Consider the following 144,179-nt stretch of genomic DNA (forward strand, 5'->3'; position numbering starts at 1 on the left):
AATTCCACACCAATAATTAGAAAACCCTATTATTTCACAATGGGCTAGGCCTTACCAGGCAGGTATCCCTCAATTATAGAAACAGAAGCCATCTCTAAGTGTGTGGAAGTGAAATCTCATACAACAAATAGTCTCTGATTTCCAACATAAGCTATATTATTAGAGATAGACCATGTAAAGTCAAATCTGGTCATGTTCCGAAATGATAGTGTTTTGCAGGGATGAGTGGCATCTGTGACTGGTTTGAGTTTACCCTTTCCGAAGTCCAGAAAGTTCAAGGTGAACCGAGTGAGAAATTCTTTTGTGTGTGTGTATTTATAAATTATCTTTGCAGGAATTGACAACAAAAGTGGGGCCAGGGAAGGAGGGCCTTGAGAGACTCAAAAGAGGAAGGGGAAAGTATTCATTTGGATCCCAAGGACCCCTTCCAACTGGGAAGCTATTTTATTCTTACTAGTCTGTGACTTCATGCTCCTTGTCTATGAATTCCTACCAAAATCTGAGTAGGAGGCTCCCCAATCAGTTCATGAAAGCCTTTTGGACACATGAATTGTCAAGACCCTGTGGAGGCTTGGGCAGAGCAAGTCTTCCATGGGTCACACACTGAAACTTAGGAAGTCAAGGGACTGATGAAATTCTCCTGATGCTTCCTACGCTCCTGACCTGGGCTTTGCCTCCTTCTGGTCCTAGCCCACATACTTCCCAAGGAATTCAGCTACTGGCACAACACACTGCTGAGCACACCATGAAGGTTTAATAAGAGCTGGATGGTGCTCTAGTTGATTGATTGGGAAAGGAAGCTGCAAGGCTGGGGTCTGCACCCACCCCCAAACAGGAGCTCTGACTCACAACCTGTTTGGCTCAGTTTAGACCTTTCTGGTTTCCTGAATCTCCCTCTCTGTATTGCAAAAAACCTCTATAGCAGATGTTTTAAAACAATGATCATGACAATGATGCGTGATCCACTTTCTCCTCACCTCATAGGATTTTAAAAAGTGTTTTTGCAGACTTACTCTTTAGGATAATCACATTTATTTATTTATTTATTTACTTACTTACTTACTTATTTATATTAAGCATTTGGAAATACTTTTTTGGTGATTCCATCAGATAACTGCGACCCTGGAAAGAGACTGAGACTGTTAGTAAGATATGCAGCAAAGGTCTGGGAGCAAAGCTGCCTTCAGAATCCAAAGTAATTTTAGAGCAGGGCTAGAGGTTGGATGCCTTTGAAGATGGGTGTGCGGGCATGGATTGCGGGGATTTCTCTTTTTATGCGGGGGAATAATGGGTATGAAGGAATTCCGGGTGTGGGCATAGGGCTGGTGCAGGCTTCCTCCTGAAGGGCAAGGCCAAGTGTCCAAGGCTAAGAGAGGGAACGAGAAGGGTCAACACCAGCCCTGGAGCGCCCCGGGCAGAGCCTGGGAGGAGAAGGAGTCGCGGGAGCGAGTGTGGGGACGCGGGTGACAACGGGGGTGGGGTCCGGGCCGGGGCGGGGCGGTCGCGACGGGCAGGGCTGTGGGCGGGGCGGGGCGGGGTGGGGCGGGGCTCCCGGGCCATCTCGCAGGCTGCGGCGGCCGCGGAGAGAGGCTTCCACAGCGGCGGCGGAGCGGGCGGTGGAGCAGGGCGGCGGCGACTCGGTGAGCGCGGCCCGGACGCGGCCCGGGGCGCAGCGGGGAGCGCGGGCGGGATCCCAGGCAGAGCGCTCGGGCGGCGCCGGGCAGCTGCGGGCGAGGCGGGTGCAGGCGACCTCGCCACCCTTGCCCGGTTCCCGACGCCCCTGCAGCCTTGGGGGAGGGAGCGAGCGGGCGTGGAGGACGGGGTCCCAGAGCCCCTCTCCAGCGGTTGCCCGCCCGAGATCTTTCTGTGCACGCTCTGCTCCCAGTCTTCAAGGGCTGTCCCTGATGTGTTCCTTTTCCAGATCACCCCCTTCGCCCGTCAGCCACTCCCACCCCACCCCCCAGGTATCTTTAGCTCCAAAGCCATTCTTCCAGGAGACCCCAATCTTGTGCCTCCCCATTCCCATCACCAGGGGCTCAGCTCTGCTCCTTATCACTCTCTACAGCCCCAGAGGCAGGGAAGACCCCCCCCCCTTCCCAGCCCCTGTACACCTGGACCCTTCTGCTGCCACCTGCCGCAGAGGTTCTCAGCCAGCGTGCAAGCTGCTGTGCCTAGGACCCAACCTGCTTGCCATCTGTGCCCTCCCCCCTTTCTTCAGAACGCAGAACTCCAGGCTGGAAAAAGAGATTTTCTGATCCTAAGCTCCAGGAACAATTTGACCCACTTCCCAAGAGGCTGTTCTCTCTCTGGCCAGTCACGCTTTTTGCTGGAGACACCTGTCTTGTCTGCCAGTTAAAGAACACCTCTATCAAAACGAGCCAGCCAGTCCTGGGTCCTTCTCCAACCCGCTTAGACTTGCTGTCAGTGTCCCTAGATGCCAGGGTCAAGAGCTTTGTTATTTAAGGTTTCCAAAGCCATTTGCTCACCCACCCAGAATTCTGATCCGCAGAACTCCCCCAGGCACTATAGGGATACAGGGCCCAGTACTGACAGAGATACCTTTTTGGAGTCTGGGTCTGCCTGGTCTCCCCTCCCATGTCTTTTTTTTTTCCCCTCTCTGCTCCCTAGGGAACCCAGGGCAGGGTCATGGGACTGGAGTTCAAAGTCTTGGCTTCCCCCACAGCTTTGCAGCCCTCCCCCCTTTCCCTGTTAAAAACTTTCCCCACTGTCACTGGCCACCACCTTCTCTGGATGGGCCTGGCCATCTGCACAGTGTTGTGTTCTCAGGGCACAGAGAGCTGGATTGGGACTGTACAGGGCTGGGACCTGTGCTGGGCAGCAAGAGGAGAGTGGCCACTGGCCAGGTCTGGGCCAGAGGTCTTAGGGTGGATCTTGCTGTCTCTCACATGGCTCCAAGTGGGGTTCTATGGCTTCTTTGCAGGGAAGAGAAGAGGCAGAGCAGCGGCTGTTTTTCCTGCGTGTTTCTGACTGTCTTGTGTTGCTATGGTGACAGTTTTGCCTCTCTTCCTCCCTCTGACTCTTCTGGGAGCTGGTTTTTATTGGTCTGTTGTCCTGTCTTTTATGGCTCTAATTTCTCCTTTCTACTTGCTCTGAAATAAACAGTCATAAACATGGGCACTGGGCCCTGCCTGGGGACTGGCAGAATTTCACCTCCTGCTGCCCAGGCTCCTGTTATCCTGTGAGGGGAGAGTAGGGGAGTGAGGTGGGGTCAGATCTGCCCGCACCCCCTCCTGCTCTCAAGAGCATCCTGGGCTGGAGTACACAGTGGGTAGCACACTGCCTGGGTGGTAATAATAGATCCCAAATGGTGCACAGTGGCTGGCAGCTCACTGATGTGCTTTCCATTCATCTTCAAAATAGTGCTGTTGGGGAGGGACTATCCCCACTTTGCAGATGGAGAAACTAAGCTCAGATCAAGGGAATTTTTCCCTGTGGTCAACTGATGTTAGCAGAGTCAGCCCTCAACTTTTATTGAATGAAGGGAAAGTGAAACTGGTATGTGGATGTCCCTGGTTCCCACCCTGCTTGGTTCCCAGGTTCTGCTCCCAGGGCCTCAGCCCCCTAAACCCATGCTTCTAGAGGCTCCTGGTGAATTCCTCCAGTCCCCCAATTCCTCAGGTGAAATGCTGGTCCCCTGTGGAGGCATGCTACCAGGGAGTTGCCTGTCATGTCCTTTGTTTACCCTTGACCCCAACTTTTGGAAACCCAGGTTGAAGGCAGACTGCAGAGGGAAGCCACTTGTGACTTCCTGTTTTTTACTCAGCACTGAGAAGAATTCAGTTTGCTTCTACTCCCAGGGCCTCCATGCAACCGGATGAGTCAGGGACACAGAGCCAGCCCTGGGTGAGGGCTCTGAGCTCACCAGGGCCATAGGGTCACCCACTGTCCCCTGTCAATGACACTCCAGTGAAGCTGCCTCCTCCCTTCCTGGTTATTTTTCTCTCTATTGCGCTCTCTTCTGTTCCACCCCTGTCCCTCTCCTTCTTTCTACCGACATGTTCCGGGCTTGGTAATCAAAGGCTGAAAATGTATTATGGCAGCTTGAAAATTAAAGGGGATCAGAAGCCTCATTGTCAAATGTTGGCCATGAGGAAGTCAGTTCACTCATATGGACCTCAGTTTCTAAAAGAGTTGAGAGCATCTGTCCTGCTGGCTGTTTGCTATGGGGGTGAAATGGAAGAGCCTGCAGGGAGTGCTTTGGACGGTTGAAATGCTAAAGGACCCATAATGTCTGGTTCTGTTGGGAGAGCTCAGTGTTAAAGAGACCCCTGAACTATTGTCTGGAGGTCCATAACTGACTTAAAATAATTAAGCCATAAAACCTCAGAGTTAGAGGCATCCTCTGAAGTCATCTCTTCTGGCCTTGATATTCAATTCATACTTCATTTACACACCTCACATGTGTGAAGCTCCTACTCTGTCTACCAAATACTGGGGATTATAAATATGAACACCATTTCTGGTTTCAAAGAATATAGTTGGGTGTAAAAGATAGAACTGAAAAAGAAGTCCTTGCAATATAGTCAGAAAGGTGGCATGATAAGTGGAAGGATGATACTGCGCCCCATGATGGCCTCTTGGCCAGGTCACCCCTTAGGGTTGAATTAGGTGGCCAGTGCTTTGTGAAGCATGGTAGTTCTACTGCCCACGTGGGAAACTTGGTCCAGCCCTCATGGCAGTGGGGTGATTGCTGGAGAGCCCCTCATTCAGCTCTGGTGAGCAGAGCAGGAGAGGAGCAGGTGGCAGGGAGCCAGTCCTGCCTGATTCTGGGTTTTCATTCATCCACTCCTAGTAGCCTCTGGTTCTACTTCAATGGAGCTGAATGAATTTCCTGTCAAGGCAACATGGTGATTGGAAAGAAAGAGGGTTTTGGAGTCAGACATGAGTGGAAACTCCCCTCCTGCTCTGTTCTGGCTCTGAGATCCTCAACAGGTACATCTAATCTCTTTGGACCTCAATGCTTGTATCTGTAAAATGGCAATAATTATACTTGCCTTTTTGGAATTAAATGTCATGTTTGTAGGGTCTGGCATGGTGCCCACCTCACAGTAGACTTGCTGTTTTTTAGTTCTATTGATTAGAAAAACGTTCTCGGTTATTGACACCCTGGGTCCTTGTAGAACCCTGGTAGGAAGCTCTTTGGGTGAATTCTGGCCTTTGGCACTCCATTCATTATCTGGGAAGGTTACAAAGTGCTCATGCTCAGGCCACTACCACTAATGGTTAGTCGAGTCCTCTCTTACCAGATAAACAGTGTTTATTTTCACAATGCTGCAAAATCTCCAACACTTGTTTTCTCAGAGAGGAAGAAATTGGAAATGGCAGCAGACCCACTAAATTTCAGAAACCTACTTTGTCTGTGAGCACAGTTTAAAATGAAGGCTTCATGTTTTTTTCATTATGGACATATTTAGCTTCACCACCTCCCCTTTTAAGTTAGCATATATGTGTATGCATTTTCCATAATCATCATTTTAATTCTGTGACATTAGTATCATTGTCCCCATTTTACAGTTCAAGAAACTGGGAAAAAGGTAAAAGTCACTTGCATGGCGTCTGGCAGCTAGAAGTGGCAGGGCCAGAATTTAAAACTAGGCCCTGCTTGCTCTTTGTGCTGAAGTACACAGTCTTGTCATTTCCTTGGCTGGCATGTCAGTGACCTAAAATAATTGTGTTTGGAGAATGCAAGCGGATTTTAATAGGGGTGGAACTGGTCAGTGCTGTAACTCAGACTCATAGTAAATATTTAGAGACTTTATTAGGGTTTTGCTCTCAGCACAACATTAACGAGACTTTCTGCAGTTAGCTGAGGATTTATTCCTGTAAGTGAATAGAAGAGGAGTTTGACATGTCTGCGTTAAGAGAAAACATTTGAGGATTCTGGAAGTAGTTTCCTTAGCACAAGAATGGATTGCTAGTTTGTCATTGAAATGACCTGAGCCTCTGGAGAGCCCAAGATTTTGTAATTGAACATTTGAATGGAAAGCTTGACAGGTGCTTCCCTGAGATACAGAGATGGGGGAGACTCAACAAGGTTAGACCATGGGGGTGGTTGACTCTTCAAGTGCAAGGATGATGTGGGTTCATGTCTAGGAAGATTACAGATTTGCTTCCTAGCCTTTCTTGGATAATTTGGAGTCTAATTTCCTTGGCTTAAGAATCCTGTTGCCTTAACCAACCCAAGTGCTGAAAGGAGGCACCGTGTTTCCCAGCAGTGTGTTTACCAGGTTCAGCTCAGCGCAGCAGACAGATGTGTTTCTATTTGCAATTATCTCAGGGCCTGAGTCTGATGTCTGCTTATTTAATGACTTCACTTTCTAATAAAAATTCTGTATGGCATAGATAATTAGATTTTTAAAATGAAACTAGGGAAATGCAGTGCCCCAAAGAGTTTAATTGCAGTTTTATGATGGATCAAGCATAAAAATGGAATCAGTCATTCATATAACAAATGTGTATGGCGTGGCTCCTTGTCCTATGCCGCGCTAGAAGGTAAGCGTGCAGTGGTCAATGTGGCATTGCCCTGCCTGCCCTCAGGTGGCCCTCTCTCCATAGGGGACTCAGCAGAGGAAGGACATGCCCAAGTGGATCGTGGCCATCCTTTCTGGACTCGACCTGTTAACATCAGCCTTGACTTTCATTTATCAGGATGCTCAATTAGGAAGTGGTTTCCTTTCTGGGAGAGAGACCAAGGTTTCTCTGCTTTTTTTTGCACAAAGTACATGAAACTAGAAAGCATGTGTCGTGGAGGGCTGATCGTCTGGGCTCTTAATTCTGTGCCTCACTTCCCAGGTAAGGCAAGAAAAGGCTTCTGTGCTGTTTCAGTGTTGGTAAAATGGGGAGGTTGGAGTCAATGAATTAAAAGGACCTTTCTGCATCTAGCCTGATGATTTTAATAAACTCTTGGGCTCATTTTTTCTGAGTGACAGGTGAAAAGGAAAATGTGGCAGCCTTCATAAGCAAGGTTGTTGAGAGAGCTGTGGATGGGGAGAACCACGTATGTTCTCACAGAATCCTCTCCAAGAGCAGAGAAACCTTGCTCTCTTTCCCAAAAAGGGAACCACTTTCCGATTGAACATCCCAATAAATGATTACATCTAGGCTGATGTTAACAAGAAGAGTCCAGAAAGTATGCAGGAGCCCAGCAGAGGCACCAAGGTATTCCCATGTTCCAGAATCTTCACTCACATGAATAGGAAAGGGAGTCAACTTCACAGATGCTTCTCTGACTGTGATGTGCTCTTCTCTTTTAAATTAATGTCTTTTACAAAATTGTTTTGATGTTCTTGTGTTTTAAATAAAATGCACTACCCGATCATGAGGATCAGTGACCAACACACCTATCAGAGCACTCTGCAAGTTCTTATTCCTACTAGCAACCAGATGCTGGCTAGCAGTGAGGAGCCCTGGTTCCAATCACCCAGTATAGAGAGGCAGCATACTGGGGGTGAGGCACAGAGAGTCAGAGAAGGCCAGGATCTTATGCCCACGCTGCCTATTCACAAGCAGCTTGGCCTTTGGCTGGTGTCTCATCTTGCTGAATGTCATGTCCCCTTTGGTAAAACATGGGCAGCAGTACCTACAGAACAATATTGGGTCTTGCTGCCAGGATGATAGTAGCAAGCATTTAGTACCCACTTTTAGCTATCTTCTGAAGAGTGTTCAAAACAGATGTTACCCCACTCTAAGGAAGATGCATGACATTGCCTTGATACAAAGGCCCACCTGAGGTTTCAAGCTGGTGTATGAAACCATGGTGTGCACCTTCACAGCCTGCTCCTCCACCAGGCACACTACAACAAAGGCCACATGTTCATGAGGAGCCTGGGGTTCCAAGATGTGATGTGGTAAAATGGTCATCTCCAAGTGGTGGAAGTTCATGGTAGCCATAGTGCCTCCATGCCTTCAAATTGAAGTCAAATAACATACGGCTCGAGTTTTAAGTGTTACTCTGTGGCTGACTGGCATCCTTCAGGGTGTCCTTTGCTCGGGCCAGTTTGTCAGAAGATGCCATCCAGCTGTAAGGATCTGTGCTGGAGCGCCTGAAGCATACGGCCTTGCTGAGCTGTGAATCCTCCCCGTTGAGGCAGGTGCTTTATAACTTGTTTTTCAGATGCTTCCTGGGACAGCTTGTGATCATGGGATCACAAAACAGCTGTGTTCTCAGCTTACAGAAGGACAGAGTGACATGTGGGTGAACCCCTGGGTGTAACCCCTTTGTGCTGTAGAAATTGAGGGTCATTGGATAGAAGGACGGATGGACAGATGTATAGATGGAAAGGCAAGGAGAGACGGAGGGAGGGAGGAAAGGAAGGAGAAAGAAGAAAGGGAAAGAGCGAAAGAAAGAAACAGATGAATGAAAGGGGTGGGGAGAGAATGAGAGAGAGTCTGAGACCAGTGCCTTTTCGCAGGCTGGGGGCACGAACTTCCTACAGCTCTGAAATCTAGACAAATGGCATGTGGACCTTGAAGTTGCTGAGCCACGTGTTGTGCAGAGAGCAGACCTGGGATGCAATCTTGGCTCATTCTTTGGGCAAATTCCCTACATTTGCCAAGTTTTCCAATTTGTGGACTGATGTTTGTAATGTTTGTGTCTCAGGAATATGGTGAAGGATGAATGAATTAAATATTGATCAGCCTCCCCTTTTGCCTGACCTATGAATAAAATTTGTTTTAAAAGTTCTGACCATGTCCTTTAGGTTCCTCTTTATTGCTCTGAGTGGGAAATGACTTGGAGCTTCTCCTTCTCCTTCCTCTGATAATGCTTTTCTGAATCACCTCAGGTAATGCCCCCCAAAACCCATCCCTGCAGACTCCTGTCTCTAGCCTGGGGGTCTTCACTCAACACTTGAAATAAACCCTGTTGCAGTGTTCACTGGATTGTGACAAGGTTGGCTAAGAATCAAGCTCTGTATGTACCCTGTTAGTGATCTTCTGCTCCTTTATTTCTGAAATGTGTTTTTTTTTTTTTTCTGAAGTATTGAGGTTTCAAATCTGGGCCCTTGAATCATGGGTTTTGGAAGCTGTTTCCTGACGCATACGTGTTCTCTTATTGTTATGTACAAAAATCTCAAAAGCTCTGAAAATGGAAATGCTTTCCATCAGTCATTTGAAAGCAAAAGCTGGCTCCATCTCACGCGCGACTATTTATAGCTCTTGTCTAGCCCACTCGGGACGAATGAGTGTTTCGGCAGAAAGACAGTGTCCCAGACCCTCCTGGGGGTCAGTGGAATACATGGCTGGTGCATTCTGCCGCCTCTTCAGAGTGCAAAGGATTCTGTATTCTGAAGCATTTGGGGACAAAGCGTTTTTTAAAAAATTGATGCATCCATTGCAGAGTGCCTACGGTGGCCCCAGTGCCCCTGGAGTTAAGGGACGTAGGCGAGAATCTCACCTTTGGAGTGCGATGACATGGTTCATATTGTGCTCATCAAAACCAAACATGGCCAGTTTTATATTTTATCAACTTAAACAATAATAAATGATCAAAATGACCACTGTTGACCCAAAACCAAAACAATAAGAATATGTTAAAACATGGGTTCCAAAGTTTCACCAGTACCAATATATATATATATATATATATTTAAAGCTTCCTTAGGAGTAAAAATAAGCTGGGGATTTTTGATTGAGTGTGTGGCCTATAACCAAGTTTCACCGTTGGCCTTAGGGGAAGGTAGACGGGACTTTTTCATTCTGACTCATCATTTCAGCTTTGTGAGGAGGAACCAGGGCGTGAAGAGCAAGCATGGGGAAGTGAGGAGCCCCCGGTCCCACAGGGGTGCGAGAAGGCCTTGGCTCTGGGGTCTGCTTCTGTTGAGTGGTCTTGGGTTGCCACTTCTCTTTCCCCTGGGAACTGAGTTTCTAAGCAGATGACCTCTCCTTCCCTCTCTGAGAGTCTAGAGTGGAGGTCAGGGGGAAAGGGGACCAGGAGCACAGAGCTGCCTGCTCCGTCCCCGGCAGACTACTGCAGGTGGCTGAGGAGAGGCTCCAGGGCTCAGCCCTGGTTTCCACCAGGCTCTTTGTTTCTTTCATGAGATTGATCTCTCATTGCCTTTGGCGGTGTGTGTCTGATGGCACCTCTGCTGCCGTTCATATTTTTGAGGCCAGCAAGGGCCTGTTGGCCACTGGACCAAGCAGGAGGATGACCATAGCCGTGAGGGTAATGGCCGTCACCAGTGGTTGCCCTGTGTTCTGGGCCTATAATTAAAGCTATGGCTAAGCACTGCTCAGGGGATCAGAGGAGTGTCAGAGTTCCTTTATTGGAGAACACAGGACCAGTTCAACATCTGCCCAAGGAAATGGAGGCATGTGCTGTTCTGTATGGCATTGAACTATGGAGAATTTAGGTAAAGAGACTGGAGAACAAACGGTGGACAACCTCCACCCCCTCCCATTCCCCTTTAATTCCTTTGCCTGACTTTCGCCCTGTTGGAAGCTTAACTTTCCTCCAGAATTTGATGAGGTTTGACAAGTCAGTGGCTCTGCATGTCTCTGAGGTTCCACCCTGCTTCTCTGGAAGGTTCTCCCCATTAGCAAGTAGAACAGGAACCACAGAGGGTGATTTCCACGTTGGAAATGACAGGGGAGAGTAGCATCTTTAAGGCCTTCCGTTTGCGCAGACAGCTGGAGCCACTGAGGCGTTAACTATGTCACATCAGGGCATAAGGAGATGAAGATTGCTGTGGGGTGGCCCTCATCAATTGGAGAGGCCTAGTGTATGAGTGTGAGTGTGCTTGTACGGTGGGTGATGTAGTATGGGGTGTGTGTGTGCATGGTTTGACTGTGTGTTGAGTGGGTGTGAGTGTGAATGTGTGGCAGGTGTGGGGTGTGTGAGAGATTGTATGGATGTGTTGTGTGGGGCAGGGGTGAGCGTGTGTGTGGTTTGAGAGTGTGTGACTCTGCTGTGGGTGTATGTGAGCCAGCATGCTGTTGAGTGTGGGTGGTGTATGGTGCGTGTGCATGAGTGTGAGCATGTGTACGGGTGTGCTGTGGGCATGAGCGTGTGTGGGTTGGAGGTCCTTTCAGATCCAGAGGGAGCTTCTCAAGCAAGGCCCTGTGGGGTGCTGTCTGCACCAGGCTCTGGCTCAGGCCAGCCCCTGGCCAGTGTGGCTTCTGAAGACAGCTGACTTCTCAAGTGCTCCTGCAGGTTGAGGCTGAAGGACCTTTTGTTTTTCAGGGATCCATGACCATGGAGAGATCAAATTAAGTATCAGGAAGCAACTAAATTACACTCATTAGGAAGAAATTTTGGATTCTCCTGCTTCAGAAACATAGAACCCTATAAACTCTTTTCTAGATGTATTAAAAATAACTCAGATCACTTGATATGCTGCTTTAAAAATAAAAGTAGATGAAAGAAAAATCTCACACAAGTTTTCAAAAAATAAGGGACAAAAATATATTCAGTTTTATTTAATATCGTCAGCTGCAGGAAGGTAGGAAAAGATAAAGAAAGAGAAAAAGAAACAGAGAAAGGGAAACTCAGAGGGAGAAAGTGTTGAGTTGCCTCAGCCCCTGGGACCAAAACACGCCTGATCTGCTGTGCCTACGCTCCTGTCAGTCTTCTCAGACATGGGGCTTAGCAGAGTAGGGGAACTGGACGTGGGGAAAAGGAACAGAGCAGGATTACCATAGCTGTACAGCTTTGCTTCCTGAGCTGGTGACGATTAGGAAGACCCCACGGGTGGAGCAGAGAGCACTGTCCAGTGTGGGAGGAAGCACTGAGACTGGATCTGTGTTTACGCCCCTCGCTGAGCCTCAGTTCCCCTGTCTCTACGAGTGGGTAGGATAAGGTGCCCTCTAAAGCTAGGCCAGAGGCTCTCTTGTGGTGTGGTGGCTGCAATTACCGTAACCAGGAATCTTCTTCCCCATGAGTACAGATTGAGGTTTCCACATGCCCCCCTCCTATCCCCCTTTAAATCAGCCATGTGCCAGAGGCCCTGTACCCCCTGTTCCCTCTCTACTGTATACTCTGCTACTCACTGGTAAGGTAGAGGGTTGTGTAAGTTTATCTGTTAAACCTCAGATTCAGGGAATAGTTTGAGTGGCTTATATAAACTAAAATAGCTACAGTGTGCTTGTTATTTTGTGGCTTATGCACGTAGTTTTTTTTTTTTATTATTTCTAACCAACAATTTACAGGTTACTCAGACCCAATGTGGCCCCTAATTTTTCAAAGTATTCTCAAATTTTCGATTACATTAGTAAAAATGAATCATGGAATTCAGAATGCAGTTAACACCCATTGACACTATATTGCCAGTCTTTTTGTAGACATTTCTGCACCCACAGACCACCTTGCAAGGCACATATTTTTATTCCTTTTCTGAAGATAAAGACGTTGATGCTAAGAACATTTTTTAAAATTTTTTCTTAAGACATGGCAGTAAACACAGGGCACCAGGGTTTGGGTGAAGTCTTCCATGTTCCTGCACCATACAGCTCACGCTGCTTCCAGGACATACTTTTTTTTTAGGTAATAAAATCCTTTCTGCCATGATTAGAGTCCCTTGAGCCTCAGAAAACCATCAGATTGGTTCCTTTGCCTTTTTCCAGCATGGAGTTGCAGGACTCTACCCGCCTAGATGTAAGCTTTGTGCAAATAACGTCTGTTTCCATCTAATGAACTCTTGCTGCGTGTTTCGGAAGTGCCAGACACTGTTCTGGAAACTTTCCCATGTATCGATTAATGGGAGAAGATGTGGCCTTCATGGCACAGAGAGCAAAACCAGGATTCAGAGCCATGGAATCCTTCACTCAAAGGCAGATCGCATGCCAGGCGCTGGGTTTGCTTTGTGAATGAACAATTCAGAGCACAGTTCCACAGGGTGCTTGGGATTTTGCCTTGGCCTGGAACTGAGGCGCCCTTGTCAACACAAGATCAAGTCTCACTGGCCCACCAGCGTCCCCCTCGCTGTCCTGGGCTTCCCAGTTTCCGTCGGCTGCTCATGAGTCAAGCCCAAGGTTGTGGAGCATGACAGGCTTCCCCTGTCTTTCCCCAGGATGCATCAGCCTGCACCATTGGTAGCCCACTGTTACTGGCTCAAACTCTCTTTTGTTTGGTTTCATAGCTTATCATAGATTTGCAAATATTGTACATTAGCTTCATATTACAGAAGAGAAAATGGTAATGTTATTTATCCAAAACCACACACGAGCTGCATCCTCTTTTTAAAATGCTCTTTCTTTACTGAGACAGATTTCTCAGATTCACTCCAGAGTTCCCTTCTCCTGGAAACCTTCCCCAGCAGGTCACCAAATTCATCCATCCATTCATCCATCCATCCAAGTACTCATTCAACACATAGTTATTGAGTACCCACAATGAGTCAGGTCCTTCCCTGGCCCCCTGGAGCTGATAGGAAAATATGGATCATAAATGTATAAACAAGCCAAATGAGTATTATGTTTGATGATGATAAGTTTCAAAGCAGAGCTGGGTGTTGAGGTGAGGAGGAGTAAAGGTGGAGAGTGCGGAAGGGATGCTCTTTTAAGCAAGGTGGCCTGGGAGGCCTCAGGGGCAGGTGGTACTGAGTAGAGACCTGAAGGAAGTAAGAGAATGAACTTTGTGGACAATCAGGGGAAACTGTGTTCAACAGAGCCTCAGCCGGTGCCAAGCCAGGAGTGGAGGCTGCTTGGCCTGTCAAGAGGGCGGCAAGGAGGCCTGGGGCTATAGCTGAGTGGCCAAGTGGCCAGTGGTAGGTGGAGGGGGCTGTGTTTCCTGCTGCTCTCTCTGACCAAGAGCATTTACTTTATGTTTCCTGTCTCTGGTTCGCTGTCTGTTGCACACTAGCTTGAGCACCCAGACAGCAGGCCTGGGCTTGTCCTTAATCGTCACAACCCCAGCACATAGCTCAAGGCCTGGGATAGAGAGAGAGCTCAGCTCGTATTAATGCCTCTACTCTTTTTTTTTTTTTTTCTTTCCCTTTTAAAGGCTGCAAGTCCGAGTTCAATTTGAAACCTGGGAATTTTGAAAGAATGTGGGCTCTAAGCCCCACTCAGCCAGTTCTCTGGGGGACAGCCACCAGACAGGTAGAACAGTGAAGGAGAGGATAGGAAGGAGGAATAAAGGGCCTGGTGAGGAGAGGGTTAACTGGAGAAAGAGGACATCTCCAGAAGCCCCAGGGATGAACAGCTGCTGGGGACTTGTGTTTATAAAGAGTGACCGCAGGCTGGAACCAGGAGGCTCTGCAGAAACCCTAAAGCGTGTTGGGATTTCAGCCAGGACTTTCCACTCACCACTCTGTGACTCAGAGGGGAGCAGGGGGAACCCACAGGACCTGGAAGGCCTGGTCTCTGGAGACCTTTCCAGAAAGAAAAACTCCTGGTCCCCTGGCAGGGCCCTTCCCCTTGCAGACAGAGCACGAGTCTCTGAGAGCCTTGAGCTTCTTCTCAGGCAGGAAGTACCAGGGAATGCAGAGGGCTAAAGAGGGGGAGAGAGGAACTCCAGGCTCAGGAGCCTCTAGGCGGCCTGCTGCACTCCACATCCCTTCCGGTCGGAATCACGCGTCCTTGAGCAAAGGGGCTTCTAGCAACATGCAGCAACTTAGAGCAGCCTGAGGGGTAGTGTGGGTGAAGACTGGAGCTAGAGGACATCCTGAAGGGCATCTTCATGAGGGAGGGATGAACCAACTGGATTTCTGGTCGGAGGGTGCATACCCAGGAGGGCATGCCTATTACAAAACAGAGCAGCTGGGAGCAAAGTTATTCTCTTTCAGCTGATGGTTTGTCTCTCCCCCCCCCCCCAGCCCCCAATTCAACAGCTGTTTTGAGAACTGAACAGTCTGTGCACAGGCACCACTGGGTGCTCGGGTCTGGGGCCTTCATGATGGTGGGCCCAAAGCACCTGTGAGAAGATCACTTGAATTTCCCAGGTTTAAATGCATGTTCAGTTTTTAAAATGGTGATATTCACAGCAACACCACCGCCCTCAGGCCCCTGATGTTAGAGGAAAGGAGTGGTCATTCTAGGCCAGGACCCAGAGCCTCTCTTCCTCTCCTGATCCTCCAGTGGAGCTCATCTTCCCTTCCTAGAAGGGATATTGTGAAATAACAAGCTTGGAAACGAGCAAGCGAAAAGCTCTGTACAGATTACAGGGTGTGAATCGCATGCCGGTTAGGGACCTCTGTTCACACATGATACCTAGTCAGAGTTTTGGGATAAAGTCTGACATTGCTTCACAACTCGGTTTTTATCAGCTTTCTTTGCTCCTCCTGATGTGTCCACAGCTGCCTGTTTGGGCTTTCACTGGGCTTCCAGAATTACTTTCCTGATTTATATTCGTATTCTATTTGTGCTTCAGTGCCGGTCCTTTAAAGCACACACATGCATGTTTACCTGCTGACAAGGGGCCGTTGTTTTATTGAATTACTATTACCGTAGTGAAGGAAGCCCAGAGGGGTCCTGGTGCTATATGGAAAAGACATCTGTAGGCAGAAAGGGGAGGGAGGTGTCAGGAGCAGCCTAGCTGGGTCCGCAGAGGTGTGAATTGTCATGGGAAGCCACACGCAGGGTGCCAACTCTCTCAGACTCCCCAGAAATAGCTGTCAGAACTGAACTTCCTGGCAAATAACTCAGCTGCTGCGGAACCCTTCCACATCGACCAGCAGGCCTGGGCGGGCGGAATCCGTCCAAAGTGTGTCTGAATTAGTGATCAAGGTGACTCGTCCTATTAAAGTGAAAGTAAAAAGGAAAGGAAAATAAAGGAAAAGAACACTTGAAAAGAAAGCAACAGAAAGAAGTCAGTTGCTTTAGTCACCCAGTCCTGGATGCCTGCCCCTTTCCCTAGGCCTAAGGTCAGGGGCTCTTTATGTTTGTTTCCTGGTGAAATTACACACCTTCTGATTGTTGCCTTTCCTGGCGCTGCCTCCAGGCATGTGACGGGCACCTGGAGTGCTAGGTTGCTCTTCTCTTGAGCTCAGGCAAACTTCTCATGGCCAGGGAGGAACAACCACCCTTCTTGGAGCTGCTCAGTCTTGCGGGAGGCACTGAGGCTGCCAGCCTATAAGTTTAGTGGGGACAGAGCTCTGTCCTCTGGTTCTGTGCAGCTTTTGTTGCCTGTAGGTCTTTCACTCCATTGTCCTTGATATTAGGAACTGATCCAGAGACCAATGAAAACTTTATTGTTGCTAGTGATTTAACTGATCTGCAGTTTGCAGAAGAGATTTCTCCATGAAAGGTGAGCCAGGCCTGCTTTTCTTTGCATTAGGCTGTGATAAATACATGGTTTTGTTCCTGCTGCTTTCATCTTTGCTGTTTGATTCTGGGCTGTGGCTTGCCCACTGTGTGGTCCTAGGAACCTTATCTACACAGGGACATAGTTTCTTCTCATACATAATACCTAAGCATAGAAAACCACTTAACTTGGGAAGATGTGGTGTATCAGTCAGTTTTGCTGCAATAACAAATAAGTCTTCCAACCTCAATGGTTGGGAGTAACAAGCATTTTGTTTACATCACATGTAAAGTGTTGTAGGGGGACTCTTGACCTTGTCCACATGTCTTCTTATTCTGAGACCTGAGCTGAAGGAGCTGTTGCTTCTTGGATTGTGTTGTGTTCATTATGGTAAAAAGAGTGAGCAAGGTGGCAGAAAATTGAGATGAGGTGCCTTTCAAAGCTTCTTTTGGGAAGTGGCATTCTTTATTCTGCTCACATTCTGTTTTTTAAACATGTCAATTGTCCAAGTCCTCTTCTACAAATTTCATCCCCTTCCATGGAAGAGGAGGTGTACATGCAGGTTACACAGCAAACTCTTCAAGCCCTATAATCTTTTGCAGTTGGGAAAAGAATACAGTCTAATCCACAAACCGGCAACTTACTGAAGAAGATGTGAACATTGTGTTCTTAGTAAGATAACATTTGATGGCATCCTGGGAATGGAGTTTACTGCAGGTGTGGATATTTTAGTGGAAGCTGTCATATTAGAAAGTAGCAGCTCCGTGATGGAAGAAATTTTGTACCATTTACTCCTGGATCTTAGGGGTAAAACCCAGCATTCTGCCTGGCAAACAATAGGTAATTAATACACACTAGTTGTCTTAAAAAGATATATGAGATCATAGCTGCTCCAATACTCTGGGAACCCAAGAAAGTCAAATAGAGTCAGCCCTTACCATAGATCCTACCAAATGCAGATGGAAGATAGTGGAAAAAACTGGGCGTGGTGGCCCACACCTGTAATCTCAGTGGCTTGGGAGGCTGAGGCAGGAGGATCAAAAGTTCAAAGCCAGACTTAGAAACTTAGCAAAGCCTAAGCAACTTAGTGAGACCCTGTCTCAGAATAAAACATAAAAAGGGCTAGAGATGTGGCTCAGTGGTTAAGTGTCCCTGTGTTCAATCCCTGGTACAAAAAAAAAAGTATATGTTGGGAAAACTGTTATACTGCTACTGTCTGCACTTTGCTAGTACTACTGTGTTAGGTCCATGGTGGGTGCAGCTGCATTAGACATGTATGGATATTTTCTTTATCAGTATTCCCTGAACAATACACTGTAACAACTATGCACATGGCCTTCATGTATTAGGAATCTAGAGATGATTTAAAGTAATAGGGAAGTATGCATAGGCTTTTGCACATACTAAGCCATTTTGCAGAAGGGATTTGAGCATCTGTGGTGTCTGTGGGGGAGGGGAGTTCTGGATCCAATCCCTAGAGGATATTGAGGCATGACTGTATAATTAAAGTCTCTGCAGTCTATTTAAGATTAGAAAATTTGGCAAAAGCATGATTTCAACTGTGCTCTAGAGTGATACATGGGTTTATCAATTTATTTCTTAAATTTATGGTGATCGCATCTCTGAAGCCCTTTCTCCCCCTTCTGCTGAAACTCGTGTCCTGTATCAAAGAGCTCTTGTGGTGCAAACTTAACTCAAGGTCCCCAGCCTTGTTGATGAGCGATGTCCTTGACAGGGACGGTGATCACACAGGACTTTTTGACCATTGTTGTGTCTTTCTTTGGGGCTGTTCAGAATTCTTACACCTCACCATATCTTGTTTAATTGTGGTTGATCCTTACCCTGCCTTTCTGGGAAGCAATAGTGACTCTTTAGTTTAGAGAAAGAAACAAAGGCACAGAGATGCGAGGGCAGGAGCCAAGCTGGTGCAGTGGGTGTGGAGTGTCCTCGCGGTGGAGTGTCTCCCAGACAGATAAGGCCACCGAGTGCCCTATCACTGTCTGTTTCTCTCTAAGACCTTGATTGATAGTGTCCTCAAAGGCCAGTGTGAACTTGAAAATAGTGAAATCCTGTTCTGCTTTTCATGCTGCAATTGCGATTATAGCATATTGCATTGAAATAAGTTCATCCCGAGCATCCAGACATTTCAAAATCCCTTTCAACCTCTAAACCTTTTCTTACCAGGATTAACAAGTTTGAGCAAGACAGAAGAGCTCATTCGAAATGTTGTGTTTCATAAATAAATAAGTGAATAAAATAAAACGGTGTGTTTTAGTAATAAGTAGACAAATATAGGCTTTATTTATGTGTTAACCATTTCCCCTTCTGTTAGCGTTAGTGGTAAGCATTCTATACAGCTCTGAGGACATGAAGACAGATTTTTGAGTTTGTTACCCACCCACACTGCCTCCCTTGATCGTCATAACTATCCTGGGAATCATATCTCACTGTTTATCCCATTTTATGGAAGAGGAGCTGTAGCTTGTGGCAAAGACATTTGGCTCAGATAACACTACCAGCAAATGGAGGGTTCAGGGGAACCCTGAGTGCTGAGTGTGTCCAAGCCAGGGCATGTGCTCCAGCCTTGCATAGGGTAGCGGTCAGTGGCATAATGATCTTGGCCTTGCATAGGTGATCAGTGGCCTGATGGCCTGAGCAACCTTCCAAGGGCACTTTCATTTCCCCAGCTGCCTCTGCCAGAATGGATAAGGGTCAGTGTTTATGAACACCTTTATAATGTGGCTCCAGGAGATTGTGTCAGAAGGCTCCTGGTGGTCAGGAGAGGTTCCTGGACCCATTTAAACCATGCAGTGCTGTATGGAGAACAGGAACAACCCAGGGCTCCTACCACTTGGCCCCCCAGTAGGTGAGTTCTTCCTACCTATGCTGTCATTAGCTTCTACCTGAGACTGAATGTCCACCCCTTGACACTTCTGAGAATTTGCAGGGACTGGGACATCTGGGTCTGGTTTGTTCGTTCATTTTCTCAATTTAAAAATATTTATTGTATACCTACTCTTCTCCTGGCACTGAACAAAACAAGGCTCCTGCTTTTCTGTATGTGTGCCTAGGTATCCAGCCACTACCTACTTATGCATATATACATATCATATATATGTTGTGTTGGGCAGTGTGGTGTCTGGAGCTCAGAGTATATTGAGAAGACATAATGCTGGGCAACGAGGTGGGAGTGACCTATTGGCTCAGAGAAGACAGTCTGATGACCAGGCACCCAAAAGAAGTTGGGGTGCTAATATCTGAAGGAAAAGTGTTGATTGTCCAAGGCAGAAGGGAAGAAAGTGGGAGAGCCCCAGGGATTGTGTACTTTGCTAATTCAAAATTTTACAGAAGAGGGCAGTGTGTTTCGGGCAGAGGGTGGATGGGACTTGATAGGCTTTGTAGGACAGGTATTGAAAAGAGAGAGAAAAAACAACATGAGGACACAGAGTGTGCTAGATTTGGTTCTGGGTATAATCTTTCTAATAAGTTGACCAGGGTATCTGGTACAATTGGTAGAGGTAAGAAAGCAGAGCTTGTGTATCTGTCTGTGACCAGATAGCTCATAAATGGCAAAATCATGACTTAGACAGTCTTTTGGATTTCAGAGCTTACTCAAGACCTGCATCAAACTTAGACATTTGTTGATTATGTAATATCTGAATACATTTGCTCATTTCTCTGTTTTGTAGCAACTGATATGATACAGGGAAATGAAATTTCCAGTTGCTAATTTGCATTAACCCAACTGATAATTGTATTTGGAAGGAGGAATGTACCAGATGCGGTTGTGTTGTTTGAACATGAACACATCTCCTATTATCTGGTATGTATTACTCTGGGATCTTCAGAGAAATAAAACCAATAAGAGATATATGTAGACATAGATACATATAAAGAGATTAATGTAAGGAATTAATTCACATGGTTACGGAAGCTCAGAAGTTACAAGATCTGCAGTTGGCAAGCTGGAGACCCAGGAGGGCTAATGATATGAGGAGTTAGCCTGGGTCTGAAGGGCTGAGAATCAGGAGAGCCAACAGTGTGAGTTCCAGTGCTAGTACAAGTTCAAAGGCAGAAGGCCCAGGTCCTAGCTGAAAGATAGGCAGGTGCAGAGAGCGAATTCTCCCTTGCTCAGCATTTTGTTCTATTCAGACCTTCAGCCAATTGGATGAGACCCACCCACTTTGAGGGGTGCCATCTGCTTTCCTCCGTCCACCAGTTGAGGTGTTGATCGCATCTACCAACACCTTCTCTCGCCACAGAACAAGGTTTACCCCACATCTGGACACCTCAGGGCCCAGTCTAGTTGATGCACAAAATGAACCATCACAGAGAGCATTTGAACAAATGTGATAGAATGAAACACAATGGAAAGTCACAGCAGCAGGCTCTGACACGCCCCAAGCACAAGATGGCTTCATGGCTCATCACGCCTGCACTGGCCAGTGTCCGTTGATTCCTGAGATTCTTGCATTGGTCTGTTGGAGCCCTCTCCATTTTCAGGGCAACACTTAGCTGAAGCCAAGACCTCTGGTTTCAAATGCCACACTTTGCATAAGCCCAGGACACTCCCTCACTTACTTAGCAAATGTTGGTGGAGTAAATATACAAGCTAAGAATAGGTGAGTTCATGCAAAAACCTGAGGCATTTGCGATATTTGTTTGAGGTTACAAAAATACTGGGGAAAAAATGAAAAGAATGTTGGTGCTCGTGGATCAATTCTGTTCTGTTGCTGTCCCCTGGAATGCCTGCCAGTTCAGTTGAAGTATGACTTTCAGATGAAAGAATGCTGTCACTGTCCAAGTCTTTCTCCCCTGATTTCTACCACAATGAAAACAGGACCTAATACTTTTTCATTTTGGTGTTAACCAGTTTTTCTTGAGAAGTTTTGTATTTATGAGGTATATCCAATCAGCTGCTGATGTCTAGGAAACTCAGTGGTTGTGCCTGTGTGTGTGTGTGTGTGTGTGTGTGTGTGTGTGTGTGTGTGAAGGCTACATGCATCCTGCTTTGTTTTTATGCTCTACTTTGCTCTTATTTCCCATAGCAATTACTGACCCCTTTCCATATTAAAGACTCCCCAAAGGTAGAAGAAAGCATGCACTGACCCTGGAATCATCTTCCATGTGATTATCTATGTGTGGCCTCCAAGGCAGTTACTTCTGAAGCTCAGTTAATTCCTGACTTTAATCAGAGCCCAAAAGCCCCTACTCATGCTTCTGAACTTAGTAATGGCAAGTCTTTCACAAACATCTGGGATGAAAACATGGTTAAAGGAAGCTTTTGATAGACAGTGGTAGTTAGCCCAGCAGCCCTTTGACAGATGCCTGGATCAACATGATGAGCTCCACCTAGCTCACAGGAGTATGTGGCAGGGAATATCCTCAGTATAAATGGTCATCTGAGGCCAGACTATGGTGAAGTCGGTCCTCGAAGGGTCTTACAAATCCTCCGACAGCCAGGGGGCTTGCTGCTGTGATGACCATCCCACACCAACAGACGTCCTCCATGCCTCAGCCCCTGCTCTAAAGGGAGGGACCTGAGTGAGAGTGGAGTCTTTCTGATTCCCACAGTAACCCCCTTGTATGACAGGTGGACACTGCAGTAAATGGGGTGTTTGACCTGCCCCACATTAGCTCTCTAATTAGGGTCCAACCACAGCATCAGAGTAGAGAGTCCCAAGAGTCCAGCATGTGTATCTAGAAGTGCCCTTGACCATGTCCAGGCCTGCAGGTAGCTGAACTTGAATTCTTGCCATCAAAGGCTGGTCAAATGTCTCTTGCAGCCAGAAACCATGCCAGGCACTGGGAGGAGTCCCCGTTTGTGTGCTTTCTGCTCTGGTGACCAGTCTGGTGGGGGGTTGCATCTCAGAACATAGTTGGCTCTTGTGGAACGGGTCCTGGAAGATGTTCCCAGGGCATTCATTCGTTTGTTCATCCACCAGATACTTTTAAAAACATTGTGTTCAGATGGGAACTGAGCCTGTGACAGTGAGCAAGACTGACAAGGGACTGGCCCTGACAGCATGCTTGCGGGGTATCTAGTTGTGGGAGAATCGAGATAGAACTAAGGGTATTGTCTTAGTAAGATATCAGGGAAAAGAAATGTGTGAGAAAAATGTGTAATATAAACGGAATTGTAGAGGGGATGTTGACACACAGCTGTTTATCAACTTTGTTGTATTTCATTTATATAAAAAGCAGAGCTATATGTTGAAGTCCCTGAAAACATTCCTTGCTTGATCTGAGCAAGTCTGAAAACTGCTTGGTGGTCCTTCTTCAGTGGTATTGGATTATTCAGGTGGACTTTGGCAAGACTATCAAGTCTTAAGAGGTTGAAGAAGACCATGTCCCCAGGCACTTGTTTCTTAAGTTCACCTGCCTACAGGTGTTTTTCCACCACCTTTCACACTGACTCTGCATTGTTCAAGCTACGGTGAGAGATCTTGAACTAGAATCATTAATTCATGTGTTTGGCCAATGTTTACCGGGTGCCTACTTTTTGCTAGGCCTTGGGGTGTGAAACATCAGTGAAAGAAAGTAGAAAATGAATCATATTAGTGACATTAAAGTAATGTTAATAATATTATGTTAGGGCTGGGGTTGAGGCTCAGTGGTAGAGCCCTTGCCTAGCAAGTGCAGGGCCCTGGGTTCGATCCTCAGCCCCACATAAAAATAAATAAAGATTGTGTCCAACCACAACTAAAAAATAAATATTTAAAAAAAATAATAATATTATGTTAATCATAACTAAGATAAAAAGCAATAATGTAATATATAAACTTGTTATTTATGAATACTTATTATATAAAATAATGATCTATAAGATAAACAGTAAAATTTTTAAGGCAAAGGTAATAAAGTAATGTTCGTTACTTTCTAGTCTATTAGAGGTCAAAAGACCCGTGGGAAAAAGAAATGCATCAAAATAAGGTGGGGGGAGGTTGCAGTCTAAAAGGGTGGGCAGGATGGTTCTCATTTAAAAGGTGACACTTGAGCACAAATTATTAAAGGTGAGTGTGGCATATCTGTGTCTGGGGGAAAGTGTCCTGGGCAGAGAGAACACTGTGTGGCTGAGGCACTTGAGGCCCAACAAGGAGACCAGTGTGGTCAAACCCAAGAACAGAGGGAGAGCAGTTGGTCAAGTGAGCCAGGATTTATACCCTTAAATGGAGCAAAAGATTAGCTACTGGACTCTTTAAACAGAGGAGAGTCCAGATTGCATCTGGTTGTCAGTGGTGTTCCTCTGGCTGCTGTAGGAGAAGTAGACCCAGAGGTCAAGGACAAAATCCCAGAGGCCTGGGGAGGGGAGGATGCCCCTGCTAGACTCAGGAGTCAACAGTAAGGAGGGACACTGGATATATCTTAAAAGTAAAACCAGAAGAAACACCCGAATGATTGGAAGTGGGGCGTGACATGAAAAGGAGGCTAAGATGACTCAGTACTTTGACCTGAGAAACTGGATGGATGGAATTGTCATTAGCTAAGAGGAGAAAGTTTGTGGGTAAAGCAGAACTGGGAGGCAAGATGAGGCCACGGGCCCACGTGAAGCTGCACTTAGATGTCCAAGTTCACATTTCTGGTTGACTCTCAGTCATTGTAAGCAAGGGAGAGGGCAAAGCTGGAGATATAAGCTTGGGACTTATATAGTGATATGGAAAGCCCCAAAACTACAGGAGCAAATCGTGACAGAGAAGAGAGACTGAAGGACTGAATCCCGAAGAAGAAGTGCTCAGAATTTGGAAAAAAGGGAAGGAACCCCTAGCCACTCGCTGGGAGGAAAGTCAGAGACTGTGACCTAGAGATCAAGGAGAAGCAGGATGACTCCCTGGTGTCAAATATTACCATTGGCTTAATAAAGACAGAGACCAGAGTTGGCTATTGGATTTTAGCATTAGAAGATCATCTTGTCCTCTGCTGTGACCCCACCTGTCCAGCCTGCATGTTCTACCTGCTCAATTGACAGGGTCTGCTTATGTGGCTGCCTGCACCTTCTGTAACCCTGCAGACACACTCGCTTATGGTTCTAAATGCCATCGTGGTCACCCCTTATGGACTAGGAGCTGTGCTAGGTAGAGTGAGTCCACAGAGAAGAACTGGATACTCTTCCACCTGGAATATTTTGTAGTCTGAAAAAACAAAACAAAACAAAAAAAAACAGAAAAAAAAAAAACCCCAAGGTGAACAGAATGTGTTAGAGGAGCAGAAATTTTGAGAATGCAGAGGACAAAGACATTTTCTTGGGCATCAAATTTGAGTCCCTGGCTGATGTGACCTCTGAGATTGGTTCTGAAAGATGAACTGGATTTGGAATTAAGGAGGCAGAGGGGAGGGAATATTTTAGGAAGAGGGTAGGTATGAGCAAGTGCTTGCAGGTGGGAAGGTCCTGGGGAAGGGTGTGGGGAGGAGAAAGAGGAGTGGGGAGATGAGGCTAGAAATCTGGCTAAGGACCTAAAGAGAGTCTTAGGAATGGGAGGCTGGGCTTTCTTTCTTGGTCAAAGGGGGACTCATTAAAGGTTTGAACCATGGAGTGATGAGTGATGGCCCTGCCACTGCAGGAAGAGCCATCTGTCTGTGTGTGCATCACCGCCAGCAGAGAGATAATAAAGGTCTAAACTAGGGCAGCCACGGTGGAGTAAAGAGGAGGGGGCCGATGGGAGACCCTACACAAGGGTGTAGGGACCAGGGGCTCAGGGCCCTTCCTGAAATTCACTTAAGCCCTCTGAGTGCAGAGACCTTGGCCTGTCCCGCATCACACCCATTTGTCACCCTCACCCCAGACCCCTGTGTGATCAAGCTTCACCCAGCTGATGATGTGAAGTCTGCTTATCTGGGGACTCTGTGGTTAGCACAGTTCCTGCGTTAAAGAAACCAAAGAGCCCTGTGCACGTCAGGATTCCCCACCTGCGCCAGGCCCGCTTGAACCAGGCAATTGTGGAGCCTGACAGTGGGCCCATCCTCCTGTCACCTACAGCCTCCACTCTCTGATCTTCTCCTGCTCCTGCTCTGATGCAGTATTTTCAGGACTGTCAGGAATGGTTGAGCAGCTCTTGAGACCCTGAGAGTGCAGTACACAGAGCCACCCGGCCAGCAGTGCCATAGAAAAGACCAGGGGAGCAGGTGGGGCTTTCTGTCCACTGCATACAGCTCAGCCCAGACTGCCTGCCTGCTCGTTGACTTAGAAATCCAGACCCAGGAGAATGGCCTTGGTGCCAGAGGATGGAAACCCGCTCAGTGCCCTGGGATTCTCAGAGCCTGCTGGGATGGGCAGGTAACAGCCCCCAGGGGCATCCTGCGCTGAGGGGGAAGGGCCTGGCCTGCAGCCAGCCCCAGCATCCCCATCCCTGTGGCAGCGCAGGGGGAGTCTTTGTGGCAGGCCAGGCTGCTTCCTCCTGAATCTGCCCATAAAAGGCTAAAAGTGCTGCTATCTGGTCGGCATTGGGTAGGATGGCTGATAATAAATTTTTTAAAAGCGTGGATTTTTTTCCCCCTTTTTGCAAGGCGTGTGTGCGTGTGCGTGAGCGCCTCATTCCACACAGTTTGCAGCCTGTATGTGCTAACAGATGGATTCAGCCTCATCTTTTATCCGGTGTTACAGAAGATAAAACTGAAACTGGATGACATGCTGCCTCTTCAATTTAAGAGAGAAAGAAAAAAATAAAATGAAATGAAAAGGCTCTTAAAGGGAGGCCCTCATGGTAGAAAAGAGTGGTCCAAAATATTGCCTGGCTTTAGTCAAGAGATCAAATGCAACAGAATGATGGCAAAGTGATTTTTCTCTCTCCCCTGCTCTGGCTTCTCCAAAATATATGATCTCTGCGTCAGAAGTAGGCCAAGCTTTAAGGCTATCATGAATTATATATCAAGGAAGATCATTGCCTAGGCGTCTCAAACCTATGCCCCACGGTTTAAATTTTACAGACCTTTCCCCCACCCCTAGGGACAGCAGATCCTGTCCCTGCATTGGAAGAGCAGTGTTTTACAAAATGCACAATGAGATGTTATGCTAATAAAGGTGGTTGTGCAATGTCTGGAAACCCTTCCCTACTTAAAGAAGGCTTTTGTCCCCCACACACTGCCTGTGATCCAGGTGCTCAGGCTGAGGCTGTGTCTCCCACCCGCTACTTGACTTGCCCTAATTCATCAGGATTCAAAAAAAATCCAGAGTGAGGGCTGATGGAGAGGGAAGCTGAAAGCAGCCAGGCAGTCTGTGCCCATCCTTTAGGGCAAAGACCCTGCCATCATCTGAATATCAAATATTCTTTGCCCACCTCTTTATTGACTAGGATTCTAAAAAGACTTTGTGAAAATCCTCCTTGAACTTGATATTGGACACATTTATTGGATAAGTGGGAACAGTGGATTTGGGGGTTCTGGTGTTTTTCTCCCTAATTGCTGTGCATGTATTAGAAAGTTAACCCAGAGACAGTTGCTGCAGAGCAGTGGTTACCAGGGAAGAGCTGGGCGGAGGCTTCTAGGCAATGACAGCCATGGCGGTGGCTGGATGCCACCTTCTCCACCCCATGCCTCAGATTCCCTGTCCCAGTTCACCCTGCTCAGGCAAATGTTGGAGAGTTCCAGGAGGTCTCCTGTCTGTACCCTTGAGGGAAGCCAGGCATGATTCTTTATGTTGGCTGCCGGGCTTCTTTTTTAATCTTTAGTAATCGTTCATCATTTGTCTCACTTTATTCTCGTGGTTCTTTTGTGTTCCTGTTCTAGAGGTGAAATGACTGGCCATCAGAATGGAGAAGTAAACTTGCCTGAGCTGTCTTCTGTACGGCAGGGACATGGGCGTAGATGCTGGTGATAGAGACAGACCTGGGCACAGGATAAATACAAATTGACATGACCAACCTGTCCCTGCCACATAATGAAGGACAAAGGCCTACATTCAGATCCTTTAGGAGGGTTTGCCAGGCCCTCCGTGGTCTTCTCAGCCCCTGCCTCTGGTCACCATCAATCCTGTCCCCCTCTGGTGATTCTGACACTGCTGCCACACCTGGTGACATGTACTTCCTCACCCAGGGGGTTTCATTGTGCTGTCCCTTTGTGTTGCCGGGTGCATTCTGCCTGAACATGTCCCTCCCGTTTGCCTGGCTCAGTGCCACATGGATTCCAGTCTCAGCTGGGCACTGGCCCTTCCAGGAAGCCCTTCCTGGCCAGATTCCCACCATGCAGGTGGGTTTGGTGCTCACCACTGGGGCTTCCCACCGTAGCAACTGCCACACTGTATTTAATTATTTAATGTATTATTTGCTGGTAGCTGATGAACTGTTAGCAAACAAGGGTGAAGTACCATACCACTCTTCAGTCTAAGAATCTTCATGTCTAGAGGTGGAAGCAACATAGGAAGCTAGTGGGAGTCCAGAGGGTGGGCATCAGAGAGATCCTTCATACCTGTCACTGTCTCCCATGCCCCTATACATGGATCCAACCCACCAGGTGGGGCTCTGTCACTGCCCTGTGTGCTATACAGTGTGTGGCTACATCCAAACCCCAGGATGAGTTCACAACCACCACCCTATTCACTATTCCCAGTGGCCCTGGCTCTCAGTACCATTCTCAGCTGACGTATTGAACAGGAGATGGTGTCTGGAGTCTGTGGCATCTGATCCAACCTTGTGTCAATACAGTCCTTGGTGAGGGAGCAGATCTTCCCAGGAGAATGAACAGAGTGTTCAGATACAGATGCCCTCTGCCACTGATTGGCTGTGTGATCTCATAAAATTCATCTAGACACTCTGAACCTTTGTATGTCTATCAGTAACAGCAGAGTGGCTACATGAAGATATTTTGATAAGGAGAGACTATTCTGTAAAGTGCTTGGCACATAAAACGTACAGAAACATTGGCTATCGTTAGTATGAAAAATTTAAAGCTTGCAATTTAGTAATCGGTATTATTATAAATATAGAAAATTATTTTTCCCTTTACCTATTGTCTTACTTTAACGTGCTATAACAGAATACACAGACCAGTGCTTAAACAACAGAAATGTATTTCTTATAGTTCTGGGGTCCAAAATCAGGGTGCCCGCAACTCTGGTGTCTGGTAAGGGGCTGCTTCCCAGTGCCCATGGTTATTTTCCCACAGTATGCTCACATAATGGAGAGAGACAGAGAGGGAGAGGGAGAGGGAGGGAGGGGATGGGGAGAGAGGGAGAGAGAGGTCATTTCTCTTGGTCTCTTCTTATAGGGCTACTAATTTCATTCATGAAGTTCTTGTGACCTAATTCCTCCCTAAAGCCCCACCTCCACACACTGTCACGCTGGGGATTTAGGTTTTAGCATATGGACTTGGAACACAAGCATTCAATCCCCAGCAGGAATCATATTGTTGCTGTAGATATTACAACTTTAAATAAAAAAAGAAAAGAGTTTGTTTGAGGCACGAGCATTAGAATCAAAGAAACCCACTTGCCTGTTGGACAGGCATACTTTTGTATTTCTTTAAGCCTGGGCATATTAGACCCACCTTGCCAGTGGTGGATGTGAGGCATGAGTAAGAGATGAGGGATGGAAGGAAGAGGCAAAGTCCGGCCAAGGACAGAGCTGGCTTTTGGTACATGGTGTTTATGGGAATTTCTTTTTCCCAAAGCTGCCCTCCTTCCCTCTCGTGACTCTGGGCTCTACCTCCTTGTAAACAGCTTGCTCTGAGCTCCAAGTAAGCCTTGGAGAGAAAGTATAGTGAATTTTACAAAAAGGAAAAAAAAAAAAAACAAGAGTGCTGTCTGACAAGATGGAGACTCAGAGCTGGACACCTGCAAACCTGCATTTAGCAGAGAGTGAGAAAGTCCCTTCCAGGCCTGGGGCAGTCTGCCCCGCTTCCGCCCAGGCCACAGACCTCATCCACAAAGAGGAGGGTGGCAGGCATTTGCTCAGGTGGCTCCCAGCTCTGGCATTCAGGGAGGCTAATTTCTAGTCGAGGGAGCTGTCATTTGTGGGCCAGGAGGGGCAAAATTACCCCTTAATATGCTGCTCGCAGTTCCGGTGCTGGAGAAGCCAGTGGGTCCTGCCACAGCTAGAATTAGCTCGGAGCCCCTGGGCTTTTAATTAAAAGGCTTTGTGAGTCAGAGGGTTTATGGTCAGCTTCAGATCTTCAGGCAGACATACAGGGAGGTCCCCATGTTGTCATCTACTGCCTCTCCCCGTGCAAAGCCCTGGAATCAGTCGTTTGGCCAGGCCTTCCCGGGAAGGCTCTGGCTAAGCTTCACCCCCAGCACCACGCACTCCAGGCCCTGGAGACTCAGGCATTCAGGTATGTTGTGTGTCATCGCTCTTGTCCTCGGGAAGTGAGGGTCTGGGCGGTGAGGGTCTGGGCTGTGCCTGTCCCATCGGATTCTCTTCTGCCTGCTGCAGGGTGGGTGGTGTTTCTTGCCCAACACTGTTTCCACTTTGGGTGGTTTCTGCTAAGTGCATTTTCAGTCTCCAGTGGCAAAGGGAATAAAAGGATTGTCTGAATCCTTTTATTGGGTTTGAATGTGTGGACAGCAAGCCGCCTGCTGTGTGTCTTCAACAATGGTCTGAGGTGTGGGGAAACCCGCACCTTTCAAGACGTTTCAAGTCACATTAGAAAGTGACTGGAATAAAATTGCCCCTGGGATTGCCAACCTGAAGCCCTGGGAGTGGGGAGCTCACACCCTGCCTTCCAGAGGTGACAAGCCACACTCCTCCCATTCCTCTACCTGTGTCGCCTTGGGGGTGTGCCTGAGCTTTGTCCTAGCTGGCTGTGATTGTATCATGCTGGAGAGAGCAGCATGATTTTAAGTAGACCCATTGCCTTTCCTGCAACCCACTGCCCAGAGCCTGCAGTGTGCCCAGCACCTAGGCCAAGGTTCTGTAGCACACCCTGTTACTCTGTAGCAAACATTACTATGTCCTGCCCCCAATGGCCTTCCAGGGTTTCTGTCAACATACCCCAGTTCCTTTTGTTTTCCTTCTGATTCTAATGTGTTCAGGGAGCCCGAATGAGCCACTGTGCTTCAAAACCTCTGGGCAAAACAGGTCTGTGCTGTGTGGGGCTGTCTTCCCTGTTGGGGGGATATTTGGCAGAATCTCCACACACTTCAGCTGTGTATGACCAAAAAGGTCTGCAGACATTGCCCGACGTCTCATCGTCATTTATGTTTACCAAAATTCCTTTCTATCCTTTGCAGAGGCACACTTAAGACCAGGCAGACCTGGTCCAATTCAAACAGTGGGCTGGGGACGGAGCGGTGGCTATGATTGAAATCTGCCGTCTCCTCGTAGATCCATTGGGTGGTGTGCTGTTAAAAGTTTAATAGTTGATTCCATGGGATAAACAAAAGCAAAACAAAACTGATTCCACTGAAAGTGGAATATGCCACTTTCCCTGGTGTAAATACTCCCCCTGAGGCTGGCATCAGGGTATTTGCAATGACCTCAGTGAACATAACTCAGAAGGAGAAGCTTTCTGTTGGCTCGGGTGAGCTGGTGCTGACCGGCTGCAGGAAGCCACTGGACTCACGGGTGCTGCTGCTCATACAGGTCCTCTGATGGACCTCATTCTTCCACCCCCATCTACCTACTTACTATGGCAATGTGCCGTGGGGAAAGCAGTTGCCCTGCAAGGGTCTTACATCCCCTCTTTGGGTGACTAAAGAGCAGTTAGAGTAGAATTTTCCCTCTGGTCTATTAAGTGAAAACTTTTTTTTCACAGACTTGCCATTGAAGGAGTTCAAGGCCCAGTGGGACAGCTGTGGTTCTAGAGGAGAAAGTGTACAGTGTCCGCTGTGGTGTAGGACTGGACAGAATGGATTCCTGGGCAGAAACTGAGGGCCAGATGTGTTGAGCAGGAGAGGCGTGGGAGGAATCCGCATGGGGAAGGCCAATGGGTGGACCACTCCCCAGCAAAGGAGAAGGGTGTTGGCTGGAGTTTCAGTCCAGATCTGAGCCGGGACTTTGGGAAACTTCATGTCCCTGACTGTGAAAGGAGAACTGTAATCCCCTCCTCTGTGGATGTGAAGAACAAGGAAACCACCTCACCCCTGGGGCTCAGGCGCTTTACTTGGCCACTTGCTGCTTGACAGACTGGCTGGTTGACATAATAACGTGAGCTCACCGGACTTGGTTGGTCCTGACTTTTTTGGGGCCAAGTGCTCTGTTCCTGGTCATCTTCTGTATCCATCTATCCTGGGAGAGCTCGGGATCGGGGAGGAACCTGCAGCTTGTCATCAGGAGGTCTGTATTCTCATCCTGTCTTTGTGACACCTAATACATCACCGTGGGGAATAATGTGTCGTGCCTGGAAGGCTGGGATGTGGGTAGAACAGGGAAGGGGCAGGAGTGTGCATTTGGATTTTATCCTGCAGGTGATAGCATGTACTTGAGAGGTCTAAGATCCATCATCAGACGTGTGCTTTGGAAAGTTCTTTCCACAGAGGGCAGGGCCACCGCCCAGGTGGGAATGTAACCAGTTAAGAGGTTGATGTGAGAGTCAGCGAGGGATGAGGGAGCTCGTGGGTGCCAGATTCTCAGTGGCACAGTCAGCAGTTGCTAGGAGAGCTTAGAAGGGGAACTTGTGTGGGCCACAGAATAGTGGGGTATCAGAGCAGACTTCATGGAGGAAGGGCCTGCTGTGGCCTTGAAGGAGGTTCACAGGGTGGAGGTGAAAGTCTAGGCTCTAGAACAGGTGTGAGAACACAAAGCCACAGTAAGTCACCTTTGGGCTTAAGCTGAGAGAGTTCATACAGAGGCTGGGTCCCTACTCGTATGGACTCATTTATGCAGGGACTTGAATGGAGGTTTGGGAATGTGGGTTTTGTTAGAAGGTGGGGGTCACACTTGGGAAGTGCATTTTCCTGTCTTCAGTTTCTCTGGGGATCCTAGGCCTTCTGTCCACCACTCCCACTTTGCTTCTTCCCATGGCAAGGTGTGGAGGGTCTGATGTGCAGGGCGCATGCTCACGTCCTGCAGCCCTGTGCTGCGGGGAGGCAGACTCCCCTCAGGTCCTGAGGAGGGAAGCACTGAAGCTGGTCATATGACTCCCGATTTGCCTCGCAGCAGGGAGCTCAGGAGCCAGAGCAGCTGTGCTATTGTCTGGAACATGATCGCAGTGTGTGTTTGTGAGGCCAAGGGTGACCCTTGTCAGCACCACAGATAAGCCGGCTCCCAGCTGTCGCAGGTGCATCACCCCTGACTCTCTCCCCCGTACCAGGAGTGATGATGGGAGGATTCCATTTCCCCTGCCTGCTCTGTGGAAGTGGGACAGTCTCTGTCCATGAAAGTGAAGGATGGCCAGTCCAGGAGTGGCCAAGTGAAGTGAGATTCCGGCTTTCTGTGACATGTTAGGGAACAGAGTTTGCTGGACAATGGGATGAGCTGGGTATCCTTGCCTTTGAGGTTCACAGGAGGAAACTGAGGCTCAGATGTGTAAAGCAACTCCCCTGAGACAGTACACATAGAAACTGGCCAGACGAGATGCCCTGGACTTCAGCATGCCCCTGTTGGCTTTGAACTGGGGCATTCTATAGGAGGACTCATTTTTATGGTGCTTCATAAGAGGATTTTGTTCTCACATGGCAGGGTGTATCCTAGATCAAAGTGTCAGAAGCGCTCCACCAAAGGGCTGTTCTAGTCATGGAGAGTCCCAAGCTTCAAAGATGGCACAACCTAAACACGTTATTGAGATGGCAGTGAGTGGTTTGGCACTGTGTTTAGAAGAGATTTGGGGTCAAAGAAGAGGTAGGAGCCCAGGTACCCTGTTTTTTTCAGCCTGGTATGCTTGACCTTCCCCCTGGCCCTGTGGCATAAGTTGTTTACATAGCACACCTGACATGAGCCCCCGATCGTGCCCTTTGGAGTCCGTGCTGAGGCCCAGGACCACAAAGGATTCTGGGGTGGCTTGTGGGGCCCAGTTGGTGTTGTCATGTGACCCCCCATGTTACTTTTGGGTATGTAGGTCCTGCAGGCTTGTGTGGGATATGCAGGAACACACCGGAGTTGTTGGAAACTTGGAGAACCAATGCCTCCTGCCAGACTGGCTCAATGCATGTGGCCATGCTCGGTTTCTCACTTGCTTACTCTGAGGTGACACTGCCCTTGAACTGCTGTGGCATTTATTTGCATATGATAGTCCAGGGCACCTTTGCTCCATTAATTTAGAGACATCCTATTTGCTGAAGTTAAAATAGGTGCTGACACTAAAGTACAAAACTGTTGGCGGTGGTCCCAGGGCTCTTTCACCAGCCCTGGGGTCCCACTGCTGCTTACAAATACATTTGATATACCAGTTTGCTGCTCTGATACTGTGACGTCCTCTGCACCCTGACACCAGCCTCTTTTACTAGTTACTGTAACTCCATCACCTCCTTCTTGCCTTTCTGGCCACACGGAGCTGCTCACTGCTCTCAAAGGAGCTGAATTTTACAAATTAAACCATCAGCACTTCTCATTTGTGCAGGACTCTGGGTTACTTACAGTAGCCTGTAAAGATGAAGAAGACATGGCCTCTCCTCCTAGGGAATTTTTCATCCAGGTGGACTTGAAACATTAACAAAAATAGCTATGGTACTTTGGAAGACCAAGTTCATTTTAACTTCAAAGTAGCCCAGAAAGGCTTGTGGGCATATATCTCCATATAATCTGCATTTAACCAAACTTTTATCTGAAGATCAGAGAATAGTGACTAAGGGTCACAAAGTCCAGCCAAGACCAACTTCGGGATAGATCAGTCTCCTTGCCCTCCTGTAACATGCTCCGCTGTGGGCATCCTCCTGGTTTGTGTCGCCTGGGGATGGGCACAGACTCCAGTCTGCACTATTTGTTTCTGTCTTATTGCTGCCCAGCTGATGGGGACAAGGTGTGTTGTAAGCTGCTGGTGTCTCAAACCTGCTTACGTTGTACCCCCTTACCATTCCGCAAATGTGATGGTATAAATGTCTAATGTCTGGCATTTAAGTGTTCTTTTGCTCAGGACTCTCAGAGTGTCAGAGAAGGGGAAGCTGATCTCATCAGGTTTCAAATGGATCCCCTGCTGCCCACCAGAGTAAGGAGCACTCTGAGATGCAGTGCCCAGGAGAAGGACCCACCCCTGCATTGTGTTCAGGGAGGGAGATGTGCACTCGCTGAAGAGCTGGTGGCGTTTCCTGATGGCTCCATTTGAAAGGGGACACTCACCTTAATGGCCACTCAGGGTTGACAGAGATCTGACAGACGTTAAACCTAGAAAATGGAGGAGATATGAGCCTGAGAGTGGAGACCTTGCTCTTGTTCTTGTTCTGTTTCCCCTGGCCATTTGCAACTGCCCTGTCCATCCTATGACTCAGAATGACATCCACGAGGATAGTGTGCATCTTCCTCCTTGGAGTATATCACAGAGGTCATGGCCTGGGCATGTCCATCAGATGTGGCTCCAAATGCATGTTTCACTGCTCACGGTGGGCACTGGGTAGTCCGTCTCAGCCTCTCTGAGGGGCTCTCTGCTTCCTCCTCTGCAAGGTGTGAATGATAGGATCACCAGGAATGCATCCGCCTAGTGCTCAGCACACAGCCAGTGCTCACTGAGTAAGTCAGAGTCCTGCCCTATCACCATCATGACCGTCATCAGCTGGTGGACCTCGGACCAACCAGGATTCCCTGAGCCAGGACCACCTCCATCAGTCACTCTCTGGTCCCTAGCATGCTCCTGCCCTGGGATGCCACCACAAATTTCCCAGCACGAGAATCTGAGAAGCTTGATAGGGAATCAGAATTGTTCCAGCCCCAGCTTTTCTTCCTGCTTGCTGGGCAGCACTGGACAAGTCCTGCCTGTCTTTCACTCTTAGGTGCCTCCTGAATAACATCAATGCAAATATTTTTTTTTTTAATGAAAGAATTATAATTTATTTATCCCATATTGGATAACACTATAAAGTATCTAGAGTTGAAGTTTTATAAAGATTATTATTATGAGCAATATTGTATGTTTTTTTCCTGAACATAAGGTTTGCATTGGTAGATTTTTTATAAACATCTTGTATTAAGTAAAAAGTTACTAGACACACCAAGATACATGAGCATATCATTCCCAACCAAAACAAGGTGCAGAAAGACATTTACCGATGATTTAGGCTTTATAGCTATGATGAAGTGATTTAAAAATCTATAATTACAAAATAACTACAGGAAAGATAAATAAAATATCTAAAAATGTAGAACTTCACCATATAATTGGAATACATACACACACAATGAAATTCTAGTACTGAAAAACTATTCTAACAGTATTTAAGAACTCAACTAATGGATGCAACTGTCTCCTAGATAAAATAAAAGATAATGTTATTGATGTGGAATATAGATCCAACAATAAAATATAGAACCTGACCCACAGAGACACCTCCCCCAAATTAAAAGGCTATATTATGCTTAAAGTAGTTTCAGAAAAGCATGTCTGCAATTAATGCTTAAATTCAAAATTTGTTTTAATTTCTAAAATAATGCAAAAAGGAAAGAAGTGAGATTAAATATGAGGACAAAAAAAATGTCATATTGTAGGTAACATAATAGAATAAACATATAAATAATAGAGAAAACTTGAATTAACAAACAAATAAACCAACAAGTTTATAAATGAATTTGACAAAGTTGCTGTATATACATCACATCAGAAATTAATAGTATTTCCAGGCATTAACAGCAAAGTGAAATGAAAAAACAATATCATAGTAGTGTTGGGAAAAAAAAGAGGTCTAAATGTTATAAAATACTCATGGAACTTCTACTTTGAAATCATTATGTCCTTGACATTCAGCTGTATCATAGCATGTGACAGGCCACCTTCCTTGCGTCATTACTCCTCCTTGTCCTCCTATCTATTGTTATTATCATTATTATATTTAAGCTTTATTTTTATGGTAACCATGTTAACTTTTTTCTATCATCCAGTGAAGATTTAAATTTAATTTAATTCAGTTTTACATATCCTGTCATTAGATTCTGGAAGGGCGATTCTGACAGCTGAAATTTAACCAAATTGCTCCATTTGTGTACAATGTGTCAAAATACATTCTACTGTCATGTATAATTAACTAGAAAAAGTTTTAAAATGTTTAAAAACTTGTATTTCAGTATTAAAAATGTCCATATGTAGTTTCTGATCTGTGTAGTATGCAAGAAATTATTTGTGATCTTTTAAAAAATGTCTTTGTTTTAATTAGTTATACATGACATTAGAATGCATTTATGTACTTCAATATATCACACATAGATGGGATATAATTTCTCATTTTTCTGAGTGTACATGTTGCAAAATCATATTGGTCACGTAGTCATATATATATATATATATATATATATATATATATATATATATACACATACACATACAGTAATAATGTCTGTTTCATTCTACTATCTTTTCTATTCCCCACATCCCCTCTCCTCCCCTCCCATCGCTTCCCTCTACCTAATCTAAGGTAACGCTATTCTTCCCTTGTCCCCCCACCCCACCGCCTTATTGTGAATTAGCATCCACACATTAGAGAAAACATTTGGCCTTTGGTTTTGTAGGATTGGCTTATTTCACTTAGCATGATATTCTCCAACTCCAACCATTTACTGGGTAAATGCCATAATTTTACTCTTCTTTAAAGCTGAGTAATATTCCACTGAGTATGTATATGCACAAAAATCAACACAAAGTGGATCAAAGACTTAGGCACTGGAACAGAGACCCTTTGCCTAATACAAGAAAAAATAGACCCAATCTTCACCATGTGGGCCTGGGATCTGACTTCCTTAACAAGACTCCTAAAACTCAAGAAGTAAAATCAAGAATCAATAAATGGGATGGATGCAAATTAAAAAGCTTCTTCTGCGCAGAGGAGACAATTCATAACATGTGGAGAGAGCCTATAGTTTGGAAGAAAATCTTTACCCCATGTACCTCCGATAAAGTATTCATCTCTAGGATATATAAAGAACTCAAAAAACTTAACACCAAAAAAAACCCCCAAATAACCCAATCAATAAATGGGCTAAGGAACTGAACAGACACTTCACAGAAGAAGACATACAATTGATCAACAAATATATGAAAAATGGTGTGCATCCTCCTCCTTGGGGTATATCACAGAGGTCATGGCCTGGGCATGTCCACCAGGTGTGGCTCCATATGCATGCTTCACTGCTCACGGTGGGCACTGGGTAGTCCGTCTCAGCCTCTCTGAGGGGCTCTCTGCTTCCTCATCTGTAAGATGTTAATAATAGGATCACCAGGCAGGCATCTGCCTGGTACTCAGCACACAGCCAGTGCTCACTGAGTAAGCCCTATCACCAACAAATATATGAAAAAGTGTTCAACATCTCTAGCAGTTAGAGAAATGAAAATCAAACTACTCTAAGATTTCAATGCAAATATTAGTAGCAATAACAGTAATAGCTATAGTGAGTCAAATGACAACCTCCATTCGAAGGTAAGTCCATGACTGCCTCCTGCACCCTACACTTGTGCCCTGCTTTGGAGAAGTGTCTGGTCTGTTTACTGGAACTCATCATTTGCAGAAGTTCCTCTGCTAATAAACAAACAAACAAAAAGCCTTGCTGTTTGTATGACCCCAGGTAAGACCTGAGCCCTGCTGGGTGCTGCCACTGAGCATTAGGGCTATTCAGAGCTGCTAGGCTCTTCTAGTGCCTCAGCCTGAGTCCTGTGATAGCTGACTACATACAGTTCAGGAACAGACCCTTCAGAGGATGGGCAGATGCCTGTTCCATTCTTGTTAGTATTTTACTTTACCTGTATTGATGTGCAAGTTGAATTCAAGATTGATTTCCTAGTTTCAAAAGAACAGCAGATTTTTTTCTTCCTCTTGGCCTGAGATTCCTAAGAATGCAGATTCTTAGGGTAGAAGTAAAACAAAAGCTGGTTTCAACTGCTGCCTTTGTCCTCCCCAGTGGGGCCAAAGAGGCTCCAGCTGCCCACTCTCAGACAGGAGGCAGTGGAGCAGGGTGGGCTATGTGGAGCCATGCACTGGTCCCTGAGGATCCTGGGGTTTGCATCCCTGCAGTAGCCTGCACTCTGTTGAGGGTCTGGGCAGCGGTGGCAACTGTCATTCCTTGTGCTGGTGGCCCAACCAGTGGCCTTAGGCTTCCCCAGATAGGAGGGCCATGGGGCTGATCATCATAACAACTAGGAGTTCAGTTTATGGGCTGCCAGGACAAAAGGAGCCTATCATTTTCAAATGTCTTGCTAAAGGTAGCCCCAACCCACTTCAATTGCAGCATGACCACCCTGTAATTAAGGTGCTTAGCCGGTCTCCTGCGAGAGGCCTGTGAGCTCAAGGAACTTGGAAGACAGTCAGTGTGCACAGGGAGGATGAGCTGTTGCTAAGGAGTGTTTGTGTAGATTGGAAAGTGGGGAAGTGTCCAGGATAGTTCCAGCACAACTGCACACGGAATAGGGAGGAACTAAGGATCACACTAGGTAACAATATGTCATTGTGTGTCTGGGACAGGCCAGTTTGCTCCTCTTGTCCTAGCCTTCCTATTCATTGGATGTCTTTGTACTCTCAGGAGTATCCAGGTTTGGATGGTAAGTTTTAAGGTCACCCTAATTATACGTGACGACGTTAGTGGAAGGGGTTAATGGCAGTGTGGACGATATATTTAGGTAAAGCCTTCCTTGTACCTGGGTGCTTTGGCAGCTCAGAAGCTGGCTGTGGGTTAGCACCATCACAGCCGTGGGTAAGCCACCTCACTGTTTCACAACAATGTGGCCGCGAGGTGAGATCATGGCCCCAAATGTCATATGAACTGTGGTTTAGATCTTTTCTCATAGCTGGCCAGCTTTGACCTTCATGAAATTATTTAGCTTATCTCTGTATAACTTAGGAGTTCTCTTAGGGATCTCACAGAGTTTGCATAGTCATTAATCATCTGTGTCAGGCGTCCAGCCTACTGCCTGACCCATAATAGACACAGACAAATGGTGGCTGCATTATTGTTATTATCATTAATTATTCCCAAACTATTGTTGTTGGGGCTTTAGTCACCATCTGTGAAATGGTGAGGCATGACCCTATCCTGCCCTGCCTCTTAGCTTTGTGAGACTGAAACTGGTCCACTCCCCAGGAGCCAGGAGCCCAGGGAAGGGCATGCTCTGAGTCCAGGGACTGTGTGTGAGTAGAGTTGTTTCCCTGCCAATCCAGCTCTTGTGTCTTTCTGGAACATGGAAACTGGATTCCCAAGGCACTGTCCCTTCTGCTCACCCTGAATCTTTCAGGTCTTCTCTATTCCTTCCTGGCCTGGCAAGTTCCTCCGTCATGAGTTGGGGAGTCGGTGATACTGAGCACAAGGCTGTAATTTGCTGGTGCTGGCTGACCTTATTGCACTGCCATTGGAGAGAAGCCAGGGATCAACTCCTGGCCCTGCCCACAGAGCACCTCTCAATGTACCATGCATGGAGACCTTCTCACCTCCTCCTCTCTTTCTGAACAAAGTGTCATCTGTTTTTAGTGCATTTGCTTTATTCTCTTTCTTTCCACTATTTTGCCTTTTTCTGTAACCGCTCTGGGAGTCTTACCCAGTAGCTGAGACTAGAACTGGAGCCAGCTGCCCCTCAAACCCCGAGTTCCTGCACTAGTGAGTGATTCCACTATTCTTTGTCCCAGTTCCCACATCTGGGAGGGGGCAAAAATGGTTCCATCCTAGCGTGGTTGTCCCGATTCATAGTAGGCGCCTGATGCCCGTCAGCTGGTAATGGCCTAGAAACCTGCCCTTCCTTCTTCTCCACGATGGTGTGTGCTTTTGGTGTTGTGGGAGAGAGGCCACCCAAAGAGCTTCTGACTCAGAGACTACACTCTGCTCTGGGAAGCTGGGGGCTTTGAATCAGCTCCCGCGCTGGGCCTTGGATCCTTCATCTGCCCAGCCTGAATGGTGGGAGGGGGGTATTTCGGACCTACCTGCCCTGTCCTCCCACTTACAGAACCACTCAGATTTGAAGCCACACAACTGTCCCAAACTGTGCCTCTGCCTGTTGGTGGAATGCGTCAGCCTGATCAGTGACTGGGGCCTGATGTAGTGAGAAGACCTCTGCACCGGAGTTTGTCAGGAGGTGCTGTGCTAGGCTTGGTTCTGTGGTTCTGAAGAAGTCACCCCAGGCCTCTGGGTTTTTAGCTTCCCCATCTTTAGAATGGGGTAATTCCCCCTTGGCTTTGCTCCTCTTGTAAGATGAGCAAGGGTGGTTATGTTGAAAAGCACTTTGCTGTCACTAGAGCCACAGCAACCAGTCCTTCTGCTTGTCTCTGGGGGTGCCCAACCCTGCCAGGCTTGGAGGAGAGGTACAAGGAGGCCACATGGTGGAAGCACATGGTGCTGGAGGGGCCAGGTGGTGCCCTATGGAGGCAAGACCCATGAGACGTTTTCTTCCCTCCTCTTCCCTGTTCTCCCTCGTGGACTTGGGGCCAGGGGTGGCACCCACAGTGAACCCCGGGCAGTCACTTCAAACAGCTTGGATTCCTCTCAAAGACACACTTTCTTCTTATTGCTCTGTTTGTTTGGATAGTGAGGGAATGATTTACAGAGCCCAGGCAGATCCCTGGAAGCTATGGGACCCTGAGACAGCCTTTGTGATCTGTCTCTAAGAGGGAATGGGTTGGAGCTGGAGAGAGCTGAATTGGTGTCCCTGTTATCCAAGTGCTCGCCCAAAGGCCAGAGCCAAGTCAGTGACAACAGACGATTTTTAAGTATCTCGGCCCTCTTCTCTGGCAGTTGGGGACTTCTGTTAGCCTCTACAGGTTAGCAGAGTGGACGAAATGGAAAGGAAAACATTTGGCCGCATCTTCAAATCATGACGTGGAGGAGGCTCAGCTGACCTACTAGGGCTGGGGGAAGAAGGTAGCGGGACTCTGGCCCCAGGAAGCTGGACCAGGCATGCCAAGAACAGGTTACAGTTTCAAGAACATTTGAGAAAGAAAGCAGTGGGCATGGGCTAGCTCTCCCTGACCTCCCTGACTCCTGGCCACTGCAGGAGCTTCTCTCTGGTCCCCAGAGCCTTTGCCGCACACCTGGCCACTCAGCCAAGAGGTGAGGGCCATGGCCTTACCCCAGCCCTCAGTGACTACACCGACTGTGTGGGAAGCAGCCCTGGGCAGGCCGAGCTCTGTGATGGGAAATGCACTCCAAGGGCTGCCTCCTGGGGGACCTTCCATACCCATCACAGCCAGGTTTCCCCAAACACAAGGCCAGGCCCCACAGTCCACTCAGCAGTGACTTTCTCATCAGGCCAAGGACATTTCAAAGTTGCTGTGTTTTCTCTATCATTTCCTTCCCTCCCCCCCCCTTCACTTCCTGTTTTTTTCTTCCTCTTTCTCCACCCCCACCCCATCTCTCCTGGCATGTCCCTGCCATCTGAGAACAGGAACAAAGCCCAGAGCATTGATAATCATGATTTCCTGTGGTGCCCTCAGGTTGTGGCTGCTCAAAGCTGGGGCCAGCCCAGCCTCTCTGGGGCACAAGAGCCCCCCGGGGGAACCCAGCAGGAAGCTATGGTCATCAGGGTTCCCAAATCTGAAACCTAATAAAATAAGACTAATCCTTTAAGTCCTTGGGACCACCACAGCCTCCCAAGAACGTTTTCATGCATTTGGAAGAAACAGACAATCCTGGTGTTTGGGTCCCATAAATACAGTCCAGTTCCGATGGACAGAAAGTAAATTTAGAAGTTAGAGGCAGGCTCCTTTCTGGTTCTGCCCTGTGTTCTCTTTATGATTCCTCTGACCATGGCAGCTCTGGAAAGCTCGGTATCCTAGTTCTTTGGGAGAACGGAATTAATGGTACCTCACAAGAAGTTTCTGAGGACAAATCTATAAAATTCACATGCTATGCCTGGCAGATCTGATTTACTTAATAAGTGAAAGCTCCCTATTTTTTTTTTCCATGATTTGTTTTTCTGCACAGAAGAGTGGCCATTCAAATATACGGCAGCCAGACATATCCCATAAGAAATGGCAGTCCTGGGAGGACAGTCCATGTCTGTTACTGTGTTTTTCCTCAAACATGGAGAGAAAGTCCTACTGGCTGTCGTGGAAAAGTAGAGCCCACCCACCGCTGTGTCCATGGGTCACGGTATTCCATAACAATATTTTTCTGATGACAAACAAGAAGAACCACCCCACCACATGCCTGAGGTGGACTGTTTTGCTAATTTAGCTCCTTGTGGTAAAACTACAAAAACAGCACTCTGGATCAAGTGCCACCTCCCTTTCTGACAGTCTGTTTAAAAAATAAGGCTTCCCATTCAGGGTTAATGACCACTTGTTTGAGAAGTCAGCCTGCCCATGGGGCTGCTTTTTAGAAAATTCCAAAGGTCAGAGAGTCAGAGCTGTGTTCCAATCTGGATTCTACCCCCAAACTGCTGATCCTTGAATGAGGCTATTTTCTTCTCTGAGGACTTCCACTTCCCCCCAAGGAGAAAATGAAAGAATTGGTTAAGATTATCTCATAGATGTTACCCAGTCCTGGTCATTTCTGATCCTGTGACTCTCTCTGCCCTTCTTAAAAAAAAAGTGTTGTGACCAGAGGAGGACAGGGGTTGCGTCTCATAGTAACATCACTTGTATTCCCCTGTGGCAGGGTATCGCTCCATTAAGGACTCCAGGGAGCCACTCCTGATTTGGGAAGCCCCACCTGCCGAGGCCTGACAGCTGCTCAGCTGATTCGTCCCATCAGCCTGGCTTGGTGAATCGGAGTCACAGGAGAGATTTCCAGGTAATTAACCACTGGCTTTCATTTTAGCAGACAACACTGTGACAGCCAACGTGTTCATGGAGGCTGGGTGTCACATGCATGCTTATATGAACACCTGAAAGTACGAAGGGTGGTCATCTCACCAGATTTGTCATCTTTGATTAGAAGCTGTGCTTCCCAACACCACATACATCTAAAGAAAAACAAAGAGGATGTAAATAATAATTGGCATGCATTTTGAAGAGGCTGTCATTTGGAGTGGTCAGAGGACTCTGAGTTCTTCAGCTGTATTCTCAGTGGGATTTTGTACTATTTTCAGTCTTTTGGGTGTTCAGGCATGAAACACAGGGGGACTTGTAGGGTAAGAGCTGACTGGAGCCATAGTTGTGATGACTTTGTCATGTACTGTCTGTGCAAGATTGAACTTGACCACCCTTAAGGTGCCTTTCTGCCCCTCTGGGCCAACCAAATTTAGACAAGCAGGAGAAGAAGTCCTTTAGCAGCCAACCCAAGACAGGGCTTAGGTCTCATGTGAGAGACCTGACTTGCACCGCACTTGCTATGACATTTTTAGACACAATTTCAGTTCATGAAGTTATTACCCAAGAGCCCCTGTGACGGACAGGCTGTGGCTCTCTGCCCCCCATCACCCTCCTCCTGAGACCAGCACACTGGCTGTCTCTGGTTACCCCTCTCCTCTCTCAGCTCCCCGCAACCAGTCAGAGACATTTTTCTTCTTATGTGCAAGGACATGGTCCCATCTGCTTGAACTTCTTCATTGGTTTTGCACCTGATGTGGGCTGACAGCTCTCCGGTCAGGTTTGTTGAGGGTTCAGCTCTCTGGGCTCTGGCATGTTAACCTGTCTCCCTCAGGCAGACCCCAGGGCCCACAATGCCAATGTCAGGACGCATGTAGGAAATGCCCAGGCATATGCCACATACCTCTCCTTGTTTATTGGCTGCTGGTTCTACCTGCTCCAGTCTTCTGTCCCAAAGCTCTTTTTCAGTGACGATCTTGAGTTTCCTTGAAAGTTAAAACCTGAAACATTTCATGAAGCTGAGCTAGGACAGAAGGTAGGCCAAGGTGACTTCTAAAGCATCTTCCACTCCTGACTTCCCAGACTCTTTAGCTTGAGACTCGCCCCTTATACCCGATTCCCCTTCTTGGGTGAACAGGGTGAGCTCCTGTTCTCTCCCGTTCTTCCTCTTGTGGTTCTTTCTCTACAGTGGTCTGTTAGCTCTGGCTTCATTCAAAAGAAGAAGAGCTTTTGCAACTAGATCTGACTTCACACTCAGCTCTGCTATTTATTGGCTCAGTGGTCTTGCTGAGATTGTTCCGTGTCCCCACCTAGAAGCTGGTGGACAGTACATTCTGTGTTTTAGGCTGGTGGGGAGGGTTAAAGGAGATCCTGAAGTAGCGTGGTTTGTTGCTTCTAGTAAACCACAGAAAATGTTGTTCCTTTCCCCACCCAGCTTTTATAGAGTGACTTAGACACACCTCTGATCCCATACTGGATTCCATTAGAACCTTGTGCCTAGAATCTTGGGAGTGGGACTTGTCCACAATAACATTAAGTCCCAGCCTGTTAAAGGAGAGAGAAGGTGTCACCAGGCTTTGATTTCGGAGCTTGCCCTCCTTAGAGCCTTCCTGCTCCAGGGTTTTAACCGGAGTGCCCTTATCAGGTCACTGGTCTTCTGTCATTGTCAACTTCAGGACCCACACTCTGCTTGCCCTGACTCTATACTTGGTCCACTGGGGTGTTGGTCGAGAGCTAACTCCCTTTCCACAGGTTTGCTTTGAACCGGCATAGTTCCAAGGCCCAGCGGAGGAGGTCAGTTGACCTGGGGCAGGTGTCCTGGTCTGGGACTCAGTAGACAGGTCAGTTCAAGCACCTTCTCATTGGGGCCTTCCTCCTTGTTTGTTCGTTCTCCAGGGCATCGTCCATCTGGTCATGGAGCACGGGTTTATGGCACCTGACATGTTCTGCTTGGTGCTGGGGATTCAGAACAGAACAAAACAAAGTTTCTGTTCTCAGGGAGCTGTGTCCACATAGGATCAGGGATCACCAGCAAGTAGTAGACATAGCTATATTACAGTAGGCAGTGGTCAGTGCTGTGGAAAAAAAGTCAAGCAGACAAAAATAAATGAATAAGGCCAGGCCAGGGAGCTAGGGAGTTGGGTAACTGGGCATGGTTGTGTTGGCTAGGGTACCCATTTGAGCAGATCTGAGGAATGTGAGGGACAAGGTGAGAAGGAATCCTGGGACCAAGGTTCTAAGGGAGAGTTCTTGGCCTTGGTGAAATGGAAAGAAGCCCATGGCAGCAGACCAGAAGGGACAAGGGGACGGTGGAAGGAGGAGAGGACAGGAAGGAGTGGGCAGATGGTACAGGGCCTTGAGGGCCTCTGTAAGGACTCAGGTGTTTATGTTCTGGTTGGCTTTTCTTTCCAGAGATTCTGTCCTTCCTCTCTCCTCCCCAGAGCATCGTAAAGACTCAGTTCTTAAAGCATCTGATGAACATGGTTGCTCTTACCCAATGGTGCATGAGTCGTTCATTCAGCAACCTTTATTGGTCCCTGGCTGCTGGACTCTGGAGACGAATGAGTCTTGGCCCAGTGCTTAGGATCTGGCCTGGTGCTTATTCAAAGCTCCTTGGAGAAGTTCATCAATAAATTAGTTCGAAGCAGTTGTCCTCATCTGATCACCGTAGAACCAATTTGCTAGAGTAGAAATCTTCCACTGGAACCTCCCGCAGGTCATTTCCACCCTTTCTTTTGGAATTCAGTTACATAAGAGAGCTAAGGCTTGCCTTAAGGGTAGATGGAGGATCAATTCATTCAGCAAACATTTGGGGGTGCCTCCTACACATCAGTGCTGGTGCCAAGTCCTGGAGATGAATGACTAGATTTCGCCCCTGCTCTTGAGTTGTTAATGATTTCACTGGGTGATGTGCCAGTGACCAAATGACACACACTTCTCAGTGGTAAGAATGGCTGGTCCCAGGGAGCCCTGAGGAGGAACTCCTGACGGGGAGCAGGGAAGCTCCCTGGGGACATGTTGTCTCCTGGTGGTTGTGCACTGGGAAGTGAGGGAGGTCTGAGACCAAGGGACTCCCAGAGAGGAAGCTGAAGGTGTCAGCAAGGGGCTCTGTTGGCCAAGCCAAGAGGTTTGAGCCTATGCCGAGGACAGCATAGATCAGTCAAACAGTTTTTAAGCAGAAGTGGATACCCTGAGAAGACTGGTGTTTGAGAACACAAAGGGCCTGATTTCATTTCCCTCCAGTTCCTTTAAATGCTCATTTTTCTCCTCTTCCCTGTGTTGAGATCCTAGTCCCCTCTGAAGGGGAATGGAGCAAGGTGGTTGTCAATAGTAGTGACAACCGTGGAGTGCCCCAGCCAGTGCCGAGCTGGCCAGGGTTTCACGTGTACACATTGTGGGAAAATGCTAGAACCTGAGCTTTTCTTCTGGTAGGAGGAGATGGCTGGCAAAAGCCCTGCTCTTCCAGGAGAATTGAGGGAGGTTAGGTCCTTCACATTTTCTTCCTGTCAGAAAACAAATGGGTGAATTCCACCTTTTCACCTTCTTTCCGTTCAATACTAAAAATAGGAGTTTTCTCTCTAAAAAGCACTTGTTCATTCTACAGACAATCCCTCAGTACCTTTCACATGCCAGATGCTGCTGAACCTGTGAGCGAGACAGATGAGACGCAGCCCAGTCCTCACAGAGGAGCTGATGGTCAGGATCACACAGCGGATGAGCGAGGTGGTGTGGACCCAGAGAGTCCCTGGAGCATGCTCTCTGTCCTGGGATGTCAGGGCCACCGAGCTGGGCATGGAAGGATGAGTAGGAGTTGGGAGCTGGAAGACAGACACTCCTGGTACAGAACTACACTCTATAAATAGGGGACAACACTCAGTCCTCTGTGATGGTGGTGAGGAGGAAGTAGCCAGAGAGCTCAGCAGGCGCAGATACTGCCCCAACTCTGCTGTTTAAAAATCCATTAGTCGGGCTGGGGATGTGGCTCAAGCAGTAGCGCGCTCGCCTGGCATGCGTGCGGCCCGGGTTCGATCCTCAGCACCACATACCAACAAAGATGTTGTATCCGCCGAGAACTAAAAAATAAAAATATTGAAAAAAAAAATCCATTAGTCGCCGCCTCCTCATCCTCCCACCCTGTTCCCAATAGTGACTAAAAAGAAGCAAATTGACTAATATGAGTTTGATCTCTTCTCTGACCCCATGGAGGTGTTAAGGAACAGAATAAGATAAGGGGGACCCAGAAACAAGTAGAAAGAGGAGGAGGAGGAATCCATATCCATCTTCCAGAAATGCTGATTAACAGCCTGGATTGCACTGTGGCTTCCTGGTGGCAAAGGCAGCTCCAGGAAAAACCAAGTCCGGCCCCCAGTGAAAACTACCTGCCCTCTGCCTTCCTCTTGGGAGGGTGCACAGCACACACACCTGCAGAGACACGTCTCTGATTGTGCATACACACATGCACACACCTGTATATATGTGAATGTGTTTATATGAACGTATCACTTTAGATTTACTCTATAATCTAGCACAGAGCCTGCTGTAATTGACCTTCCACCCTGGCTGGCTCCTCACATAGAACTCCCAGATGCACATGGGGCAGAGCAGAGGCATCCGGCTGGAGTCTGAAGGCTCTTGTCTGGAAGCCCTCTGAATGCAGAGGGGACAGGGAACCCCAACCTTACAAGGAAGCTGGTTCTAGTTCAGGCCTGGTGCAGCTCTCCCTGGATACAGAGTCATCTCTAAGCCCAAGACATGCCTTCCCCTTCCTTCTCCCCTTCCATCCTGAGGGCAGGACCAGTTGCTCTCTCCATAGCCAGAACCATCTGGTCTCTTGCTCTTGGGAACCTCTTAGTGCCTCTGTTGGGCTGGCCTGGGGGAACGACCCAGGACCTGGGTTTCTTCTCCTCTCTCTAAGGAAGGACCTCAACTGGAACTTTCTCTTACGCCCTCTGAACCCAGGGGAAGGAAGCATTTCCTTTCATGTAAAGTGAACTTCACAAAGATTTTTTACAAGAGGAAGAGAAGATGTAGGGAAGAGGGGGTGGCCTAGAGAAAGGGTAGCACAGTCCTCAAGGGCTGCAGCATCTTCTCTGGTTTCCCCACGCTCTCCCTTCTGATCTGCCCTCCTGTAGACCATTTGCCCTCAGGAAAGGAGGCAGGAAGGAAGCAGAAAAAAAAAAGAGAAAGATAGTCAGAAAATAAGGCTCTTCTGGGAGCCCCAGGTGCATGCAATCCCTGGGACACTCCTTTCTTTCAGGCCTCTGGCTTCCTGTGGCTCTTTGTTCTTGCTCTGGGCTGGAGACTCCGAGAACAAGCTTGGGGTATTCAGCCGAGCCCTGAGGGTGAGCTTGCCTTTCTCTGTTGGATTACCTAAGCTGCCAGCCCACTGGTCCCAGCATGGAGACTTCCCTGAACCTGGTAAGAAGAGACCCAGAGTTGGGACTTGGTGCAAACTGGCAGAGGAGTCATGCAGAATTGTCACAGCTGAGAGCAGCTTGGCCAGAGCCTCCTGTAAGGACAGGGTGCCCCTGGAAGGACCTCTTCCCAGCATGTTGGCTCTTTCTCCTCTTCTGTCCTGGAGCTTTGACTATGCTGCTAATCAAGGAGGAAGGGAGATCAGTTATCAGCCATAATGCGGATGTGAGGAGCCTGGATATTGGATGACATTTTCAGAGACAGCACCACACGAATCTAGTTATTTGAATCCTACACAACAAATATTGAGCATCTTAGTGCATCAGGCAAAATTAATTCAAAGTGTGGCCACTATACAATTCTGTGCAGTGTCTTTAGGAGCACAGCCTCTGGGGCCAGACTGCCTGGGTTTGACTCCTGCTGGCTGGTATATTGAGCATGTTCTAGAACCTCTCCATCTGACAGTTTCCTCATCTGTTTAATGAGAAACCAGACAGCGCCACCCTCACAGGTTACTGTGATTATTAGTTGAGTTAGTACTTGTGAGCGTCAGAATGGGGGCTGGCACATAGTAAGGACTCAATTTGCATTTGCTAGTTTTATTTTGACCTCCAGCCTCTGTTGAATTTTCCCTGCAAATGAGGTCCTGGGGTAAGGTGTGGTCCAGTCACTGAAAGCCTGCCTTATTCATCAGCTCCTGGGTGCAGAGTGAGTCTTAGATGGGCTTCCACAGCTGACATTAGCAAGAGTGATGTGCACTGGCATGTGATGCCATGTCTGCCATAGGGACAACCCAAGAAGGCCATTAGCAGACCAGAGCAGGGGCATTTTCTCATCAGGGAGGTTTGAAGAGGGCACAAAGAGGTCAAGAGTCAGCGTGGAATCAGGAGGCAGGGGAGGTGGCAGAGTTGACCTAAGGGACTCAGGCACAGGGTGCCATTATAAACGAGAAGGGGAATGTTTGATATTGATTGTTGGTGCTGGTGAGGGCAGGTATCCTGCTCCAAGTCTTCCCAGCGTCAATGCTTGCAAGCCTCAGGGGAGGTCCTGGTGTCAGAGGAAGAAGAGGAATTAGGAGGTGCAAGTGGAGGGTCCCCACTGCAGGGGACAGAGCCCGTCTCGCGGCTGCTTCCAGGCTGAGCGAGCACAGGCTTCCTCTGTGCACGGCCTGTGCAGGGCTGGCCCAGTCCCCTTGAAGGGCCCGACAAAGAACCGCTTGTTCTCCCCTGACATCAGACCTCACCCTCAGGATTTCTCTGTCCTTCTGGGGCAAGATCTCACACAGTGATAATAGAGCGCAAGGGAAGAGATGAATCAAGCGAAGACTGCCTCCGGCGTCACCATGCCAACGCACTGGCTGTGTGGAGGGTGGAACATGGCGCCTGCGGTGGGCACTTCTGCACCAGTTCACACTGGGCCAGGCCCCGGTGCTGAGCCGCTGGTACAGTTCAGAGAGTTGCTAGCTGCCTTGCCTGGTCAGTGAGCAACAAAATATTAGGGTCAGACTAATTAATTGCTGCAGACAAGGGGCTGATTCTTTTCTGTTTTGTTTTGATTTTTTGTGAGCATGCATTGCACTTAACCACCTGGATTTTCTGTTACAACAAAGATTTATATGGAGAGTTTTGCCTTGGAAATTTCATCCAAGCTTATTCAGAGGGAAATGAGAGATCATCTGGTCTACCTTCTATCTCATGCTTTTTTTCCTCCTGTGAGTAAACCGGGGCGAGGAGGGTGGAGGCAAGGTCGAGCATAGAAGGGGTGAAGGCTTTCTAGCCTCCTGGTCCAGGCTCAAGGGTGGAGACGCTGTGTGTAAAGACCTAGCACAAGGTCTGGCCCACATGGGGACTCCACAAATCCTATCCCTGGTTACATGATTTTTATGTGCCAAGTTGGATCAATTAAATAACCCATTTATTAGACACAATGGATATTAAACCAACATGAGGTCCTGGCCACTTCTAAAACAACCGTGCACTTGGGAGATATAGGATGAAAAGGGATTTGATGCTGGAACTTCAAATTCAAATTCATAGTCGAGTGTGGTGGTTCCCAAACTTGAAGCACCTGGGGCCTGCCGAACGGCTGGCCAGCCGACTCAGTAGGTCTGAGGTGGGGCTTGCAATTCTGCCTTGCTGACAAACACGCCTGACGTGCTGAGGGTGTCAAGAGCCCAGAAAGCTCAAAGAAAAGACAGCCATTTTTCACTTCATGGTTGGAAATAAATAAATTTTGGGAAATTCATTGCTGAAGCACCCTCAGGGGTAAGAGCGGCTCTTGCCTGTGCAGAGCACTGGAGACTCTACTGGAGACACCCAGGGGGTGTGACCTTGAGGGAGTTCCAGAATTTACTATGACACAGTTACCTTATCTGAAAAATTACTTTGCAGGAGGATTTGGGGGATTAGGAAAAGGCATCAGTGGGCTCAGCCCCCAGGGGGCTTTCTGGGAGAGTCAGCTGAAGAGGGATGAGGCACCCTGCCAAGGCTGCTGGACAGGTCACCCTGTCTCCCCACTCCCTCCTCAGTGGGTTTTCTATCCTGCATTGGGCTCTCAGAGGGAGTGAGCTCAGGAGCAGCTTGGGACCTGGTGTTGGACCAGCAACTTGCAAGTGGATTTAAGGAATAGCCCAGAGGGCACTGGGTCTGTCTGTGCAGCCTGCAAGCCCTGCAGAGGATGAAGGGCAAAGCTTTCCAAATTCCATCCTGTAGGGTGCAGACGCTAGCCTGGGATCCCGGGCTGCAGAGGAAGTTCAAGTCAGGATGGAGCATGGTCAAGTCATCATCAGCAGGGCTTCCCCACCCCCAGAAATTCAGAGATAAACTTTGGGAGTTTGTTTGCTTGGTTTGATTGTGGGTCTGGGTTTATTAATCTAAACAGGGAAGTTCCACTAGGACTTTGCTGCATCTACTTGTGTACTGCAAGTTTCCTGCAGGGCCTCCTCTGTGAAAGCAGCTCATATTTCTGTCTGCCTGTCTATCCAGGAGTGCAGGCTGAGGGTACGGGTGACCTGCTGAGGACTGCCCCCTCTCCTGCTTGGCAATTCCAGAGTATTTTCCAGATCTGAAATAAAATTTTAAATGGAGGCTGCACCACAGCAAACTACACAGACACACGTTCACATGCATTCATAAACTCTTCAACCTCTTTAGACATCACAGCTGGAATCTGGTTGGTCCAGGCACAAGACAGCCGTTTCCTTTGCTGGAAAAACGTGTCTTAAGAATAATTAGTCAAAGGAGCTTGAGAGGATAATTTTAAGCCCAATGGCTGAATCCATTATTTTTTTTTCTTTTCAAATGCATTGGCTCCATTTCTGGCAAACTGGTTATAAGATTAATGTTTTTGAAATGACTTTGAACGAGGGAGTGAGTTTGTCTACATGAAGCCAACATTGCTCACGATTGTGAGTTCAAACACTTTTTCCTGAGAGGAGTGTTCTTTAGTACAGATTCAGGACGTTAGGATGGATCTCTCTGCTTCTCTGTCTTTTGCTGACTTCTGCTTTTGTGCCAAGAACCTTCCTGACAAGGTCTGGCATTTTTCATGCGAGAGGATTATGCCCCTTAGTGGATGAAGGGCCTAACTGCAAGTGCTTTCACTGAAGCTCCATTTTAGCAGAAAAACTCAAGATAGGGACTCTGAAGACCCTGGAGGCAGGCCCCTGTGTTGGAGGGCCGTGGTGAGGATGAAATGAGAGACCTTTGTGTAGCACTTCACAGAGGCTGTGGGTGCAGGCTCCACCCTCGGGGGCTGGTTATCTGATCCTGAGCATTTTTGGCTGAAGTGGAGGCCTGGGTGGAAAGAGGTGAAGTTACCCTTTGAGTCTCTGGGACTTCAGTATCAGGGCCTCTGTATCAGCTCTGTCGTGTACTAGGAAAGGGGACTGAGAGTGCATGTCTTCACCATAAGAGGACCCTCCCTGCTGCCCCCTGCCCTGGAGAGGCAGCAGCAGACACCATTTCTGAAGCTCCAGGGCTCTCCCAGCTCACACATTCTCCCTGTATGCACATTTTTATTTCAATGAGCATCCACAGAATTTGTGTCCACTTCCACTTTGAGGAGGTGTCCGTTCTGCCTTTCCTGATGTGGAACTTCTCACAGCTCAGCCTTGTAAAGCCCACAGGCGGGACTAGAGATGAGCCCAGGGGTTTCTGGCCATCTCATCTGGATGGTGGGAAACAGGCTCTTCTCAAACCCTGCTCCATGTTCAGAAGTTTATTTGAGAATCATTGAGGACATCATTTGCTTTTCTAATGACTCAAGTTTTCTCTCTTTGAACTTTCTAGCATAGCATGGGATCCAGACAGCTTCTTCCCAGCCGACTCTAGCCGTCCAGCTATTAAGCAGGGTGTGACTGTGATAGAACAAGTTTCTTCCTTCCTCCCTTCCCACCCCTCATTCCTTCTTCCTTCCTTCCTGTTTCCTTTCTCCTTCCTTCTTTCTTTGCTCCTGTCCTGTCCTCTCCTTCCCTCTCCTGCACATCCTCCCTCCCCCTCCTTCCCTTTTTCTCTCTTTCTAAATGATTGTCCTTGACGACAAGGACCTCAAACAGGAGGCGTTTGGATCCAGCTGTGGCGCCACACCATTCCTCATCCACTCATTCTTTAATTTGTCCCCAAAAACATTCCCTGGACAGCCTGCTGCGGACACCGATGTAATGGAGTCCCAGTTCCTGTCCCGTCCCAGTCCCTGTCCTTCTAGAAGGAGAATCAGGCCAGAAAGCAGGAGTGGCTAGGAATGTGGGAATGTGCTGTGAGAGAGGACTGTGGGATTGACCCCAGAGGACAGAGGACAGAGCTGGGACAGGCATCAGGGCCTGCAGTGATCTCCTCAGAAGAGGTTTAATAGCCACATGGGAAAACTGGTCCGGACACTTCATCCTCACCAGAAGACCATCTGCCACCAGGTCTCACGGCCCAGCCTGCCTCCGCTGTTGTTCCAAGGACCCTCATCTCCACCTGCCCCACCCAGTGTGAGATCCCTGCAGAGCCAAAGGGAAGGGCCTGCGACTCCTCCTCGAAGCTCTTGGGCTTCATGGATGGCGGGCTTTTATAGGAGCATCTCCCTCTCCTCCATCCGACCCACAGCTCCCCTCTGCATGAAACCTCTCCAGATCATTCCAGCCCAGACGTGTCTCCTCCTCTTCTGCACCCCTTTCCCCAAACACTCTGCCTTTACCGAGGCTGTGGTCCACTCTGGAGCTGCCCGTCACAGTGGTCTTTGAACATGGCTTCTTGCTCTGACCAGCTGGTGCTCCCAGGCCACAGGGACCATGGTTCATGTAGCTGTAGTCTCTGTGAAGAGCAGGTTGTACAGCAGCTGTCCAACAGCTTTCTAGACTGTGTCAAGAATCATGTTAGGAATGGAGGGTGGAGCTCTGATTAAGACCTGCACTCAATGTGCCTGTGAATATTCTGTATTTTTTATAGAAATATATACAGGATAATATGCCATGTGCTGGGGTCTTAAGAAATGAGAAGTCAGGTCTGCCTTGGGTACAAATGAAAGGGCAAGGAGGGGTGTTGGATTTGGGTGGAAGCAAGGATCAGATGGATGAATTAAATGTGAGGTGAAATATAAGATCTATAACAGAGCAGAGCCAGTTCAGAATGATTTTTTTAATTAGACTTATAATTTCTAGAATTTTTGACAAAATTTATGACTTATTCCAACTGTAGTCTTCCATTCCTTAGGCAATGTTTGATAGGTTTCCAAAGCCTTGGAATCTGTATTAATAGCACCATTCAGTTTATATATATATATATATACACACACGCACGCACACACACACACACATACATATTGTAGTTAGACACAATATCTTTAGTTTATTTGTTTTTATGTGGTGCTGAGGATCAAACCCAGGGCTTCACACATGCTAGGCAAGTGCTCTACCACTGAGCCACAACCCCAGCACCCCCTTTTTAAATATATATATATATATATATATATATAATTATATATATATATATATATATATATATATATATATATATATATATAATTTTTTTTTTTAGTTTCATGGAATTTTTGTAAAAGCCAATGGACATGGCTTCAGTTTTTGGAAACTGTCCTCAAGCCAGTGCCTTAATATGACAGTTGGATGTTGTTACACTTTCAGTGAGACCTAGTTTGAACTCCTGGGCCTGGGAACGTGACAAGACCTCATTTGCTTCCAGAATTCCAAAGGGAAAGAATACGAGTTGCAGAAGGAGCACAGGAGACCTTTGGGTACTAGATTAAGCCAGGCTGTCCAGGTATTGGGCCTGCTGTGTTGCATACACGGAAATGACTTGTGGTGAGCATGGCAGACTTCTCATGACATTTTGTTCTAAATGGATAAAAGGACTTTAGAGCAACTTCTCTTGAGAGCAGTTTATCCATTCCACATGATTTCTGAATTACCACTTCTTCACAGAGATCAACTCTGGCACTCTGGGATGATGGCATGGCTCATTTTGACATAATATGGTACCCTCGGAGGCGCTGTCTTTCCTAAAAAACTAGAAATACAGGGGGTTTCTGGAAACAAGTCCACAGATGCCCTGTGGAAGGGCTACTGTTGTGCAGTTCTGTTTCTTCAATCCAGTGGGCATCTAGTTCCACATTAACTTAGCTCAAGGTCTAACATCAGGAGGCCTGAATTCAAACTTGGGAATTGTTGACGTTCTCCTTGGATAAAACCATGGCTTGTTGGAACAGGGAGTGTTTCCTTGATCAACCTGGTGCTGTTGGGTTACAGATGCTAAAGATGAGACTCGGGCTGGGGACTTCCCCGCAGAGCTTGTGACTCTGGCACTTGCTAGTGTTATAACCACTGGTGTCTTCTGTGTCCCTCAGGCCAGGGCCACACAAGAACCTTTTCTGACCTGCCCAAGGGCTAAGCCCCATTTATATGCCATAGGCTCTCGGCTCCTGCTTACTGGGCTGCAAGTTCCTAGATAATCAATAGCCAATATTTTCTGACTTTTTCTTCCTTTGCTGAGCCTCCCCAGCACACCTTCTGTTTATGGCTGTACACTGCCCCTCGTGAGGACCAGGCCTGCCGGTTGTGTATTTCCCTTCCCCTGGATCCACCACTTCTCTTCATTCTTGTCCACATGAGCCTCCTGTTACTTTTTTTAAATGCCGGATCCTGTTCTCACTCATCTAGGAAGCTTTGCCCCGCGTCACCTGCACAGATTTGCTCTTAGAAACCTGACACAGTGCTGCACAGTTCAAGGCCCAGCTGCTTAGTGGTTCCACAGGGCGACTGCTGCAGCACCGCCCTCCTGCCCTGACTCGAGACCACAGCCATGAGTTCTGTTTTCTGTTTGTGAAAGCATCTACTAATGGCTTTGGAGTACCAGATAAGCAAATGAGCCTGGTAGCTTAGAATGTGGGTTTTCTGTTTCTAGTCCCCATTCTTCTGGGTACTTACTCAGAAGAATGAGCAGCTTACTGGCAACATACTCAGCTTGCGTTAGTAAACCAGACACAAGAACAGTGCATGCATTTGGGAGGGTGATTTGTGGGTTGAATTTGACAATCTCTGAGGTGTTTAGCCCAGTGTCCACCACAGAACACATGCACACTCCATGGAAGCGGTTGGTATTATCCAGCTAAGTGAAGGATCAGTACTCATTCAATTCCATCGTTTTTTGGCTGTAGCTCAATACATATGAGCAGTGTGCTCTGTCTGCCAAAACTCTCAGCACCATCTTGGGCAGCACCAGTGGAGATGCAGGGTCCAGATGGAAGACCATGGAGGCCTGCTGCTCAGACCACACTGGTGCTGGAGTTGGTTCTGGATACCACACGATGCTAGAGGTGTCCTTAGAACAGAGAGAGAGAGAGAGAGAGAGAGAGAGAGAGAGAGAGAGCGAGCACACCCCTCATATCAGGAGGACCTCAGAACCTCCTCTCTCCTGGGAGATGGAGGAGGAAACCTGTTCTGTTTAAAGAGGGGGTGTTATAGGTGGCCACAGTGTCTTACCGAGTTTTCAATTATTCCCACTGTGTGTGTGTACACATGTGTATGTGGAGTTCCTCCTATGTGTCAGGCCCTGTTCTAGAAGTTGAGTGGTTACATCAATCAATGGTGATAGAGATCAAAAAGAGAACTATAGATTGGGGGTGAGGTGGCTGTGCTGAACATCGGCAGCCAGATCACAGCTCGGTTTCGATCAATGGAGTGGCCTTTTCTCCGTTTGAAAACATGCAGCTTGTCTGGGCATTTTTGCCAGCTCACCTGCAGCCTCAAGTTGAGCCTGTTGTGAGGTGAAGCCTGTCAGATGCCAGGAGGAACTGCGCCCGCAGGAACACGTGACGCTGCCTGTGCCAACACACAGCAGTGACACACACGTCTAAAGCCGAGATGACAACAGTGAGGGAGATGGCACCAGGAAGATGCGATCTTGGGTCAGCTCTCAACACCTGCCGCCCTGAACACAGTACCAATAGGCACTTGTTGGCTGCCTTTCCTGGTTCCAGAGGAACTCTGACAATACCCACCTACTGGAAGCCTGGGGGCAGGCACGCTCTGTATTTGATCAGTCAAATGAGTGCTGTAGACTTCCATCTGGAAATTAAAATCTGAGATGACCTGCTCAAGGTCCCAAAGCTAATAGGGTTTCTAGACTACATAAGGCCTTCCTACCACATTGTACTCTACAAAGTTTGAGCCTGGAATCTTGAGTGCTTTGTCATCAGTGTCCTGGGCATGCAGTTCTAGAGATGGCCAGCAGAGGGCATTATGCACTGGGTTTCTGCAGCCCACTGCCTGAAGCCATGTTGAATGAGCAAATGTCTGCACCCGACTCCATGAGATCTGAATGTCTCCTTGGCAGGAAATCCGCGAGGAGCACGACGGGGTTGTGCAAACAGCCTTACAATGTCTGCTTGTGTGTGTGCACTCGGCTTCTCCCATGTCGCCCACAATGCTGGGTTTTTTTTTTTTTTTTGGATAATGGGGCTCTGTGGACCCCTGCTCCTTGTCATGCAAAGGGAGTGACCTGTGTTTGTCATAAATGAGCTCTTGTATGATTAATAGCCATGTGAAGGAGCCCACAGCAGCTGTTGGGCACCCAGCTTCCCGTCTTCACTGACGTGGTGGTTTGCTTGGGCTCTCTTCCCCCACTCCAAAGCCACGGTGCAGAATATACTGCTGAAAGGAAAATGACTGTAGTTTTTTAAATGCCAGGCAGGGGGCGCAAGTAAGTAGTGTTACCTAGTCATGGGTGTGAGGATCCTGCCGCACACCAGATACCACCCTAGGTACTTTTTACATACATCCTCTGAATTATTAACAACAGAAATGGAAGTATTATGATTTGTGTTTTACCAACAAGGAAAACTTAGATTCTGAAGAATAGAATGACTCTTTCAAGGCCCCCAACGCTCATGCTGATTCCTTTTGATTCCTCATGATTCCTTTTTTTTCTTTTGGAATGGTGGACTCCATGATCCACACCCTCCTCCTTTGACGTGGCTGCCTATGAACTGAAATTCATGATTTTAGGTTACATGAGGGATTTCCATTCCTAGATTTCAGGGTCTTTATTGCACCTCCAGAAAATGTATCAGTCGGCAGGTGTATGTGTTTTTATCAGAAGGCTGATAAAAGTAGTGTAGGATCCTAAAACAAAAGGGTCAAAGCTCTCAGAAAAAAATGCCTAGATTTGGGGACAGGCTTATTTTCTTCACCTGTTCTTATCCACACCTGTTTTCTCAGTTTGTAGTTGACATCTTTGTGGCCACTGCCCAGCAGTTTATCCAGATTTGGGTTCCATTTCAGAGCACATTAATGAAGAGATTTGGCTCTGTGCTGGGAGCTAGGGTGGGGTGGGGAAGGGAGTAGCTGAATTGGTGACATTCTGCAAATGAGTAAGACATAGCTCTTCAAAGAATCGGCAGCAGAAAAGGCTGTTAATTATTCCCGGGGGTCGGGAAGGAGGTTCTGGGGAGGAAATGCTGTTTGGTTTTGTTGAAAGGCAGACAGGCCATCCACGGGTGGAGGGAGAAAGGGTATTCCAGGCCAAGGAGACACCAGTGAGAAAGTGGAAGCAGGAAGGAGGCGGAGGTGCTGGCAGGTTTGCGGTCTGTCTGAAGTACAGAGGAGCTTCAGCAGCCTGCTAGAAACTTGAAAGGGAGCATCAGGCCGGACTTTACAGCCTTGAATACCCCAATACCGAAGCATGTCTTCCTTCTGCCCTGCTGACTCCATGTGCTTCCGCGCGAGGTCTGACTCAGAAGCAGCCCAGCACCCAGGCAGCTCCAGGCATCCTACAACAAACTGTCCCTGTGACCGTCTTCTGGTCCCAGACTGATGTCCAGGATCTTCACGGTGGGCCTGGGCCTCCAGCCAGGGCTTCTGCTTTAAAACATTGGGTTTATTTGCAGTGAACGTAGTTTAAAACCAAAGTGACTGTTCCTTCAGAGACTGGGAACAAAGGCAGAGCCACACCTGTCTCTGGGATTTCAAGTGAGTTTGGGCACTTTGGACATGCTTGAAGCTGGAGATTTAATGGAGCATGCCAACTTCCCTTGGCCTCAAATTCTTCAGGATTTTAGCATGTGAAATGGCTTTGGTAATTTTTTTTTAATGCTTACAGAATTTTGACATCCCACATTCCCCAAATACATCTGAACTAGGAACTAATTCCCTAATGTGTTCACATGTCAATTCCAAAGATGCCTGTGGTACTCAGGTGGATCCCTGTTTAAGAAAACCAGGCATCTGAAAGCCATGGGCAGGTCAGGCTGTGGCCCAGGGACTTCTGGACTCCTCAGGGGGCCTTTCCTCCTCAGGATGCCTTTCAGTAGTACCTGAGCTCCCCGATGCCTTACCCTGGGTCATATTTCACCGCCTGACAAAGAACTGTGGGTGGAGGCAGAGGAACTGAAAGAACACATGTAAGCAGCAGCTGCCGATGGTGCAACAGCCAGGCAGAGAGAAGGAGAAAACATTGTAAAAACCGTATTGTAAGATAACAGGAACAGAAGAGGCTTAATTCACCAGCATTTATTTCATACATGAAATTCCTGTATGTCCTGATCCTGATGAATGATCTGAGGGGCCTAAATTGTCCCAGGTGGGAAGCGAGAGAGGGAGGAGGGTACTGACAATAAGGAATGACTGCAGGAGGGAGAAGGCCCAGAGAGGAAGAGGCGTGGAGGTGGGGGGCGTTACACTGAGAGGGCTCACTGGGGGAATCATCCAGAAGATGAGGCCGATGGAGGGATTGCAGATGGTGCCCAGGCTCCTGGGTGATATAATCAGATGAATGCGGATGCCTTTTGTCACACTGGGGAGGGTGGAAAGCGAGAGTGTTAGGGCCACCCCAAAATTGCTGTGCCTATGGGGAATTCATCCGGAGGTGTGGGCCTGCAGCTGAGGACAGTTGGTTTGCAAAATCCTCCGCAGATGGGTAGAATTTGGACACAGGAGGGTGTTGCCAGAGAGGGTGAGAGGGGGTTAAGAAAGAAACCCCGGACATGTGAAGGCTGTTGGAGGAAGTGGAGACCGAGGGCAGCACCTGCGGGGAGATGAGTCAGGAGACAGGTGAACAGGCATCTCATCTGGGGAGGGTCTGGTGAGGCCCCTCTTGCAGGTCCGCTCTCCCAGCAAGAGGGTCCTGACTGTCATTTTCGTAAACCACTGAGAAAGAAGAAAGTTTTTTTTTGTCACAAGAGCGGGCAGTCTGTCATCCTGTTCACTGGCTTCCGAGCAGCCCAAGCCCTAGGTGGCTTCAAGCGTGCCCTGCCATCGTCTAGACTGAAGCTCAGCCATCAAGACAGCCTGAGCCTCCTGCCCAACATAACACAGGGGCGAACGGCATTTCCGAAACAGGCGCCTGGTCTCTGGGCCCCTTGCTCTGCCTGGGCATCTCTTTCCCTTGGCAGTTCAGCAGGACCGGCCAGGGTGTGCGGGGACGTCAGCCTCCTAGGTAAGCAACCCGCATTCCAAGCAGTGTCCTCAGGATTTCACAAGTGAAAGTGAACAAATTCACTCAGAATTTCTCGGTGGTGGGCTGCTCCGGAGCCCAGCCCAGCCTGATTGCTTCCATACTCTGGCGTTTGAAATTGAGGGACATGTTGACTTTCTTTCTCTGAAAAAGGAACCTAATTTGCCCTCGTTTCTTGGAGACTTTTTGCTGCTGTAATGTTGGTGTTTATGAGAAAATCAGCTATGATGAGGTAATAGTCTATTTTAGAAAAACTGAACTCAGATATTGAAAGGGCTATTTTAAACCTGCACTTAATTGTTCAATTCCATAATGGTCTCTCGGTGTTTTTTTGGAGAATTCCCATGGATTACCTTACAACTGGACTCCAGCAGCTTGTATTCCGCAGAGAACACCAAAGCCCTTCTGAGGGACACCGTGGTATTAATGATCGATGAGAATATTCAAAGCGTTTTCCCATTTGAGTGCCATTACTTGTGGTGTTAAAACGTTTTGAAAACACATTTGAGCCATTAACTCATTTTTATTGTCAGATGAAAGTGCTTAATAGACTCACTCCACTGCAGTTTCCCTCCTTCATCTTGGAATGAAAACGTCTTTGGATTCTTGGCAGCACATTGGACCACGGAACAGAAAACCTCATGACTTCATCACAAAAGTGGCAGATGAGGACGGGGCCTTGCAGCCCACCCAGCCACTTGATATTGCTAATCTGGTTCAGTAAAGTCCGCGTCCTGGAACTGAGAAGATAAGCTGCTTCATTCCATTGGTCTGTCCCACCCCGCCCCCAACACCAAAAAGCAGCTAGTTGCCTCATTTTTAAGTGCGACTCTCTTTTAATTGAGAAGTGTTTTCTTAAAACTGCTTATTTTCCATCCTATACGACATAGGCTCACGGTTAACTAGAAGCTGGTAATTTGGTTTGCTTCTAATTCAAAACAGGTAGTGCAAAGGTTGTCTAAGTGGGTTCTGCAGGTACCAGGAGGAAGTATCCCTGAGCCGTGTGGATATGATTTGTCAGCTGGGTCCCTTTCTGTGGGGACAACATGCAGGACGCAAGCAAGCTAATGGTTCCTGGGAGGAACCAGAGGGGAGTGTCACTGACAGCGGCCACCATAGGGGCTTCCTCTCATGATCACTCCAACCTGAATCTTGTCTATCAGCCTCAGTACATTGGTATCATCACTCTCCCCGGATCACCTGCAGTCCCCAGAAACATGCCTGAAACCCAGACTGGACTGCTTTTCTCTGATCTGCTGGGGAAGTAGGAAGGGTTTCTCCAGCTCTCAAGGTTTGGGCCTGCAATGAACCAGCGATGCCCAGACCAACAGGAGAAAAGGCAGACAAACTTGCTATCATGCAGGTGCCCCCGAGTCACACAAGTGTGGAACTCGGAGAAGGACCAGGTATTTGAGCTTCAGTGCCCTCTTCACAGAGGAGCAGGAAGTGGGGTCTGTAGGGCATTTTGGAGAAAGAGTAAATGATTTTCATGGGAGCTAAATGGGCCTGAAGGACAGAATAGCCAGGACAGCATTCCCCAAGGCTGGGGTCCACTCTAGTCTTCCTTCCTGCAAGTTAATCCTCTGGCTGACCTGGCCCTAGGTAGAGGGGGATCTTGAGAGAAAGCCCCTTCCTTCACTTCAGGAGGGAAAGAGGGCTGAGAGACCGGGGTGTGGGGAAGGCCAGAGAGTCACTTCTCCTCCAGCAGCAAATGCACTCAACACGTCCAAGTGTCACACGTACCGTGAGGTATTGTTTCCTGATCCTCAGCAAATTGTGGAGCCCCCTTGTAGTTAGGAGATTCAACTTATGACAGAGCTAGGTGAGCAGGTCGCAGGTGCACTCATCTGGGAGAGAAGAACCCACGTCCCACTCAGCCTCCAACCCTGGGCACGTCACTGACTGTACAATCCTCAACTTCTGGATTCCATAAGCCAATCAAATTTCCAAGTAGACTGTGGGGACTTTGGATATAACCATCGGCCTCCCTCTGTAAGATAAAGGACCACACTGTGACATAGAAATGGCTGGCCACCTTTAACTTTCTAAGATTCATGAGGAAGCCATTGTTTTTCTCATTTGCTTTGGACTGGTGCTTGGGAACCGCCCGTCAGAGAAATCTTCAGGATTCTCTCCCAGTGCTTACTACAGGTGAGGCCCTGCTCTTAGTGCTATAGATGCAATGAGGTGTAAACAGCAGGACCCCATGTCCAGGGAGACATAGGGGGCAGCCTGTAATTACGGTATTTTCTGATGGGTGCCTTCGCAGAGTATACCCTGTGTGTTAAGTAAGCAGGGGTGGGCTTTGTTTTGGTTGGAATGGAGCAAAAGAGTAGGCAGGGCTCATGAGGTTCTTTCCAGACTTCCACAGCCATACTTGGAGGAACATGTGGGGAGGGTGGTTGCTGGTGCTGAGAGGTCAGGCCCTGCTCTGTCCTGTGTCAGCATCAGCAAGGTTCTGAATCCCTAAGATTAACTCTGCCTCTAAAAATAAGATACTGACAGCTTCTATTTCATATGGTTATTGTGAACATTAAAATATGATAATACTTGGGATGGTGTCGTTACTGTGGCCTGCAGGTCACGGAGAGTATTAGGCAGAAGAAGCCACATGTTCAAGGGCCCTGTGGCCCTAAGGAGGCAGTGAGGGAAGTGCAAGGTGTGTCCAGAGTGGATGAGGCAGGAATAGATGGAGAGAAAGCAGGGACAAAAGGTGAGCAGAGGACAGGCTTTCTGTGCCCAGGGTATGACTTTGCATGTACAGACCCTGCAGGCACCGGGGAGCGTTTTAGGAAAGGAATCAATTTTATGTTTAGAAAGATGGTGTCACCAGCAGCATGGAATGAGTGGGAGAGTGACAGGACTGGGTCAAGCTGTTGGCAGGACATGGGCAGGCTCTGCTGGGTCTGGATTGGGGTGGTCCAACCCAAGGTGAGAGAAGGGTGCACCACCACTAGGAACCAGCAGGGGGCTGCACTTGCTGGAGCCTGGGCACCCTGTGTTGGCATGCTCCAGCCAGAGCCTCCTGCCAGGGAGCAGGGACCCTCCAGAGACAATGGTTAGTTATTTTTTTTTTGGGGGGGGGGTAGAGAGAATTGAACCCAGGGGCACTTAACCACTGAGCCACATCCCCAGCCCTGTTTTATATTTTATTTAGAGACAGGGTCTCACTGAGTTACTGAGCACCTTGCTGAGTTACTGAGGCTGGCTTTGAACTCATGATCCTCCTGAGCCACCGTGATCACAGCCCTGCGTCACTGTGCCTGGCTGAGACAGTGGCTTTATGTCTTAAAGATGGATTTAATATGTCAGTAGGGTCAGTGTGGCTCTGAGAGCCAACACATGTCTCTCTCTGATTCCTTGGCTGTTAGTGTGCTGTAGATCCATGGACCAGTATTTGTGTGTTTTGTTTTTGTTTTTATAAATTAAAGCTTTAAAAAGAGTCTTCTAGTTCCTCTGCTGTGGGGTGCATTCTGATGAAATGTGGGAATGCGCTCAGACTACAGATCAGGAGTCCAGGAGCCATCTGGATGACCTAGGGAAGGACAGTTACTGTACCTGGTCATGGAGCTCCTGTCTATAAATGGGTCTAATAAAACCTCCCCTACCCATAATACATGCTTATGTTGAGGATAAACGTGGCCAACACATTTTTAGCAAAGATGTGATATTACAAATGTATGTTATTATTTATATAATGCATTGTCAATAAAAAAAAGTTGAGTGAACTAGTCTTTCTTAATCCCCAAAATGTTGAGTTATAAATCATCCAAGTCTGCTTTCTAAAAGTTCTTGCACCAGGGACACTAACTATCCTAGGATCTGGAAGGTACTTGCTGAAGGAAAAAGCTAACAAACTAACCCCTTCTGATAGAAGGATTGAGATTGTCATCTTGGACCTTAAGAAAAAAATATTAGAAAACAAAACCTGGTAGGGCTACTATTTTATTTATTTTCTTACCTTCTGCTCTTTGTTGTAGAAGGTGGTGGTGTTGACTTAGGAATTCTTCTTCCACTTAGTCATAGCTAAAAAAAATAAATCTTCTGGGTGTTTCTATAAGATCTTTAATCATGAAAACTGATCACTGAAATCTTGGTGTGCCTGGGCAAAGGTAATTATTCACATTGCTCTGCACCCTGAGCTTGTGTCCTTTGTTGTATCTTGTTCACAGAAAATAAAACCTTCCCTGCAAAAAACTCTCACATCTTTTTTAAACAAGGCCTGATTGCTTTCATTTGGCTTCATGCTCGGGGAATGCAGCTGATAGTATCATTTCATTTTTTTCATCCAAAATAAATAAAGTTCAAATAGTATGTGGGGGGGAGGGATATTAATTCTCTCCTCTTTTTGGAAATTGGAAATATTAGCAGAGGATGATTTTTTTTTTAGAGTCAGTGTTTCACCCAGTAGTGCAACAGCCTGGCCCGAACATGTGCCTTTGAGCCGAGAGCCAAAGCAGTGGTCACAGGAAATACCACGAGTACGTCCAAAAGTGTCACCCCGTGAAGATGGGTGCCTCCCTTGGCAGAATCGTGCCGGCAGCCTAAAGTGACGAGAGAAACACCCTCCGTCTGGACTCTGGAAAAGAAAAACAAAATTAAAGTCCTGTTTGGAAATAATCTTACAGCCTGGAGAAATAAACCTGCTTTGGGGGAACCTGTCCAGGCCCTGGCCTCGCTTCCTTCTCACTTCTCATGTCCCCCAGCTGCAGGCGCTCGCTCAGCACCCTGAGCTTGTGTCCTTCACTTCAGACTTCTGCAGTCTCCTCTTTTCTGAATTCAGCGACACACACTTCCCCATACCTGCCCTGAGTGTGCTCATGGAGAGCAGACCTTTAGGATCTGATGGAAGCTCTAAGACTGTCTCCCCAGAAAAGAGAGCAGATCTATCCAACAATGCAATGTCGTGCATGCCTTCTGGAAGACCGCTGGCTCTCTGACGTGCCCAGACGGGGGCTCTGGAGCTCCAGGTCCCCTCCTGTGCAGAACAGAGCATAAGCTGTGAGTTCCCCACCTTTCAGTGACACTCAGACTCTCTTCCACTCTCTTGTAATCTTTGGAGAGTGGTCGACCAGTCTGAATCTCCTGCTGTTCCACAGTGAAGATAATCATCGCTACTTGAAGGAAATGAAGTGTGGGGAAGCCCAGATGTGCTGCCAGGCGCACAGTGGGCCCTCGATACAGCGCTGATGAGCCTGTCTTTCATACATAATATGACAGCGGCCACTCTCTCCACTCTGGTATTTCACAGGTACTAGGTACATGCTGTCGTTCTCACATGTGGACATTCAGTGGACACCTTTGAGCACTTACTGTGTTTTAGGAGGTATTCTGTGCTTCCAGATAGATTCCGTTCTCAAAATAGTGCTGTGCTGGCTCCTACAGTCAGTGTACCTCAGCTGAGCCCTGAGACCGCGGCTCCCCTCAGGCAGCCCCAGTCCCATTAGAAGGCTGGCTGTCAGCCCTTGTCCTTTGGTATTTCCTTCCTTCCTTTCTTTCTACGAGGAATTGAACCCAGGGGCGCTTAACTACTAAGCCACATCCCCAGCCCTTTTTTTGTATTTTATTTCAATACAGGGTCATGCTGAGTGGCTCAGGGCCTTGCTGAGTTGCTGAGTCTGGCTTTGAATGTGTGATCCTCCTGCCTCAGTCTCCCAAGCCTCTGGGATTACAGGCACGTGCCACTGTTCCCGGTTTTCATTTCTTTTCAATAGACATATTTCATGAGCCACTTTGATTAGGTTTTCTTCGCTAGGTGATTGTATATTCCTTAAATGTGATACTATAGTTATGAAATGGGCACATATAAACACAGTTGTTTGGTTAAAAATTGTAGTTTTTTGTGATTGTTTGAACATTACAATAGAATCACCTCAGTATTCATATTTTTAGAAGCATTTGTTTACACTTGGGGTATCTTATTATCTGAATATCCTGACCTCTAATTATTACAAACTTGTGCAAATATTGTTTTTCTGAAAATCTAGTTTCCTTTCAAATGGATTTATGTTTTCCAATTAACTTCTATACTTAATTTTAATGAGTCTAAATCCTGTAATCACTTAACAATATATCTTTCTCTTATGCATATTTTGAGGCTGAAATTAAAAATATAACTAAAATACACTGTCTGGCATGTAGAAAAATCTCTTTCAGGTACTAACACCTGTCAGTACTTACCTGATTATAGCTTGGTGTGAAAGAGACACACATAAAGGATTATGGATCTTGGGAGAGCCAAAATGAAAGATTGAAAAACTGCAGCTCATATGATTCTGGGGATGTTGCATGTATTTCCTTGATTCCCTGAATATCTTAAACTGTCGGTGTGTGTTTCAATGTTGAGTAATTACAGCTGGTATTCGACAGCAGTTTACAGAATACATGGAGCTTGTATAGCATTTGTTCAGTCTTTGCAAGAGTTTCATGCAGATGAAATAATGTTCTAGTCCTGTTGTATGGATAAGGAATCAAGATTCACAGCCAAAATGACTTGCTCAGGAACAGCGGGGAGTTAGATTGCACCTCAGATTTGTGGGCTCTTTCAAGCACTCCTCTTTATGATCCTGCCCATCTGCTATGACAGTACACAGATTTTTGGATCTTTGGTTGGTCTTGTTATTCTGACCTGCTTTATGCTTTAGATTCTCAAGACTGTCTGTTCATCTTTATGGGTAAGTCTAGGCTGCAGTGCCGTGGGAAAAGAGGCCCAACTAATTGCTGAAGCCATCTTGCCAGAGCCCAAGGACCCAGATGTCTATGCACCTTCACTTTGGTGGAGAAGGGCTGGTGTCCAGAGAGTTCTGGGCCTGGGGAAAGACTGGCAGCTCTGAGAACAAAAGGCCATCCCAAGTGGCCATGGATAAGAGGACCACCTCCCAGTGTTGTTCTCCAAACAGGGAGCAGCGCAAGCAAGGGGGTCCAAGAGCCTCTGTTCAGTGCCCCATTTCCTCATGTGTACCTACCCAACTGGTGCATCTTTTCCTGTGTCTTCACCTGGTGACCAAGGCCTTGTACTCGGTCCTTGTCTGTGTCACACCCTCCCCACAGGAGGAAATTTAGATCTTGGAACATCAGGGACAACACTGTGACTGCATCAATTCCAGGGAGAACTTAACTAGGGATGACTTTGCATGGTGACAGAGGAGTCAGTTTGTGTTGAGGGCCACAGCCGAGTCGGGATGACGCGTGGCATTTTTGCCAGAAGTAGTGGTTGAGAGGTGACGCCAGCGAGCCATGAAGATGATGACTTTTGAGTTCTGGCGGAGTTCCCGTTGAGTTCCGGTTGAGCTCTCGCGGGGATTCCTGAAGAGTTCACGTTGGTTGGTGAAGTTCCGGTGGTGGGAGTTCCCGTTGGTGTGTGGTGTGTTCCTGGAGGAGCCGCGTGGGTGGCGTTCAGGAGAGTTCCTGGGGAGTGTGCTGGTGGAGTTTGGAAATAAAGTTTGTTCCTGCTTGAGTGGCTCGTGATTTGTGCCCAGCCAGACTGCGGCAAGTTTGTGTGTGTGTGTGTGTGTGGTGTGTGTGTGTGTGTTGCACATACGTGTGCACGTGTGTGCTGAAAGGAAACTTGACTGTTACTATATGAGCAACATACTAGTGTTAATTAGTCAACAAGCCTGTGACACCTTTCACCTCCTCTATGGATTCTATTGTATTTTAGTGTTTTTGCATCTACTTTTTTGTCATACTTCTCTCCTTCAAGTGGTCTTCCTGTCCCTCTTTTGTCATTGGGGAGACCTTACTATCCTTTGAACTTACTTAAGCAGCTTCTTTACCTATAAAACTGGTAAAGAATTGTCATTGTCTTATGAGACCTGGGTTAAGGTCTTCATGGGCACTCAGAGTTCTGGCTCGACTGCTGTGTGCCCTCTGACGTAAGTCCCCACAGCACAGAGAAGGGTGGCAAGTAGCTGACCTACATAGGACAGATAAACACAGGTCACAGTAGGAGGGTAGCCAGGAAGCTACTGATAGTATATTGAAGCCAGAGTCCCCAGCATTTCAGAGACCACCCTGGACTGCCAGGCGGCCCACTCTGCCACTGTTCAGCTGGGAAACCACTGCTGTGCCCACGGGATCTCTGTGATTCAGCTCGTGCTCAGATACAACTTCCTCTGCTCCTAGCTGGAGATGGGTTTTTGTCTTGACTCTTAACCTGCTGATGTTTGTGTTTTGAACACTAAACCTTGAAAGAGACCAGCTATTTTCTCCTTTGCTTCGACTACCTGGAAGCTCAGATCCAAATTGATAAACCACCCCCAGAAAATGGCCCAGATAACCTGTAGGTCACATACTGCTTTCCTCTCTCTTCTCATCTTACTATTCCGCCATTCTTCCCCTTTTCCAACTTACTTTGAAGGCCTCCCTGCACCAGAAGAAACTCCCTTGAATGCTTCTCACCCTTGCAGAGGATCATGGACATCAAATTCCTTTGCCATAAAGGAGATGGAATGAAATGCTTCTGTACTGATCTTTCATTGGGTTTGAAGGGCATGTATTTTAGGCTTCAAAGGACTAGACTTGACCCCTAACACCTAACAGTACACAGGTCCCCACAGCCATTGTTCTAGATGTTCTGATAGATGACACATCTAGGATCCTGGGCGTTCCAGGTGACTGAACATGGTTAAGGCTAGAGTCAAGCTCCAGATTATTTGTCCATATTAGCCAGTCAACTCAGCCTTTTGAAGAGAGAAAATCCTATAGCTAATACTTGGATGTATTTCTATGTATGTTTGTTTCCGTCTGTTACAAACTTCAAAGGCTTGGCCTATTTCCCACCCAGCTACTTGGACACTAAAATCATGCCCAGGACAGAATTTAACAAGAGAGCTAAATTCACCAAAGTGTCTTGTGACACATTCATAGCACAGAAATAAGGAAATTAAGAACTTTTTTCTTCCATTAAGTCATTACATATGTAAGCCAGGGCTTCTGCTAAATGGTGGAATCATCTTCCCGCAAGAAGGGTCTGCAGGTTTGATCTCAAATTGCTCATTAAACTGGCAATATTCTTCTCTAGAGAGGCAGGGGGCTCATGAACGCTGCCCAGTGGAGGAACGGTCTGGGTCAGCTGCAGCCGTTCAATTTGGCAGAACCCACTTCACACAGGGCTTTGCTCAAAAATATCTGTAAAGGAAATGTGCATAGAAAGGAAGAATAACAATGGGATAGGGAAGAGCTTTTGGAAGAGGGAAATATGGTGCTTGTTTTCCATTGCACACACATGCACACCCATGTGCATGCCCGGGTAGTCATGCACCTCAAGGAAGGAGAGATCTAGGACATATCTAGTCCAACCTTTTCCCCAACACATTTTTATAGCATCATTCAGGGATGATGCTATACTACTTAGACATCACCAGTGAGAAAAAGCACATTGTTTCAAAAGGCAAATTACTCAATATTCAGGCAATTCTCATGGCTAGACATTTTTTTTCAGGACATTGAATGAAGATCTTTCTCCTTATTTCCCCATTGATCCTATCTTCCCTGGAGCCACATACAGTCTATCAAATACACCTTCCATAGGAACATCCTAAATAAGTATGTGAAGGCTGTTAGGATAATCAGGATGATGATGATGATGATGATGATGATGATGATGATGGCAACTCTTATTGTCATCCTGTAGCAAGAGCTTGTAACTCTTTTTTTTTTTTTGAAATTTTGTCTAAGTGCTGCACTAAGCATTTTGCATTATCATTTCATTAATCCTCACAACATGATGCAATAGATACTTTTCAAGAACTTGTTTTGCAGATAAGGAACTTGAGGATCACAGGAATGAAGTGGCTTGCCCTCCATGGTTAGAGGGATCAGGAAGCAGAGCTGGGATTAGGATGAGGCCTTGTGGCGAGGAATAGACTCTCTAAATGGTCTCTTTTCTGATTTCGTGTCAGTAGGTTTTCCCATGAGGGAGGTCTGCAGATGTGTGAGTGGTTTCTCAGTGGAAGAGCAAGGAGGCCAGATTATATTTGCTGCATCTTCTCACACATAGAGTCATCTTTTAAGTGCATTTTTCTCTTGATACATCTTTCTCATGTAGTGGTGTATTTTTAAAAATTTCCATATCAACATTATTACTCTCAGAAGCCATAAGCATACAAAATTGCAGCCCAGCAGTTCACTGGCCATGATTTTTTAATATTGATCCTTCAAAAAATGGGGTATGGAAGTCACAAGGGTCACTTATAGCAGAGTTAGAAGATTGCTTTCTAAGTAGCTCAGACCCAGTGCCTGCAGGCTGCTCCAAAAACACGTGTTGAATGAATGAGTGAATGAATGGGTGAGTTTAGTCTGGAGAGGTGTAGACGACAGTTTAATGTCTACATCTAAGAATAGTGGAAATTTTACTGTTTAAAAATCACCACAAGGGCTGGAGATGTAGCTCAGGGGTAAAGCACCCCTGGGCTCAATATCCAGTTCCCCCCAAAATATGTAACAAATTTTTATTTCTCTGTTGATTTGAAATGTCTTAGACTGATGCTTCATTGGTAAGTTTTGGATATTAGCCTTTTAATTTTTACTCTTCATTAAGTATCCAGTCTCTTTACCATTGAAATGTCCCATTATGGGCTGGGGATGTGGCTCAAGCCGTAGCGCACTCGCCTGGCATGCGTGCGGCCCGGGTTCGATCCTCAGCACCATATACCAACAAAGATGTTGTGTCCGCCGAGAACTAAAAAATAAATATTAAAAATTCCCTCTCTCTCTCTCTCTCTCTCTCCCCTCTCTCACTCTCTCTTTAAAAAAAAAAAAAAAGAAAAGAAATGTCCCATTATGAGACCTTTGATTTGTCTATAGTTACATTCTGAGAAGTTTTGTCTCTTATACCTACTGGCAAGTCCCTGGAACCCCTAGTCTGTGTTTTCTGAATTGTTTCCCATGAATTTTAAGAAACTTACCTTTCTAGACAAATATTTTAGAAATACCCTCTTTTTTTCTGCTTATCCATTGACATGGTATGTTCCCCTACAATGTAAATGACCATGCAATGGAAATGAGGCAGAGCTAGAGTATTAACTGTGAGGATTCAGAGGATCAATGAAGGGGAAAGGAAGCATTGTGCAGAATACACAAAACTCTACTTCCTAAAATTGAAATACCTAATTCTTTTAATAGGATGTTCTGGTTATTTTTTTTATATGTAGTGAAAGAGATACAAGGTGCAAGTGTATTCTCCTGAGAGACATTATGACACTTTTTTTTATCATTGTCATATGGTTTAGGCCAGATGTACCTATGTTTTGGAGATACAGCACCTCGGAGATGTTTATCTGTAACCAATTCAGGAATGAGTTACTCATCTTAAGGCATGGAGGTGTCTTCTTTTTGGTCTTCAGAGGTAGCTAAAGGTCTATTTTTTATATCTCTAAGTGTATTTGTTTTTGTGTTGCCTTTCTAGGTTTGCTGGGATGGGAAACCTGCTCAAAGTCCTTACCAGGGAAATTGAAAACTATCCCCATTTTTTCCTGGATTTTGAAAGTAAGTTCCAAAAATTATAGCATAATAATGGAAACTTTTCACTTTTTATAGCTTGTTGGTAAGGAAATTAACAGTAAGCTTTTATATGATACTTAAACCAAATCCAAATGGTATTCTGCATTTCTTTCTGAAATCATTTCTAAAATCAGTTTATTTCTCTTTCTTCCTGTTTTTTGGAAGCCTAGTAGAAAACATTTTTAGAATGTCCTTGGTTTTCTTTGATTTTAGAAGTGATGAGCTTTTACAGGTGTAGCATAAATCATCATGCACCTTTTCTAAAACTTGGTATGAATTACTGTGTCATAGTCCAAAAAAGTAAGCATAAAACAAATATCACTAGAAGTGAAAGAAAAAAGTGATCAATACCATAAATAAGGCATACAGATTATTTTTTGTTAGTCATATCCATCTGTTCTTTATGGATTTTTTTGATTGTATAAAATTATTTTAGGATTTGGGATAAACATTTTATGCGAAAAGTTGATGTCTTTTTATCAAAAGCATTATTTTTTTTCCCCTCAGGTAAAAATTGTTAAGAATCATGACAGATTCTTAGTTTATTTTATTGATGGTAAACATGTGCAAATGTTTATGTTTATTCCAACTTAGCTCAAATTTCTGCCTTTGACTTGTGTTACCCACTTTTAAAATTATAATTTCACAATAGCAAACACAGTTGAATGTCTCTTCTTCAGTATTAACATTGTTGTGCTTTAATCTACTTTAAGTTTTGATTTTTCAAGCATTTTATCAATACTAATGAAAATAGTTGGAGCTTCCTTATGTTTAGATTAAACCTCCTTATATATAGATTAAGCAGATTTATTAAGTGCTAGAAAACATTTCCAAGGGGCACTATAACAAAAGGTAAAAGCTCCTTAGGTGTATCTTTTCACGATGTTTGGTGTGTTTAAAAGGTTACTTGAAAAGGAAAAGTGTCCCCAAAACCCATATATCTGAAAACATAATCTGGATTATGTTCACCTACAGGTTTCTTCTGGTTTCGCCCAGTCTTTTATTGTTGTTGTTGCTCTTTGGCTTGGGATGGGTGGATGGATGAATGAGTCATTCATTATATATTAATAACTTTAAAGAATTTTTACAAAACAAATTGTGGACAGTCTTACCGCCCTTTTTATTATTTACATTTTTAATTGCACCCCTCCATTTCTTACCATGTGCATTCTGCATTGTTGGATTCAGCACACCAAGGCTAAAAACAGCAAGGAAATACTCTGTTCACTGGCAACTCTGGGGCATATCAGCACCCAGAGTAGCCTTTCTGGAAGCCCTAAATTCCATATGCACCTGCCACAGGTCAGTGATCCCACTTGCCTGTTTGGTTGTTCTTGGACCTCTGGCTTTCCACGCTCCCATAAAGACCAGTGTTGCCGGGCGGGCACAGGGGCGCACGCCTGTAATCTCAGCAGCTCAGGAGGCTGAGACAGGAGGATCACGAGTTTGAAGCCAGCCTCAGCAAAAGCAAGGTGCCAAGCAACTCAGTGAGACCCTGTGTCTAAATAAAATACAAAATAGGGCTGGGAATGTGGCTCTTTGAATTCGAGTGCCCCTGAGTTCAATCCCCAGTACCAAAAAAAAAAAAGACCAGTGTTGAGTTCTTTTCAAGTCTGATTATAAAAACATTTAAAGTGAAACATGTAAATGCTGCAGGGAGAAAGCAGGGGTTTTCAACTGGTGGTCCCTGGAGCTCTGAGGCTCTGCCTCAGGAATCCCCTCCCCACTTGGAGAGCAGGCAAGCGGCACTGAGAGGGACTATGCCCCTGCTCCCTGCCAGCCAAGCACTGTGATCTGCTCACTCTTGTACTCTGGGCATTCTCTGAACATTTCATCTAAGGAAAGGTCATGGTGGCAAAATGGAGCATTTAGAAATCAAGTTTCGATGCTGTTCCTGGTACAAAACATCCATTTGTGGAGATTTGAATATCCTCAAGAGAAGTAAGAATAGACTGGGATCCCACGTCTGGTGGCTCACCACTAAGGCTAGAGTTACAAGATTTAAGGAAAATATAAAACTGTAAATTTAGAAAAATGTGTAAAAGTCTATTTTCTCATCAGTCCCAAGGAGAAAATTAACTTTATTCTGCCAAGAGTCTGGGAAGATAACTAACTGGGCCGAAGTCACGTGGAGGCTGATTAGGGACCTGAAATGGGGACACAGGCCTCTTTAGCTCTCCTCCTTCTTTAAGTGCTCATCACTAGCAGCTTCCTGGAACTCCACAGCCGTCATAATCTATTCCTAATTAGAGACGGATCCGCAAACTAAGACATCCCATAGAAAAATATTAATTTGGGTATTTTTTTATCCTAAAATAAATAAATTGGAGGGATAGGAAAGATGGGCTGCAGGCATGATTTGCCCTTGAGTCTCTAGATTTCAGATCAATCTAGTTTAGGAATGTTGGGTGTAGCTGTGACTATTCATATAAGCCATGCAACTGGGGACAGTCTTTGTCTAATGAAGCCTCTGGCAAGAGTGGAGAATGCTGTAGGCACAGAGGTGAAGACCATCTAAGGAGAGAGACCCAGTATGCCATGGGAGTAAAGAAGGGAAAAGAACACACAACTAACAGGAGGCTGCGGAACGACCAGGAGGTCTCTTCTTGCAAGAGGTGGCATTTGGAAAAGGCTTTGAAAGATGAGTTGTTTTCTGAAGGCACAGATGGGGGTGAGGAGTCTTCCAACAGATGGGACAGTGTGATTAAAGGCATGGGGACTGGAATAGGAAGGGTATGTTTGAAGAACAGCAAGAAGTCCAATTTAGACAGAGCCACCAAATGCCTTTTGGAAAGAACTGGGGGCTGAAATGGAAAGCTAGCTTGGGTTAGACCGTGAGAGTACAGTTGCCAACCTGAGGAGCTGAAGGCTGTAGCTCTCTTCTTCAAAGAGAAGGGTGGAAATCCCGTGGGAAAACAAGGAAGCAGACAAGACGTGAGCAGATGGGAACTTTAGGCATGCTCATGCTGGGAGGGGGCTTGAGTAGGTAGAGGGTCCTGGGAAGAGGCCACACTGTAGAGATTAGGGGACAGCTTACTGAACTGAGATTCCTGAGGACAGAGCCTGAGCCTCGCTCAGTTTTGTGACCCACCACTTAGCCTGTGTTGAACAGGGGTGTGGAGCATACGTGAGCCTGGGTAATAGAGGCTGGTCTTGTGAAGAAGGTTCAGAGCCAGCTCAGCCCAAGCAGGCAGGAGAACACCATGCTCAGGAGGAGTGCAGATGATTCAGGTGCTACAAGGCAGTCAGAAAAGACAGAGCATGAAGGGGATGATCAAATGGGCAGTGAGCTGACATTGGTGGCCCCCAGGAAAGCAGATGGAAGATGTGTGGCTTTGTGTATGAAGGGTGCATGGGAAAGAGTTAACGGTGAGGGACAGAGGGGGCCGAGGCTGCACAGCATGTAGCGACAGCTTAAATGACTTTGGCACTTCTGCTTTGAGCATTGAATATTCTTTTTGAAGTCAGCAATGGAATATAATTGAACTGGGTCAAATAGATATAATTAGGTTGGGTCAAAACGTAATATAAAATTAGACACATCTGTCCTTGGGTTTTTGAGTTGCAAAGATATGATTTAAATTCCTGCTGACCTTTGCGGTTACTCCTGCACCTTGGACTTGTATTTCTCCACAACACTTAATGTCTTTTTTTGTTATTTTTTCTATCCCTCTACTTTTTTTTTCTTTTCCTTTCTCTACATTCTGGTCATTGTTCTACTTCCTTTTGAAGGCTCAGAGATAAGCAAGGCTCCCTGCCTCTCTGGTGAATGGTAGCTGGAGGGACAGAGTGAGGAGAAAGCATGTCCAACATAGCAGAAGAGCCCAGTCAGACCCTCCAAGATGGCACCCAATGCGCCTCGTGAAAGCATTGTCCCTCCAGTGAAGTGGCACCAGTGGTTCCCAGGCCAAAATGATTATTAGAAACATCTGGTGGATCTCTTCTTATATAGTTACCTGAACCTCACCCCCAAATTCTGATTCTGTGGTCCAGTCCCAAGAATCTGCTTTTCTCCACCTTTCCAGGTGCTTCTGCGGATCAGCCACTTTGGGGCCTGCCTTTATCTAATGCATGGAGTGACACACCTACCCACTAGTGTTTAGGACAGGGGAGCCACACCAAGAAACCTTTGGAGTTCCAAGAGCCACAGCCTGGAGTGAAGGCTCTCCGAGACAGTAGAGGTTCAAGTAGATTAAAATCTATGCACAAACACCTCACTTCAAAGAAGCTTTTTTTCCCCCCAATCAGTAAGCAATTTGCTCTATCAAAGATTCCTTTGAGATCTGAGTAGACATTTTTCCAAAGACAAACAAATGTCTGATAAGCACATGAAAAGATGTTCACTCTCATTAGCCATGAGAGAAATGCAAATGAAAACCTCGATGAGGTACGACTGCACACCCACTGGGATTGTTCTCATCAAAAGGGAGAGGATAAAACATGCCAGTGAGGATATGGAGAAATCAGAATCTGATACACTGGCTAGTCAGAAAGCACAGTGGTACTTCTGCTTCAGAAAGCAGTCTGAAGTTCCCTCAAAAGTCTAAATATAAAGTTAATATATGACTCAGCTATTCCACTCTTATGCATAAACCCTCAAGAAAAATAAAAATATTTGTCCACACAGAAACTTGTATATGAATAAACTTAACAGCATTATCTATATTAGCTGAAAAAATAAATTTTAAAAAGTTAAAAAAAAAGTAAATGCCCATCAACTGATAAATGGGCAAGCAGAATGAGATAGATAGATCCTTTTAATGTAATATTATTGAGCTAAAAGCAGTGAAGTGCTACAGCATGCTATTCTACGCTAAGTGAAAGAAGCCTGTCACAAAGACCACGTTCCACTGAAAAATCTAGAATAGGCTGATGGGTAGAGACAATCAGTAGATTGATTGTCCCCGAGCCTCGCAGATAGTTGTTCCCTCAACTCAATAGGAACGACTTTGCTTTCCTGCTTGGGCTACTACAGCAGCTCTGGCCACCTGAGCCTTAGAGAGCATCTCCCTCGGTGCTCCTCTTGTCCCTCAGAGAGGTGGCCCCTGCTTCATGCTCAAGTGGCGCCAAGAGTGGGATCATTGATCTGAGATCCCTCAAGGCAGAGCCAGGGCCCTGGACCCGCACAGTCTGTGTGCTCTCTTCCTTCCTGCTCTCAATTTATTTTGTTAGCCTTGGGTGAAGGTCCGTGGAAAAACCCTGGCACATAGACACAGCTCCCCTTTCTACTCAGGACTCCCGCTCAGCTTCCAGGCCGGTTTGCACACATCCTTCAGACTGGAAGGACATGTGGCCTACACTTATTAAAGCTTCCCACCCCTGCCCCTTCTCTGCCAAATGTGAAAGTACCTGTGGCCTCACCTCCTAGGACAGTCTGCCTACTGTCTGGATTGTATTTCATTCAGTGTTTTGCAACCTCAGCTCTCTTGTAGGTTAAATATAACAAAGATTTTGTAGATTATCTAACTTGTTCTCTGTTAGTATGAGGGCAATATTCTTTGTGGATTTTTTTTTTTTTTACATCTTAATAGTATGAAATTTTACTGCATAGATTCAGATTTACACCTGACAAAATTAACACTAGTTCTTTTATATCATCTAATATACAACACATACTGAAATTTCCCTGAATTTTTCCAAATGAGATGGAAGATTGAAACCACTTCACAGGGTTGAAACAAATTCATATGATTTATTTTGATTGCTTTATTGCTTTTTCACTTTTTTTAAATTGTGACAAGAACACTTACCATGAGATCTATCCTCTTATCAGATTTTTGAATGCACAATAGTTTTATTAACTATAGGCAAACATTGGACACAGGATTTCTAAAACTTCCTCATCTTGCACCAAGGAAACTTCAGACCTGTTAGTTAGCAACTCCCCATTTCCCCTCCCCTAGGTCTCTGGCAACCACCCTTTTACACTTTCCATTTATGAGTTGCACTTTTTAGATACATTTTGTGAGATCAAGCAGTGTGTGTCCTTCTGTGACTGGGTTATTTCAGTTAGCATAACATCATTCCTATTATTGTTGGTAAGAATTTCTTTGTTTTTAAGACTGTATAATATTCCTTCGTGTGTGTTATGAATTGGATATGAGGTGTCCCCCAAAAGCTCTTGTGTAAATGCAAGAATTTTTCAATGTGAAATGATTGGATTGTGAGAGTTGTAACCTTCTCAGTCCCCCCCCCCCCGTTTGAATGGACTGACTGGGTGGTAACTATAGGCAGTGGGTGTGGCTAGAGAAAGTGGGTCATGGGGGCCATGCCCTGCAAGGGTGCTTATTCTTGCCTTGTCCTCCCCACTCACTCTCTGCTTCCTGGTCACCATGGGGTGAGCAGCAGCCCTCCACTCTTTGACCTGATATTCTGCCTCATCTTAGGCCCAGCGTGATGGATTTGGCCCACAATAGTCTGAACCTCTGAAACCATGACACAGAATAAACCTTTCTTCTCAAAGTTTTTCTTGCTGGTATTTTGTTCACAACAATAAAAAACTGACTAACATGTTGTGTGGGATGTGTGTGCCTGTGTGTATTGCACATCTGTACAAAAATACAAAATTAAAAAAAACAAAGTACAGATGATTGCAATATAATTTTCTTTATCTGTGGAAATGGGTCACCTGACTACAGTCACTATGATCCCATCATTCATGTTATCCTGAAGGTTGTTCTGTGTACCAGCCACTCTGTTAGTTGGATGTGAATAGCTGCAGAGCTCTCAGTCTCCTTGGGGAGGAAGACAAAGCCAGCATCTAAATGCAATGGCGATAATTGCTCTAGCAGGGACATCAGCCATATTCTGAGGTACTATCAGCAATCAAGCATAGTTAGTTTTCTTCTGCAAGTGTATATTCATCTCCTCACTAGTACACATCTTCTGGAGGTGAGGATTTGGATGATATAATATACTTATTTTTTATGTGTCTTATCCAGCAGCCTAAGACTGGACATGAAAGATAATCTTAGGACTGCTGGTTTTGATAGATGTTAATTAAGTGACGATATGCAAAGAATCCTTTGCATTCTTCAGGTAGAAGCAGCAACAGTGAAGGTAGGTTCTCAGTGGGCAGGGAGCTCTGGAGGGATAAGATACCGCACATGGAAGAGGAGCATTAGAAGAACAGGACCTCTTCTTCAAGGAGTTTTCCACGTTAACGAGGAAGTAAGACAGACAGTGGTACAGGTGTTAGGGAAGAAGTCTGCTAGCTGGAACGGATAGCAGGTGCTGCACTAGCAAGAGTTGCAGATGTTTGATTGAGCTGAAAAAAAATGTTCTTCAGAAGTTAGTGGCTACACATATGGTTTTCTCATGAGACAAACCCATATTTATTAACATCATAGGACTACTAAGAACATCAGCAGCATCGGGGTGGTGGTCAGGAAATGCTGCAATCTCCACATCTTTGTGTTCTCAAAAGGCCTGCAGCATCCAATTCTATAAAACGAGGTGTCAAGAGGCAGGCTGGCCTGATATTGTTCACTCAGGCCCACTTTGTGCCACCACTGAACTCTTCTTTCACCTGTCCTCAGACACACTTGCATCTGCTGAAGTTCATCAGAGAAGGCTAGAGACCTTGGAAAGGGGGGAGGGGGAAAATATCAGGTGGTCAGTGGCCATTTGGTCCAGTATCCTCACTTGACAAAAGAAAAAACAAAAAATCAACAGGGAAGCAGTTTATGGCAATTTCGAGCACTTTTGTTTTTTCCTCTTTTCAATGTATATAATAATTCTCACTATGACCCTACAGGTAGGGAGGAGAGAGGGCTGTTGTAGCTTGTCTCTCCTTGACCAAGATCTGATCTGGGCCCAGGGAGTTCACTTCTTTGCCCTGGGGGCTGGGAGCTGAGTGGCACGCTGGCTGTAGTCCACATCTCAAAATTCCATCCTTGGAGTGCTGCCCTGACCCGGGGATCCCAGTCGTGTGAAGGAAACAGCCAGTACTTCCAGAATAGCCATCTCTTTTCATTCCCTGGGGTGCTGCTTCCATGGGAAGGGCTTTGGTTTTGGTGTGTGCTGACTAATGTCCTGTGCAAATAAATATGTCAACCATGTCTCACTTCTCACTTATATTTTCCAATGGACTCTTGCAACTTCATGCTGTGTCCATAAGCAGTTGGTACTCTGCTATAAATCATTACCATTTCACATCCTCAAATGTTAATAATAGATAATTATTTGCATGCTTAGTTCCTCTTGAAGGGGAAAGGGATGAGGACTGAGGAAGTGGGTGGGGGAGAAGGGCTGTAGATTTAATTTATGGCGTTGGCAAATCCTTCTTGCTGTACTTTCTTCATTGTTTATCCAGCAGTCATCCGGGCACAGGGAGAGCTATATATATCCCATTGATGAAATGCCAGGGCTTCCATCAAAACCAGAGGCATTTCCTCATAAATTGAGTCTTCTCCTCATATTATTTTAGGTTAATTTGATTCACTGTCAAATTCTCCATCCAGTCCTAAGTAGACTGTTAGGAGAAGGTTTGTGGGCTCCTGGTGCTTTTGAAGACAGGATGAGCCGTGGGCTGATGTACAAAGATAAGAACGCTTTAGTTTGGCAGCCCTTCTCCAGTTTGAGGCCTGCTGATCCTCCCCTGGAAGGTTCCCAAAGACCTTCCTGACAAACAGAGTACCTGGCCACCTTCTTCTCCGTTAGTACAGTGGAATGCCAAGCATTTGGCTTAAATAAGATTCAGGGTCCTTCACAGACCTTCCACCTCACCTGGTGACACCAAAACCATGAGGTTAACCATTCCCCATCATCAGGGAATCCAACCACAGGAGGATGGATACATCCCCTGCCAGCAAGATTAATACTCCTTATCTTAATCAGCAAGATCATTTCTTTTCCATTAAAAATCCCAGACACTTGGACTTTCATATGTTCTTTTTTAAAAGAATATTTTTTAGTTGTAGATGGACACAATACTTTATTTTATTTGTTTTTATTTTTTTATGTGGTGCTGGGAATTGAACCCAGTGCCTCACTCATGCTAGGCAAGTGCTCTACCACTGAGCTACAACCGTGGCCCTTGTGTGTTCTTGATAATAGGTGGTGTGCAAGGTCACAGCGCCCATACTCCTTTTTATGCTTTGCACAACAGCAAGTCCAGAACGGCCTTAAATCATTGCAGAGATAATGGCCAGCTGGGAGACACTCGCTTCAGGGCTCCTACTAGTATCGGTTTCTGAAATTGCCTGTGTAAATCACAGGGATTTTAACAGCTTCATTGTGAAGCAGGAGTAAGCCAGCTTTGTTTAACTGTTCTGCTCAATTTTGATGAAATAATTGACGATGATTTGAAGTTTAGAATGTGGTTCTTAGAGGAAACACCATCAAAGATTTCACTGGCTGCCACTGGAAACAGAGATCATTTCCATCTTGAGTATTGGTGTGCATCCCCGTGTGTGTGTGTGTGTGTGTGTGTGTGTGTGTGTGTGTATGAGAGAGAGAGAGAGAGAGAGAGAGAGAGAGCATGTGTGCGTACCTTCATTAATGAAAGGTCATTCTTAGTGTTAAAAATAGAAAAACAGAGCCCGTGGTTAGAGTTCTGCTCGTTCAGCAAATGCTTTAAGGGGTTATAGGTGGACTAAATATAAGTGACCTTTTCAACCACTAATTCTTCAGGGTCCTTTTCAAGATGTCATTTCATGACATCTGAAAATACAATAAATTTTTAAAATGTGATCACCAGTTACATCTGAATATGGAAAATGCCAGAAGTTTAGACCTCCAAAGCCTCTCACAGGAATTCTCCAGAAAGCAAAATGTTTTAGGATTGGAGGAGTAAACACAGGGCAGTTTTTCATTCTACCAGACAGAAGAAACACCCGTGATATGCAAACCACACCAAGGAGACATGAAGGCTGTAGGTGGATAATTAACGTGTGTTTAATGAAGGTGTGAATAGCCAATTTAACTGCAGGTCAAGGCATGTATCTTAATGGTAAGAGATGTGATAGTATAAAAGCATCTTGGGGAGAAGAGACAAGAGGATCTGGAAGCAACAGCACCTTCTTTGACTTCTTTACCTCCCTGCCTCTCAGCGCCCACCCTTCTCAGCCAGTTGGTCAGTTTCCTCACTGAGTCATTGATTCATCAACACGTTGATTGTGTCTCCAGTGGGAGAGGCATTGTGTGGCTGTGGAGGATAAGAACACAGATCTTTTCTCCAAATATCTCAGAGTTCAAAGCCAAGCAGGAAAACCATCCCAAAACACAAAGTGAGGAGTACATTTAAATCATCCATTCAGCAGAATTTTCTTGAACATGTCCTACGTACCAGGTACTGTTCTAGACCCTGGAAATATGATGTCAAAATGCAATAAATATGACCAAAGTCTTACATCTAGTCAATAAATTTCTCATTAGTTAGTTCTGATTATCTGGTTCTTCAGTTGAAAGGGGGATGAATCATGGACTTCTATAGGGATTTGGGCCAATTTTAAATGTGACCTAGGTCAAGCATTCCTTTTCCCATTTGAAAAGCAAGACAGACAGACCTACGTGAGCTTCTCCCAACTGTCACTCTCCACTTGGGAAGCTGATGCTTCTGGTTTTTTAATCCCCTAAAAATCTTCCGCATTCTGGCTCAGAAGGCAGAACTGTGCTCCCAGCACTAAGGGTCTGATTATTGTCTGGAAGAGGAAGTGACTTCAGTTCTATGTCAGGGAAGGAGGGAGAAATCACATGTCCATAAAGAACAACAGATTATGGAAGAAAATGAGCCAACCCATTTTTAAGCCTGGATGAAAGGGAGCATGACGGATTTGGTTTCTCCCACCCCGTTCCATCACCGCTAAACAGGACCACACAAGAGACATTTCTCATGGGAGGCTAGGAACCCTGCCAAGAGAAACAGTTCCCAGAGAGGGAGACAGGGGCTGAGGGTCCTGTTTCACAGCACCAGGGTAGTGTTGGTGTCAGAAGGAAGGTGCTCACCACGGCCCTCCAGCTCTCTGTGGTCACATCAAAGTCCAGTCTATTTGTATCAAACAATGTCACTTCAACTGTGTGGAGGGAGGAGCTGACCGTCTCTAACTCAGCACCACTTTGAGGCCACACTGTTGGAAAAATTTATTTTTAAGTACCTAAGAAATTTCTCTATTTAAAAAAAAAAATTGATGTGAAATCTTTCTCTTTTTGTTTTTAAGTAACCACCAACGGGATGTATTTTGGTTTTTCCAGCTGAGCTCTTTTAGCCCACTTAGTTTTAACTCTGTTTTCCTAAGATTTGCTAAGATGGGGCCATGTGACAGCTGAGATGAGAAGGCTTCTTTCCTGGCCACCAAGTACCGTCTTCTTTCAGACCGTTTTACACTTACACTCAGTAGTCTGGGTTCTCAGAATCTTGGTTACAGGCTTGTGCTTCTCCTCTTCTCCAAATAAATATCTCCATAAGAAATTCATTTAGCTTATGATTTTTGATACATTCATCAAAAAGAAGAAGAATGGAATTAATGGGTGTTTGATTTTTGTTTATCTTCTAGACTGTGCACATTTTTCTTGTGTTTTCTTTCTAACATTTTCCCCGCTTGGAAGCTGGAGTTCCGGAATTCTCTAGCTATAGTCTTCTTAGCTTATGGATTTTTAGTTTTCTGTTTAAGACATTCATATAACTTTGAGAAATCAGAAAAAAAAAAAAAAACTAAAATAGCTGGGCGCAGTGAGTGGCTCATGCCTGTAATCCCAGTGGCTTGGGAAGCTGAGGCAGGAGGATCATGATTTCAAAGCCAGCTTCTGCAAAAGTGCAGCACCAAGCAACTCAGTGAGACCTTGTCTCTAAATAAAATACAAAATAGGGCTGGGGATATGGCTCAGTGGTCAAGTGCCCCTGAGTTCAATCCCTGACACCAAAAAAGAAAGAAAGAAAAAGATACAATATAAAGTGATTCATATAGCAGGATAACATCATTCCTGAAAAAACTTACCCAGTGTGTGTGGAAAGGAAGGAAGGATACAGAGATAAAAGGGTTGATACATTTCATTTTCCTTTCTGTGCCCTGGGAAGTCTCTGCTTTCTATCCTGGCTGGTCTCCCTCCTGGCCTAGCTGCATTAATACAGCCACAACCCTCTTTTCACACAGTGACCTCATCATGGAGAACTTCTTCCTGTGGCCCCTGCTTTAGCCCTTCCCCGACATTTTCCTTTCCACTCTCTCCAGCCACATGCATCTCTTCCTTCTCTGAACCCTGACATGAACTTTAGTGCCTCCTTATTCACTGGCTAAAATCCTCTTATTCCTAGAAAGCATGATTTGGAAAGTGTCTAGACACCTGTGAAAGCCTATTATTGTTTTGTTTTGTTTTGTTTTAAGAAAGTTACCATACACTGATGACTGTCACCTTTCATTTCCCAGGAGAGTTTATCAATTTTTTAGGTTTTAGGCAGGATCTGGTGAGTAAGAGAGTCTAAAACTCTAGGTAGACGTTATTCCTTAAGGGTCTGGCTTGGAGCCTGTGGGTGTGGCAGATGGTGACAAGAGTGCCACCCTAGATCAGCCCTGCTGATGACCAGGCCTCTGAGCCCCCTGTCAGTACACCAGTGCTCATGATTTGTGGATTCCACCCTTTACCCCCCAGAAGAACACTAGCGACTGGTAACACACCCTTTTGTGGGATCAGCCCTTTGTACTCCCACAAAGATTAGTGAAAACAGGGGTTGGATCTGAGGAGGCTCAGCCCTACAGTTCTAGTCTCAGCCCTCCCCTAGTGACATCTGCTGAGAGTAGTCAGCATCTTAGCATTTGAACACTTGAAAATAGACTTTATGAGGTGACACCTCCTATCCTCAGCACCTTCTCTGCTTTCCATGGAGAGACTAACTTCCTCACCAGCCTTGGTAGCTAACCTGTTTTATAGCATCTTCTGAGAGAAATAAAACCCAGTGTTGCCTGCCTTTCAGCCCCTACCCACCAGCCCGAACAAAGTGCCCCTGGGAGAAAAACCTATAGGTTCTGGAGACACAATCAAGTGGGAAATCAATAAAGAGCCGGGGAGTGCTTGGTGCTATTAGAATATGACCTTCGATTAGATAAGCTTGAAGGTATCACATTTTTTGTAACAGTCACAATCAAGACAAAGATAAAGAGAGCAGGTGCCTTTTTTTTTGGGGGGGGGGGGACAGGGGCTACTGGGGACTGAGTCCAAGGGTGTGTAACCACTGAGGCACATCCCCAGCCATTTTTTGCATTTTGTTTAGAGTTAGGGTCTCACTGAGTTACTTGGGGCCTTGCTAAGCCTCTAAGGCTGACTTTGAACTCACTATTCTCCTGCCTCAGTCTACCAGGCTGCTGGGAATACAGGCACGTGCCACCACACCTGGAAAGAGAGCAGGTGTCTTTAAAATGAACTCCCTGCATGTCTTTGCCAAAACTCTTGTTCACGTTCGATGGGAAGTCTCAGTGCTTTCTCCATGTCAGTCTGTTCTGGAATGATGTGCTGTGGACATGACCCCAAAGGGTTAATTACCCAATTTGTTAATTTGTTTCTATGAAAGTAGGAAGGAGAATGTTTTTTTCTTTCTCTGCTCAGATTCATAGATTTTTAATCATAAAAGAAATATCCTGTAGCTTCTCCTGTTAAAAGCAGACCCAAGTTAGCATTTTAGTTTGACAAGACGAAAGAGTCATGGCATTGGGTGGTGGTGAAGGCTGTGTAATGTTACAAATACCACTGAGCTGTACACTTGGACATGATCAAGTGGTAAATTGTATGTCATCTTGCCACAATTTAAAAAAATAGTTTTAATGCAAAAAATAATAAAAAGACAATAAGAAAGGTTAGCCCTAAAAGACAATGTCACTGCTTCTACTACTCAGTACCTATAACAGGTGTGCAAAAAATGTATTCTATGTAAATAGACAAGTGAATACCCACTGGATTCAGCATGCTAGGGTTAACTGGTGCAGAAAGATGGTGATGTTGTGAACTCGGTCTGGGCCAACACGGTGCTACTTGTCCATTCTAGCACTTTCTGTGGTAGGAGTAACCATCACACCTGCAGGAATGAGGCCCAGTGGGTACACTGACCTCCGACCCCCTTTCACAGCTGTTTGTAACCACCAGCCCTCTGTGTCTCTTCCTTTCCTTGCTGTGTAGATGCCCAGCCCACGGAAGGAGAGAGGGAAATATGGAACCAGATCAGCGCTGTCCTCCAGGATTCCGAGAGCATCCTCGCAGACCTGCAGGCTTACAAAGGCGCAGGGCCGGAGATCCGAGACGTATGCCAACAATAATGTAGAACGGATGACACCCGGGGAGGGGAGGGGAACCACATGCAGCACACACACATGCGCACATGCACAGGTTAAGTAATAACCCTAATATTTCCTAGAGTACCAGAGGAACAACGTACTTGTTCCTTTGATTCCAGTCCATTCACAGTTGCGCACAGTGCTGGGGACCAAGTGCAATTTTAGCCATTCTCTACCCAAACCTACAGTTGGTATGGCAGGACTCACACTTGAGCAGTAACATCAGTGGATGACTCCATGTAAGGGAAACGTACACATAAAGTCTATGAAGACACTTGAATTGCACGTTAGGAGGTCTGAGACTATATGTACTTTCAACATTTTGGGATGATTTTGGCAGGTTTCATCAATGTCACACACAGCAGCCACAAAACACCATGTGGAAGTGGACCGAAGGTCTGTCATCTTAGGAACTGCTGGGATTTTTTGTTGTTGTTTTTTTTAAAGGAGAAACAAAACAACAAAGTAAAAAAGAAAATAACCAGTGTGGATTTTCAGACTTCATAATGCCTCCAAGGCAAGGAGCTTCCAATTCTTTTACTTGAAAGCATCAGAGATTTGGGCCTTTGCTTTGTTTTGTTTGACCTGGGGTCTCACTGTGTTGCCTAGGCTGGCCACGGACTCCTGGGCTCAAGTGGTCCTCCCACCCCAGTCTCTAGAGTAGCTGGGACACAGGTGTGCACCACCACGTTAGTTTTGGGGAAACATTAACATGTGTGCACACACACATATGCACACCCACGCATGTGCACACACATATATTACTGCCACTGCCACCATTCCTCTGAAAAGAACTCCATTGTCCTCATACTCCTCAAGCTGCTGAAACTCAGACAAGATAGCCTTGCTCAGAAAGCAACAGGCTATTAAGATAGGGTTTTTCTACTTAGGGGTCACCATTTAATTTAGGTGATCTAGGTAATGTTACAGTCTGGCAGGAAGAGAATGCATATTATAGAGAAAAGAAAATACCCAAGAATTTGTACTTTATAGTAAATACTAACTCTACTTTAGAAGAATCAGTGATACTGGAGAGGGCTGATCCAACTCAGATATGCTTTTTAAATTTAGTTCAAAATAACAACAAAAAAAGAATGAAGCAAGATCTACCTGTAGAACCATTTGTTTTATGTTCAAGTGCTAAAATTTTCTTTCAAAATGAGTGTCTTGGGGGATAGTCCATTGAGTCATTGTCAACTTAGGAGTACACATTCACAAAGTATAGCAGGGATTGCATTTTTTTAGATTAAAACATTTTTCCATATTATGGCATTTTGATGTAGTGCTTATTACTTCTTTTTTTTTTAACAAACTTTTCTACCATGTCTTTTGGTAGGCAATTCAAAACCCCAACGACATTCAGCTTCAAGAAAAAGCTTGGAACGCAGTGTGTCCTCTGGTTGTGAGACTAAAGAGATTTTATGAGTTTTCTATACGCCTAGGTGAGTGTTTCTTTTTTATGTGCCACGTGAAGTTCTATTTTGCTACTTGAAAATTTAGCAGGAATAGCTTTTCATATTCAACCACCTACTAGGTCTTATGAAAGTCATTCATGAACTACAACTCTGGTCATGTCTTTTAACGTACCCCAGAGTTTCTTCCCCTAAACATTCGCACCTAGAGAGTGTGTCTTTCTCTACTGGCACATTAAAGTGGACTTTGTGTTGTCTGTGATCATCTATGTCCAACTTTTCATAGTTTCCTGTTGGATAATCTCATCTTTGAATAGCGGTGAAGTTGGAAGATACAGGTTCTCTGCTAACCCCAAAAGAACTTAGTTGCCTAGACTCATGTTAAAAGTTTAATAAAGTAAAATACAAGGAAACAAACATGTAGTCCTGTCCTTTAGCATTAAAAGCAAACAAACAACACACACACACACACACACACACACACACACACACACACCTGAATGGGTACCTGGCTCTGCAGAACAAGAGTAAGACCAAGTTCTGATTGATAGAAGGCTCAGGGTGACCAACAATATGATGTCATCATGGTCCCCAACAGTAAAGCTGTATGAGGTTTCATTAGTTAATATAGTATTTCTAGAATGAAAAGGGCAGTAAGCATGTTCTACTTTACTTTTGCTATAAAATGAATGCCACATTTCAAGCAGAAGTTAGAAATCGAAACATTCTGGGGAAATAATGGTCCTGGTGTTGAGAGGACTAGAAGCTGAGACCCAGGGAAGGAGATTTCCATAGACTCTCAATTTTTTTCTTCTGTTTTCTTAACACATATATTTAGATCCAATGAACTGAATCCCAAGGAGCCCGGTTTCGGCTCAAGAGAAGGAAAAAAGTCCATCAGTTAGACCAGGCCATGGCATAACTGGCTGCTTCCCCAAACAGTGTATTTCCACGGTGGGGGAACATTTAGGAAAGGCTAGAGGCATCCCTGTAAAGAGGCTGTAAAAGACATGTAAGGACTATGTAGAGACAGCGCTGTCAAATTCTTCTGTAAAATGCCAAATAGTAAACATTTGAGTCTTGTGTTTTTTGCAACTACTTAAACTCTGCCTTTTTTTTTTTTTTTTGGTACCAGTGATTTATCCAAGGGGCACTTAACCACTGAACCACATCCCCAGCCCTTTTTTTTTTTTTTCCAAGACAGTGTCTTGCTAAGTTGCTTACGGTCTCACTAAGTTGCTCAGGCTGGCTTTGAACTTGTGATCCTCCTGCCTTAGCCTCCCATGTCACTAGGATTACAAGTGTGTGCCACCATGCCCAGCTTAAACTCTTAATTTATAACACAAAGTAGCCTTAGTCAACTCAGGAAGGTATGACCATATCTATCTTGTAATTAAAGTTTTTTTTTTTTTTTTACAAAAACAAGCAATGAACTAGATTCAGCATTTAGACCATAGTTTTCAATCCCTGCTACAGAGGATTGATTTTTAAATGTCTTTATGCTGATATATATAGTTTTACATATGTATGTATATGCATATATACACATACATGTACATATGTTGTATGTGTGTATGTGTGAATAAAATTCTTGTGAATAAGCTAGAATATAGGTGCAGAAAAAAGCTAGAATATGCACAGAATTCTTTCTCTGTAGAGCAGGTAAATCTAACCCATGTGTTCAAAGCTGCTGTCACATTGCCTCCCGTGTGACAAATGGTTCTCATGAGCATGACCTGAAAACACGTATCTGTGGTCTTCTAACAGCGTCAGGAAATGGAAGTATTAAATATGTGAGCTGAGCTTAGAGAGACTCTTACAACCTATGTGGCCGTGGGCGTTCTGAGTGCAGGTGGCCTGCTGAGCCACGGAAGGCCCCTCTGTGACATCACATGCATCTCATCTCACACTGACAGGGGGAAGACATGGAGAGGAAGCACCCACCCAGGCTGTCTCTGAGACTGTCAGCTGGGGATGACAATTGTGCTTTTTTGAGGTATATCTCTGGGCCACCAAAAAATATTTATATTTATCCCTTTGACTTTCAGAAAAAGCTCTTCAGAGTTTATTGGAATCCCTGACTTGTCCGCCCTACACACCAACCCAGCACCTGGAACGGGAACAGGCCCTGGCAAAGGAGTTTGCAGAAATTTTACATTTTACCCTTCGATTTGATGAGCTGAAGGTTAGGCCAAGTGTGTGTGATAGGGACACAGGCTGGCACTGAGTACCTGCCACTTCTGCTGGCGGGGGTGGGGTGGGGAGTGAAACACAGCTCCTTCCCCAGAGACATGTGCTGTGGCAAGTGTTTGCATTCCATGTGGTAAAAGTAATTTAAGATGATGATTTATATATGGAAATTCAAAATCTGCCAAATGAAATAAGAGAAAACCTTTTCAAGTGTCTGTTCTTTATTGAGAACAAATATACTTTCCCTGAAATCTAGCCCACAGTACAAACAGGGTGTATTTTAGAATAATGAAGTTCCTGGTCCTTATTTTAACCAGAAGTTCTGACTCTTGAATAACAAAGAGAATTCCTGGCACATTTATGAAACCCAGTGTCTGGGCTCCTGACACTCATCCCTGCCTGATGCCAAGGGATGACCATCTTTCCTCTCTTCTGAATTTCAGATGAGAAACCCAGCCATTCAGAATGACTTTAGCTACTACAGAAGGACAATAAGTCGCAACCGCATCAACAACATGCATGTGAGTCCTTGGGCCTCCCTGGCCTTTGCCACCTGATCTGAGCGTCTTTGGCTCTCCTCAACAGGGAGGGCAGGAGAGAAGAGGGTCCTTGCCTGTCATTCCCCTTCCAGAAGAGAGTGTTGGAGGATTTTGACTTTATCTTTATAATTGCATCTTCTCTTCTTATTTTCATCAGCTAGACATTGAGAATGAAGTTAATAACGAGATGGCCAATCGAATGTCCCTCTTCTATGCAGAAGCTACCCCAATGCTGAAAACCCTTAGCAATGCCACAATGCACTTTGTCTCCGAAGTAAGTGAAGTTCAGCCACAGGTGTTTTTTTTTTTCTTTCTTAATTGTGCATAAAGCTGCTAACAGGGCTGACATACATTTGTGTCTTTCTTTAGAACAAAACCCTGCCAATAGAGAACACCACAGACTGCCTCAGCACTATGACAAGTGTTTGTAAAGTCATGCTGGAAACTCCGTAAGTGAAATCAGAGGTCACTTCATGGTTGACCGTTTGCAGAGCTGGGGCCTGTTGAGATGATGCTGATGAGGACATGTACCACTTGAGTCAGCATGTTACAATTTATGGGTATATTATCTGCTTCAATTTCATAGAGCACTCGGTGGTACATGTAATCATGTACATTTTGCAGATTAAGCAACTGAGGCCCAAATTGCTTGATTGACTTCCCCAAGGTGGCATTCCTTCTTAGAAGGCAGAACCACCACTCAAAGATGCTGTAGAAGATATGTAAGCACCAAATTAATGGAGGGCTAGATGGATAGCAGTCCTAAACACTGCAGAGATATGAGAAGCAAGAATAGAAGTAAGGTTGTCATAATAGCGGTAATAGATCTCACCCTCTCCCTGATTCTGTCTCTGTCTCTCTCTTTTACTCTCCCTCTATCCCCTCAATTTCTTTGTATCTAAGCTAGTTACTAGGTGATAGGCTTAAAAATGGTTGAGTTATTGAGGATGAAGAAACAAAGGTGTGGGGAAATCTGTACTTAAAATTCTGTAGTACACTTACGTCTGTACCCCATGCTGTGCCTATGATTGAGTGACCTGACCTCCCTGGGTCTTCCTTGGTTTCCTCATCTAATGAAGACCAAACATCATGTACTGTGCAGAGTGTTTGGGAGGCCAAAGGTGTCAAGGCTCCTTTATCAAATTTGATGTCTGTTCAAATGTAAGAGAGCATTAATTTCATATATTTCACTTATATCAAAGTTGAGATTTTTTTCAAGACAGAAGTAGTAATCATTCTCATAGTGGGGCCAATTCATAATGCAATAGATGTTAAGGAAGTCTCTAGAATTGGCCTGAATCATTTCACTCACCTGAATCATTTCACTCACCTATCAAAATAAGTGGACAAAATTCAGACTCCACAAATACTCTCAGATCAGTAAGTAGCACATAATTTCTTTGAGATCTCTTTGCCAGTCCTGTTCAATCTGCAGCCTGTGTCTTAACAAAGGAAGTTACTCTGACGGGGGACACAAGATCTGCTCTGTAGAAATGAGCTTGACCCTTTTGCCCTGTGATGAAGCTATTGTTCTCTATAACCTTGAACAGCCAGAGGGACCTGCTCTAAAATATTCAAGATGAATGGATGAGGGAGTGGCATAACTGATGAGCTGGCTGCTGAAGGGCAGAAGAGAAGAGAATTTACTGTTCTCCAATTTCCCTTATTTTTGTACTGAATTGCCAGTTGGATATATTCAAGAATTATCATCAGAGTCTCTTTCGAGAGCATGCTAACTGCTTGTTGCAGGCCTGGGGTTGTTCTCCATAGAGCATTAGTAGAGTAGCCAGTTGTGAATTCCAAAGGGCTCAGGCTCCGCTGAGGAAGTGACGCCATTGCCACGTCTTCTCTCTTGCAGGGAGTACAGGAGTAGGTTTACGAGCGAAGAAACACTGATGTTCTGCATGAGGGTGATGGTAGGGGTTATCATCCTCTATGACCATGTGCACCCCGTGGGAGCCTTCTGCAAGACATCCAAGATCGATGTAAGAATATCTGGCAATGTTCTTTTCCAATAAGAGCCCACGAGTGTTGCCAAACAGACTCCACTTCTCTCCTTCTGGCCTCCATCCCCCACGGAGAGTGGCCTCTCGGAGTTCCAAGCCCTTGGGGCGGTTCCCCTCAGAGCAAGAGGCCACTCTTGCTCATGCTCATGTGTTTAGGACAATCTCAAAAGTGGAGCAAGGATGCTGAGATGTTGATCAGTCCCTTGGCTAAAAGCACACTAAGGACACAGGTGACCTGTCCCTTATCTGCATGCTGCCCCTTCACTGACCCCATGTGCCCCACCAATACAATTTTTTTCTATCGCAGATGCACTAATGTGAAAAGAATTGGGAGATGCTGGATTGCAAGAGCTCATGGTTAAACGCCAAATGGCCCAGTTTCCTCTCCCATCACTCACTCCCTACCTGCGGCCCCTCCCAAATTCCCTGCTGTTTCTAGTTATTTCAATATGCATCATCCATTTTCCTTGCAAGAGGACCCTTCTTTTCCTCTTTGCTTGGTGGATTCCATTCAGGTACTCTTTAACTCTCCCCTTATCCAGGGACACATTTCTTATGCCCTGCGTGGATAGAGTCTGCCTTCTCCAGTGGTCCTCAGAGCACTCACCAGTTTGTATTTTCTGACCCTCCCACAAACTCCACATTTGGGGGCAAGGACGGGGCTCATGATCTATATACCTAAAATCTGCTTCATTGTCTTGCACTGTATCTGGCACATAGCACCTGCCACTCAAATAGATGTTCCACCGGTTTTTACTGAATGAATGAATGATCATTGATTTAAATGGGTGTGCAGGTGTTTAAGTGCAGAGTACATCCTGTTGGTCCTAACGTACTGTGATGTGGGTGGCGCCTGGTGTTCACCCATCTACACAAAATGGCCTGTTTACTGCACCGCACTGTTGAGAGAAAGCTTGCAGGCCAGAAGGGCCACAGGTCTGAAGAATACAAGGAAAATCGTCAACAAAATATGGAACTTGGATTACTCACTTACAGGTCTGGGTTCCTAGGCATGGTTCTTTATAAAACTTTCATGATACTTATTATAATCATAACTATTTGATAAGAAAATAAATATTTATTACAAGAAATTTAAAATATTGGAAACCAAAATATAGAAAATTTAATGTATCTGTAATAATTACACCATAGACAGAAGACCATTGTAAATATGTTAGCATACATATGTCCCTTCTTTGTGTGTTTGTGTAAACTTAGCAAATTAGGACTTGGATATGCAATTTTAAACCATATTCAATCTGCATAACAGTATATTATGGGCATTTTTTATACCAATAAATATGTTCTTTGTAAAGCCTTAATATTTTCATACTACATATTGAATATAAATAACTCTCTGAATAACTCTATAAATATCATTTGACTATGGACTGAGTTTATTACCTGGTACTTATAAGACATTCTTCCCTAGCCATTTGTTAACTTGTCAGAGAGTCAACAGTTACAAATATGCTGGCTACAATTATGCCTTGTATCCCTAACCTTTGAAAGGCTTGGCTTTACATGTCTTACTGAGTCCTTCTGTCGAGGTTGTAAACAGTGTGTAATGTCGATCTTTACAGTTAGTCTTGGTAAAGTCTATCTGTTCATGCAGGTTAAGAAAGCCTCGTTCAGAATGAACTTTGTATGTGCCTCTAAGAAAGTTTCAGGTTTACTGAGCACAGCACATACTTGAGTGGGTCATTTTCTTTGACGTCATAAAAGGTCCTTATTCTAGGCACCAATCTGTTTCTAACTCAGCAGTTATAGGGACTGGGTTTATAAGTTCTAGTGTATCGGCATCAAGTCTGAGGCCCTGGAAGAGGTCCTGAGTGTGTACGCATAAAGAGCATGCCCCTGTTTGCAGAATAGATGTGCAGAGAGTTTCAGAAGCCCAGGTGGGGGAGAAACCCATTCTGTGTGGGGGCAAAGAAGAAGGTAACATTTGAGGTGGTCCTTGAAAGAGATGTAGGATTTTCCCAATGGACAGCGGGGAGGAAAGGTCCTCCAGGGAGGAGAATTATCAGAACAAAATGACCAAGACCCCAAGGGGATGAACCAGTTAGAGAATAAATGTTAATCAGGTGCTAGGAAAGGTGGTTGGGGTAAAATGGTGTTTTCAAATGATTTCCTTAGGATCTTGTGATGCAAACCCATAAGAAATCACTCCTAACCCCATCCCTAGCCAGGTTTCACCCATAATTCCAGACCCAGACCCATAATTCCAGAACAGCATCTTGTTCTTCCCAAGGACATCTGAAACGTGGCCAGTCCAAAACCAAAGATTCTCATTTCCTAACAAGCCTGTTCCCCGTTCTGAGTTCCTGCCATGTGTTTCCTCATTCTCCCGCCCAGTGTAGCCATTAGCCTAGAACTGTCATCCCTGGAATTGTCTTCTTCCCTGGTCTTCACCCTCAGATGTGGTCAGTCAGGTTGGTCCTCCTGTCCATCTCCGTCTGCTCTCCAGGCCTGCTGCTATGTCCAACTTCAGACTCTCAGAGGCTCTCGTTCCTGCTTCTTTCTGGTCCTTTTCCATATTAACCACATTTCTGCTAATGATATTTTCCACAAGTAAAAGCCCCGGGGTTCCTAATGTACTTCGAACCCACCCTGCGTCTTGCTCTGTGTCTCCAACAGCATCTTGTTCTTCACACCCTCACCTCTCATCATCCTGAAACAGACCTAGAAATTTCTCAAGAGTATCCACCGCTTTCTACATCTGTTTTGTCACTGCCGCTGGGGGGTTTTACAAGAACACTCCTCACACCATGACGATGGGCTATCTCTCTGTCTTCCCATAGACCCTGAGCTTTAACAGAGAGACCAAATGTCTTGTCTCCAGGATTGGAGTGGCACATAACTGGCATGATTACAGCCAGTCCTGTAACCCTGGCACACATCTCTAATTAACCATGACATTTTTTTCTTGATGAACCTGTAAGTGACCCCCAAATGACTCCAACCCTGTGTCCTGACTGCCTCCATCAATTTATATGGCCGATCAGTCCTTTATGATAAAACGTTTAACATGCCAGGATTATGCCCACCGAAAAAGTTTATAAGTGACCTTTCATTAAAAAAAAAAAAAAGAACTTGGATAATAACCAAATCTGGTACATATAGGGCACAAACTTAGGAGTTTAAAATGAGTGATTGTTTTTGCAGATAGATTCTTTCTTTGCCAAATAAAGAAGAAGCTACAGGATATGCATAATTTAAGATGACCTATATAAATTTAGTTTTCATGCACTGCCCAAATTATAAATAACTTATTCCAAGGGCACAAAAACTGAAGAAACTTGCCCAAGTTCATGCAAATACTAAACAACCAAGAATGGCAGAAATCCAAGTGTCCACCTTCATTGGTTGATAATCTTAACAATCAGCCTTAACCGTCTTCTCAAATGTGATTAAGACAGAGACTTGGAGCTCCAGAAGCTCCCTGTTCAGTGAAGGAGACAATTTAACTTGGTCACTAAATCCTCCAAGGTTCTGTGATTGGGAATGCATGGGCCGTGGTTCTCACTACCTGGTGAGGACAGTAAGGTCAGAAGAAGCTTCTTGGGGTTGGAGAATTTCAGTTGGCATCCCCCCCCTCAAAAAAATGTTAAGGTTTTGCCATTTAAACAACTGGGGAGAAAGCATTCTGGAGACATTAAATCAGGTTTATAAAATCAATTAGTAAATCTCCACTGAGAACTGAGTAGAGGCACTTGTATCCTTGCACTTGGCTATGAATATAAGACAAAAAGAAAAACCAAAGTCTTGAGTATTTGTCCCCCAAAGTAAGTAAAATGTACAACTGCAGTATAGTGTAAAAGTTAATAATGGCTACAATCCTTCAGAACTCTCTAGAAGCCCAGGAGCAACTAACTCACCAGCACTAGGAGTTGGGAAGCCTGTTGATCATTTTTGTTTGATTTCTGTGAGATGATGATGGATGGGCAGAGTTACTAGGATATTAACAATGCACTGTGCTTTCTCCTAGATGAAAGGCTGCATAAAGGTGTTGAAGGAACAGGCCCCAGACAGTGTGGAGGGGCTGCTGAACGCCCTCAGGTGAGCCAGCCCTGGGGAGGACTGACATGGGGCAGCCACCCCTCCAGATCTGTTTCAAATGTGGACGCTGCTGGGGACAAAGGGCTGGAGCACTGAGCTTACCTCCTTGCATATTTTAACACATTTAATCTTCCCAACAACAACCTCTTGGGCAGCACCATTTTATCATTCCCTTTTTGGAGGGGAAAATGAAATTTAAAGGAGTCAAATTACTTGCAAACTTCACACAGCACGTGAACAAGCTAGGCTCTAATCCCAGATCTGGGTGACCCCACAGATCATGGGCCTGACTATTGGCTGGTCATCTTATGGTTAGTGGGGCTCCTCAGAGGGAGAGTCTCTGGGTCCCCCTTCCCTCCTCTCCAGCGGTTCCCCCACCTGGCTGCAGACAAGGCTGCTGTGGGTTGTGTCTGAAAACACTGATGCTCCCAGTCTGAGCCAGACTGCGTGAGTCAGATCTCTGGGCCAGAGGCTCAGGCATCTCTTTTGTTTATTTGTGTTTGTTTGCTTGCTTGTTCTAAAGCTCCCCAGGTGGTTGACAATGTGCAGCTGCAGAACTGAGAACACCACTAAGTATTTGCCCAGCTGTAGCTCATTCCAGCTGCTCACTGCTAACAAGTAATGCCCCAACACCTCTTCTGTCCCAAGGACACGTCTGTTTAGTACCCTTCAGGGACGGGAGTCTCATTTTTTAGCCGTGGCACCTCTACAGGAGTTCATTGACTCCTGCCACCATGCAAATCATCCCAGTCCCGGATTGCCATCAGGAAGGCTTATGCTCCCTGCTGCCTTTTCTTTAATTTCCCTAATTCCACTTACGTACATACAGCAAGTGTTCAGAAGCCGAAGTGGAAGGGATCAGGGCTCTTCCATCTGTGTATAGTGCTCATGTTTTATGCCCCAATCACATTGTGCCATTTAATCATCCCAACTCAAAGACACAAGGCTGACCTATTCTCCTCATTTAATAAATGAGCAAACTGAGACACACTTACAATGACACTGATGTTGGTGCTATTTTTCTGAGTTGCTCAGTCAGAACCCATCATTCTTCAAAGTACATGTATTGATAGAGAGCCCTTCCAATTCCACGAGTTAGCCAAGGCTTTCTCCGTTGGTGCCCACTTCACACCAGGCTGGCTTTCTGTACACAGTAAGAAGACTTTAACTTCTGAATTTCCTGAACTTTTCAGTTTCATTCAATCAAGCAGAACTTTCTCAAGAGCAGGGTGCTGTGCTAGGTTGGGAGTCCCATCTGAGTGTTGGAACTGTGTCTCCTGCAGACACATGATGAGATGAAAGGAACACAGGCTGCCAGGGCAGCCAGACCCAGGTTCAACTTAAAAGTAGCAAACTGTTCACAAATCAAAATCATTAGCTTTGAGATCTGTTTTCTCATCATATTAAGGCCATTATCTCATCTACAAAGTTATTGTGACTACATAGAAACTTCTATGGGATGCCTAGGACATGGTTGAGACTTTATCTTGTTAATTTTTTTAACCTTCCTTTGCACAGACAATCTCTACATAAGGTTATGGGGAAACTGTACATTGAAACCCCCTCCCCCGCCCCCAGGGTTTGTTCATCTGCGTGTGTGCCCCCTGGTGGTGGGAATGAGGACAACCGTCAACATTTTCAGTTTGGGGAAATCCATATTTTGAAATTTGTGACAACAGGGATATGTAAAAATATGTCCCAATGAATTCCACTCTTTTGAATAATAATAATGCACCAATAAAATTAATTGAAAAAAAAGAAAATGGGGATAACTCAGTGGTCAAGATTCCACACTCGTCAGGTAAAAATTTATGCCCTTGAAAAATGAGGTGGATTGCATTTCCTTTTGTAATTATTTGATTAGGCAGAAGATCTACTTAGTTTAATAACTGTCATACAAAATCCCTTTGGAAGGAAGGATCAGATAGATATTAAAACTGCCTGAGGATGCCAGGAAGTGTGCTCTCTGTCTAAAGAGGTGAGCCCTCGTGTTTGATTTATCTCAGTGAGCTTCCCAAGGTAAGGACGGGGATGTCGTTAGGGAAACTTTCTTGGACTCCTTATTGCACACTGACCTCCACCTTTCTGTCCCCACTCAGGTTCACTACAAAGCACTTGAATGATGAGTCGACTTCCAAACAGATTCGAGCAATGCTTCAGTAGAGCACTGCTCAAAGAAGAGGATCTATGTGCTGACCTCAGAAGATGTATATGTTTACATAATTTAATACAGATTGATGTTAATACTTGTGTATTTACATAACCGTTTCCTTCCTGTCACTGAAATATATGGACCTTAATTTGTATCCTGACTGACTCAACCCAGCAGAGCATAAATTGACTTGAGAGCCTTACCTTTGATGTCTGCAACGAAACCCCCTTCTCCAAAGGCCAATTTGGAGATTTTGATCTTTGCTACTGGAGTCCTTTAATGACACCTGTAAAAATCAGAAATTCCTAATAGTTTGTGGTAGTGTTATAATTCTAGATATGTTATCTCTCTGGGAAATAGAGCTTATAGAAACACAAAGCATTTGATTTCCTTTGTCAGCTCAGCTACAAGAAATACAACTGTTATCCTGACAGAGGAAGAGAGAAATCCAGGAAAAGGAAAAAAAAATGCATGTGGAGAATCAAACCCAAGTGTTCTGAATTCAGCACGCCCCCTCTCCTCAGCCTGCAAACTACACGTGCAACTCTTCCATTTGCACATGTTTTATTAATCAGAATATTCACTTTCTGTCTGGGTTTGTGTCCCTCTAACATACCCTTTTACTTTTGCAAGAGGAAAATCACCTGTATTTTAATTGGATAGTGAAGGAGCATGGGGGTAGAGATGCGTTCTTACAGCTGGTCTGAGAAAGGTGGTTGTCTTTAGAATATTCATGAGAGGTGGCACCAGTCTGCATAGACCCTCTGCATACAGGGATAGAAACATAAGCTCTGACTTTGAAGTCATAGGTAAATTAGCTGATCTCTGTTGTCTCCAGGTCTGAGGACACAGTTCCTCCTGTTAGGGGATCCCTGTCTTCTACCCACGTGGACCATTCATGTGGGAACAGAAGTCTAGGATGTGTTTTTAGTTATCAAAAAACTGGGGGAATTTAGAGGAAGAAAATCCACATTTCTGGTTACCTGGTTTTTAAGAGACAACTCCTTCTTGCTCACATTGCCAGATTGTTGCAGTGGGAAAACTCTGGTCTAAGTACCTGGATTTAGTCCTTGGCTTACTAATGAAACATAGTATGATATTAGGAAGTTTTCTTAGCTCTCTACATCTCAGCTTCCTCATCTCTAAAGTGGGCAATTAAAACAGACAATCTCCAAGAATCCTGTTAGTCTAGAAGCTGATAAAATGGCTGGCTCTGCCGTCCTTCTTCCTGAGTAGATGCCAGTCAGCACTGCCCCGCTGCCTGCCAATGTTACGAGGCCTATAGTCATTCTTCTGCAGAGCAGAGCTAAGTTAGAAAGAAATCTTGGAAGCCTATCCTGACCTCCAGTGGGAAAATGAGACCCAGTGTATGTGGTCATCCAGGATGGCTCCAGGTGGGTCTGGATACCAGGATGCTTCCCTCCTGAGTCCACAGTCTTCCTTTTCACCGTGTGGCCTGTGAGTTTATTCTATGGGATGGGACTGGACCATTGTAGAGAAGTACTCAATCTGGCCTATTTCCGCCAGAAGAAGAATTGCCTAAACAGGAAGTGAATGATAATCCTGGATGTTAGGCCCGGGTCCATCAGGGTTTGGCATCATTTGCAACATTCCAAGGAATGAGATACGTTTGCTTTCTGGACTTTAGTGCCCAGCTGACTTTCCCTTGTATATTTGGTACATACATACATTTATGTTGTCCAAGAAGAGGGGACAAATGCCTGTTTTGTTTTATCTTAACAAAGAAATGCAGTCAAGTGGCAGGAAATAGTCCCTGGTCTATTGGTCAATGTCAGTCAACCGATGGAGACAAGGCCCTTTTCCTTAGAGTTGTTCAATAAGCATGGCTGCTTGGATGGAGCTTCTCTCATCAAAACAGAAAAATACTAGATGGACTTCAAGAGCTTTTCAAAACCTAGGAATTCTAAGACCCCGGAGGAAGCCAGAGAATGTGGTAATGCAGGATGAGCAAAGTCCTTAAATATTTAGCCTAAGTGACATCCTGCATGGCAGCCAGGGCTTTGTGTGGACAGATACTGTACAGAGTTCGCAGTGCTTATCATCACTATGAGCAGATTAAAGTTTGAAGAGAAGAAAGGACTTGCCCGTCACCATGGGGCTCTTGAGGCACAGACCCAGGGACTTGAACCCAAGCCATGTGTCCACACCACAGCTGCCTCTCAGCCAGCTAAATGAAAAAAAAATGTTAGGGATTATCTGTCAAATATTATATATATATATATATATAAATAGTTGAGCACATTTATAATTTTTAATTAGACTTTCTATCAAATGGGACCAAACATATGTATGGGCTGCTGGCCTGCTTCAGTTTAGCTGGGCCACCTTGTCTCACAGTTGAGACTCAGCACATGGATTCTGGGATGTCCAGGGTCTGAATTGTTGCCTCTGATCATCAGGAGGACAGGCTAAATGTCTGTGATCACTACCTGGAGATGGGCCTCGGGTCCACCCCAGAGCTGCTGTGGGAGACAAATTGTCTTAACAGACTGTCCTCCAGGCATCAGGAGCCCTTGAACAATCAGTTTGTTTGTGCTGCATGCACACACGTCCAAGACTTGTGGGTGGGTTAGGGGAAAATGCTAGCGACAGTATCGATGTCAATGTTAACTATCTTTCATATTTGATGTCTCATAGTTTTCAAATAAACAGTGTTTTCCATGACTCAGATATTTATTTTGGGGCAAACAACAACATAAAAAATTATGTTTCTCATATACATTCCTGTCCTGGCATTTTAACTCTGTTCTAAGAAAACTTTTATGTGCCACGAGGAATGAATGTTTAAAAAAGAAACGGTAGAAATAGATGTTTTGAATAGTACTGACCCATTGGGTCTGGAATATTACCCAGAAAGAAGACCATGGATATTATCTTTTAATTATTAGTTAATATCATGCTCCATCAATATTTGCTCTTAGTCATCACCATTATATCAAGACATTAAGGATAAACCTAGGATTTTGATACATCATCACATTTAAGGAAAAAGAATCTCATTCTTTCTCAAAAGAAAAATAAGGACCACAAATCTTGGGATTCAGTTGTGCAATAGAGTTCAGGGACTTCTCATTCATTCTTGTATGCTAGATAGCTACAGGAATTTTATTTCAAGAGCATAAAACTTTAGATCCCAGTTTTTCCAGCACATCTGTAAAGGCTGTTGCATACCCAAAGCTGTTTTAAAGTTGTTATATGTTGTTTGCTGAAGTCATTGTAATTTTTTTTTTTGCCTGCTTTGCCTCTTTTTGTACAGAAGTTTTGAGTGTGAAGTGAAAATTAAAGTTTGGTACATACATATATTTAAAAAAATACACCTTTATGTTATATGACATTTGAGGTTAAGTGTGTGATAAGTTTATGATGACTGGCCCACATAGATCTTTGCTAAACCTGCTCTGAAGAAATTACACCAGCTGCCCTTTATCTCTCTACACCTCAGTGTCTTCAAGTACAGAATCCAGTTCCAAAATTGTGCTACTCACGGTGTCATCTATCCCTTATTCATTTCAGCAAGGACCCTTCATTATAAAAAAGACGAGATTACTATCTAGAGTCGCATGAGACCTCCTTGTCCAGAATGCTAAGAATCCCTTTTCTCTTTCTTTTGAGTGCACTTTATGGATTTGGCAACATCAGCAAAAAAAAAAAAAAGTATTCCATCTCGATACATTTTTCAGATAATGCACTAAAACAATTCTTTTAGCTCTTAAGCATGGAATCGTTCCTAGGGCATTCCTTTTAATCCCTGCATTTCTGAAGATGATCACCTGATACCTAATTATGTGTGCGTTCAGTGGATCAGGAACCTCCAAGAGAGACATGCTATGGTGCTCTGTGCAAAATTCAAAGGCACTTAGGATGATTTGGGGGCACAAAGGGAGATGAATGAGAGTAGGAAACTTTCTGTAAATTGACAAATGGCCAAATTGTGTAAAAAAAAAATTGAAATGAGCAAGAAGGACTGAGGTTTGGGGGAGAGAGAGAGAGGCAGAGGGAGGGGGAGGGGGAGGGAGGGAGGGAGACCTAATTAAACAAGTGTTGAGAGCAAGAAATAGGAAAAGGATTAAGGTGTATGAGAGACTGTCAAGACAAATATAGCTACTGAAGAACTGAGGGATGTGAGATTCAGAGGATCTTTAATAACAGTCTGAAAGTTGGTTGTAATTCAGGGTTCTCTCCACAGGATGGGCCTGAGGGGCTCAACTGTGAATGAAATGTGAATATTTGCAATCTGTATTCACACAAAATTTCACCCTTTGACTTATCAGTATGCAGATAGAATTGCTAGGTGTTTGCTGTTTGAAAGGTTTGTATTATACATGGCATCAAAACGTCAGTGCTGTTAAATACTACTAAATATTTTTGATGAATTTATTTAAACTATTCATATGCATTAAATACATTAATCCATTCAATATCAAAGTCCTGGTGTAAATGAGTCTAGATCTTCACTGATGTGACCCCCTCGGATGCAGTAAGTAAAGGGGAGTCCTAGGTGCTCCTGCTTCTGCTCACATGTCAACTCAAGAGATGAGAGCATTTCCTTAGCCATGTCAGGTCTCTGTGACTTTCTTCTTCTACTTCTTTCCTTGCCTGTTTCTCTTGCACAAAAATCTGGGATCCTATCATGGCTGGGAAGTGGTGCTCTGAAAATACATTCTGCATTCAGAATTCTGCTTCCACAGAATGCACTTGAAATTGTGATAGGATTTTATGTTTCGGAATATAGTTCTAGATCAGTCTCAGGTGAACAGTTCTTGTAAACACTTTGAAGTCTTTTCTCTGTGAAGTTTTCCAGTCTTCCCCATTGAACCTCACACTTCTTGGTTTCCTTCTCTCTGCCTTCACTTTCTGTTCATTTACAAATTGAACTTGTTGGCACCATGACAGGCTTTGTTTTAAGTCAGGAACTACATTTTGTTAACCATTCCTAAGCTACCTGTGAGCTGAAGGTATGGGTGCTGGGGTTTGAAGACCAGAAGACTTAAGAGCCTCCTTATACCGTGGAGAAGGTCAAAAGTAGTTGGGGGAGCTTACCTAAGTATTTTCCTCCCATGCCAATATCTTTGAAAAAGATATTTATTCCTTTGTATTAAATAATATCCATGGAAAGGGTACAGAGCAAGTGGTGTTGTATGTGAATGTGAGAACGACATGGTCCATGTACAGAAAGCATAATGAGCACTAGGTGGAATCTGACATTTACTGTCTCCCAAATAAATAAATAAATGCCACAGGCATTTCCACCTCCAGGAGCATATATGCACACCATCTTCCTCGCTATCTGAAATCTACCTGCTCATCAATATCAAGGTCATTCTCCCATTTTCTCCATGGGGCTTTTTCTGCCTAACCCCAACCCAGGCTCAAATTCTCTCTTTGGGGTCCCTACTGCATTTAGTTCATTTTCTCCAAAATATAGGTCACTTCACAGTACTTGGAAATATGTATTTTTTTCTCCATTAGATTTTGAATTTCTGGGGACAGAGAATGTGCCTTTTAAAGGGCTGAGTTCAATATAGGCCAGGGGCCAATTGAGGCTTCCTGCAAAGGTGAAACTCCGGGGTCCTGAAACTTGGGTGTGTTGAAATGAAACTTTCAGAATTAATTTCTCCAGCTCAGCAATCATTCATAATAACAAACTATCTGCTCCTTCATATGGTCAATCTTATTCTTGGAAGAAATATTTACTTATTGCTCAGCGTATTTTTAATCTCTGTGGACAGAGAGCGTGCAGACTGTGGCTGATATGCCAGAAGTCCAGATGAGAAATCAGGCTGTTCTTGATCAAAAGTCAGAGTCAGCTGGTCCTGGCAAGGGCAGGCAGCCAACATGCTAATCATACAATGTCTTGCTCAGTCTGGGACAAGGCTGCTGCTCTGTCAGAGAGTTTGACACAGTCAAAGGCAGAAGGGCAACAGAAGCAATGTTTCAATGACTAGACAAATTGATTCAGCACCTTGGATAGCAGTCTACGCGTCCCTAACAGAGCACAGCCATTTGTGTAGAATTTGCAGCCTTATTAGTTGGTTCAACTTTGTCTCTAGAGTCCTGGTTATCAAAGATAATATGTTCCTTTAAAAGGAAGTTGCTAAGTAGCTGGAAAATCATTTCACCTTCTTCCTGAGGCTTTGGGATATCACACAAAAAGGGCAGAAAGTGGTTTTAGGAAGATGCAGGAATCATGTTTGAGGGTATCATGGTATTTTTAGATTCAAGCTTAATTTATAGAAATGGCTCATCATTTTTAAGCCCCACACCTCTAGTTGATCATTAAGTCCTAACACATAGACTTTCTAGAGAGTTCTCAAAGTACCAACAACTCCCAGTCTGGTTTGCTTTGGTTACCCCACTTCTTCTCCTCTTTGCCAGATCCCTGATTCAGTTTCCAGACAGCCAGTACTCAGCTTTTCGTGCATCTGACCATAACGGTGTCCTTAGAAATTTTCTTGAGGTACATTCGCAGAGATCTTAATTAGGTGTTCCATGAGGGAGAGGTTTCAATTTTCAAGCATTTGTGGAAACCATTAAAGAGATTATTTACTTATTCTTTTTACTACCAGATTTGTTTGACATTGTGACTCTCGATGAGGGCTTAACTGTGTAATATATAGGAATCCTCAAATGTATTTGTCTGAGAACTCTTTCATATTTCACAGAACATCTGTAATTTCTCAGGACATTAGCATTCTGTAGGAACACTATGTCATCAGACCCACTAGTCTGAGCCCCAAGGCCCTTTCTGAGATGGACCATCCAATCTTCCTATCACACTCACTGTCTATCAATCAGGCCATCCCATTTTTCTCAAGCTACAAAAATGTGCTGTTTTCTAACATACCATCTATTTGTTTTCATATTTATGTGTGGCTAGTAATGCTGCTCCTTCTGTCTGAAATTCCATTTCCCCTCATCATCTGCCTCGTGAAATCCTATTCATCCTGAAGATATTGCCAAAATGTTTCATCTTCTATGAACCTTTTTGTGAGCTACCCTAGCAAAATTAGTTACTTTCCGGTGTGTCTCTCTCTCTCTCTCTCTCTCTCTCTCTCTCTCTCTCTCTCTCTCTCACACACACACACACACACACACACACACACACAGAAATATAGATATCTCTATGCATATAATATATTGTATAATATGAAAATATTATATATACACATGTGTATGTGGGTAGGTGTGTGTGCATGAATGTTCATCATGACGCATTGTGTGTTCATTTATCTCTTCCCCACTGGACAATGATTCCTTAAAGGCACTACCTCTGTGTACTTTATCTCTAATCTCCCTATTTGCATCCCCTAATAGACAGCGTACATGACATGCCTCAAAACATTCCTGGAGCATGTTTAGTGGGCCATATTTAAATAAATGCCCTCCTCAACCCAGACCTGAAGCCTAGGTCCTGCTGCCACCCAAAGCAGAGCAACTTCGGGTTCTTATATACAACTGCAGCCCTACCTGCTGGACCCCCACTGGTTGGAGCTCCACTTTGCACAGGATTTGGGTTCAAGCCATGTTCATGGTATGGGCTGTGAGCCTGGGAGAAAGAGAACCTTTTGTGTTCTCACAATAGCAAGTGTGAACCATGATATCCATGCTCCAGGCCAGCCACAGCCACCAGAGCCTTGTTACTCCTGCTACTCTCAGACAAATCACCCCAGAATCTTTCAATAAAACCTCAATAGAACATTCCAGTAGGAACATTTCCCCCAAATGGTCAATCTAAAACAAGCCTCAGGTATGAGTTATTATTCAAAAAGCAAGCCTCAGGTATGAGTTATTATTCAATGACACATTTGGGCAAAGGAGAATTAGGAGATGTAATCACAAATGTTTATTACTAAACTGCTTGATACTACCCAAACCCAAGCATGGGGAGGAGGAGGCAAACATGAGCTATGCTAAATGCTGAAAGCTACCTGGGCTACGGCAAGACTTTCAGAGGGCCAGGAATGATATACCTCCACAAAGCTGATGTATCACGGTGTCCCAGTTCAATGCCAACATTGTTACACGCCATAGAGACACAATCAGCAGGAGCATAGCATTTACGATGGTGGCCAGGAGGGACAAGATTGTCATCGATATGAGAGAGAAATGTAAACGTGCTGGTCATAAGCAGGTATGCTTACCTGGAGGATGGTTGCTGGGTTATGAAACCCAAATGCCTTCAAGACTGGCACACTAAATAAGAGAACAGAGAGTTAGCCAATTAGCCAGAATGAGCTGTGACAAAAAGCACTTTTGAGAAATGATTCCACTCTACTAGCTTAGAAACTTAGCTTCAGCCTTAATACAAGGGACATGTGGAAAATATCTTTTAAAAAATAGTGTTTCCCACAATGCACCACTTTTATAAAAATACTTCTAATATTTTGGCAACTTGGTATTTATTATTTTGTCGTCTACATAGACTAGTAAGAATTTAATTTTTATGAAAATAGAGTCATACTATAAATAATTTGTAAACTGATTTTTCATTTAAAATATATAATGGGTATACCTCCAGGCCAATGTGTATATGTATGCGTATGTACGTGGAATGGAAGTGAGTGTCTGTATATATACAAATACATAAAATTTGTTTTTTCCAAATTATGAATCCAAATTATTTCAGTTTTCTTTTTAAATACTTTATTGAAGTTTTTGGATATACAAAAGACTGAACCTATTTAAACTATGTATTTGTTAGTTTTAAACTACTCATACACACACACACACACACACACACACACACACACACACACACCACAAACCCATCAACATGATCATTGTAATAGACATGGCCAGTACTCCTAGAGCATTCTTCAGGCCCTTTGTCACCCTTCCCCACAACCACCCCTGCCATTCTCCAACAACTACTGGTCTGATGCTGTCACTATAGATCCATCTGTATTGACCAGACTCTTATACATAGAATCAGACAGTATACATTTGGGTGTTTTTTTTTTCCCCTGACTTTGTTCACTCGTCATAAATACCTTGAAATTCATCGATTTGCTCATGCTTCCAATAAGCTGTCTCTTTTCATTGCTGAATAGAATTCTACCATATACGTAGAATGCAATCTGCTAATACATTCTTTAAACATTTTATTTTTTTGCCTATCACAAATAAAGCATCAATTCACAAGCATTTTTATTAACTTATGCTTCATTTACCTATGAGAAGAATGTCTGGTTTACATAGTTTAGCTTTCTAAGAAGCTATCAAATTGTTTTCTAAGTTTATTGTATCATTTTAAATTTGCACCAGTGGTGTATGATTGTTTCAGATGCCTGCAAAACCTTGCCAACAAATGATACAAACAGCCTTTAAAAATTTAGGCATTCTAATAAATTGGAGTAATATCTCACTGTGGTTTTATTTTGCATTTCCCTGAAGACTAATGACATAAAGAATATTTTCATGTTTTTTAGTTTCCATCCATATGTCTTGTTTGGTGAAAGGTGCAATCATATCTTTTGCTTGCTTATTGTCTTATTTTCCTATTATTGGGTTCTGAGAGTTATTTATGTGTTATGAATATAAGTACTTTATCAGTTATATAGTTTTTAAATATTTTCTCCCAGTCTATGGTTGTCATTTCATTCTCCTTTACAGTAGCTTTAGAAAAGCATAACTTGATTTTGTGGAAGTCCAATTTATCAATTCTCCTTCTGCTATAGATTGTACACCTCGTGTTGTGACTAAGAAATTTTTTTGTCTAATCCAAAGCCACAAATATCCTCTGAGGTTTCCTTCTAAAAGTTTGAACATTTTAGAGGAAATGTAGATTTTACATTTAAGTTTATAATTGTTTTGAAATATTGTTCGTATATGGTGTTAGGTATAGCTTGAACTTCTGTATTTGTATATGTATCCCAACGTTTCCTGCATAATAGTTCAAAAGATTACCCTGTCTCCTCTGAAGTGCCTTTGCACCTCCATTGAATACAAATTGACCACATAAATGAGCACCTAATGCTAGATTCTATCCAAGGCCATTTACTTATTAGTCTAACTTACCACTAATACTGTCTTGACTGATGTAGCTTCATACTAAATCTTTAACTCAGATAATACCAAGTCTCCAATTTTGTTTTTTTCTCATAGTAGTTTTGGATGTTTTAGATTTCCCAGTCCCATATGAGTCTTAGAATCATTTAGTTAATTTCAATTTCTACCAAAAAAGAAGTCTTACCAAGATTTTTAATGAGGTTTCTTAGAATATATTTATCAATTTAGAGAGAATCAACATGTTAGCCATATTGAGTCTTCTGATTCATAAATATAGTAAATCTCTCCATTTGTTCAGACCTTATTTAACAAGATGTCGTTGAATAGAATAATCTTGAATAATAATAATAAGATGTTATTGAATAATAATAATAAGATGTTGTTGAATAGATAATCTGTGGATAATGGTACTTTTTCAATCTGAATCCCCCCTCCCTGCCTTTTTTTTTTTTTTATCTTTCTCGACCTGCAACACTAAAACTCCAGTGTGACATTGAATAGAAGTGGTGAGAGCATACATTCCTATCTAGTTCCTTATCTTAAGTGTGGGAAACTTCAGTTTTTATCAGTAAGAATGATGTTAGTGGCAGGTTTTAAGGAGATGCTATTTCGGTTTGGATGTGAGTTATCTCCAAAAGCTCCTGTATTAATGTAGGAAAGTTTGGAGTTGAAATGATTGGATTGTGAGAGCTATAACCTAATCAGTCCATTTTAGTTTGAAGGGACTAACTGGGTGGTAACTTCAGGCAGGTAGGTGGAAATGACTTATAGAAGTGGGTCACTGGGGGAGTGCCCTGGAAGGGTACATCCTCCCTGAACCCAACATGCACTCCTGTGTCCTGGCCATATTGAGCAGAGTGACTTTCCTCCAACACACCTTCTGCCATGATGTTCTGCCTCATTTAGGGCCCAGAGCAATGGAGTCAACCCACCATGAACTAAACCTCTGAAACCGTGAGATAAAATAATCTTTTTCTCCTTTAAGTTTTCTTCTTGGGTATTTTTGTCTCAGAGACTAAAAGCTGACTAATACAGTTGCCATCTGGTAGGTTGAGAAATCTGTTTTTTATTTTGCTGAAAAAAATTTTATTAATCAGGAATACATGTTGAGTTTTGTCAAATGATTTTTATTAATCTATTCAAATAATTATATTTTTCTTTCTTAGTCTATTAATATGATGAATTTCATTGATTAATTTTTTAATGTTAAACCAACCTTTTATTACTGAGGAAAACTCCAATTTGTTATGACTTATTACCCTTTTATACATTTTTGTATTTGATTTTCTAGAAATATCTCAATAATTCTTACATCTGCCTATGAGGTATACTGGTCTGTAGTTGCTTTTTTTGTACTGACTTTCTCTGGTTTTGATAGCAGAGCAATACTGGCCCCACAGAATGAGTTACGAACTTACTTTCCTTTTCCATTTTCTGGAAGATTTTGAGTAGAATTCACCTTCCACCAAAATCACTGACCTATTTAACTCCTTCGAAATCTTCTCGTGTCAGATTAAATATAATTTTCTTGGGAAGCCCTACCTTGAGTCCTTATATTTTTACTTCTTTCCTAGGTATGAGTTATAATAAACCACAATATTACCCCATCATTAGCACACATTCATAATTGCTTTGTTATAATTATTAGTTTCTGTGCCAGACTATAAACTTCATAAAGTCAGAATCCATCTCTATTTTGCTCACCACTCCCTCATCATTGCTAATAAACCTGGTGCATGGTAGGCCTGGGAAATTTCTTTGTAAGATTAACAGTTTATTTAGCCAAATACTCTTGTAAGTATCTGATGAAATCATGTTGTTTTTGCAAGATAAAATGTTATCAAGAAATGTTGGACATGTTCCTGGATATTGTACCATTTATATGTCCTGAGATGCATTCTACATAGCCATCTGTATGAGCTTTTACAGAGTGATAGTGTATACTGTTGGCTTCTCTATGATTTTTATCCAAATTAACAGTGATATTAATCTCTTGTATGTTTATGTGTGCATGTGTGCCAGACTATAGTTCTGTCACAGTTTTTTCTAGCTTCTTTAAGAAACAGATTTTTTCCTTTTTCTTAATTACAAAACTTTTTTAAAATCATAGAATCTATGCTGTTTGAAGATCTGAAACAAGAAACTGTTTTATCCCCTTTATAAACTGAGGTAGTCTCAGTATTCTCAATTGTTCCCATATTTTTGAGCCTTCTTCATGTAGTTTATCCATTTCTTTTGACAGTTAGTGGTTTATATTTTGATAGGAAAATTAAGTGCTTTGTCCTCATTGAAAATATTTAGCAATACTTTTGCAACTTATTTAATCTGTAGTTAAATATCCACTTCCTTGAAACTAATTTTTTGAATCTGTGATTCTTCCACTTTACCTTGATTTGACAAACACAGGATTTATCAATTTGTGTGTGTGTGTGTGTGTGTGTGTGTGTGTGTGTACGTACAGTAAATGGCTTAAGAAAGGGAGAGGCTTCTAGATTCAGACACTCTGGGTTTTCATTCAGGTCTCATAATTTATTATATGTATAAACTTGGGCAACTTTATTTTCACATCAATTTAATCATCTGTATAATGATGTTAATGATAAAAATTTAATAAGGGCCTTGCATATAGTAACCAATCAATACTTGTTAGTTATAAATGGTGTCTACTGTAGTAATTCTTATCTTTATTATGTCCTACCTTCTTAAAATTCTCTTTATTAACATTCCTACTTCTTATTTTTATACTTTCTCATGTGGACTGTTTAGTACTTTTTCTCTCCTCATACAAAATCTCTTTCAGGACATGCATTTTTCTGCAGCCAAATGTCATTATCATTTTTACTAGGCTCTTCTAATCTTACTAGGGTGTGCATAGTGTTCCATGTCTTTAAGTATTATTTAAGAGTAATTTTAAATATTAAGGGTTTGGGGGGGGTTTTCATACTAATTTTGTCATTAGGTTAGGATGTGTCTCCCAGTATTGTTATCATTTTGGAATTCAACACATTTTTTTCTTTGTAGCCTAATATCTTAGCTCAAATTCCCCCCAAAGCAGAACCTAGCATCAGAACTCGGTGGTGAATGCAGGAAGCAGAGGCAGGAGGACAGAGAGAAGACAGGTGAGGAGGACTCCTGACAACTCTGTGCCTGGAGCAGGCTACCTTTGTGGGCACCTGGAGCTCAGGCTTCTCCAAACCCTTGAGAACCCTTTAGAGAGCTCCTAAGTGTTGTCTCTTTGAAAGACTGGAGTGTAGGGAGTTTACCACTGTTTTCCGGCCTTTGTCCCAGGGGTGCATACCCACCCAGTCCTCCTGTGTGGCACCTGGGTGTGGGCAGAGGAGCCTTCCCTGGTTTCAGAGAAAGCAGGGAAACAGAAAAGTGGAGTGAGAGAGTCCAGCACCTGAGTAGGTGTCTTGGTTCATGCAGGCAGCTGTAACATAATGCCACAAGTTGGTGGTCTGCAAACAATAGAATTTTATTTCTCACAGTTCTGGAGGCTAAGAAATATCAAAGCAACAGTGTAAAAAGAGGGCCCACTATCTGGTTTGTCTCTTTCATAAGGACACTAATTCCATTCTGAGAGCTCTAGTCTCACGACTTAATCACTCTAAGTTCCCCTCCTAATACCATCTCACTGGGGCTAGGAATTGAACCTGTGGATTTTGGGGGGATGTTCATTCTGTAGCAGGAGGCCACTGGCTATGCATATGAGAACTGTCCACCACAGGTACAGCTGACACTGTCAACAGCCCAAAAGGAGTGGGAAATTGTAATGCATGTCACCTCCAATTCCAAGTGTGTCAATGATAATGTTTTATTTTTTTTAAAGGATCTTTGGGGCATGATTTCTCGTCTTTGATTCTAATTTTGCACTGAGGGGAAACTCGGTAAGTCACAAGGTACATAATTCTATTTAGGCCAAAATAATAGTATTGCTATTTCATTATAAATAAAAGAATAGTTCTATATCTTCTTTTTATTTAACAAATGGTAAATAATAGTTCATATTTATTGGTCTAAGAATTTCTTTATGTAAACTGGAACTTAAAGAGTAAATGACTCCTTAGTATTAAAACAAGATAATTAAAAATTAATTAAGATTAGGTAGAATAGATGCATTCTGAAATCATCATCATTAGTAATTTCCTGAAAATTCACTGTCTTCTTTTCTATTAGTATCAATAATAAAACTGATCTAATAGAGCAAATTCTTATTCTGGTAGAAAGAATTCTATCTGTAACATATTGAGAGAAGAAAATTTGATTGTCTCTCCTTAATTAACAGACTTGTAATTTTTTGTGCCTTCAATATAAATTATTACATACCATTCTACTTCTGAAAACCATTCCCAACAGATTTTGGATAGTCCCATAATATGATAAATCCAGAACAAAATTAATTGTGGCAAGTAGAGAGCATAGACTCAAAAAAGCAGAAAGGGGAACTAAATAGAGTATATAAAGAACATCTAAAAATATTTAAGACAGATGATGGATTAACACAGCTACTGGTAATTGGGGATCTTATGTTACATAAGATGTTACAGATGGTAGGAATTATGGATATGAAAGGTCTCACTTTGACAGACTTTGCCAGTGTTTTTAATAAATGTCCCATTCTAGCCTTAGACAGAGTTGTTGGGAGAAGCATGGCCTGCCACGTAAACTACCTGTTATGAACCCATTCCACAGCCTTGGGCTAGTTACACTTTACCTGTGGGATGGTAGTTTTGTGTGCAACCCCTCTCTGAGGGTTGTCAAATTAGCATCTCTAAATTCCTGTGGTTGTAAGTGAAGACTTATGAACTGTCACTTACACATTCCTTGTGCACTTACTGAGTTACTTGTCCTCAGCAGAAGGCCATATGCAAATTGCAAAGAATATGGTTATGAAAGAGGGTTCACCGAGAGTGGGGGGGAGCATAGAATTTGATTTACTCAGATAATTACTGTGATAGAGATAAATATGAAGTTGCATCCTAAGAAGGATGGGAAACCTAACTCAGCTGGAGCAGGTTAGGAGAAAATGAAGGCATTTGCTCTGGGTGTGTCAGCTGAGCTCGTCTTTGAAGACTGGGGGGAGAGACAAAGTGAAGAAGATAAGGAGTGACTGTTCCAGATAGAGGCAGCAGCACGTGCCAAGACCGTGCACATGAAGGCCTTTTTATGACTAGAGCACACAGTTTTGTTTTAAGCTGAGGAATAAGGCAGAGGATGATTGATAGGGACCCAGAGAGAGGTGAGGCACAATGAGATGAATCTGACTGAACTTGGATGTGGATGCAGGGATGTGGAGGGTGTTTCTTGGCATCCAGTGTATCATAGGACACTAATTAAAGAATAAAAACAAAAATAAATAAACCGTAAGTAGATTGAAGCAGGGTTGGTGGACAGGAAGAGTGCTAGGGACTGATTTGGAGTGGGTGATGTTTCATGCTTTCGTGATTATGTCAGCATGCATCCTGGTATAACATATCACAAAAAAAGAATTTTTAAAAAGTCTTACAAAAAAGGGGGCTGGGGTTGTGGCTCAGTGGTAGAGCACTCCTCTAGCATGCATGAGGCACTGGGTTCAATCTTCAGCACCATATAGAAAGAAATAAAAATAAAAGTCTTACAAAAAAAGAGAGAGATGAAGGTGATAGCATACAGAAAGAGTTTAAACCAAAAGGAGACATGAAACGTATGGCTTTTATGATTATCTGGATGCTGGTTTCGTTGATGACTTGGAAACATGCATTGAAAGAGACATCCACCAATCAGTTATAAAAGAATAGGTAAGTATGATGCTTAGGAAGCACTTACCAGGAGCCAGACCCAGGTACACGGCCTCCCTATGTGAGCCCTGCTGTCTAAGAAATCCCATTTTTACAGAGGAGAAAACTGAGGAACCTACAGATTTCCTCCTTGATCAAACTCCACTCAGGGTCCTGGGTACTCAGTCTAGCTAAAACTGACTTGAAGACCCACTGTGTTTGTCTGCACATTATCCAATCTTAATGAGAATCCTGCAACATCCCTTTAACCAGAGCCCCCACTGTCAATGTCTGATCATGGTGTACTTCTAGTTGGGCTCCTAGTCCTCCCCCAGGACTCAGGTGATCTCTGATTTCCCTGGTTGTCCTTTGGCCTGTACCCAGTTAGGTCAGTTTAGCCCAAACCCCACCTCCATGTTCCTTCATTGTCATTTGCCATCTACCAACCCCCATCCTGCTCCTTGACTATATATTTCCATTGGCTCCATCTCACTCCCCTACTGCAAAATCCCACAGAATGGTCCCATACCTACTGCAACAGTACCACCTCCCTTGATAAAGTCTGTTTGCCATCTTTAAACATCATCACTGAGTTTAATATTTCTTTAACTGCACAGAGATATTGAGTAAATCTTCCCATTCTCAGAGCTGTAGGTGGCAATTCTGAGATTCTAAAGCTCCAGGGCGTTTGCTCTCAATCACTTGAATTGACACAGGCAGCTGCCATGTGTAAACATGGTGTTACACACACAACACACTCTTTCTAACAATGGTCGGCAGTAAGTTATAGTTTTATACCCAATTTACAGGGAGGAAACTGAAGCACAAAGAGGTTGGACACACTTCCCAAGAGTATATGTCTAATAAAGGCCAGAACAAGGATTTGGACCCCCAGGTCCCATTCCAGAGTCATGCTTGTGGTCATTCTATCATACCTACCCCACCAGGAAGCCACTAATGTAACTTCACGTTGGTCCTAAATTCTGAAACAGAAACTTCTCTGACAAAGATCTATCATGGATACAAGGATCCAGAATGAATGAAAATAAGTCTGCAGTGATCAGAATCTCTTTTCTGCCTCTGATTGGGCATAAACTTCTTCAAAAGGATCTTCCTCACTAGATTTTGAACCTTATGAGGAAATGGACAACAAACTTTAAAAAAAAAAATATTTTTTTTTTTTACCGCAGATGAACACAATACCTTTATTTAATTGTTTATTTTTATGTAATGTTGGGCACTAAATCCAGTGCCTCACACATGCTAGGCAAAAGCTCTGCCACTGAGCCACAACCCCAGCCCAAATTCTTTATCTATCTATTCCCAGATATGTAATAAGTATTAATCTGTGCCCCTAAACTTGAGAATGGTCCAACAGAATGGAGTCTTGGAACAAGAAGAGGAAGGGTGTCTGCATATTAAGGGTGCTGCTAGTCAGATAGTACTTGTGGCTATTTAAATTTACATTAGGTAAAATTAAGTGAAATTAATTAAGTGACGATAGTCACTATCATGATAAATATGCATCAAGCGCCCTTTAGTTGCATGGAATGAATGGCTGTCCAGTGGCCAACACAAATAGTGACTCCACCATGGAAGACTGTTCTAATAGAGGCCTGTGGGCCCGAGGCCATAAAACATCTTTGTTATGGTCCATGAATGACTTTCTACAGAGCGGATTTCTGGCTCCTATTTTAGGCCTATAGATCAGAGTTTATAGGGAGCCAAAGAATCTACATCTGTGATATTGAACCACATGGTTTATTTTTCGAAATTCTGATTTAGGCCTTTGTTCTTCAACCATTTTGTCTAACCCCCACCCCCCAAATCACAACAGGTGTACCCAAGGAAAGTGGAGCTGGTTGAAGTGGTGGAATGGTAAGCCCGAATGCCTGACAAGCCACCGCATCTCCATAGAACACTGAAAAGCAAAGATACTGGACTTCACATTGTGAAAAATACTGGGCCAGAGTTTACGGAAGCTTCACAGCCAATATGAGGTCTCAAATCCCTAAAAGAATGTGAGGACTGCTGGTGTGCAGGTGGAGTCACCAAAGCCATTTTCTGAGAGCCCAAGATCCACAGACTGGCCCTGGAAACACGTGTCATGTTTTGGTGGAGGGCTCTGAACAGCTAATACGTACAAAAGTTTAAATGTTATCGTGTCCTTCAGTGCCCCAGACCCAGGGACAATGACCCTGGGACTGATGAAAAGCAAGGGACGACGTCCATTGCTCCCTGCTAGCCCTCCAGTTCTACATGGTTCCTCTCACAAATCTCCTGGTCTTCTTCTCAACAAGTTAACCTGGGCAGCTGTTAGGGTCCCAAGTATCCTCAGACATGGACCCGGGAACTGATAAATCAGAAAATTAAGGTAAAAGGCAACTTCATGAGGTGGTGAGGAGATATGAATAAAGGGTTGGAAAATAGTGACATCAGTCGATCTCCAGCTTTAGAAAATTGGACCCAGGAGTGGTTTCAGCTCGAGTGGTCTAAACAATTGTCACTTCAGTTAAAATAAAGTCAGTCCAGTAACACTTAACAACAGGAGTACAGGCTAAGAAATGCACTATTTTATGTGATTTGGTCATTGTGAAAACATCACAGAATGTACTTAGATGCACTTAGATGGCATTGTCTGCTACACACCTAAATAATATGGATCACTATCATATGAGCAGTCTGTGATTGACTGAACACCATCATACAGTTAATGACTGTGCAGATCTGCATACAATGGAGGACAAAAGAGAGTCCTTTACAAGATGCCTTTAGACATACAGTCTGGTTAGCACGGCACACTGCCCATGGTCACAATGATACCCCTTTGCTGGGTTCATGAGGTTGACCTATGTCCCTACAAGAGCCAATGCTGTTGTGTTCACTAAATGGCAAGCCCTGGACTGGAATTTTATCAGTCAATGAAGCAATATTTCTAAACTTTACAATCTCTGAGAAAGGACTACCATTCGGTAGTTGGGGAGATAGGCCCCAAGAATCAAAATCCTTATTCCTCAGGCTTATTCTAACCCAGAGTCATTGGCAGCTTAATCTCATCAAGACATCCAGATGAGATCAATGTGGCAACCCACTGTGGCAACGTCTTTGTAGATGACGTCCTTTATCCTTAGTGAAATGCAGTGTTTCATTAAGAGGGTTTCTTCCTCTGGATGTGCCATGGTTGAGCACTGAAATAGATGATCATCAATACATGCGATGATGTTTATTGAGGTTCATCCACTGTCCTAATCCCTCTATTACATTTGAGAGTATGTGTGTCGTTTAAACTATAGTGAAATCAGATGAATAAATTAATGAATGAACGAAACAAAGAGTCTCATTCTTTTAAATCATTTTGGGATGTTTCATTTATAAACCACAGGGCATACCATATTTACTTAATCTATCAGAATGGCAGTTCATTAAATTAAGAAATTTTAATTAACTAATGAAAACTTCATGGGTCTTCATCTTTTTATGTTCATATTAGGGTAGGCCATTTTGATGACAATTTTTATAGCTATAATTAAATATTTCTGATAGATTTAGAAAACTTGCACATAGTAAAGGATATTTCATCTTTTATTTTATCTTCCATGACATATCCAATTTTGCCTGGAAGCAGTTACCCAGACTTTCTGTGTCTTCTCTCATTTCTTTTCAACTATCTATACTTTACTTAAGAGAAAACTTGAGGTTCTGATGAAACAATGTTGTAATAGATATGAAATTCAGAGGCAGGCCAGTAAAAGAAGTGCTTCTTTCTTTGCTTTGATATTTGGGGTAACTATCCCAAGTGGCCACCACTCATAACATATCACAGTCTAAATCCAAATAGTGACAGCTTGGCATGTGGTCCAAGCACAGAAGGGGTGGCATTTTGATGACTTTCCGAGAAGAAGGTCATTCTGCTAATATCTGCTCATCCTAGAGGTGAGGAGCCTACTTCTCAAAAGAGACACTAGCTAATTAACTGGTATTTGTTTTTTAATAATTATGCATTCAGCCAAATATATATCTTGTGTTTGCTTTACATTTGTTTGATTCTAGATATGCCATTTGAATTCACTCACTCATTCATTCATCCAAGCAAACCTCCATTTACCTTCTGTTAACCTCCTAAGCCCTGGAGTGAATATAACGTGGAACCAAACAAAGCAAGATCATCCCCTGTGCCCAGGGATCTGAGAGCAGAGACTAAGACCTTCCCATATTTCTTTTCTTCACCAGTTCTCCCTCACGTGGCTTGTGGTCTAGCTAGATCACATCAGGCTTTACTCCTTCATTGTGAGATGAAGCCCTACCTCCTGCAGAGGGCCAGGTCCCATGCCTGCTTTCTGTTGTTTCCCCAATAACATTACCCCTCAAAGAACGTTCCTGTAACTAAAAATATAAATCAGATCATTCAAGGCAAGAAAGAAAGGAGAATCTCCTTGTGGGGAAGGACAGCTGGACTCTTCAGCTCAGATCTCTCCTGCTGAGCTACTACTCTTCATTAGCACTTGTTTGACACAGTCCAGCAGGAGAGCATCTTGGTTTCCATACACGGACCTGGAGCCAGACTGCATCCAATCCCGCCGTCCAGATACCACACAGTGCATATCCTCTTCTACCCAAGCACGTTGCCCCTGAGGCCTGTAGTTCTATTCATGGATTTTTTTTTTTTTTTTTTTTGGTACCAGGGATTGAATCTAGAAATGCTTTGCCACTAAGGTACATTCACAGCCCTTTTTATTTCTTTTTATTTTTCATTTTGACATAGGGCCTCACTGAGTTGCTGAGACTAACTTCAAACTTGTGATCTTCCTTCCTTCGCCTCCCATGTTATTGAGATTACAGGCGTGCAACACCATGCCAGGCTGTTGGTGGTATTATTTTAAACTAACTTGCTGCTAAAAATGCTCAGAAACCTGAAGTGAGTGCATGCTACAAATGCCGGAGTCCAAATAAAGGATGATGAGCAGAGCCCCTGATTCTCTTTCCAAGACGATTTGCACATGGGTCACCTCTTCTGAGAGAGCTGGGCAGACCTCTCTCTAGTTCACTGTTTCTCAACTCCCAAGAGGGTATTTTTAAGAGAACTAGAATCCTAAGCTCTCAGAACTACAAGAGTACTTCAGGTTGTCCAGGGTAGGTCCCTCATCCTGAGGGCAGGAAGGCAAAGTCCCCAAGGGGAAATAATTGCCAAGGATGAGCCATGTGGACAGAAATCCCTTGTTAAGGGTTAATTATATCTTGTCAAAATACTGTCTCAGTGAGTGTATTAGGGTTCTCTAGAGGAACAGGATCAACAGGAAGTATAATTATAAAAAGAGGACTTACTAGTTTGGCTCACAAAACCAGAAGCTGGACAGTCCACAGTGGCCATCTGCAGCCTGGAGAGCTGGAATAACCAGTAGCTACGCAGTCCAAGAGGCTGAAGCCCCAGAGCAAGAGGGATCAATGGTGCTACCCTAGTCCAAGACTGAAGGCTTCTGGGGAATCACTGGCAGAGTCCACTTTGGAAGAGTGAAGAAGCGAGAGTCTGATATCTTCAGATGATGGCAGCAGCAATCAAGAACCCCGTTCAAGAAGAATCAAGCTTGCATCTGCTGCTTCCTTGCTCTTCCACCTTTTATTCCATCGAAGCCACCATCCTATTGGATGGTGCTGCCCACAGTTAGGGAGGGTCTCCATTTCAGTTGGCTATCCCACATGCCAATCATTCCTAGACACACTCTCATTGATGAACCCATAGCCTCTTAATCCTTGGCATCTCTTAATCTGATCAAGTTGACAATTTAAATTAACCACTACAGTAAGTTTAAGCCATTGCTGTGCAAATTGGCCACACCCCACATATGGGCAGACATCCCACTCAGTCACTCCTCACAGTGGACACAGGGTGGACGAGGAGGAGCTTTTCTTGGTGGTGATTCCTTGCCTTCTGAAGCTTCATTTTCCTAAATCTAAACACTGTTGTAAGTTAATGTCCAGAGTGTGGACTCCTGAGAACAAAGTGCAAGGTGGGTGCTTCAGACCTCGCCCGACCCATCAGGAGCAGAAGAGAGGCTGCCTTGTCCTGAGGTGACAAGGCCACACTTGCACATTGGGAGCCAGGGTCCTGTCAGGCTCTGGGATTGCTGGGTCTCTGTGGGGCATGCGTCAATGGACTCATGATCCTTAACACGTGACCTTGCTTTCATCCTGGATCTAAAGCTGGCTCTCGGCCATGCATGGTGGCAAATGCCTGTAATCCCAGCTACCCCGGGGGCTGAGGCAGGAGGCTTGCAAGTCTGAGGCCAGCCTGGGTAATTTAGCAAGTCTTTGTCTTAAAAATAAAGGTCTGGGGGGTAGAAAGTTGAAGTTCAGATGTGCAGGCTTCTGGAAACAAGGTGCAAGGTGGATGCTTATGACCTCTTCCCGATGGGTCTGGAGGAATGGAGGTGAGGAAAGACCCATCTCTTCCTTAATGTACATCAGAAAGAAAGGAAGGAAGGAAGAAAAGGAGACAGACCTGCTTCTCCTTAGCACTAACCGAGCACCATTGTCTTGGCCTCCTCAAACCTAGGCATCCCTCTCGTTCTGACCAAAGCCAGTTCTTCCCATTCAAGAGAATTTCCAGCTCATGAGAATTTCTTTCCCCTGAGCACCATAGCTGTGGCTGTTTATGCCACCTATGTTCCTACTATTGCAAGGCAGCCTCCTAAGGAATTGTTTTGGGATTCAGCTTTCACATGAATCTATGCGACTTTCTCTCCAGCAGAATTAGCATCTTCTGTGGCAGAGGGAGGGAGAATGAGGCCCAGAAGTCTCAGTATCTCCTCAGTATACAAACCCTACCTCCTCCCACTCACAGCTCCCAGGCTGAGACCCTGTATACATACGGCAGGAGCTTGATAACACAGATGCAATGGCTAAGGCATTAAAACCCAAGTCTTTTGCCTACATAAATGTGAATGATTCCTACAGTGGTCAGACAAAATGACCCCTCCCAAGGCTTCCCACCGTGCTCTGACTTTCTTGGGTAGGCAGGGACTTCTTTGAAACCTGGAAACCGAATTGCTTTTCCTGCAGAATAGTGTCCCCTCTGTCCCTGTTATTAAAAGCCCCCTCTTTGATGGTTGCTTCTCCTGGGTATTCAACTGGGAAATGAGCCATTTTGCAGGCCCCGTTGGTTCTGAGCCTTCACAGCCCTCTTCTTCCTGCTTTATTCTCACTGATCTGTCAGTTCTGTGCCTTCCAAATTACTAGCAGCTGTAAATGAACCAGTGCTGTTCTCACTTCTGGCCTAGCGGACAAAGGGACGGCTCCCAGTTCTACCCACTGGGAAGATCTCCTTCTCTGCATCCAGCAGCGTCACCCCTGAGTGAGCCTCTGATGCCTCAGTTGTCCACTTTTGAGTGGTTCCACTCTAACAAGCAGACTCATCTGTGAATCTGTCATGAATTTTCTCTTTCTTAGTTAATGATTAAAGAAACACCGCAGAGGCCATGGCCATGTACTGAGGGCGGGGAGACAAGACAACAGAGTCAGTTTTGAGAGTCTGATCTACTTGGTCATGCAACTATCACACCTTCTGGACCTGTCCAAGCTTCTTCTGCTATATACAATGTCCATCCGTCCTTACGTTTCTGCCATGGTATGATCAACCTTATAGCTAGAGATATCAGACAATGCTCGGTTGATGACAGCAAGCTTAAGTGTCATGCTTGTCTCATGCCTCATAGCTAGGAATATTCAAACTCCAGTGGTAAGCCAGGAGATATTTTTGAAAAGGCACTAATTACATCCAGAATGGGGCAGAGATTTGCTCCCAAATTTGAGAAGTCTGTGCTGTGCTTCTGCTGTAGCTCCCTTATTTTTCATGGGAACTTCAAATATTCTTGGATCTGTTGGCTCATAAGGAACAAGTAGTAAAGCAAATTCCCTCTACAACCAGACCTTGCTGATGAGTCTTCTAATACCCTTTTTCACCCTTGAATGTGGTAGCTTCACAGGTGACTCAGAAGATAGGCCAACAAAGCGCTCAAAGGTGCCATAGATTGCAACCAAAATCCAAAGTGAACCACCAAATTTTGCACCTTTTTTTTTTAAATCATGGGTAGTATAAAGCCCATCAACTTCTCTTTTACTAAGAGGATATATTTGCATGGTCCCATAATTGTTTTAAAACTTTGTTGAGTCTAAAGTGATAGGCCCATGAATTTTTATGGAGTTTACTGCTGTATAGTAGTTTACGCATATCTTCTAAGGCATCCAAAATACTTGCTACTTTCTTATCATAAGCTCTAATCAAATCAAGGTCATCAATATAAATAGACCTGTGTGTGGAATGTCAGATGACTCTGTGGACTAGAGAACAGATGCAAGACTGGGATGGCATATTGTTGGCCATTGCTAAATATAGATCAATGGTTGTGGTAGTGCTTGCAAATTGATATGGAAAGAAAGGAATTATCTGTGTTAAAAGCTTTACGCCAAGTGTTAGGAGCTGTGTTAATTTTCTACAATAATGGTGCCACATGTGGGACAGCAGCTGCAATTGCAGTTAACATTTGATTAAATTTACATAATCCAGTTATTTCCTAAGATCCATCTGATTTCTGCAGAGGACAAATTGCTGAGTTAAACTGATCTGTGGTAGCTAATCTTTTGGCTGCTAATATTTTGGTGGGGTTAAGTGGATATACCGTAGGTAACACCTCCCCTGCTTCTCTGAAGTCTTTAATGGTATCATTAATCTCTGCAGTTACACAATATTGTTTCTCATTTACTATCTTGATAGGGAGGGAAAGTTTCAGCATGCCCACTTAGTTTCTTCTACCATATTTGTCCTCACTCTAGAGAAGTGAGGGATAAAAAACAAATGAGGGGGGCATTCTGCCTGTTTTCAAGTATGTTTACTCAAACTTTAAATTTAAGGAAGGAAGAAATACCAGAGGGCAGATCATGAACCAATTGAAACTCCTGAAAATTAGGCTTAAGACTTCATCAGTTTCCTGTCCACTGTAAGCACCTTTTTTTAACTGATAGGACACAGTGAATGTTGTTGTCACCAGGAATTAACATCCATTGAAAATTAGTGTTTAATAGTTGTCAAAAGGTCTACATATCCTCATGCATAGTCACCCTAGCAAATGATAGCTCCTTTTGGAAATTCATGGAGAATTTATGGTAAGTATTTGAAGCAATGCTCGGGGTCCTTCTCAAGGACACCTGGTCTCTCTCAGATCAGTGGTTTCTGGGCCTGTGAATGGACAAGTCTGGAAACGAGGAGAGTCCAGGGCTTCTCACTATGGCAATGAAATGTAAAGGTTTTTGTTTTGTTTTTGCTTCATTTTTGCTTTTGGCTTCCAGGCATTGTAGAATCTTTCCTGTTTTATACATCAAACAACACTTGATCCCTACTAGGTCTTTGACTCCACCAAAAATGTCTTTAGGCCAAAGCATTCTGGTCATTGATACTTCTCTGCTGCCTCTGACACTTAAGTATGCCCTTTGATCTTGGTTCCTCAAGAGTCTTCTTCTTTTTTTTTATTGGTTGTTCACAACTTTACAAAGCTCTTGACATATCATATTTCATACATTAGATTGAAGTGGGTTATGAACCCCCAATTTTACCCCAAATGCAGATTGCAGAATCACGTCGGTTACACATCCACAATTTTACATAATGCCCTATTAGTAAATACCAAATGTCCTCAAGAGTCTTCCACCATTCAATTCAGCAGGCCCATCCCAGGGGTCACATTTACTCCATGTGTAACTGGTCTACAAGTGACGACAGCAACCACAATTTTTCAAGGGTGGAAGTGCTCCCTTTCCCTGTCCTTGTCAGTCTCTTAGCAGAGCATTATATTCTGAACCTCACTAGGAAACACAGTTGGGAATGGATGTGCAGATTATGCATAATAAGTTCCGTCCAAAGTTGTATCTCCCTAAGCATACAGGGAAACTCTGGAATCTCATTCTCTTTAAACACAGCCCTGGGATTGGCAAACTTTTTCATAAGAGTCACAGAGTAAAGGTTTCAGGCTTGCAGACTACTTGGGCTCTGTCACAACTGCTCAATTTAAATGACCATACTTAAATGATAAAGGGTTGCTAGGTCCCAATCAAACTTTCTTACAAAAGCAGGAAGTTGTCCCATAAACTGAAGTTTAACAACCTCTAAAATAGACCAACATGGAAATGCAGTTTCAGCCACCTTTATATGCTAACACATTAGCATGTGTGGGCTAACACATTATCTGAAATATCTAGTAACATCAATGAATCTGTCAGAAGAATATTGTTATATTCTACCCTTGTTGATCAAACATTCGTGAAATCCACCGCCACTCATGTTCTCCAAGTTTCTGCCTATATGCTAGCACAATTTCAATCCATTTTGGTGTAAGCTACTTCTATCAGGGATTTTGTGTGCACCAATATGGAGCATATAGATAAATGACCATAGCTAAGGGTCTAGTGGCAGAAAGGGGTGGTGCTTTTAGAGAGAGTGGTGATCCACTATTAAGATCTCTACTCTAGGTAAGGTAATGAAAAGGTTTTCAGATAAAGACAGACTAGTCTTCTTAAGCACTTCTCAACCAATTTCAGTGGCAAGAGAAACTCAGAATCATGTGGAAGTTCAAGATTATCAGTGGAATCAGGGTCCAACCATATGTTCTTATTCCAAGGTTTAGTAGCCTAATCTTTCCCCATTAAATGTCCCAGCTTTTACATGACTCTGAACCCAACTGTCATTGTAATTCAGGAACTTCCACAATAAATTGAGCTTTGAGTTTTAGCAGTATCAGCCCTGAGGCTATAAGAAGTAAGAACATAATTTATAGCCATCTCCGAAGCTCTCTGATCTGTAATCGGTGACTTAACCTGATAGCTAGGGGACCAGAACTTGACATTTTCTTTCTGTAATTGCTCAAATGAACTCAGATTTGCCCTGTACTGCAGTCCCTACAGTCCTCTTTATGCCATGGTGGTCAAGTACAGTGACTGCTTGAGCCCCCAAGGCACATCTCCAGGTGGCACTTCATCACCTTTCAACCACAGTTGAGAGCTCTACTAATCGTGATGCATGCCATAGAGTACTAGCTTCTCACTTTTTGTTGGCAAACAACAACAAGGACTACACTCAAGGTCAAAAATAACCAAACACAGCCTAAATTCCATCTTTGTGTCTCTATCTCCTGAGATCACCCTCATTAACATTCTGTCTCAGTCAAGGTCCAATCAACAGACAAGAACCGTACAGTTATAGCAACAGAGAATACATAAGGAATTGTTTGCTCTTGTTAAAGTTATTGTTAATCTACAAAGGAGTAAAGAATATGCTAATTAATTCCCTAAAGTCAACGGAGAGCATCTTAAAAGGAAATCAGACTCAGAGGCCAAGGGTCCTCTCCGAGGATAGACAGATCTCATTGGAGGAGGTGTGCTCTACAGTCTGCTGGGTGACAGGGAGGTTGAGTGGGCTTCCCCAGGCCAGAGCTGGTCCACAGACACCAGGCTGAGGCTGGTGGGCAGGAACTGTGGTTGAAAGTGGCAAGGAAAGAGCTCAGGTACAGGAGACAGTTGGGGAGGACCCAGAACCAGAAGTGGCCAGCAGCAGATGCTCCTCTGTGCTTGTGGACAAGCAGGCAGGCTGAGAACCACAGCCATGACTGGCAAGCTGGAAACCCACTATGACAAGCAAGGAAAGTCGGCCACTGGAGTGTCTGTGAGACCCACTGCGAATCTGCCACAGGGTTCCCGCTGAAAATCAACAGAAATTGTCCACACGGGGGCCACCAAAACTTAATGGAGGTGAGTACCAGTGGGTGTCTCAAGATACTGCCATTGGCTGCTGCATGGCAGGAGCAAGAAGCAAAACACCAGAATCAAGAAAAGCACTTCCTCCGGACATGTTCCTTCAGCGCCCTCTACTGAGAGAGCCTGAACGTTGCACAAGCTGTCCAAAGGGACAGGATCCAGGCTCCGTTATCACAGAGCTAGTATAAAAGAAAGATTTGGAGCTAAGGGGCAATACATTGCTGTTTGGCACCACAGTATTAATTATTATAGTAATAATTACCATGAAGTCTTTAATTCTTTTCAAGACACCAGCATATTCAATACTCTGTTTCATCCTACAGTTATGAACTTCATTTAAAAGATGAAGATATTAAGACTCAAATAAGTTGACTTAGAATTCTGAGTCCCCATAGCTACTAACAGAATAGGAATTCAAATTAGAGTCTTAACTGCAGCATGAATTATCCCTATTGAAATTATTGCCCTTTCCTAGGGGAACTAGAATAAATAAGAATTTATTGATTCAGTAGATCCACTACATGATCAGGTGCAGTTGGTTCTCTCTCTCTCTCTCTCTCTCTCTCTCTCTCTCTCTCTCTCTCTCTCTTTCTCTCTTTCTTTCCTTTGTATACTCAGGAGATTGACTTCAGAAGCCCTGCAGATACCAAAATCCCACAGATGCTCAAGTCCCTGTATAAAATGGCCTGGTATTTACATATAACCTACATATATCCACCCAATTTTAAATCATCTGTAGATTACTACTTAAAATAATAAAAATTAAATGACCAGGCATAAGGGTAGCATGTGCCTGTAGTCCTGGTGACTTGGAAGACTGAGGCAGGAGGATCATAAGTTGGGCAATATAGTGAGATCCTATTTCAAAACAAAAACAAAAAGGGCTGGGTCTGTAGCTCGGTGGTAGAGTGCCCCAGTTTCAATACCAATGTACAAAATGTACCATATACAAGAGTAAAAATCATGTGAATAGTTGTTCTAATACATTGCTTAGGAAATAATGATCAGAAAAAAATCTGTACATGTTCAGTATAGATGCAATTATTTTTCAAGTATTTTCAATCTGTGATTTGTTGATTCAATGGACACAAAACTACAGACTTAGATGGAGCTATAGTCTCGAGCAGGGTCAACAAACTATCTTAAAAGATAAATAGTGATATTTTAATATTAATATTTTGCAGAGCCAAGACACAAAATTGAGGACAGTATAGGTGCTCATGAAATGTGAAGATTTAAAATGTAAAAGCCATTCTAACTTTGGGCGATATGAGCTGCAATAAACAGTTTATTGCCATAGTCAATTGTTGAGCTCTGGTCTAGAAAAAGAGATAGATTTTTAAAAATCATACATATGTGAGGGCCAAGCATATAAAGGGGACAAACGAAATGTCAGGGGAGAGACTGAGACTGAGGAGCAAGGAGGCCTTGAGAGCAAGAACATCTGCATCCACCCTGAAGGCTGAGCTGTCAGCTGGGCTGAGTGGAGGGTGGGCAGAGGCCACAGTCCTGGGGGACAAGAGCCGGGTGCACTCAAGGAGGAGCCAAACACGCCAGCCACAGCAGCACCCACCACAGTGGAGCTGCAGACAAGGCCACAGGGAGCAGACGGGGGCTGAAGAGGAAGGAGGGCCCCACCACCCAGGGTCTTGTGAGGAGGCCAGCCTTGGGGCAGCCAGGCCTGGGAACAATCCAAGTTGAAGGGAAGGAGAAGAAGGGGAGGGGCAGATGGGCCTTGCCACCCTGAGCCCTGCCCTGCCCGTGAAATGCTGTTATGCGTGTCCACCTGCAGGGGAGGCGGCCTCCTGCTCCCGACTCTTGGCAGCACATATTCCTTTCAGGTCTGTGCTTTGATGCACTCCGAGGGAATTCAAACCATCTTTCTGTGTCATAATTTAATCTATGGCCCCCTGGCTGACAGAAAGGGCAGGAAAGTAGCCTGATGGCTTCTTCCCACAGAGGTTGGGATCCATGGTCCTAGAAAACTACCTGAAGCAGGGTCCCAGGAGGCCCGGGTCTCTGTTCCGGCTCAGTCCCGCATCTCACCTTTCACCTTTGCATCTGGGTTCTGATTTAATTTCACAGAGACCGGATAACTTCATGGCTGATTATCAGACTCTGGTGTCAGACACTCCAGGTTCCGGTCAAGTCTCTATTAAGCTCCAACCGGACAGCTTGTTTCTTGTTACTTACCTTCTTTCCGCTTGGTTCAGCCCCCTCGTCCTCAGGAAGGGGTCATCACTGTACATCCCAGGCAGGATTGCAGGGAGTGTGTGAAGCTTGGAAGGGGAGTAGCATAAGCCGAGCATGGAGGTGCATACCTGAAATCCCAGTGTCTTGGGAGGCTGAGGCAAGAGGATGCAAAGTTTGAGGCCAGCCTGTGCAGCTTAGCGAGACCCTGTCTCAAAATAAAAGATAAAACCGGGTGGGGGAGTAAGGCAGTGTTAGAGCACTTTCCTGGTCCCAAGTCCCATTCCCAGCACAGAAAGACCTTCACTAAGTCTGCGCTCTACTGACTGCTTCCTCTTTGGACCCTTCTGTAACTGCATGCTTGAGCAGGACAGAGATTATTATCCCATTTTATAGACAAACTGGAGGCACCAAAAGATAAATTCTCTTGCCTAAGATCTAGGGGCAGAGCTGATTCTCACACTTGTGCCTCCCGCACTCTGGGGTCCAACCCCTTCTGCCTCTCTCCTGCAGTTACCCTGGGCAAGTCTGCAGCCTGTGGCCTCACTTTACCAACAGCAAGGTAGTGGAGGCGAGGGCGGACTGCACCTCTAGTCTTCTTCCTAGTCTGACCATCCGGATGCCTCTGCTACAGTCCGCTTCCACTGGGGCTCTGTTCCCAGCCTCCAGGAGGATTGCTCGAGATCCTGGCTCAGCCTTGAAAGAACCCGGCACCCTCCCAGGAAAGATCTGTGTGAGTTGCCAGCCCTGCTCTGCACCACAAGCTCTCTTGTCACATAAAATTCTCCTCCTGACACTGTTTCCCTTTAGAAGGAAAGTAAATCATAACTTTTCACTTAAGCATTTCTGTTGCTAGTCAGACCTGCTTTAGCCTGGAGTTGAAAAAGAGTATATTTGGTTGGATCACATTTCAACTCAGTCTAATAGATATTTGCTTAAGGGGGAAGAAGGTTGAAGAAAAAAGGGAAATGTCAAAACGGAATAATAAAATGGTCTATAAACAGAAGCAGGTTTTCTGCGATACGTTACCCCGATAAACCCGATAATGGTTCCCAAATGTCCCTCCCTGGGTTGATGCCAGGCTGGGCGGCGGGGGGTTCTGGGTTATTTTTAATTTTACTGTAGCCAAACCATGACCTCATCCTGATGGAATTCTCTCCCACCAAAGAGCTGTATCAAGTTATTTGTCGGCAGAAATTCATTTGAATGTGGATTCATCGGAAACATGTGTGGCCACAGAAGCAGCCGAGAGGGAAATCTGAGGGAGGAAAGAGAAGGATTTTCAAGGAAACCCTTCCCTTTGTTTTAACAAAACAGGCTGGTCTTTCTGGGGCCTCATCCCTTTGATGATGCTGATCCTGGGTCTGCTGTTCTCTGTGACCATTCTGTGCCCTCAGCAACCCAACAACAGACCTCCACCACGGGGCGCAGGAAATTCAGCTGTCACCCATCATCCCTGGGGGCAGTTCCAGTGGCTGCTGCTGTGTGACATGGACAGGAGCCTTGGCTGCTACCTACTAACTCCAGGATAGGACATAATGGCTGGCATGAATAAATAGTAACAACCACCCTGCTCTTTATCAAGCACCTACTGTGTGTATTGTGGAAGTGCTTTGCATATATTTTTTTGATCTTCACAATGAACCTAAGAGTCTGATCGTTCTCCATTTCACAGATAAAAATACTGAGGCTGAGGATGTTAACTCCTTAGGAGCACATGGCTATTTAGTCATTCAATCAAATTTCAAGCCCAGGTCTGTTTTATATAAAGCTTCCCCTCCAGCTACAAGCTTCTGCAAACAGAAGTCTTAAAATGATTTAGAGAAAGCAAAGGCACTTCCAGACTGGTAGATCAGGGGAGGCTTCAGGGAGGAGGTGGAATTTGAGCTCTGTGTACAGTACAGCAGGTCTATGGAGAAAGGGACAAATATTTCAGAGAGTAAAGTCTGAAAGAAAGGAGCAGCATCAGGCATACACACGCTGGATAGAGAAGCTGGCTTGAGTCCCAAAGGGCATCGTGGGGAATGGGATGGGACCCTGGAGGGACGTCACTTTCAGATGACTGACAGGCCTTGCCTAAAGGGACCAGAGGGTCATTTGCAAGTTTGATAAAGAAACATACCCTGAGTGATGACGTGGCCACAGAGTGAAGACAGACGGCCTGGGACGCCCAGGAGGGAGGCTAGGAAGGTGGGAGCTCCCACAGGGGACAGAGAAATGATCGGGGGGTGAGTCAAAGTGGGGGAGCCATCCGGGATGCATCTGGGTCTCTTTCAGGATTGACAGGGTGGGAGGTGGGATCACTCCCTGAAACAGTGTTTGTGTGCAGCTTGGGTGAGTCTAGATTTTGGATGTGTTCAGCTTGAGTTGTGCTGTCTGTCACCCCAGGGTCCACATGGACACACTAACCTGCCCTGTTTGGTCCCCCAGGCTCCTGGAAGGAGCCCTGTGGACAAGCACTGAGCTGGTGGATTAGAGCAATCTCACATTCCCCATGGTATAAAGATTGAGGTGGGTTTGGCCAAACTCAGCATCCAAATCGCACGGGCGGCAGAAGCACTGGGCCAGTGATAGCACCACATTTTACATCAAGGTTGAGCTGTGGGGCAGCTTCCCGAGACTGTCACATGGTGGCCTTTTGGGTGAGAGAAGATCCACTTCTTGCCTTTGCCCTCTCTCAGTGTGGTGATGGGCCCATACCACCAACCAGCCATCAGGGCCCATGATTTCAAAGGACCAGGAAGGAAAGCTGAGAGTAGGTGGGAGGTAGAATCATCTGTTTTGGTTTTCAGTCAAACTCTTTTCCCATGCAAAACATGGTAGGAAAATTGATCATTCTATTACCTTTTCAGAAATGGAGTCTCCAATATCAGGGGGAATAATTTCCCATAATTCCCAAGGGCTGGGGATTATCCTAATTTTTTCTAGTGTTTTCTAAAATAATCACCGTGATAACTGCCTATAATCAGAAAGCTAAAGAAACAGACCATGTACCTCACAATGTCCCACTTGGACAGACCTCTTGTTTCAGGTGACTCTCTTGTCTATCTTCAAGCCGATGGATCATGTGTCACTGATGACATGACCTCCTCCTTTGTCCAAGGCCATGTTCACCCTAGGAACCTATGCAGACCAGGAAGTAGAAACACGGCTCATAGAGACATGGCTGTCTGGGTTCTAGATATCTTAATGTCTGGGAAGGAATCTAGGTAAAGAAAGAATCAGTGAGCACCCAGCTACCTATCCTTCAATTTCAAAATTTGGGGTACTTCTCATGATGCTTTCCTCCAAACTTCCCTACCCACTTGTGCTTGCAACACTTCTCCCTACATTGTGATTTGGCTGTGCCAGGCAGCTACAGAGGACTCTCAGCAGAGTCACAGGGAGATCCGAGGCTGGCTAAGGAAACTGTGATGGCAAAGGTCATGGTCATCGTTTTACCCGAGGGCTTGCCCAGGACCCTTCAGAGTGACATGACTGCCCCTCACTAGGTGTGTGGTTTTGGAAACATCCTCTGATCTCTTTGTTTCCACATTTCTTGTCTGCAAATTGGGATCTGGAAAATCTGCCAACCAGAGTGGTGGTGATCATTAGGTCAGACAACGGATGCAAATCACTTGGCAGCATGCTAAGCCACAGTGAGCTCAAGGAGGCTACTGCCCTCTTTCTCTTCAGTTTCTGCAGGAGTCCAGAGCTTTCTAAAATTAGAGGAACTGAAAAAGTAGGTAGAAAGGAAGAGAGAGAAAAAACAGGGTAAAAGTAACTGATAAATGAATAGGATGGAAGAAAAAGGAAAAACAAAGTGATGTAGTTAATAGTGAGAGACACGAGAGAGCGAGCTCTTGTAAGTACCCCAAATCCAGCTTCATGACATCTGTGCATGCTTCCATGAATGCTTCCAACAACATATGTCAGCATGTCCCTCTGTGTCCCCCACTCACTCTGTTAAATGAGGGCCAAAGAGTTTGGTCAGTTTCCCCCAGTTAATGCTTCCCCACCCAGACATCCAGGGTCTCTATGTCCTTTCCCGAGTTGTCCCTTTAGGACTTGCTCCCTACAGAGCGTCTGGAGAAGGCTCCATGTTGGAGTATGAAGGACAGGAGACCTCAAGTGTCCAGGGATGGACAGGAGATGCAGCTACGGTGGAGCATGGGCTGGTGGGAGGAGCCATGGAGAGATAAAAGTGGTCCAGGTGCCCATGGTCAGAGAAGACCAGGACAATTGGTAAGAAGGGCCCTCGCCACACCATGGACCTTAAACTCCTTACCTCACTGTAGCCCCAACCATGAACGAGCCAAGAACATTCCCTCCCATTCTAGGGATTAGACAACTGGAGCTCACATGGCTCATTGCCCGGCAGACTGGGATGTCCAGGGAGCACTGGTTCTTCTGCTGTGGCTGTCGAGCTGCTCTAGAGCTGTTCTAGAGCTTTCACACCATCTTTTCGCCCTGGGAAGATGGACCTGTGACCTTGTCACCCACTCTTCCAGCTGTGAGTTCCTCCGGGGTGTGATCCTTAAATTCTGTGTCCCTAGCCACCCGCACAGAGTCCAGCAAAATGTTGCTGTGAACCAATGTTTGTGGAATTTAGAGTAACTGACCCTGAACCCACACACAGAAAGTGAAAAGGCGGCAGCCGGCAGATGGCCTCCATGCTGCTGCAGAGCCGGCACGGGAGGAACACCCAGATCCGTGGCCTGGCGTGCGCATATTCCATCCAGATGTTTGGCTTCAGGTAGAAGCAGACCAGGAAACCCTTAATGACCAGACGAGTGTTTCTTAACATGTCTAACGTCTAGACAGCCCTGTGTTTTGCCGTACAAAGATGCAGCTAACTCAGCATTCTTCAGTGGACTGCGTGACACACAGTGCCCTGGGTTGGAATTGCAAGAAGTGAGAGGTGAGGAGAGAGGCAGCATCCCCAAGCCTCTGGTCAGGAGTGTGCCTGTAGTGCAAGAGGAGAGCAAAGAGCCCCGTGGCTAGCAACTGATAGCACAGGGACCTGTGGCCAGTGACTGTGAAGGTCTGGGCCAGGGTCAGAGCCCACGCTGCCTTATTGGTGATGGTAAAGGCTGGGGCTTTCACTTGGAGTGAAATGATGAAACACTGAAGAATTTGGAGCTCAGAAGTGTCTTGGTATAAATCCCATCTTCAAAAGAAGACTCTGACATCATTGAGACTAGCCTGTGAAGTGGTACATGGAAAAGAGAGGGAGGACACACACACACACACACACACACACACAAATGGAATATTACTCAGCCTTAAAGAAGAATGAAATTATGGCATTTGCAGGTAAATGAATGTAGTTAGATAATGTCATGCTTAGCAAAATAAGCCAATTCCATAAAACCAAAGTCTGAATGTTTTCTCTGATATGCAGATGCTAATTCACAATAAGCGGGGACACTAGGGAAAGATAGTTACCTTAGATTAGGCAGAGGGGAGTGAAGGGAGGAGAGTGGAGGGGACATGGGGATAGGAAGGATAGTAGGATGAAACAGACATTATTACCTTATGTACATATGTGGCAGCATCACTGATGCGAGTCTACAACACGTTCAATCAGAAAAATGAGGTCTATGTAAAATATATCAAAGTTTATAAATGCATTCTACTGTCATGTATAACTAATTAAAACAAATTTAAAAAATAATTTTAAAAAAGCTGTATGTGGAAGAAATTTTTTAAAAAGAGCTGGATGGATTCATTTTTGGTGATTTTTCCCCCTCAATTTGTGCAGAAGAAATAGCCAGAGAGGGTAAAAGTAGGCTCTGATAAGGTCAAGCACCTGGGAGAGGATCCGATCAGGGTCCAGATCCTCAGAAGTAGAGGAGGACTGGGGGCTAATCTCACCAGCACCTGGATTCCCTCTGCACATCCTGGGCTCTCAGGGAGGTCCTCTCAGCTCTCTGCACTGCTCAAGGTGAAGCACTCTCTCCTCCCTCAGCTGACCTGCGCTGGGCTCAGCATTGTATTCTACACAGAGCACAAAGCGGCTTCAAACCTCCCAGCACCCTACTGGAGCAGGAGTTACTCTCTTCATCTTACAAAAGAAAGGAAGGTCCAGAGTTTGCAAGTGACATCTGAAGAATAACACAGCCAGGTAGATACCCAGTATGTCACACTGAGACTCCTCGATTCAAAATTACATGGGCCTTCCGGCAGAAAGAGACCCACCTTTGTGAAGGACTGAGGAGGGGCCTTGGGGGTAGCAGGGCGTGAGTGTGATGACAGGGGAAGGTCCGAGAGCCGAGCCCCTTGACCACAAAGGTGGCAGTTCTGGTCACTCCCAGCCACAAGGGCCCTGCAGAGACTAGATGACATGTTCTTCCTCTTGCTGCCCTTTCTGGAGAATATGAATTAGATGCATTTTAATAAGGCATTGTTATGACGATGGAATTTCTTCTAGAATAATAATTCCTTGGCTGTGCATAAAAATCACCTGAGTAGCTTGAAAAACACTGATATCCATGTTTGTCCCCAGAGTTTCTCATTTTGTTGATCCAAGGAATGTTAGGGGGAGTGAAGGTGAAGAGTTTCCACTCTAGAAAGTCTCTTTTTAGGGTCTATACACATGTTGCTGAGCAAGAGTTTGGGCAACTAAAATTCTTAATTATGCATATATTCATTAATATGTAAGACATTGATACCAGCGCAATTTTAACATCTAAAAATATAATACTTTCCCCACTATTTTGGATTCTTGGTGACGTGGATTTCCAAGAAGAAAATTAGCTGATTGAAAAGCTGTTAATACATATTGATAAATTTTCCTCCAAAAAGCATGTACTAATTTATTATCCTTTATTTAGTTGTTTATTTATAGAAATATGTGTGCCCGATTTTTAAACCACCAGGTCTTTGAGTCAAGGAATGAGCTTCCTTATACTGAGCTTCCTGTGATTGGAAGATTCAAAGGTAACTAAAGGACACTTGGCGGAGTGCGGGTTGGTGTGCAGGGATGGGTTGGCATGGGTAGCGCAGGACCTGCACAGAGCACCTCTGCCGTTTCCCAGCTCAGATCCCAGTTATGTCCTACTGCAGGGGACATCCCCAAGGCTGCTTTCTGGCAATTGGCAGATAGGTCTGGTGGGAAGGCAGGTTTACAGGGGAAAGTGCTCAGAAGTAGCTGGCAAGGGACCACTGATGCTTTCGGAAAGAGTGCTAGAATCAAAGTATATGACCATGACGATCACCTGGACCATGAGGTGACAAAAACGGAAAAAAGAAACGACCTTCCGAGGTCTTCTCCTGACTTGCAGTATCTTTCAGAGAGAAGGTTCCTCCTGTATTTCCAATGGTTTGGCCCTTGGCTGTGAATGCAGTACCTTTGGCTGTTGATGGAGCAGAGAAATAACTTGGAATCATTCTGAAACACCTTGATAATCTCTCCAAGGCAGACAATCCAGGATAGTGGAGCAGAGTGTAGGAAGTCACAGACTCAGTTGACCAAGACTCCTCAAGAAGACAATCTCTGAGCCCCAGTAAAATCATGGTCATAATGTTCTCTGTGATGTACTTGAAGGATCTAGCATGGGGCTTGGCACAAAGGTTGATTTAGTAAGAAGTGCCTATGATTGTTTTACTAACAGAACATACTTATACCCTTCAATTTATTCAGAGGTTATTAAATAGTGAGACTAAGGACAATCATGATCATTATAACAGTGTTAAGAATAGACACCTCTTGGGGACCTACTACATGCTAGATATTGGATAATTTACCTGTCACTCTATAGTCTTCTAGGCAGTCTCATGTTCATCAAAATAAAAGAGGAATTAAGCAAATCTTATGAAGTAGACAGAGAATACGTTATAAATGACAAATCAAGAGGTTCTAACAATTTGCCAAAGGGCAAAGAAAAAAAATTTTTTTTTTGGTAACTGAATTGAATCCTACTCTGTTTTCAGTAGGTCCTGTGATTTAAAGTTGTATCAATTGCTGTTAGGGATAAAATTAAGATGCACTTCTGAATTTTTAAGCAATATGGCTAATCTCTTCCTAATTTAATTCCGTCTTTCCCATTTTTAGAGTAAGATCTGATGCGGAGCAACCACTGGAGCTCTCTGGTGCTTGGCTCTTCCCCTGGTGCTCCAGGAAGCTTGTTATTGACTCCAGACTCGAGCAAATCCCCAGAGCCCAGCATCTCACATGTCTGTGGTAGAGAGAGACAGAGAGCCTGTTTTCCAGGCCAGGGTCTGTTTACACTTCCTTGATCAGGGATAATGATCTGTTTACAGGAGACATTCTATCTTCATTAAACTCCCTTCTGGACGATCAATAAAGGGACTAAGATGAGGGGGCACATGGTGTTTGAAGTTAACATACTCTGTCTTGTTTGAGAGGGACCAAGGCTCAGCCAAGACTTTCTCGAACTGACACTGAGGACCAGGGCATCCCATGTGCTACTTGAATTAAGAAAGGACGACCCTTTCCCAGAGGAACATAAATAAAGCCTAATCAAATAATTTTGCCAATTATCCTTCTCTGGTTTCTATAACTCAGCATGGGACAGGACAAGCCTAGTATTTTTTATATTCCATACAGCCTGCCTTTCATCCCATTAAAAAGTCCTAATTTAAGGTGTCTAATAAACAGATCAGTAGCATTTATGTAATTAGCTTTAGGTGTTTATAAGAGAGACATTCACTAGCGATCTTCACTAGTTGATATACCTTATAAACTAAAAAGTTTATGCTTCGATTTGAGAATAAATGAGAATAAAATAATTGACATTTATCCTTCCTTCAGAAGAAGTGTAATATGTTTAATTGGCTATATATACCACTCGGGGAATCCTCTCATTTAAGGAGCTACTTTACCGTGTAATTCCTTTGTCATGAATCAATGCTTCTCATTAATCAATACTTTGTCTCACCTCAGTTTCCTTCTCCAAGCTAAAGTACAGTTCTTCCTTCTAATTTGCCTTGGAACTTTATGTTGTCTGCCTTATTAGCTATAAGTGAATCTGTAGTGGTAAGTTGTTGTGGTTTTACTTTGCATTGCTCTAATAACTATTTATGCTGAGTGTCTTTTCATGGGATTATCAACAATTTGTATATCTTCTTTGGCAAAATTTCTATCTGTATATTTTCCCCATTTAAAATTATATTATTTGTCTAATCATTAAATTCTTGATGCATACCTTTTGTTTAATATATATTTTGCAAATATCTTCTCCCAGCATGTTGCTCTTTAAGCTTTTCTTAATATGTATTTTGATGTGCAAAAGTTTTAAATTTTGATGAGCTAAATTTATCACTTTTTCTTTTATAGGCCATGCTTTTGATGTCATATCTGGGAAATCCCTGTTGAACCCAATGTTTCAAAGATCTTCTGTTTTCTTCTAAAAGTGTTTTACTGTTTTAGCTCTGACCTTTGAATCTATGGTCCATTTAGGACCATACATTTTGTGTATGGTTTGAGGCAAAGGTTTAAATTCATCTTGCAGAAAGTGGATATTCAATTGCTCTAGCAATGTTTGTTGATCAGACTACCTTTTCCCCAAGAATTGGCTTGGCATCTTGGTCAAAAATCAGCTACTGAAAACATAATACCTTTTTCCTCAACCCTCAAGTCTCCTCCAATGGTCTGCAAGTCTGCCTTGGGCCTGGGCCACACCATCTTGATTACTGCAGATTTATAGGTTTTGGGATTGAAAAGCAAAAGTCTCCCTCCTCTGGTCTTTTTTCAAACTTATTTGTAACATGTTTTGGAATTCTATATGCATTTTAGTTACTGCAAAATTGTCTATGGACTTTTGAGAGGAATCACATTGAAGCTACAGGTCGATTTGGGCAGATTGTTGTTATAAGTGAATGTGTACTCCAGAAGCTTTTGTTTTGGAAACTAAATCCCCAAATTCATATATTGATGGTATCTGGAGGTGGGACCATTGGGAGTTATAATTAAAAGTAAATAAAATCAGGAGGGTGGAGCCCCATGATGGGATTAGTGGCTTTGTGAGAGAAGAGAGGGTGATCTAAGCTAGCACATTTCCTCTCTCACACAACATGATGCCTTCTGCATGTTATAATTCAACAAGAAGGTCCCTACGAGTGTCAGCACACACTCCCCCCCCCCAAGAAGGCCTTCCCAGCCTCCAAAACTATAAGAAATAAATTTATTTTCTTTATAAATTACCCAATCTGTGGTAGTCTGTGATAACAGAAAACAGGGTTTAGACAATGGTCACCAATGTTCATTCCCGAAATCCATGAACATGAAATATCTCTCCATTAATTCAAATGTCCAATTTCACTCAGTTAAAAAAAATTAAATTTTCATTGTACTTCTCTCCCACTCCTTTGGTGAAACTTATTCTTTCTCTCGCACTCCTTTTGTGAAACTTATTCTTTGTTTAAAGGCATTGTGAATGGAATTTCCTGAATGTCTTTAAAAATCCTGATGGCTCTGAAATTCTTGTCAGTTATTTTATTTGTTTATTTAGTTAGTTAGTTAGTTAGTTTGTTTTTGTAGCTACCAAACAGGATCTTTTCCTTATTTGAGTTTCATATTGGTCCCCAGCTCTTATCCTTCTCTCCATATCTCAAATAACAGAAGTAAGCTTTGGCCAGAGCAGAACCAAGGTGGTGTCTTCCTCTTTCTGCTCCAACCTCTTCTGTCTTTCCATTTATAAGGCAGAAGCAGAGAGAACAACAAGATGTTCTGCTGTATGTGATCCCTTGATTTTATTGGAAATAGTATTGGTGTTTGTCTTCTCTTCCTCTGGCTTGAAACACACTCATGAGCAGAGGACCAACAAGTCAGTGGCAGAGGGAGATTGGTATAGACCAAAGCCCTGACTGGGCCTCACTTTCTAGAGAGGCCAGCTCTTCACACACTGAAAAGTCACTGTTTCATTCATTTTACTAATTGACATGAGCTTCTCTCCCTTGTTCTGTTCAGTATCTTGTTTTTACCAATAGGGCTTGTGATGCTCTGTTGATTCCTCCCCTCTAGGGAGCTTTGGAGAAGAAAGCACTAATCAGAACCAGGATACCAGCCAGGACACTTGACTGAGCTCTCAGGCAGGTTACTACCCCTCTCTGGGCTTGATTTGCCTTGTGCAGAATGATGAGGTTTCGCTACTTTAATTTGGAGGGTGCTCTTAGGCCTGATGTTTTTGGGCCCAACTGCCTGGTAGATGAACGGAGGGATGCACTAAGAATGGGGAGGGTCTTGTTCATGACAGGAAGTGGAGAGAAGACATTTGAAGTGGGCGATAAACATTTGATGGGCGATAATAACCTGGAGACAAAAGGAGAGAGATTCCCTTGGCCTTGAGCTCAGTCTGAAAGCCCTGTTGAAGCAGTTCTCTGGGCTCTTTCCTCTTTATGCACAGATTCATAATGTTGGTTTTAAAAGTTTTTGTTTCTTGTTTTTTTAAGGATGTTTGTGACAGGCAGATGACGTGATGGCCTAGTGCTGAATGAGCATCCTGAGGGAGCCCTCAACCCTACCTAGGTCTAGTAGCTGCAGTCAGAAAGGATCTGGGATCAATGCCAGCAAAGACAGCCACAGCCATGGTCAAGGTGGTGGACTTTATTTTGAACATCACTGAAGTTTAGACCAAGATCCGTTAAAATAATGAGGGCTTGATCCACTTGTTGGCAGCCAGGAAGATGCCCCTGTGCCCAATGACTACCAGGCAAGAACATCACCAACCTGGGCTCTGTGCCTGCTGGCCCCCAAGTGCCACACTCAGAGAAGGGCAACTTGGGCATTGAAATAAAACCAAAGGCAGAGACAGAGATGCTCAGCTCTGACTGTAGGGACGTAGACAATGCAGGGGGGATCAGCAGCAAAGATGCAAAGATGAAACAAAGATGTTTGTTCAACTCTGGGAACTGGAAACGATCCCCGGATTAAAGAAATAAGGCTAAGAGCACATGGGTGGTAAGACATGGAGCCTGGACGTTCAGTCTTTGTGTCACCAAATGAGTCCTTTGCTGCAATGTATAATCAAATGTGGGCATGGGACATGGGACAAGTTGGTTTCTGCTGAGCCAGTTCCCAGAAGTTTAAGCTCCTTCAAAGTAGAACCAAAATATCACTCTTTTCTCTGTAGGAAGAGTCAGAAGGTAGCCTCATGACAGGACAGAAGCAGTGGGAATAAAGAACTCCCTGCTGAGAGATCTGGATTCCAGTTCTGTCTCTACTAGCAACCAGGTGACCTTGAACAAGACATTTTCACTTCCTGGGCCCCAGTCTCCTTATTTACAAATTAGTGATATCAAACTGTGCCTCAGTGATAACGTGTTTAAAAGACAACACCTGGAGAGGGCATGTGATGAATCAAAGTGGCTCTATGACACACAGGACCTCTTTTTTCCTGATCCCAGCTCCACCAACATTTCTTGGTGTATGCAAGAAAACTGTCTCTCTACCTTTGTCTCCGTATCTTTCCTTTGGGGGTCATTTAATTGTGAGAACTCACGACACTTGGCCTTGTCCTGGTTTTCTGGCAAGGCCCAGTTCATTTTGCCCATTTACTCCATGAAACATGGACACTCTTCAAAGAAGAGCTTGGACAAGTTCCCCCACTGGATCTGTCAGGGCACAGAGAAGGGAGTTCCAGAGCCACAATAGCTTTACTGGCTAGCCAGGGGTGCTGCCTCGGGCCTGACCAAGGGTGCCTTTTATGAAGAGATTGGGTGCCTTTGTATACAGTCCTGGGCTGGTGAAGTTGTTCCTACCATTCGCATGTGGGCTGGGATTCATGGGATGACTGCGATGCGTTGCCCACCAGATGCCGCAGACTCTTCTTGCAGATCAGAGAAGGAAACCAGACGCATGACTCCAGCATGACTTTACCAGAGGTTGGGGAAATGAAGTGGGGCAGGGAGCTGTCCTTTAAAGAGTACTGGAAGTAAAAATAGCACATCTCCAAAGGCTGCCAATGTGGGTCACACATAAGATAGCAAATACCCCCACCAGAAAGAATAGCCATGGGCAGAACACAGGTTTTGGAGGAAGGCAGAGCTCCACTGGACCCGGCTCTCCCGCAGGAGCTACGGCACTTTATGGAAGACTCTCAGCCTGGCCGCCTTTCGGCTTCCCTGTCTATGGGACAGGGTGACTGGGAGGCAGAGTTCAGTTTTGGTGAGAGGAACAGCAGAACATGTCAATCTATATGGCCTGGCAAGAAGCTCATCAGCCAACTGACTTCCTTTCCTTTGAGTTGAAAACAAGGTTGCCCACAATTTCCATGGGAAAAGAGGACTTGGGGACTTCTTCTAGCCTAACAAAGTCAATACCTCTCAGTGCCCTTGATCAGTAGAATTAATTCATTTAAAAAAGTAGTGGTACATTTTCTCAAAGGCCAAAGAACCTTCTGAAAAGAAAGAGGCTAGGATTCTTACCCCCCTTTTGAGATTCACTGCTACAGGATCCTCTCAGGGGCCATGAGACCGTCCCAATTGCTGTCCACCCTCAGGAGGGAGGAGGGATCTCAGTGGCCCAGGCTCAATGCCAGGTGCAACACAAGGGAAAGATGGCACCTTGCAGCACGTGTGCTGAGGATGAAGGGAGCCCTCCAGATTCAGCCCCAGTGGCCCAGTCGTGGTGTCTAAGGTGACAGCAGAAACCGTGAGAACAGTGACTGTGGCAGGACGGGGTCCAGGCAGGACCCAGGCCTGCAAGGGCTCTAGGGAAGCAATTAACTTGGCATTCTGGTTAGGCCTGTTTCCCAGGAAGTGCACCCTGGTACCACCACACTCCAGTGCTCTCTTCATCTGGCACCGAGAGGCAGGACTGGTCCCTTCTGCCTGAGCAAGACTTAAAGGTTCTTGAGAGGTTGCTGGCCAACTGGGGGCGGGGTTGGCCTTGAAGGAGAGAAAAAGAACCTGTGAAGTTAGGTAAATGGGACACACATGATGAACTGAAGAGATTGGGTGCCTTTATATACAATTCTGGGCTGGTGACGTCGTTCCTACCAGTGGCATGTGGGCTGGGATTCACGGGATGACCTGTCCATGAGCCATGTGGGCCTGGCAGAGAACCCAGGCCAGGGTTATCACCTCAGTGGTGTGTCTGGAAGACGGCCTCACTGTCAGCATCATACTGGGATGGGAATGGGGTATGTAAGGCAGTGCTGGACCTCAAGAGGCCCCAGTGTTGGGAACGAGGATGCCATTCCGAGAAAGAACAAATTGGTGGGGGTGCCGCATCCGTGCAGAAGTCAGTGGTGAAAGAAACACCCCCCCCCTTGTTTACCTGAGGTGGTGGGGATTATTCCCAGCCCATGGGAGTCACAGAAGCCTGTACAAATGAAGGGGCCTGGGCTACAGGACATACACGGTGCATCTCAACAAACCTGCCCTTGGAGGAGTTGGAGGCCAGTTTGCAGTGCTTCATGGGGTTAGTGTCAGGATACCTTCAAGGATAAGGCAAACGGGAAGCCTAAGACGCCGGGAACCGATGGACAGCTGGCCTCTGGGAAACAGGAGGGTTGGAGGGCGGCTGTGGAGCGAGACCATCACAGGTGCCACGGGGCAGCAGCGTCTTCATCTGACTCAGCTTCTGCTGCTCACTGTCAACCCGAGCACTCTGCGTGGCCCTCCACCCGCCCAGCCCTCCCTGGCCCGGCACTTCCTTACCCACCACCGTGGCTGACCCACATTGAGAGGCAGCCTTCACACCTGCGCTAGGTCCTCTCTTTTCCAGGCCACACCCTCCGGCTTTCTTCTTCCTGAGGTGAGAATCCCCAGGGCAGCACCCTGTCTCCACTGGGGCTAAGCTGACCTGTGCTTCCAGACCATTCCAGAATCCCCTCGAGGGGCCCTGGGCTGGAAGGGGGGCCTGGCAGGGTGGCAGCAGGCCACGAGAGACCTGGATTCTCTTGGCTCCCCTGGGAATGCAGCTCTGAGAAAACACCTTCCTTTCTCTGCGCCTTCATCTTCTAGCTGTAAAACGGAGATAATGACACACATGGGCTGTGGGCCTCAAAGCCAGGGTCTAAAGGACGTTGCCCTGCCTGGAGGGTTCTGGAGCGCTGCCTTTGTGGGAAGGATGGTTTGGAGAGTTTATGGAGCTGGCCCTTTTCTCCCAGGTCCTTTCTTCTTGACTTTCTTGGTGACTCACATCATCTATCCACCTGCTTGGACGGATTTTGACTTAGAAACCTCCCCATGGTGGGAGGTGCTCTCCTGCCGGCCAGGACAAAGGCAGGCCTGGGGTGATCCCTCAGGTCGAGTGACCCAGTGGAGTCTCAGGGAGGTCACCTGACTTGGCCACCAGCAGGAAGTAGCTAGCAAAGGGGAGGAAGGAAGACCTTAATAAGCTTCCAGCTGCCACAGACACCAGGAGAAACTGTCCCCACCCACACAGACTCTAGACTCACCTGTTCCTGTTCCTGATTCTGGTTCTGTCCTGGACCGTTTTGTCCCTGGGAACAAGTCACTTAACCCCTCAGAGCCTCAGTTTCCCTCCTCCTCTGTCAACGACTGTCAGGATGATCAACTTTGATTAGAGATGACAGTGGCATCACCTGCGAGGAGCGCTGGGTGAGAACGTGATTATCACCTCCAGGCTCACCTGGGAACCCAAACCCAAGGCCAGGGCTGGAGCGGCGACTTGCCCCAGGCCATACAGTGGCCCGGAATCCCCGCTTTCGAGGCGCCACCGGGCCGCCCCTAGATGGTGCTAGTGCACCGGGCAGCGCCCGCGCCCCGCCTGGCAGCGCCTGCTTAGAGGCTGCCGCAGACGCCGCTGCGGCGGGCCGGGACAAAGGAAGCTGCGGCGGGGGCGCGGCGATCTGGCGGTCCGCGGGGACCCCTGCAATGCGGGGATCTGGCTTCTCTATAGAGGGAGCAGCGGGGCTCAGCGGGAGGGGCAGGCAGGGGGCCAGGTCAGTCTGCACTGTGCCCTGCGGGTGCCCGCCCTGCAGGGCGCCGCGGAGCCGGGCTTGAGCCTACCTTTGCGCTAGTTCTTGGCAGGAGTGGTGTCTTGGAAAGCCGGGTTCCTCTAACTTTTACCATTTCGGTGATCATTGACCCAC

General features: G+C 45.0%; 1 protein-coding gene across 1 annotated transcript; it reads left to right on the forward strand.

The window, feature by feature from the left end:
* The first annotated feature begins 1,509 nt into the window (after positions 1-1,509).
* Positions 1,510-101,757, forward strand: CYRIA (CYFIP related Rac1 interactor A). The gene is made up of 12 exons (XM_081264128.1): positions 1,510-1,640; positions 42,769-42,903; positions 71,691-71,770; positions 85,892-86,013; positions 87,383-87,488; positions 89,507-89,643; positions 90,092-90,169; positions 90,345-90,461; positions 90,557-90,636; positions 92,046-92,172; positions 96,182-96,252; positions 98,352-101,757. The coding sequence occupies exons 3-12, from the start codon at positions 71,701-71,703 to the stop codon at positions 98,413-98,415; spliced, it is 972 nt and encodes a 323-aa protein (XP_081120254.1). The 5' UTR covers positions 1,510-1,640; positions 42,769-42,903; positions 71,691-71,700; the 3' UTR covers positions 98,416-101,757.
* Positions 101,758-144,179: the final 42,422 nt, after the last annotated feature.

Source organism: Spermophilus citellus (genome assembly GCF_964194105.1).
Source record: "Spermophilus citellus genome assembly, chromosome: 13".
NCBI classification, from domain to species: domain Eukaryota; kingdom Metazoa; phylum Chordata; class Mammalia; order Rodentia; family Sciuridae; genus Spermophilus; species Spermophilus citellus.

Excerpts from the sequence above, each read along its gene's own strand:
- CYRIA (XM_081264128.1), top strand. The coding sequence starts at position 71,701 with ATGGGAAACCTGCTCAAAGTCCTTACCAGGGAAATTGAAAACTATCCC. Across the intron at positions 89,644-90,091 it reads TTCGATTTGATGAGCTGAAG|ATGAGAAACCCAGCCATTCA; the intron begins GTTAGGCCAAGT and ends TCTGAATTTCAG. Across the intron at positions 90,637-92,045 it reads AAAGTCATGCTGGAAACTCC|GGAGTACAGGAGTAGGTTTA; the intron begins GTAAGTGAAATC and ends TCTCTCTTGCAG.